Below are 130,295 nucleotides of genomic sequence, written 5' to 3' on the forward strand. Positions count from 1 at the left end.
CCAAAGTTCCTTCGGGCAGGCCAGTCACGTTTACTTCGGAGTAAGCAGAACTGAAGATAATATTTATTTCGGACTAACCACCGTAAGCCTTCGATCAAGCTCCCCCCTTCCCCGCCCAGCGTATTTCCATAAGGTCAAAGAAGCTGCTTGTCGCGCCTCTCAGCGCCGTTTACCTCAGGAACTGCTTCAGCTCCGGCTGGACTTAACGCTGCTGACTACCTCCGCCGCCTCAGCCTGAAAATATCCCGGCTTCCTGAGCTCCGCCTTCTCACAAGCAGCGCCGCGGCGGGTGAGAGGTCAGAGGGAAGAGGTTCCTCATGATGGCGGAAGAGAAGTCGCGAAGCTGCGCTAAAAGCCGAAGTCACCGCAGACGCCCAGGTAAGAATGGTTAGCCTCCACCACCACCCCTCCTGACATCGACATGGGTTATTCTTTCGCTGTCGTTCGCCACCATAATGGTGGTGGTGATGGAAAAGGAAGAAGGGCTGGGGCTGGAACAAACCACGTTTCCCGAGGGGCGGACGCAGACAAGACCTCCTGTGCCATCAACAAGCTTCGTCCCAGTGTGTCTTTTGGGGTTTAAGGTCAAGCAGCATGGATGGATGATGGGCTTGTAGCCCTGATTTCTAGAGCTCCCTGGCCTTAGATTTCGGACGTAGTCGGGTCCTGTGGATTTTTACTCGCAAGTAAACCTCACTAGGATAACCAAGCTTTCATAAAACCGTTTCAGAATTATGGTTTACTAGGAATAAGGCCCGTTGTGGGGGGGGGGGGGGGAGATACAACGGGCTCTAGAAAGAGGCTCTGGACGAATCCTCCCCTCCTTGCTGTCGTCCCTCCCACCCAAGTAAAGGCCTCTCTCCCCAGTAACTGCAATCTCTTTGCACACATATCATTGCTAAAGTGGTCACAGCAGCCCATGGTGTTCATACCAATAAAAGTGTGAAGTTTATCTTACAGTAATGATTGAAGAGGCCTAAATTTATGCACGAAAAAATGTCCTCAATCTGTTAATAGGAGCTAGAAGTATTTATTGTTTAAGATACGTATCCCATCTTTCGTCTGATCAAGGACACTGCAACACCTACGCATGATCCTGAAGCCATATTTTGTAGGAGCGATGGGCAAGTAGAATGTGTTTATAGTGGATGAAAGTTCAATCTGAAACTTGACAGCCATCAGCCAGTCATACTTACACAAAAGTTTACCTTGCTTTGTACAAAGTGGTTGATAGAACATGATATGTGTGCAGGCTAATCTTTTATTCCTAAATATCTGTATTATCTGACTAACAGCATGTTCTTGGGGTATTGTTAGAGATGCCAGTACCTATATCACAGAATGCATTTAAAACACTTCTTTGGAGAGAGACTTATCAGGGTTAGCCTACAAATAAAACTGTAGGATATAACTTATATGCTCCAGGCCTTGTATGGAATAAGAACAAAGAAGCTATCTTGGATCAGGCCAACGGACAATCCAGTCCAACACTCTGTGTCACACAGTGGCCAAAAACAAACAAAAAAAAAACCCAAGTGCCATCAGGAGGTTCACAAGTGGGGCTAGAAGCCCTTCCACTTTCCCCCCTCCCCAAGCACCAAGAATACGGAGCATCACTGCCCCAGACGGAGAGTTCCAACAATATGCTGTGGCTAATAGCCACTGATGGACCTCTGCTCCATATGTTTATCCAATCCCTCTTGAAGCTGGCTTTGCTTGTAGCCGCCGCCACCTCCTGTGGCAGTGAATTCCACATGTCAATCACAGAAGTACTTCCTTTTATCCATTCTAACCCGACTGCTCAGCAATTTCATTGAATGCCCACGAGTTCTTGTATTGTGAGAAAGGGAGAAAAGTACTTCTTTCTCTACTTTCTCCATCCCATGCATAATCTTGTAAACCTCTATCATGTCACCCCGCAGTTGATGTTTCTCCAAGCTAAAGAGCCCCAAGCGTTTTAACCTTTCTTCATAGGGAAAGTGATCCAAACCTTTAATCATTCTAGTTGCCCTTTTCTGGATTTTTTCCAATGCTATAATATCCTTTTTGAGGTGCAGTGACCAGAATTGTACACAGTATTCTAATTGAGACCACACCATCGATTTATACAGGGGCATTATGATACTGACTGATTTGTTTTCAATTCCCTTCCTAATAATTCCCAGCATGGTGTTAGCCTTTTTTATTGCAATCGCACATTGTCTTGACATTTTCAGTGAGTTATCTAACATGACCCCAAGATCTTTCTCTTGTTCAATCTCTGCCAGTTCACACCCCATCAACTTGTATTTATAGCTGGGATTTTTGGTCCCAATGTGCATTACTTTGCACTTGGCCACATTGAATCTCATTGGCCACAATGAATCTCATCGACCACGTTGACGCCCACTCACCTAACCTCAACAGATCCCTTTGGAGTGCCTCACAATCCTCTCTGGTTCTCACCACCCTGAACAATTTAGCGTCATTTGCAAACTTAGTCACCTCACTGCATACTCCCAACTCCAAATCATTAATGAACAAGTTAAAGAGCATGGGACCCAGTACTGAGCCCTGCGGCACCCCACTGCTTACCGTCTTCCTCTGCGAAGATTGCCCATTTATACTCACTATTAATTAGTCAGTTTTTGATCCACAAGAGAACTTGTCCTTTTACTCCATGACTCTTGAGCTTACTAAGGAATAGATCGTTTGGTTATGTGTTGAATTTATGCATTTTTTTAAAAGCAGGAAATAAACAGACCAGTACTTTGAAGAATGAAGATGCTGCACAAAGGTATGTTACATTTATGGGCAATTCAGCCCTCTTTTGAAAGTAAAGTCTACTAGTAGATGAGCCCAAAGAGCTCCTATAAGGCAAATGTTTACATCCATGCTTTATTTTGGTTTTAGACCAATAAAAATAGCCCTTGCATGTGTTTGCCAGCAATCTAGTAAAAGTGATTCATGGGTTTCTGCACAGAGGTGGGGAAGGAAGCACAGTATGTAAACCATGGTCTTAACTTAAGCATCTAAAAATGGCAAATCATGGTTTGGAACCTGATCTGCTATTAGCATAAACCATGGGTTCATAGTGTTGCCCATACAGACCAATGTTTTTTCTCTTGTAGGAGAGCAGCACTTGAGGCTGCTATTAGAAAGAAGATTGAATATGAGAGAAAAGCCTTGCGTATTGTTGAGCGTCTGTTGGATGATGATATTACTGAAGAGTTCCTTGTGGATTGTGTATGTTCTGCTTTTATACTAGTATATGTTTCTTTATTTTATTTTATTGGTGGATTTTTAATCTTTCCCTTTCTCTAAGGAGCTAAAGGGTTCTTCCTCCTTTATTTTATTCTCAGAACAATCCTGTGAGGTCATGTATGTCGTGAGAGTGACTGGTTTAAGGTCACCCATTGAGCTTCAGAGCAGAGTGGGGATCTGAACCTTGGTCTTCCCATCCTTTTCCAGGAGAAGACATAAGGTTTTGACAATATGTCATAGAGTATCATACAGTTAACAGCCATGACCAAAAGAGTGTTAATCTACAGACCTGTGCATGCTTACTTTGGAATAAGTCCCATTGAGTAAAATGGAATTTATACTGAATAGCAATGCCCAGGATTGCACTCTTGACCATGCTTAATTTCCCATTTGAAATCAAAGGGACAAGCTGTGAGTGAAGTCCAATTGATTTCTATATTCATGATAGTTGCCTATCTGGAATATAGCAAAACTGACTAGCAAAAAATAGCTTAACATAAGGCAAAAATAGCTTAACATAAGGCTAAAGTACCTTAAGTTGTCTCTACAATGTCCCTTATTATCAAGGAAAAGCAGATGGCAAGTCTTTGTTTTCTATTTTAAAAAACTACAAAAAGGATTTAAAAGATTTTAATTCTTCCTGTTTCATCAGTTACTGCTCTTTTCTTTTCATTCTTATAATTTTTTTTTCTAAATGTTTTCTTTCAATTATAAATTTTAACCATTGCATGTACTGTCTAGTGTTGTGAAGGTTTTATAGAAGTAACTCTGTTTTGTTTCATAATTGCAGGGAAAATTTATAACACCTTCTCACTATAAGGATGTTGTTGAAGAACGATTTATTATCAAGTTATGCGGCTACCCTACATGTCGAAAGAGACTAGAAAATGTAAGATTGAAAGTTTGATCCTGTCATGTAATTGTTAAGTAAAACCTGTTCAGTTCTGTTGCACAAGCGCTACTGGAACATCAAGCACAGATTTTTCATTTCTGATCAGCATTGCTTTGCACAATAATCAAAAGGCATTTTGTATGAACAATATCATGACCCAGAAGGTGGGGATTGGTTGAGAAATACCTATGCCTTGTATAAAGGTAAACACAGGATGGGATATAGTTAAGTTAACTTAGTCCAAGGGCTATTTGCAGTTTTTCTTGCGTTTCCGTTTGCAGAAGAATCCTTGTGTGACTGGATATGTTCTATGGCATCTAGCCTATTGCATAGTTTCTGTATTATTTTTCGTCATCCTTGCATTCTGCCAATATGGCTGAAGAGTCTGACATTCAGACCTGCAGTTTGTGCAGGTTCACTGTAACCTTCCACTGCAACAGATCCATAACTTTTATTTCTGTGTAAGACCAAATGTCTTTGACTTACTGGGTTATAAATTTTGTATTAAATGCCTAGGTTGAAAAACTAATACGGATGTGCGCACATGCAAATGCAGAGAAGCATCTACAGAACACTGTTTAAGTACAGTGTTTGTACCATGCATTCGTACAAATATTGGCTCTTAAGGCAGTTGACAATTTTTAAAAAGCAGTTCAAAATGCAGAGAATGCTGATAATCGTTAAAGATTACAGGAGAGTAAAGACAACAAACTGAGGGGGGCTCCTTTAGTCTAAACTGCTCCTTCTACTGTGCTGCTGGCAGGCCCATAGTCATGGTGAGACTGTGGGGGCACTGTCCTCTGAATTCCAGGGGCCACTCTGGAGAACAGCCTGCTTTTGCTTTTGCTTTTTTTCTTTCTTTCTTTTTTTGCCGTGACTGAGCAGCCAAAGCAGCAGCTGCTGGAGCCAGGAGAGTTGAGCAGGGCACAGTGCACTGCAGCAGCAAAAACAGCAGGCAGAGGAGCAGAAGGCGGAGGAAGCCAAATGGAATGGGCCAGGGAGGGGGGGTAGATGGAGCTGCTGGCTGCAGTGCTGGGGGGGGGGGAGGGAGGTGGAAGGAAGCCCCCCTGCTTGCACACAAGGTGCAATCCCTTCTTGACTCCAAAGTTTTAGGTTTGGATGTGGCCACTTTCAGAGCCTCCATCTTTTGCCCTTACCCCAGAAAGCTTCTAAGGAGTGGCAAGCATTGCAGTGGATGGGAAAGGGTGTCTCCTGACTTTTTAAAAAGCCCCACAATTTTTGAAATCCTGGCTTTGCCCCTGGCTGCTGGGCTACTAGAGAGGAAAAAGCTGCAAAGTTCCCTGCCCAGCCTTTTGCCATGACTGGAGGATACCTTCCCACCACAATCACCATGTAGTAGGCAAGTAATGGAGACAGTGGGTATCACTTGTCAGGGTCCAGACTACACTTCTTACAGAAGCCCCAACTGCTCCTTATTCTTTTGCATGGTGCTGCCATGAAGTTGAGAAAATAAAATCACCTCTTTGGTTGCTTATGCAGCTGTTTCACAGAGAGTGCTAGAAAGCCCTACTAAGCAGGTCTACCTAGAATCCTACCCAGGTCTACTCAGTGGGGCTTACTCCTAGGAAACTGTTCTTAGGATGGTACTATTAAATTGGCAAAGAGCAAGGCAGGCACAGAAATGGCCTATATAAGTGGGTTCATGAACAAAAATCATAAATGTAACATTGGGGAGATTGTGTCTTTAAAGATAAGCTGTTTCAATTCATTTGAGAAGCATTATCAGGGTACTGTTGCAGCTTGATCAGCAAACCAAAATATAGACCATTATTTCAGAGAATTGGCCTGGGAAAGATGTCACTTACTAACTTGCCAAAATATGCTTATTTTAAGGTGCCAAAGCAAAAGTACAGAATTTCAACAAAAACCAACAAAGTTTATGATATCAGTGAACGAAAGGTAAGCAGAAATGCTGTTTCTAAAATTGCCCACTTCATTACAAAAAAACCAGTCCAGGAGACCTGAGGCGGCAATACTGGCCAGATGCAGAATCCTCTACCCATGCTGCTCTTTTTGGCTTTCTTTGGCTGCTTTCAACTCTAATCTCTTCTTCCAGTGCAGTGCAGGAAGTTTCCATCTTCATACCCAGTAGTTTAGATCTTCACACAACAAACATCTAAGCAAGGTTGGTGTTTTCTGTGGTAATTTACATTATTGAGTTGTGCTTTGGCCATGGAACAGCCTTTATAAGCTCTTCCCATCCAACACACCCACATCTACAGAAAATATCATCTTGGATCAGATTAGAACCATCTGTGAACTAGAAAATGGGTCATGGACCATGAAGAGTAGTCAAAGTTAACTTCAACACCACCATAGAAGAGAGCCTGTCTTTCCTCTTCTTGATTATTTTCTGCATTCTTTAACTGAAATGTAAAGTTTAGTGAATCTGTGTTTAATGCATTTATCCAAGATAACAGATCTGTCGAATGTCACAATACACTGATAATCTGTTTTGTAAGAAAGTAATACTTCATTGTTGTTCTTTTTGCAGTGTTTTTGCAGCAACTTTTGTTACAGGGCATCCAAATATTTAGAAGGTCAAATTTCCAAAAGCCCACTGTGGCTACAAGAAGAAGAAAGGTATTGGTTAACTAACATTGCAAATTCTGAATCTGTAGAACCTTTTCTTGAGAATTGATGGAAGGAGGGTTAGATAGCTTCATGGGGGATAGCTCTATCAGTGGCTATTAGTCTTGGTGACTGAGGGTAACCTCCATGTTCACAAGCACTAAACCTCTGAATCCCAGAGCCAGGAGGGAACATCAGAGGAAGAACTCAGCTTCTGTCCCCTGTTGGCCCTCCAGAGGAACTGGTTTGCCACTGTATAAGACAGGATACTGGACTAGATGGACCATTGGTCTGATCCAGCAAGGCTCTTCTTATGTTGTTAAAGAAACAACAAACTGCAGGAGCAAGCTGTATTTTTAAAAATTTGCCCTGTGTTTCAAGATGTAATGCTTATCAAAGGATGTGACCTTTGCCATTAAAATGAGATAACTAGCTATGAATTGAGGACCATCTACCTGGTCAGTCTGACTTAATAGAAAAAAATGCTTTGCTTTACAAAGAATACATATAGAAATCTTGTCCTTCAGCCTTTTCTTAGACTGTTGTGGTGTTTTCCCTCTGTTTAATTTGTTACAGCTGCTTGGCCCCTGTGGCTGCTTCACCTCAGCACCAATCTGCTGAATTTTGCAGTGGCAGGGTGTATGTTTTTTATTTTACTTCAGTTGCAGTAGATTAGGATGCAGCATGGAAAAACGGTTATACTTTAGATGGATGTTCTAAAACTGACATATGAGATTAAAACTGGTATAAGTCAAATAGCCTTGCAATAAGATTAATCTGGAATATTTGCTCTAAAAAGGATGTCAGTCTTGCTGCAGAGATGCAATTACTGATAGCTGTATTTGGGAACTCTGGATGAGGACTGGTCACAAATGACATTGGGTCGCAAATCAGGAGGCATTCTTAGTAATATGCATCTTGTTTTATCTTCAGCCATGGTTAAACGGTTCATCAACACTGATGTTAAGGGCTGGCCAGGAATTGTGTTTTTAAAGTGCATTTTAGATGCTCGCCATCTTTGTTCCTAAAAGGCAAGACTGTCCCCCCCCCCCCCCCAATCGCCATTAATATTATAAGATTTAGGCTAATTTTTAGCAGTAATACAAAATTCAAAATTTTGAAAACATGTGCTGGTGAAACAGAATAAATATAATTACACCAGTCTCGGAAATACCTTTCCTATTTTGTCATTTGGTAGTAGGTACATTGGACCAGAGTAAATTGCACCTTGACCAAGTTGCCACTGGATGTCACTATTTCATTATTTAGCTTGGAGAAAGGTCGAACAGAATTTGCAAATGGTATTTAAAAGATAATTGTTGCCTCACATACAGAAGCCTGCATCACATACAGAACACTGTTTTGAAATCAGACATCATTATTCTCCCCCCCTGAAATATAAATATTTAGAAGAAAAATGACAAATGTGCAATCAGAACTTTCAAACCACATTTGTTTGTGAAAAGCTTTTGAGGATACTGAATAATCTGAAAGCATACCGCTGGGGGTGGGTTTGGGAAGGGGTTCTCTTTAAAATACAGACTTTGAAGACTGCCTGTTTTTGTAATTGTGATAAGGACATTGCAAAAAATATATTTTTTTTTAAATCAGTGATTCTCAAAAAGTCTGCTCAAAGAATAAAGGCCCCACACCAGTAATAGCTGTGTACAGCAAGGGTTTTTTGCTCATGGCTGGTGACTTGAAGGCAGAGATAGTCTGAGTCATTTTGATGCCCAAAGCAGAAAATCTAAATGGCAGCTATCATGGCTTCTTAAAAAAATAATACCCCAATATTTGGAGTTGGGGTATATGTGAGACCAAGACTTACCCCGTCTCCACAATGAACTTCATATGGCAATATCACATCCTGTCTTAGGCTGCACATTCATTCTTCATACATCTTCATCCATGCTAGGTGGAATCTGTAAGTATTGCCTTTTAACATTGTATTTATAATTGTACCTGCCTTCCATCCCAGACTGTAAGTCCACATGCGTGCAGTTCTTTGGGAATCTCCCATCTAGGTCCTAAGCAGATCCAGTCTTGCTTAGCTTTAGCCCGTTACTGAGCCCTGTGTTCTCCAGCTGTATTCATCTAGCGGTCACAGGATACCTTTCTTTGAGTTGGAGGTGAAAGGCAGCTCTCTGCATCCAGATGCAGAACATTCAGAACCCTATTCATAGCCTAGGTAATAAGTCCCCAACGTTTTTGAGCCAGTACACACCTGAGACACAGGGTGGTGGGCACAACCACAAAATGGCTGCTGCAGAAGGTGGAGCCCACCATGCACCCAGAGGAAGTCCAAATGAAGGGGGAAAGAAGAGAGAAAATAAAACTAGCTTTGTGGTGGCAGCCAGTTTTAATCTATGCAGCCAGTCATGTCTCCAGTGGCAAATCGGAAGCTTTGCTGAGCAAGAGCCCCACCTGGCTTCACCCATTTTCTGAAAACACTTGCTGAGCACAGGTAAAGTGCCAGTGGGCACCATGATGCCCAAGGGCACCATATTGGGACCAGTGTTCCCTCAAAGTCGAGTTAGTGTGGATTTCAAATAGAATTTGAAAACACTTCAAAACATTTTAATGACACCTTTGATGACTTTATTCTTGTTTAGTCTCTAGGAGGCAGCTCTAGCATGTAACAAGGGACCCCATTCTACCCATTATTTGGCAGACCTGAGACAAGTAACTTGAATAAATTCAAAAATATTCCTGAGCTCTTTTTTAAGGAATATTTTCAGAGAATTTGTAGCCTAGGTGTCTGAAGGTGTAGTAAGGTAGAAATAGATGGATACTAGTTTATATGCAGTTTTCTATCAATTTTATTAGATATGCATAAGTGATAAATTGGCGGGGGAGGGGTACCTTCACATTGTTGCTGGATTAAAATACTTTTTTGTGTGTTTTTCAAGGCCCCCTGACATTAAGTTGTTAAAGGAAGGAGAAAGGTACGTTAGAAATTATTATTTCATTTATTTATCCACAATCTGTTTGAAAGAAGTCTTTGATTTCCTGTTCTGCCCTACAAGTGCTGTTATTGTAGCACCCACAAAGACTTGTTTGCCTTGATTAGGTTTTTTCCCCTTTTGTGATGGTGAAAAGTGTGTTTGATCTGCATGATTTACAGCTGCCCCTAGTTTTGTACTCATAGTTGAACTTGTTGAAACATGACACAAACACAGTGTTTGTTCTGGGATCCTATGTACCAGTTTTTGTATATCATTTCCTTTGGAAATTAAATGGGACCAATTATAAGTGCTGAAAGCTTGTTTATATCTTCAGGTAAAACATTAAATGAGCAGTTCCCACTGGGTTTGTATTTGTTTAAAGTGGGGGGGGGACCCTCTGCCCAGGTCTGCCGTCTGTGGGGTTTTTTAATAGCTGTTTTGGTTTAGGTCTCTGGAGGCTTCCTTTTGTATGCACCTTCAAAGCAAGTAATTGCTCATCACTTGATATAATAAAAGTGAAAAGATCTGTTTTTCTTGTGTCAGTGAAAAATTTTCTTTTTAATCTTTTTTAATCTTTCCTTACAAATCTTACAATTTGTTTTTTCAAATTCCTGATAGCAGAGGTGTACTTCTTTTCGCAATTGAAACTGGAATCATGTTTGGCTTTTCATCTGGAAAGACTTATTTTTAACAGTGAAGCTCATGCTATCTGTGTTTTTAATGATAATGCTTAGCATTTATACAGAGCTTTCATTATGCAAAACACATAATCCATTATCGTAGTGTTGTCTTTACAATGACCCAGTAATGTAGTCCACTATTATTGGCCCCATATTTCACATGGTGAGGTGTGAGAGAGAGGATTGACTACATTACCCAACAAGTTTCCAGCAGAGGTAAAATTTGAACCACGCACTTCTTAGATCATAGCTCCTACAGAACACGCATCTTCAGAGTTACTCAAGTTCAAGCCTATTGCATATTTGTGTTGTTTATTTCAGGCATGCATTACTAATATACACAAACATTAAATATCCTAATCGCCTATCCTGACCCTTTGGAATGGACCATGTATTATTAAATGCTGTTACAGTATAAATAAGAAGTCCAAATCTTGTTGAGCCTATGGGCACTTTAGGAATTTGGAAAACATGTAACAGGCATCACCACCAACAGCTTCCAGAGAGGCTGAAACCAATCACAGAATAGTGGGAGGTTCCAGACCCAATGGTCGACCTATGATGGAGGCATCTGTTTCCTAACAGATACTTCTACATGCAAAGATGATACATCTGGGCTCTTCTGAAGTTCTTGTTCGAGTAAGATAAAGGAAAACCAAAAGGGGCTCTTTGCTTTGGGCAAGAGATATTTGGGCATGAAAGAAGTGGGTGCCAGAAAACGAATCCACAATGTGCCATGGCACTCGTAGGTGCCACAGTGATTTTAATTGAAGCGAGCTTAGCAACTGAAATCTGTATTTAAAGCCCAGATGTGTGTAGTTTTGACTCCAGACATAAAAAATGAACAGGTAACAAAATAAGCTAAATATTTGGGAAGTTGGCAAAATGACTGCTAAATCTTTTCCCATGATTTTATAGTACTGGATATACAGGAGGAGCTTGGAGAACCGTAGTCCACAACTATCAGTGCAACGCAATTGTAGGAAATATGCATCTACCCCTTTGCGGCTCCTGAATGTTCTCTTTGTTTCTGCATACTTTCTGCTTTTCTCTCTCCATTCACATCACATGTCAGTACATGAGGTCTGTGAGTAAAACCATAGCATGAAACTGGGGAAAGGTGTGGGTGAGTGAGGACAGGCATGCCAGCTTTTAACGTGGTTCCAGCTTCCATGTGTGGAATATTGTCAATTTGTAACTTGAGGAAGATTTGCAAAATGTGTTGCCATCCAAATGCTGTGTACATCTGTTAGTGATTTCCATAATCCATCTGTTAACAGTGGGCACTCGGGAAAAGAAGTAAAATTCCTCACTGAAGCAGTTAGCACTTCTGACATTGAAGCTTCTAGCCCAGCACCAATTCAAGGAGACTTGGACACAGAGACGGAGAGCAGCAGTGATGCTGAGCAAGAATTTGTTTCTTTTGTTCTAGCAGACAATTTATCCGGTGCAAAGAAGCTAGAGCATCGGGTGCCCAGAAGGAGCACACTCAAAAAGGAGCATGTTGAGAAAGCAGGCCTTGAGTCTAGCAATACAGGGGATGCAGCTAATCATGCTGCAGAGCAGTTAAGTAAATGCAAGTTAGATGCCCCAGAAGAGAAACATGCTGTTCCATGTAACTCACAAGTGCAAATAAGTGACAGTTCCCCTGAAACCAGGAAAAAAACAGAAGGTTGGGAAGGTAACTTTAGTGGTTCACCTGTGGTGTTCCTGGGTGTGAGCAAAAATGGAGCAGAACAATTTAGAAGGTTGCTTGCCAAATCGAAACAGCCCATTCATCATAGACTGAAAGGCCCAGCTGGCTCTCTTGCCACTAAAAGCAACTTGCTGGAAGGGCTCCAGCTAACATTTACTGAATGGAGGACTGAGGAGACACTGAAGCTTCTCCATGGCTGTTGTTCTGTGGCTGCACAGGAACCCCCAGACAGTGGCAAGGAAGAACTTGATGAGGATGATTTTGATAGCGCTGATTATCATAATGGTGCCACTTCTGAAAGAGACTTGGAACCCTGTTTGGACCTGTCTTTGTCTGTCAGGGAGTCCAAACTAGCAGCAGCTAAACCTTTGCCAAGCTATGAAAAACTAAAGGAAGACACAGCCCTGTTGAAGTTGAGGGTAAAAGAATTTTATGAAGGAAAGGTAACTTTGGCAGAAGAAGGTTTGATGATGCAACTAGGAGGAGAGCAGCACCGCAACAATAAGGTAAATTATTTTGACATTGAATAGATTAATTGCAAAACCACCCTCTCCAAAAACAAACCAAAGTTGTTTTCATAATGAGTTTTGAAGTGACGTGGGTCCAGAGAAGGGATGGGCATACTGAACCACAAAACAAAATTCACCATGGATTTTTCTGTGTTTGTGGTTCATGAACCAAAGTTTCTGACAGGTCTGTCATCTTGAACTTCCAGACTTTTAAAGCAGTTTGCAGCAGTTCATGGATAGAGCAGAAAGCAAGGGTTTAAGGGGAAAGCAGCAGAAACAGGGTAAGCAGCATGCTCAGCTGTGAATGCCTGAAAAACAGCTGAGTGGTGGGAGCACTTGTTGCTCTCACCAGTTAGCTGTTACAAGCTGTCTTGTGCACTCCCTTTAAATTTTAAGGGAATGCACAAGAAAGCCCAAAGAACAGCTGAGCAATGGGGAGCAGGCTGCTCTCCTTGGCTCAGCTGTGTTTTGGACCTGGTTCTTTTCAATGGGTTTTGCAGTGCCACGAACTATGAACTGGTTCAGTTAATGAACAAACCTCCTGATTTAGTTTGTTGTTTGGTGACAAACTGACACAAACCACATTTTTTCTGATTTGTGCTTATCCCTGGTTCAGAGTATAGGTAGTAAGCTATGGCTGAAGCCCTCAGAAATGCTGAGCACAAATGTATGTGGATGGGGTGGAGTGAGGCAGGGCTGCCTGTAACTTTGTAGCTTAAAGGAGTGAGCACAGTAACTGAGAACATCCCTTGCAGTATCTTGGACCAAGATCTCTTCTTCTACATTGCCTGAAATGTTTGCCAAAGTTGCTGCTGCTCTTTTATTCCTTCAACGTACTTTTCCAGTGGAAAATGCTGTGTAAGTAGTGTAAGGTGGCCTTAGGAGAATGGCTATTTTAAGACGTGAAGCAGCTCCCCCTCCCCTGCATTCAGTGGTCTTCAGTGATAGGTCATTGATTGAGATGAAGAAAGTTGAAAGGCATATTACTTTTGCTGTGTATAGGTGAAATGTGAATTTTTTGATGGTTTCTTCCTGGCTTACTATTTTACCATGCAGTTTTTTTCATATATAGGATTTTCATCAGTGGACTGCTTCCTATCCTCTTGTAGATTCTAGTTCTCAACAGCAGATTCGAAGGAGAATTGTTCTTGAGAAGCTGCAGAAAGTGTGAGTATATTTTCCACTTGCATCTCTTATATACCAACTGAATAGCCAAATGCAGTTGGTATAGAAACAGAGAACGCAGTGTGTTCTTGCACACTGCTCCCACCCAAAGCTTCCCAACAGGTTTTCCCCTCCCTTCATGCCAAGTGTGCCTCCTTGGAGATGAAATGTCTGTGAAGAGTCAGGCCTACACACCTTTGAGAGAGCAAGATGCTTCTGGCATCAGCTGCTGTCCAAACACAGAATGGCCCTTGCCACTCTGGCTGTGCCTTTTCCCATTAAATGGGGGAGTCAGGGTCAAACTCCAACATACAGCTGTCAAGGTAGTGGAGAGTTTCAGTATAATTGGTGATACAGCTCTCTGAAGAATTGCATTGAGTGCTTAGACTGCTGTGTGTGAACCAGTTCTCAAAAGAATTGCAGTAAGAGCACCTCCCACATAAAAGAGCAGCATAGTTTGCTTAGAGTTGTGGGTCAGAAAGCCACACTTGTCCATGGTCAGCCAAATTTATAACTTCAGATTTGGTCTGAAACTTTACTGTCATTTATGCTGCAGAAAAAGCCCAGCAAGAACTCATTTACACATTAGGCTGTATCCCCTGGCATAACCATTGTTTCACACAGGGCTTTTTTGGTAGAAAAAGCCCAGCAGGAACTAATTTGAATATTAGGCCACACCCCCTGATGCCAAGCCAGCCAGAACTGTGTTCCTGTGCACCCTGCTCAAAAAAAGCCCTGTGTCGTACAAAGCCAGCAGTAAACTAGCCAGGTCACATGGTATTTTCAATAGATTTTTCATGAGCCTGCAATGAACTTCAGCTATAAAAGTCCTCACAAATTAAAGTAAAAGATATGCCTTTGGAGGTGGGTTAGTATGTTTGTGTTGTCAAGGTTTCTGACTAATATAACCAAAAAATTATGTGAACCGATTTTGGGCCAGTTACTGAATGACTCAACCTTGTCACTCTCTACATCTACACAGTCTGTATTTAAAGCAGTCTTAAGGGATGATCAGGTTTACTTAGAATCATGAGTTTCACTCAAAACTCAAGGAGGTTTATCTAGATTGTTAATGCCAGTGGGCTACATTCTAGCTTGAAGACAGAATGTTTGCTGATATTGAAAAGATCTAATTTTGCTTTCTTTTCAGGTTGCCCAGTGTTTTGGGACCTCTCCTTATTCCTCTTGGTGATGTTTTCAGTGAACTTAAAAATCTTGTTAAAACCTTTGCGTAAGTACAAAACACCTCCTGATATTTGAACTAGTTAAATTAATGCTAGTAGAAGATAATTTGCTAATAAGGCAGGCTACGGTACAGTTGAGTCACCTGTTGTGGTAACAATTAGAGATGTAAAATGTTTAGGAATTTTGAAGTCATGGGGGAAAGAATTTTTTCTGGTTGTTTTCCTACAGGAAAAAATAGATATTTTGGGAAAATTGAAATAGATGCAACATTTATGGTACTTTCCTATCAAACCTATTCCCTCCTGTCACAGGATCACAGAAAACACTCGCAGTCATAGGCAGCTTTCAGTCCTTTCATTATTTTTAAAGCTATCTATGCAGCATTATGTCTGTGTTGGCATATGTATTTACCATGGTTAGCTCCTTTGCAACCATTAGAACTGGGTTTGCAGATCTGTGATTTGAGCTAATCAGAGTTAGAGAGAAATGCTGAGTCAGATGTCATGAGGTACTGTAGTTAATTCCAGACCTGGGGAGGAGGATAAAAAAAGACCACACAAGTCTGTGTGGCATTTCTGATTTGTTTTCTGCAGTTAGGAGATCAGGCAGCATCTCAATTTGTACTACTGATACAAGACTCTCTCTGGTCCTTCTAGGCACACTTGCCAACAGAGAGAGGTTGAAGTGATCAAGGACTAGTAGCAGCAACTTAAAACATGTACTTTGAACACTACTGACTAATCAGCAGGATCAGCAAGTCTCCCTAACTTGGCTTTAGGGATTATAGGACAGGATCTCAGCATAGTATATTTATTTGTTTAATTTCCTTCATTTATAATCTGCCTTTCTTGCTGAGACTTGAGGTGCATTGCGATATGTAAAGAATATAAAAACAGGATTATACATACAGTAAACCATGCAACAAAGACTGTCTACAATGTGAAAGGGATATGTAAAAGTTCTAAATCAGGAAATCTTCCGTCTTGACAAGGTGCATGAGGAGTGAGTGGGGAGGGAGTATGTAAGTCTGAAGTCATTTTGGTTTGTTCTTGTCACAAGCAGCCTCCAATTTGTTTGCAAAGTCTGAATGCACCTGTCTTGCCCAGAGGCATATAATTCAGTGTTCTGTCATTTTCATCAGAACTGTTTATTAATAAAGCTAAAATTCTAAGTGGTTATGGGGTACAAAACTCAGTTACAACTCATTAAATAATAATTGTGATATGATGACTTCAACCCAGTCTAGGGTTTCTGGAGACACAAAGATTTCTGCTCGTGGGGCACGATTTCCCTTCCCCTTTCTATGACAGCCAAAAATGCTATTCTTTCCCCTAGAAGAAGGATATTGGGGGAAGGGGGCATTTGGGGCTGCTGCAGGAGTAGGGAGATAAGAAAGTTATACCCCTCAGATGGAAATCCTTGTGCCCATGGAGATGCTAATCTGGATTCAAACTGATGGTTTTACTTCTAGTAGAAACTTGTTAAAAATAGATTACTAAGCATACTGAGGAACAAAGCCTGCTCAAGGCAAAAATTAGCATGGCTTCTACTAAGGGAAGTCCTGCCTCATCAGCCTTGAACAGGATAACTAAAATGTGGTAAAGGGTGATCTCATACACTTCATATACTTGGACTTCCAAACAGAATGTTTTGAAGGTACCTCACCAAAGGTCTCTGAGTAAGCTTAGCCGTCACAGGGTCAGAGGACAAGGTCCTCTTATGATTTAAAATTTGATTAAACAGAAAGCAGAGAGTAGGAATAAATGAACAGTTCTTTAAGTAGAGGGAAGTGAGCAGCGGGATCCCACAAAGATCAGTATTGGGATCTGTATAATTTCATTTGTACACAAATGTTTTGGAATTGGGAGGTAAGTAGTATAGTGGTCAAGTTTGTATTTGATACCAGATTATTCAGGATGGTGAAAACCAGGGTGGATTGTGAAGAACTAAAGAAGGATATAGTTAAGTTGGATGAATGGGCATTAACAAGGCAGATAAAGCTAAGTGCTGGTAAGCATAAAATGATGCACATTGGAACAAAAATCCTAACTTTAAATATAGGTACAGAGAACTTTTTCTCCATCTCCCAAAATAGTAGAACTTGAGCGCATGATGGGTAGTAAATACAGAATGAATAAAAGGAAATAATTCTCTTTCTTGCTCAATGAGTGATTAAAGTGTGGCTAGAGGATGTAGTGATGGCCTCAGGCATAGATTGCTTTAAAAGGAGATTAGACAGTTTCATGGAGGATAGGTATATCAATGGCTGCTAGCCATGGTGAATAAAGGAAACCTCATATTCAGAATCAATAAACATGTGCAACCCAGTATTAAGAGGCAATATCAGGGAAAGGCTGATCTTATGGTTATGGTGCATTATATAAATGAATGGAATTAAATAAATAACCAAAATAGTGGTAGAGTGCAAAATATAAAGAATAATCATTTGACTTAGATAATGTATTTTTTAAATTTTTGTTTGGTGTGCTGATAAAGACCATTTGGACTAAGAACTGGAGAAAAGCTCTGTTGCAAAAGACCAGAGCACATGGTCATTATGCAGGGGAGTTGAGGTTTTTTTTTCCCCTAAAGAGAAAAGAGCATGTTGTGAAGAGAGCAACAGCAATTTTCAGCTCCATTGGCTTTTAAAGGAACACTTGCAGTTCATCCTATTCTGTTCACCATTTTATTCAGTCACCACTGCTGGGAAATACACTGAAGAGTCCTCTGGAGACATTTTAGAACAGTTATAGTTCTTCCTAAGCAAAGTACCCCAGTGACTGTAAGCTTTTGTTAGGAAAACAGATGTCAAATAATCTCCAGAGTCACCTGGGGCATTTGATTGAAGAGAGAGGTAGGGAAAAAATAATGTAGGAATCCTGGTTAAATGAAGAAGTCGATGAGTGTGAATTTTAAAAATCCAAACAAACCTTATTTCTGTTTAGTTAATTGTTAAGATGATTTTATGGCATTCTTAGTTTATTCGTAGTTGTAGGAATGATACTCTATATACTACAGAGAGAGAGAGAGAGTTATTTGTGGGCATAATAGATGAGCAGAACAGTTTCCTGAAATACAGTAGAGGCAATGTGGCAGCACATTTGAGAGGATACTGCCAGACTGCTATTAATAAGCTAGTGATAATAATACACACACTCACACTTGAGCTTCTAATGTAGGTGTTTTTTTTATCTGTTTTACGATCTGCTTCCATCCTGATGACTGCTTTATTAATATCATTTTAGAATGCTCTGTTTGTTGTATGTGCATTTATGCCTTTTAATTTGCCTTGGCATTTTTATTAGCATGTTTTTATTCTCTATTATTTATTCTACTGGCTTGATTTGTTTTGTTGTGAGATTTGCTTTGTTGACTTCTTTTTCTAGTCTTCATTAGTTTTGCTTGATTGTTTTCGTTGTGAGCTACCTCAAGCAGTTCTAGAGAGGCAGCATGCACTTACTTAAATAAATAACATTCTCTTATTATTAAAAACGTAGTCTATTTAAGGATTATCTGGAAGATTTAAATATTGTAGAAAATTCCATTGTCACTGAATAATCCACAAGACTTACTAAACACACTTTTTTGATTGCTAAGAATGTGAGGGGCTTTTCAAGACAAAGCCAAGGGTTGACTACTAGCTTCCTGTGGATCAAAGGTAACATGGAGACCTAGATCAGGTGGAAAGAGAGATGGGAATACACATGCTTTAATATTTTATATTAAAAATGTAGCATTCTGAGACTTAAATTCTATGCATCATTGTCTGCATGGTTCCCAACCAAAAGGTTATATATGTATATCTTTCTCAAGTGTGGGCAGATCTGCGAATACCTAAGTTAACAGATTGGGGCACACTGAGAAAAGGAGATTTTTCTCCAAACTTGGGAGACTCTGCATATGCACAGAGCACTTCCTGAAGAGGGCCCTGCCTTTGCCAGCATTATGGCTTCCAGGGGCCCTGCTGCCAATGTGGCCGCTCCAGAGGGCCCTGCCACTGCCACTGTGGGAGGAGAGGAAGTAGCTGGGTAGCTGGGAGAGCCCCTGCCACTGCTGTTTTGAGGGGGGGGGAGGAAGAAGCAGGTGGGTGGCTGGGAGAGCCACTGCCACATCGGTGGAGGAGAAACAGCTGGCAGAAACTACAGAGGGGTATGAGTGGGCAAAGAGGCTCCTTCTCATCCCTGTCTCTGTAGTACTGCTGGCTCTGCTGCTCTTTTAAAATTTTCTCCCAGCTTCTAATTGCCCAGACTTCAGGGAGATGTAGTGCTGGTGGTGGTGGATTCTCCACTTCCCTCCAACTCCTGCACTGTTTCTCCCTGACCAATTAGAAGCTGGGAGAAAGTTTTAAAAGGACAGCTGAGCCACTCACACCCGTCTGTAGCCAATGGTTCAGCTGTCGTTTTAACCCCCCTCCAATCTTGCATCAGTCAGACTGCAGCTGAAGAGGTCAAAGTAAGGAGGGGAGTGGGGAAGAAAGAGACATGGGGGGTATTGATAGAGAAGAGTAGGGAGGAAGAGAAGCGGATAAATTGTTAGAGAAGGGAGGAAGGAGAAATGTAGTGGGGGAGACTCACAGAGAAAGGATCAAGAAAAAGAAAAAGGTAAGATTGTTAGGGAAAGAGTTGAAATAGTGGGGGAAAGACTGACACAGAAGGGAAAAGGGGTAAAATTGTCAGGGAAGGAGGGGGAGAAAGTGGGGGTAGAAGATTATTTTAGAAGTGAGAAAAGGGAAGGGAGCAGAAGCAGGGTGGATGGGATGTACCCTTCCCACAAGTTTCTTTCAAGTCCCTGCTTGTGGCTGCCTAAAAAGAAAGGTTGCTGCCACAGACCCTAAGAACAATTTCATAAGCCCACCTGAATAATATGGGAGATTTTTTTTCCTATATAATGTCAGTGTCTGCCATTGTTTGGGGCTCTCTGCCAACCCCTCCATTGTTAGGTTTTGACCAATGGCAGGAGTGCGCATTCCTAAATAGATGTAAGTGCATTCTTTGTTGATAAGTATTGGTTTTTTATGTCTTCTAATATGATGAATAGTGAAATTACTATTTGCTTGAATGTTTTTGCATTATGATTTTGTACTTCAGTAAATAAGAGTTATTTTGGAACAGATTGTTCTCTCTATCTCTCTGAAATTACAGAATCCTGCCAGTTTCATCACCCTTCCTTATCGAGCCAGGAGGGGCTGGGAGTCCTGCACTCCTGTTTTCCCCAACAACACCCTAAGATTGAATTAACCTTTTTTGCTGTCACATCACACTGGCTTCTCATACTCAGTTTGCAGTCCACCAAAACCCCAAGATCCTATTCATGCACGCTTCTATCCAGAAGAATGCCCCCATCCAGTATGTGTACATAACAATTTTAGTATGAAGATTCAAAACTTTACACTTATCTCTATTAAACTGCATCTTTTTCATATCTGCCCATTTTTCAATGTACCCAAGTCTGATACTCCCTCTTCTGTGGTGTTTGCTAACCTGCTCAATTTGGTATCATCCACAGATTTAATTAATAGTCCCTTCACACCCTCAACTAGATCATTGATAAAAATATTTAAAAGAACTGGACCCCAAAACAAACCCTGTGGCACCCCAGTAGATTACTACCAGGACTTTTCTTTGGGTGGTGGGGGGGGACGCAGGTGAACAGAGTTCCGGATCCTCTTCATGGAAACAAAATTCTCCCAAGTTTAAAAATTCATGAGGGGCACTTGTGTGTTTCTCCTTCATTTCTTTCTTGAGAGTTCCAGCACCTCTTTTTCCAGAAAAAAGCCCTGGATACTACCCTCTACTTAGACAAGGGGACTAACTATCACACGTTGGGTAAAATTATGAAACCAATTCCTTATCCGCCTTACAGTTCTAAAATCTAATCCACAGCCTTCCGACTTGTTGATCAAAACATCACGGGGAACCTTATCAAATGCCTTACTAAGATCCAAATATGCAGTATCCACAGAATCTCCACAATTTTCCAAACTTGTTAATAACAATAATAATTTTTAATTTGTATCCCGCCCTCCCTGCCAAAGCAGGCTCAAGGTGGCTCACATGATATAAAATACAGTATGCAGTAGTACAATAATAAAACAAAATAAAATACCCCAATTTACAATTATTCATCAGTTAAACATTAAAACATCAATAAAACCAGAATTTAAAACCACAAATTAGTTTGGTGCTACAAATATAACATAGCTTTGGTGGTGTAATAATTCCACATTAAAAAGCCAGCTGGAAAAGGACGGTCTTGCAGGCCCGGCAGAACTGGTTAAGGTCCCGCAAGGCCCATACCTCTTCTGGTAGCTGGTTCCACCAGTGGGGAGCTGTAATCGAGAAGGCCCTCTCGTCATTTTCAATTTGGCCTCCTTTGGCCCAGGGATTGTCAGCAGATTTTGCGAGCTAGATCGCAGCACTCTCTGGGAAACATATGGGGAGAGACGGTCCCTAAGGTAGGCAGGTCCTTGGCCATATAGGGCTTTAAAGGTAGTAACCAGCACCTTGTAACGAATCCAGTACACAATTGGCAGCCAGTGCAGTTCCCGCAGCCTAGGCTGTGTGTGCTCCCACTTAGGGAGTCCCATTAATAGTCTGGCCGCTGCGTTCTGCACTAGCTGCAGTTTTCGGGTTCAGCACAAGGGCAGCCCCATGTAGAGGGCATTACAGTAATCTTGCCTCGAGGTGACCGTTGCATGGATCACTGTTGCCAGGTCATCACACTCCAGGAAGGGAGCCAACTGCCTCGCCCGTCTCAGATGAAAAAAAGGCAGATTTAGCAGTGGCTGCTATCTGGGCCTCCATTGACAGGGAAGGCTCCAGTAGCACCCCCAGGCTCTTGACCCTGTGCACTGTTTTCAGTGGCGCACCATCAAAGACCGGTAGGGGAATTTCCCCTCCTAGGCTGCCACAGCCCAGGCACAGGACCTCTGTCTTCGCTGGATTCAACTTTAACCTACTCTGCCTGAGCCAGCCTGCCACAGCTTGCAGCACCTGCGTTGGCGAGGCAGCGGGTCAGTAACTGGTGATCGACTGTATCGAACGCAGCCGATAGGTCTAACAACAGCAGCACTGCCGAACCGCCTTGATCCAGATGCCGCTGGAGATCATCCACTAGGGCGATGAGCACTGTCTCCGTCCCATGGCCCGGGTGGAAGCTAGATTGGTGTGGATCTAGGATGGAAGCGTCATCCAGAAAACTCTGCAATTGTAATGGCACTGCCCTCTCAATAATTTTGCCCAAAAAGGGCAAATTTGAGACCGGCCAGTAATGTGCCAATTCGGTCGGATCTGATGTAATCTTTTTTAGGAGGGGGCAGACCACCGCCTCTTTAAGAGGGGTTGGAAAAAGACCCTTCGAGAGGGATCTATTTACAATGGGTGTATAGGACACCTAAGCTCCCTCTGGCAAGCTTTAATTAGCCAGGAGGGGCATGGGTCCAAATTGCAAGTTGTTGGGCGTACAGTAGAGAGGATTCTGTCAACTTCCTCCAAGCTGAATGTGTCAAAGCGATCCAGGATTGAACCAGAAGACAGGCATGGAGCCTCGAGTTCACTTACTGTATCCAATATGGGGGGGAGGTCGTGGCGGAGCGACATGACCTTGTCTGCAAAAAATTTCGCAAAAGCCTCATAGCCTATCTCTAATTCCTTAGCATTTGGTCTGCCTTGCGGCAGTGTTGTCAGGTTCCGAATTGTCCTAAACAATTGTGCCGGGCGCGAATTTGCATATGCAATCCTAGCCGCAAAGTAAGTTTTCTTTGTGGCTTTGACTGCCATCTCATAGGACCTCATAAACTCTCTATAAGATGTTCTAGTTCCTTTGTCCCAAGTATGCCGCCATTGCCTTTCTAACTGTCTGAGTCCTCGTTTCAGCTGTCTCAGCTCTGGGGTATACCACGGGGCCAGCTTAACACGGGGGCGCAGAGGGCGCCAAGGTGCGATCTTATCAATGGCTCTGGAGAGCTGGCCATGCCAGGAATCAACCAGATCATCGAGAGAATCACCAGGGGGCCAGGGATCCCGTAGAGCCGTTTGGAACCACTCTGGGTCCATCAGGCTCCGCGGGCGGGCCAAAATAAGCTCGACACCCAAACGAGTTTGAGGTGCAGCATCCACACGAGCCATAAGGGTAAAGTGGTCCGACCATGGCACTGCCTCAGCAGTTACATTGTCCACCATAACCCCGGCCGCGAAGATCAAATCTAACATGTGCGCCGCCTGGTGAGTGGGCGATGTCACAAATTGGGAGAGCCCCAGTGTCGCCATGGATGACACCAGGTCCAGTGCCTGACCAGAGGCCGTGTCATCGGCATGGACATTGAAGTCACCCAGGATCACAAGCCTTGGGTACTCCAATGCCCAGCCTGTTGCGGTCTCGATCAGGGCTGGTAAGGCGCTGGCTGGTGCGTTAGGCGGACAGTACACCAGCCAAATCGCCAACCCCTCCCCAGCGTCCCATGCCAGACCGGCACATTCAATACTATTGATCTCCGGAACCGGGAGAGCCCTAAAGGAATAAGCCTCTCGTATGAATAGAGCCACCCCTCCCCCCTCCCGCTAGTCCGTGATTGGTGAAAGACTGAGTAACCTGGGGGTGCCGTTTGAGAGAGGACCACTGTGTCTCCCTCTCGCACCCAGGTCTCAGTCACGCAAGCCAGGTCCTGTCCTGTTACCCAGTTAAAAAAAAAATGAGATTAGTCTGATAGGAACTATTAGGGACAATTCCATACTGACTACTACTTATCACCAAGTTATCCTTAGAAATCATTCCTTTTGAAATCCACTCCAAGATTTTGCAAGGGACAGAAGTTCGACTGATTTTCTTTCTGTTTCCTAAACACAATTTTTTTTCTTCAGCTCACCATAGAGCCTTGTGTTAATCCACTTCAGGTTCTTGTATCTCTTATTGTATTTCCATCTTGTTGGAGTGGCAATAAATTGAGCCTGCAACAACGCATGTTTAAAAAGAACCTACCATTCACTTGCCAGTTTCACTTGCCATTTGTCATTCACTCTTCTCCCATGGAATCCTTCCCACAATCTCTCTAAATTTAGTAAAATCAGCTTTATATGTTTGATGAAAAATGCTCTCAGTATCGCATAAAAGTGAGAATTCTAACAACATGACCACTTCCCTCTAATGTCCCCACCACTCTCACCTCATCTATTAGTTAATAGCTGATCTCCTAGTTGCCTCTTCTGTCGTTTGAAAGGGGAAGTTATCCTGCAAACTAATCAAGAAATTACAAGACCCTGGATCTCCCAGTGTACACTAGGAAAATTAAAATCACCCATAGCCAATAAATCATATTGTTTGGGTACATTGGCCAGTTGTCCTAAGAGAAGATAATCCTTCTCTTTGCCCTGATTAGGTGGTCTGTAAGAAACTGCAACCACAATACTGTTGGTCCATCCATTCCTTATTCTCACTCATACACTTTCCACAGGACTGTTACATTCATCATCCAATGTTTACTGACAATCTTATCCCTTTCTTAATGTTCAACACATCTTTTCCTCACTCCTATCCCTCTGCTACCACACTCCAGTCATGAGAATTATCCCACCATGTCTCCATAATATTAAATCATATCCCTCCATCTGGATTAGAAATTCAAGCTCTTCCTGCTTATTCCCCAAACTTTGGGCATTAGTATACAAACACTGCTAGCCTCATACCTCTTGGCCTGACATCTTTCGTATCTCATCATTTTGAGCTCTCCATCAGCTTCTCAAGTGGCTCCCTATTATCTCCATCTTAGTTCAGAGCCACCCCAGCAGATGTCTTTGTTCCCTTTCAACATTCTTTAGAAGATGAAGAAGAAGAAGATATTGGATTTATATCCCGCCCTCCACTCCGAAGAGTCTCAGAGCGGCTCACAATCTCCTTTACCTTCCTCCCCCACAACAAACACCCTGTGAGGTGGGTGGGGCTGGAGAGGGCTCTCACAGCTGCTGCCCTTTCAAGGACAACCTCTGCCAGAGCTATGGCTGACCCAAGGCCATTCCAGCAGGTGCAAGTGGAGGAGTGGGGAATCAAACCCGGTTCTCCCAGATAAGAGTTTGCACACTTAACCACTACACCAAACTGGCTTTAGCTTTAAATATATTACTCAGATTTTCAATTCCTTTGTTTTTTACAAAGAGAAATGTTCAAGAACTTGTGCTGCCCCTGAGCCTTTTGAATATAAACTCTTTCATAAAAATACCTTTAAATTTTTTTTTAATTATGTGTGTGCACATGTGCATGCCCAGAAGTCATGCCGACTTCTGGTGACCCCTGTTGGGACATGGAGGACACTCAGAGAAGTGTCTTGATACAGCCTGTCTCTGCCTTCCGCTTCTGGTACTCCAAGGTGGTCTCCCTTCCAAGTAGTCACCAGGGCCAACCCTGCTTAACTTCTGAGATCTGGCAAGATCAGGCTTGCCTGAGCTATCCAGGTCAGGGTGTGAATATAAACTCTGATAGTTGTATCAATATAATCCCTTGTCTCGCATATGCATGCAGATGTATGCTGAGGAGGAGAATTGTCAATTTGTTTAGTGCAGCATAACCTGAAAAACTAAATTTCTGTGAGTGGTGGCAGGGACTACTAAGGTGTGTCCATTGTATCGAAGGGCACACAGCAGATTCAGATAAACATGGCAGATCTGTAGCAGGAATGATTATTATTCATTCCTCGACTCTCTTTCTGCTTTCTTTATATTAATTCCATCAGCCACACTGTGCAGCCCAAAGGGGAGCTCTGTCATCTCAAACAACTATCATCTCCATCCTTGGTGACAACCTGGAAATACTTATGGGCTTTCCATACACAATAATAATTGTGCAATAATAATAGGTGCATTTTCTTCTCTAGGTTTTCACTGGTATAGCAAATATGACTGGGTTAAGGAAATTGACTTTAAAGAAGATTGATTCCTCCCTCCCCTCTTGAATCTTGTCATTGAAAAATAATGACTTTTCCTGTTCCTCTAGCAATAGCTTTTTTGACAGACAAAGACCTAGAACTAATGAACCACTTCTCCATGGGACACACTCTTGACCATTTTCTGAAAGCTCTTTTGAGGCCTTGTTATTGACACACACCTTGTTAGTAAAAGTGACTGCCCTTTCTCTACTCATTATTATTAAAGGCATCACACCTGTAGGTTGCTTGTTTCATTCAGAAATGGCTTCTTCTGTACCACTGCACAGGTGATGAACTTGCTCTGGAATAGGTGTTGGAAGGTTTCTGACTGTAGAGCCCTGACAGCTCCTGCCAGTCTAGTGACTGTGTTGCATCTTGTCTGCTTGGCACAGTTCCATTGAGCAGGTTATTGGTGTCTTCTGCCATTGTAAGTAGCATATTAATGGCAACAACTAGTGTTGAGACCTTGCCAATCAATACTGACATTGAGAGTTAATTGACACAAAATCAACTGCATCTCTTGGTTTGTGTACAAGAATGATGCCTTTTTGTACTCTAATCAATAATGGCTTCTTGTAGGGCATTGAAACAAAGCTGCTGCTTTCTGAGCTATTTGACAGAGGTCTCCCCTGTGATTTTGGAGCTGTCTCTTCCATTCTGTCTCATCAAGACAGATTAACTGGAAGGTTACATATGAACTGCCTGTCAGGATGATTCTGTCAGGCATTCCTAAGTGTTTATCGCTGTCATCAGTATTGAGTCTAGACCTTCAGCCTTTGTCTGGACTCTTATTCCAACAACAAGAAAAGCGATATTGCAAGTGTTCACTTTGCAATACACATAAGACATCTTCCAGCTTTGTTCTTTATGAATCTGTTCTAAAGATGCTGTATCAGCTTCAGTTGAACTTGCATCCTAATAAATACATGTAGGATTACAGCCTTAATTGATGTTATAAAATTTGTTGTTTTCATTAAAGGACTGTGAAGCAAGAATCATAGGGGGTAGCAAGTTTCCTTGGATACAGTTGAAGATTTTTTAGCTTGCTTTATAATACCGTTACACTGGCACTTTCTAAATAGATAAATGCCTTAGCAGCCATTTATTCAGATCTGTGGGAAAAACAGAAAGGTAGGTAAAATAACCTGAAACCATGAGTGAAATAGATAGAACGTTAGGGATTTTAAAAAATTGTTCTGCTTACTTTTCTGCTATAGAATGATACGCATTTATTGTGCACTCTAAAACCAAATATTGTTGTTTGTGTGCTGCATTTTCATTCATTCTTAGACATACATGTGACTTTATAGGTAGACACATATCTTTAGTGGGCGTGTTACCAATTGTATGTGATTCATGGGATTATGTCCAGCATCCCAAGAGCCCCAATAGGAAGCTTCTGTATCTATAATGAATTGGGGTGGGGGGTTCTGGCTGCAGGCTTTCTACAGGGTATTTTGAAATCCAGATATTAATGTTTGGCGCAGCCTAGAGCACCAGTTAGAACCTAATCTGCTTCCACTGTAATCTCTGGATCTGATTATAGGGGTTTTTTTCCAGCAGTGCTACAACCATTCCATGTGCATGATGTGCAGAATAAAGGCTCACCTTCAATCTTTGTTATTCAGTTAACATTCTGAAAGAGTCTCTATTCTTTATCAGCCTTCAGCATTACTTACAGCTTACTTACTTACATTGCTTAAAAGAAAAGAAGCTGCTAGTAGCAAGGCTTTGAAACGGAGTTGTCCACCTGACTTCTTATGGACAGCACTAAATATACATTCTGTGTCTTTCACCTTTTCTCCCTCTTCTCAATGTGCTGCTGTTCAAGCTTTCAGCAGTCAGGTTAAAAGGGAAAGAATGTCTTATTCTGTAATATCACCATGAGACAACCCAGTTTCATTGCCAGTTACCCAAGAGGAATTATGTTATAGAATCTTATCTATGTAAAGATTTCTGTATGACGTTGTGGCATTTGAGAATAGCAGTTATGAAAACATGGGCACACTATGTTGCATTCAAGATATATGCATGTATAATATATGCTATTCTAGTATTTGAAAATAATATTGTTGCCAATGTTAGTTTTACTTTTTGTGTTTTTCAGGTTAACAAATAAAAATATTATTCACAAAACTCCAGAATGGACCCTTATTGCCCTTGTGCTATTGTCTGTGTAAGTACACTAATGGAATTCATTATTGCACTAATTATTACACTAATGGAATTCATTAAGTAATATTTGTTGAGCTGTTGGAATTAAAATGAGTAGAATTATCCTGGAGAATATGCATTTGAGTGGTTGGTTGGTTTAAGAAAGACGAGATCTTACATAATTTGGCCTCTACCTTCGCCAGTTTTATTGCCTCCTTGTTAATAAAACAGCCTCGGAGGTGACAAGACCTGGAGAAAAGGAGAGTTGAAATAGGTGCTGCATTCAATACTTCTGGACTTGCAGATAACCTGGCATTCTTTCACAGCCTGAGATGTGAGGGAGAACACCCTTCTCCACTGCATCTGAACTTGGGTAATATGAGTCAAATAGTAGTCAGGGTCTAGTCCAGTCAAATACATCTTGTTACCCATTACATTGAACAAATAACAGTCAAATACATCTTGTTACCAGTGCTCCCTCTAAGCTGTGTAGTCTTCTGAGCCAAAATTCTACTTTGTGAGCTACTAGCATTAAAGTTGTGAGCTACTGGCATTAATGTTGTGAGCTACTGCATAAATTAGTTTGCTCTGGCGCCGTTTTTCCTGAGCTAAGACAAAAATGTGAGCGCTGGAGGCTAAAAAACTGTGAGCAAGCTCACACTAACAAAGCTTAGAGGAAACACTGCTTGTTACCCATTACATTGAACAGGTCCCCAGTCCTATCTCACCTTTGTGGGGTGGGGGGAGAGGTCCCAAACCAAAACACCAGGAATCTCTTGAACACCGTTGTGTATTGGACACAAAAGTTTGATATGTTGTTCTTAACTTGGTGCAGTGAGGCTGGCTTGTCTTAGACCTAAAGAAGTAGATTATTGAGATGGAGAGACCCTTCCCTTTTATAAAAGCAAATAGGCTCGTTCTTCATTAAGCCAAATCCTCAAACACCCTGCTGTTTGGCTTTTCTTGAGAAAGATGTGTGTTTGACGTATGCTTACGGTGTCAGGGGTGACCAGTCTCTATGAACTTGTCAACTTGGTTCATGAGAATGGCTAAGCCACCCTCTCTGGGAATGAGTTCTATCCATCAACCATGGTAGTATAACCTGTCAGTTTGTGCATCTCTTCTTTTCTGTGGGCTGACTACTGTGGGCTTGTATTAATTGCTGTAAAGCAATATTTCTAATTGAATTTGATTTGCCAATGGAATGGAGTCCAACCTTTTAACACCCCCAGAGAGCCATTTGCAGTCTTGTGATCTGTCTGCAATTGCCTATGATGAGTTACCTAAAGAGGGGATCTCTATTCTATGTACAAAATGGTTCAAGTGTCTCCACAGGTGTTGTGCAATAGCTTGTATCATGATTTCTGTTTAAAAATTTTGAACACCTAAAGAGCTTTCTTTCGGGTAATTAAGATGAAGTAGCCCTCTTGTGGTAGGGTACTAAAATGCTAACCTGCTGTTTGTCAAAGCAGCATGATAGCATGGCTATAATTGATATAAGTGTTTAAATTTATAATGTTTTCCCTATAAAGTATCATCAAACTAATTTTATTTGCATGTTCATGCCTCTTTAATTGTACATTCTGATAAACCATTGATTTTTAGCTCAACCTTGCTAAATTGACTTTTTTTGACACCAGAATCAAGTCTGTCATATATGGGAAGCATAGATGTCCTGAATGGTCATTGGTCTTTCCAGCTATTTTCCCTTTATTGATGACAAGTTAATAAGTACAGGAATAGTGTGATGGATCCACAAAAGTGTTTCAGAGTGCTAATCAGTATAGTGGCACAGAAAATTTTCCACTAGTAGCATATATCCAACTATGTGCTTCCTTTGATGGATCAGCATTTTTGTTTGAAGAACAGGGGACAGTGATTGCTGACTATTCCCTGTTTCACTGGAGACCCCCAGTTTGTTCCCTGTGTCATCTGTGAGTGTCTGCTGACATTCTTGAACAAAATTTTGGGGGCTCAGTGGACTCTATGAGAAGGAAAAGTACACTGCACTCTAACATTTATGGATGTTTAGATAAATGCCACTATTTTTCTGTGGAAGACTTTCTATTTCTAAATATGTTGTAGTCATTAACATTCATTAGTAACTTAATGAACTGATACAGCGTTAGTCAAACTGGCAATTTCAAGGTTGCAGTTATCTTTTTTGTTTGAAATTTCTTTCCTTGAGATCATCAATATACCTAATTCTTAACATGGCCCCATATGTGAATACTTAAATCCAGAGACTGGAGTCATGAATAGAGAAGATAGATCTTTCTACAGACCTGAGAAAAAAAAATCAGATATGAAGAATTATTTTTTAAAAAAAAAATTAGGAGAGGTTAACTCCACATTGGTAGAATTAACTTCTCCTAAAATAATACAAGCAGCACCTGTACCTTCAAGAAAGGATATCTCAGTATCTTTTGTGGAGGTTGCCTTCAAACCTTGTTTTTTGTGGGTAAAAAGTGGCCAAGGGTGTGTGTTCCAAGCCATTTTAGCCTTGCAGTACACCCTTGCTCTCCTACTTTAGAGAGAGGGCGCATTGCAACTAGGCCCATCAGCAACCATTAGGCAACTTGCTACCATGTAATTTGTGCAACTCACCCAGGTGTAGCAGTGGCTTGATGTGGTATAATGGTTTGAGTGCCTGACTATAGGAAATAGGAGAGAATATGTGAGATGTCAGGAGGAAAGAGGACAATACTGCATGGAAGGAAACACATGGGGAAAATGAAGTAACTCCTACAATTCCTTTCATGCTCCCTACTTGTGTTTGTTTATATATATGCTATCAAATGTATGTATTAAATTGTTTGTATGCATATATATACATATAACATATATAATATTAATATATAATATTAAATATGTAATATTCTATTAACACATTCACACCATTTAAAATGTTACATGCTTTATTAATTACTTTACCTAATCAAGTTGTTTTGTTGCTAGAATTTTTTACAATATCTTTATAACCATGTGAAATTAAAGTGGCAGGCTTTTTGGTTTTACTACACATAAAATGCTAATTCAGATACCAGTCCATTTTGCATGAGGACATTTCTGAAGTCAGGGTTTTTTCACAAAACTAATACTGCTAATGCTGTATAATCTCTAGCCCCTGTGCAGACGACCTTCGGTATTCCTGGGAGCTAGATTCTGTCATCCACAGCCTGTGCAGCTACTGCTGGTCCTGTTATTCTCCTGACTAACTGCTCAACCTATCCCTATAAACTATTCTCCTGACCAACTGTTCAACCTATCGCAAAGCCTCCTGAACAAAAGCAGAAGGATGGAAAGATACCATCACTAGAGTGCTTTTGTGGGTCCCCCTCTTAAAAAGTTAAATAGAGGAAAGTAAATTTTCAGGTTAGCAATAACCATTCCCAAACTAAAGTATATATTGGGGGTGGGGGAATTACTTTCATTTTTCTTTAAAAGGAAAAAAAAAGAAATCACTGGTGGCTTAAAAACTGTGTCATGGTTTGCCTTTTAGTAAAGCTGAAACCATTGAGCCATCCTTGTGTGGCTTTCAGCTTGAACTACAAGATTGCAAAAATCTTATTTCAGAGGCTATTTATTACTGCATTGCTGCTTTTTCTTCTGGGCTTGCTGGGTCATTGGAGTCTCTAGGACAGAGAAGTGCTTACCAGCCATTCACAGATCAAGAAGTGTTGTAGGCCAACCTCACGGCATCCCCAGAACTGCACTTACTTTGATATTGCTTCAGTCTGACACATTGTTTTGCTTTTGGTGTCCCAAGGAAGGCTATACTAGAAGGCATTAGAGTAGGCTCCAGCGAGCCTTACATCAGTGTCACCCCAGCCAGATACTGCTCAAATGATTCATTAAATCAGAACACAGAAAGTAACTTTACTTGAAGGCCTTGGAATCAATTATTTATTGACTGTAAGAACAAATCTTTTGTCATTTTTTTTACGATACACTTTTCTGGTTGAGTTCCTAATGTGTGAAACAGATCTTATGAATTTTTCAAGTGGTGTCTTTACATTTAATAAAAGTATGCCTGTTTTGTTCACAAGCAAATGTGTGTGTCTCTGCAATGAGCTGTAAATGTTTTCAGATATTAATGCATGAAGGCCCCCTCCCCTAAAAATTCACCTTCCTAGGAAGAATAAAGTTTGTGTTGCTGAACTGGGGATCCAGTGTCACAGTTACATTATTTTTCTTCTCTAAGAGGCAGATACTGCAGTCATAAATAGGAGCTACTGTTGTGGTGTATTGGACTTGAACTAGTCAATTCAAATATCCACGTAGCCTAGCAGAGAGTGGCTGGCTCAAAGACACCCAAGAAGCTTCATGGAGTCTGAAGCAGTTACACCATCCTAAGTCTGTTTAATTCAGTGGGTTTTAAAGACTATGGCTCTTTTTAGGATTGCACTGTAGCTTATTTTACTTAGTTTGAGAATAAAATAGGATAATCCCCATCTATGGGTCTGTGACCAGAATAGTGTAACAAAATGATGGGAACCCTGTTTGGCCCTAAAAAAAAAAAGCAAGGTTTGGAGACATCTTCATACAACCACAATAGCTGGCTGCAGGTGGTCTTGAAACCAGTTTAGCCTGCATATGTAAGTTGATGGTGCCTGTGAGATGTGCTAAATCACATAATGAGCTGAAAATCAGCCTGATCTCATAACCAACAATCAGATGGCTGCTTAACTGGGTGGTCATTATGGATGGGCACAAACTGGGAAAATGGTGGTTTGTGTTGGTTTGTGGTTCATTTGATTGCACAAACCATGAATTGACATGAACATTTTTAGTTTCCTGAACTTGAGTTACAGCCCCTCAAGTAGGTGCCGCAGGTGCTTTGTTCTGTTTGTGAGTTCAGGAGGTGGTAGAAACAGGCCTGGCCCTGGGGTGCATAGCGCCCCAAGCAGACCAACTGCCTGCCACCTCCTCCGCATAGGCAACCCCTGATACACACCCCACACTTACAGGAGCAACATGGTCCTCCTGCTACCATGCTTTGGCAGCTGGGGCTTTGAAGCTCCTTCCTGTTGCTCACTATTAAGAGAACGCCTGCCGAAGCGCAGAAGCAGGAGGATCGCATCGCTTCTGTGAGTGCGCTGGGGGGGAGGTGGCCTCTGGGAAACTCACAGGGAGGAGGTGGGGCAGGTGAGCTAAGGAGGAGGGGAAGGGCCGGGTAGAGGAAGAAGATGACAGGCAAGGGGGGGGGAGTGGCAGGCGGGCTACTGAAGAGGAGAAGGGCCAGGGGGGCAGAATAGGAGCTCCGTGATTGGCTCTCAGAGCTGCCAATCAGGCTATGGACAATTGCTGTGTATATTTCTAGGGCTTTCCCCCAGCATTGCCTAGGAATTGCTTGAATTGGCACCAGGCTGTCTCCAGAATGAACCACAAAAATGAACCGCCCAAATCGCCACAGAAAAAAGACGGTTCATTTTTTGGTTCGGGTACAATGTGATCAAACAAACCAGCTTGAAATGAACCATGAACCAGCCCTGTTCATGCTTGATCCATGGTTCATTGTTCAGTTTGTGCTCATCCCTAGTGGTCATCTCTGCTGCAAGTGTGCAAAAGGTGTGGATGCACTCTGAAAAGGGCTCGGAGTCAACAAAGAAAGACATGACCCACCTTTTGCCTGGACAAGTGGCAGGCAGGAGCAAAGTGGAGAAGGAAGGAAAGGGTAGCAGCTTAATCTCTTTCTCTTCAATTTCAGAGGCAAATGAGCTGTCCAGTGATTGCCAGGTGCTGGGGAGGGAGGGAAGAAGGAATTCATAACAGAGATCTGAAAAAATGAGCAGTGACTTATGAAAGCTCATACCCTGCCACAAATTTTGTTAGTGTTTAAGGTGCTACTGGACTCTTGTTCTTTTCTAATAGAGATCTTTTATGTTGCTAAAAGCTGAGAGCTGTTGCACTAGGATTTTTACAGAAATTACCTGGCCTCAAAGGGAACTCAAAAGGGAAATATACTCCAAGATCCAGTAATACTGTTCCAGAAGTGGTAAAGCTATGCCGTATGTAGAAAACAATAGCTGTTCTTTTGTGGCACAGAGATTTATATAAGTTAGAAGGCAAACCAGTGAAGATTGGCAGGGCAAATCAGCCAATCTGTTTCTGTGTGCATAAAGTATTGTTAATGTGAAAACTGTGTATGGCAATCAAGAAATCAGAACCGCACCTAACACCCAGAACTTGCATTATCTGCCAGAAGTGGGTGCTGGTTCCAAGAACACTGATTGGCAGATCAGATGCACTGACACAGTTCCCTCCCCATATTATGCCTACTAACAGCCCATTGCTACCTGAAAGGATTTTTGGACTTAGACCTGTGTGCATCAGTTTATTTAGATTTTGCAATTTGTTAGCTAAATAATACTCATCACCTTAAGCATGACATTTTAGAAAACTTCTGTCTGAACCAATCAATGACTAGATGCCTTATTAGCCTCTTTGCAAATATCTCTGCTAAGGGTTAGCTAGCAGTTCTTCCTAGTAAGCATTCAGAACGTTCTTCCAGGTTGCTGCCACAGAATTAAAGTCTTCATAATTGCAACAAAAATGTACTGTTAGCAATCTAAGTCTTTCCCCATTTGCTAGATGAAACAACTAAATAGATACTAGTAGAGTATTTGAGTATTTTGAAGACTGGTCGAGATTGGCGAAGAGTTGTGTTACACCAGCCTGGGCACTTGGCTGTTATTAGTGTATACCCCTGGTACAGTCTAATGGAAAGCTTTCAAGATAATTTCCAGAAACGTCTGCTTTCATTTTATTTATCTGATCAGGCTGGTTCCAGTGAACTGTGGTCAGTTTCATCTGCAAAGCCAATGTAACAGTCTCCCCCCGCCCCTTAAAAGCCTTAGAGACTTTCCAGGTATTCTGGGAGCAGCATGGTAAGTGTTGGGGCTTTATAGTTAAGCAAATTTGAAACTCTCATGATTGCTAAAGGAGAGCCATTGCTAGACATGCACTTTAAGAAAATGTGTCATGTGCACATAGGCTCTGGAGGTTTGCCTTGTGTGGAGCAGGAATACTGAGACTGAAACATCTACCTGCTCGTACTTTGTTGAATATACTAGCAGTCGATAAAGCCCACTTATTGCCGATAAAGGTTTTAAGGCGCACAAATAATGCTTTGGAAGAAACTCTTCTTTACTTGTATGCTAGTAGATTTTGTCATCTTGTCATAGAGCCTGGCCTAAACTATCAAATCACATATTCTTGTTTTTTCAACACTTTTGGTATTCTGTGTGAATGTAAATCATAGCTTCACATGTTATGTATATCCCTGCCAGCCCTGTGTTTTGATAGCAACTTTAAGTTCTATATGGCAAAACAAATTAAGAAACTATGCAAGGTGTAATTCCAAAAGTCCATTCCCCTCCCTGTGTAAAGAGACACATACAATTATATTCAGTGTAGTTCTGAAGAAAAAAATCATATACTAAATGTAACTAGGTTTCTGTTGGGTTGCTACCAACAGGATTTAGACATAAAAGATTTGCATGGAAATTAGTTTGGGTTCACCCATTGAACAAACTTAACTGAAACGTATCCCAGAATAAAATATATCAGATACATGGTGAAAATGGCTCTTGAAAATGTATTCACTTCCTATTAATAGCTAACCATAATATATCGAATACAAACATTTGCAACCTTGAAGCACTGTCCATCTGTTGAAAGGAAAACATGCTGTTAAACCAGATCCTTTGTGGTTCAAAGTGTTAATCCAATATATAATATTTAGAAGAAGTCATCTTTACTGATGACTATCCTCTAATCTTTTAAATCCAGTGACTCTTCATTGATTTAAAGTTGGAAATGGTACGTGTATTTGCTTTTCCTATTCAGAACTCTTCTCTATATGTAAGCTGAACACTCACAAGCAATCATGAAAGAAGAAACAATTTTTTGGGAGGGGAAACCCACTCCCAAATAACTTCCTTCAGGACTCTAAAAGCTTTCTCCCCTTTAACCAGCTCTTAAATATACAATGCTGCTGGACCATCTTCAGTCCTCATCATTGGAGGCAGGGACTTTTTCCTTTCAGTTAGTTTAGAAAGTCCTGTTTTTCTGCAGAACTGGTGAGTCTTCAAGGTAGCCTGGTTTTGCTCCTTTTATGATTGGCACAAACCACTCTGTTTACTATTAGATATAGCAATTCTATGCATATATTTTGAAGTATGGAACTTTTGTGAGTGCCTCCAATTATGCAAACAAAAATCTCTTCCTCCCCAAAAAACATGGGTTCCTCTCTGTGGCAGTGTGAAGGGAGAGCTTTGGTCCCATTTAATTCTAGACATGTACCCTCATTGATGACTGGCTGTGTCCTGGGCTGCCCCAAGTTACTATGAACATTATGGCTTCTTTCAGATGTCACAACAAACTACAGTTACTTAATGATAATTTACACCAATTGTATTTGGGGTATATTCACTACCTCAAACAAAATTCCCTTGTATTTTGAGGTAGCAAAATGTCACCCAGAATCTGTTAGTGATATAGAAATCAGCGTCAGTCAACCTTTATTATGACCCACAGAGAAGCAGTAGAAACCAGTGTATTTCACAACATCCAGGGCTTGTTTCAAATGTCTTCAATTATTAATGGCTTTTAAACAATATTTTAGCTTACAATAGCTTGTTTATAATATTGCAATGATTTTAAGTTTAAGTCACCTTAAGAAGGACTATGAGCAGGCAACACAGAAATAGCCTAAATAAAATAATCCCCTAATTTTATCCCAAATATTTACCTCACCACAGATGGATATGTGTTCTTCAGCAAAGCCTATTATTTGTATCAATGTATGAACATTAAAGTATTTCAATGCTTCCCTGTCCAAGAATTGGTGGGACATTTTTTTAATATCAATATTTTACATTGGCAGAGGCCCCACCCAATGCTTGTCCAAGAGTCAATGGCAGGTGTGAACCAACTCTTAGAGATGGTTTGTTTTCAATTAAAATCCAAATTGTGATTATGAAGACACTGAATTCTGCATCCCAAACAACATTCTGCATTTACAGAGCACAATCTAATATTTGCTGACTCCATGCAGTCCCAGTTAGGTACATACTAGTGGCATCCTGTAATTCAAGCCTCACAAAAGAGAGGAACTGCTCAAAATAGTAGGCGGTTTTCCTAAATAAAATATAGCATCTGAAATCTACTTGGTGGCTCTCAGAGACTTATAAAAAGTAAAGTTTCACAATAAATCATTTTTGCAAAGCATGTTAAGTTTGGACATTCTGAAATAGTTTTGCTAAGCAACTATGCGTTTGGAGTTATTTTGTCCCATTACTGTCTCTTTTTTCAGCTGCTTTATTCCAGATGTTTGGTTTGAGTGTTGGTCTAAAATGGAGATAATCAAATTATATTGTGTTAGAAAGTTTTAAAGCTAAGCTATGATCAATTTTATGGTTGTCGTTTCCATAGTAGCTAAGTGCAGGTGAGTAAATTAATAAAGTCATATTTTGGTGTTATGTTGACTTAAGTGGATAAATCTGGCATTTTTCCATCTGTTGCTCTTATTACATCTGAATTTATCTTTCCCTCTGTTTTTCCTAAGCATTTTGTAAAGTGCTTGATTCCTTTTCAGGCAGTGTTGAAGACTTTTTGCTTTAAAAAGAAAACACTAGGAGATTTCAGTGCCTGTAATAAATCCTACTTGTTTCTTATGTATTTGCACTTTATATCCTATTTTATGAAATTTACTCCACCATGGAAAACCAATGTGATACACGGATTAGGTGTTAGACTTGGTTGGAGAAAGGGAAAGGAAAGGAAGGAAAGGTCCCCTGTGCAAGCACCAGTCGTTTCCGACTCTGGGGTGACATTGCTTTCACAACGTTTTCATGGCAGACTTTGTACGAGGTGGTTTGCTATTGCCTTCCCCAGTCATCTACACTCCCCCCCCCCAGCAAGCTGGGTACTCATTTTACTGACCTTGGAAGGATGGAAGGCTGAGTCAACCTGGAGCCGGCTACCTGAAAACCCAGCTTCCACCGGGGATTGAACTCAAGTTGTGAGCAGAGCTTAGGACCTCAGTATTGCAGCTTTAACACTCTGTGCCATGGGGCTCTGGGTTCAAATCCCTACTCCTTATGAGAGTCCTTATGAGGTTTAGATGTTGGGTGAGGTATCAATGCATTCTACCTTGAGAAAGAGATAAAAATAAAATTAGTAATGTCTGTCGACTCATAATACTGGCTCAGATCATAAACATATGCTAAACGTCACAAAGAACAAATATGTTGAGGAGGAGAGAAAATGAGTATTAGAATTGTAGTTATTTCATTATTTTTAAATGTTCAATATTTCCTTGTGTGCCTGTAACTTTTCAATTTGAAACCAAATTTCAGGTAAAGTGTCCACTGGTTTTCTCATAACTCATTTGGTGTCCATTTCCTTTTGTAGAATTGGATTTTATAAATTAGATAGACCTCCTTACCCCTCCTCTGTTTTATCCTCACAACAACCCTGTAAGTGATTGGACTGTGGCCACAAAGTAGACTTCAGGAGTGAACAAGAATTTGAGGTTTCCCAGTCCACATCCAATGTACTGTTCAGGGGTGTCAAATGTCTGGCTTACAGGCCAGAACCGGCCTGCCTAGGGCTTTAATGAGGTCCGTGGGGCTCATTTGCCCCCCCCCCACAACCTGGTCCTCACCCTTTGAATCTCTGAGGCTGCCCAAGTTCCCTCATGTATCTGCCTTGTCTTTGCTGGTTGCAGCAGGAAGTGAAGCTGCAAAGAAAATGCAGAATGGATTTTCCATTAAGGTCTCTGTGCCCAGATAGATAGGGCCCAGAGACCTTAATGGAAAATCCATTCCATATTTTCCTTGAAACTTCGTCTGTGCTGCAGTGTGTTTCAGTTGAATGTGCTGCAATGTGTTTCATTTTTCAGCAGTGTATTTCACTATAGCCAGCTGAAGTTCATGCTTCCTGGAGTTGTGTCCTTGCAATAACAGGTTGATGCTTTGAGCCAGCTTGTCTCTGCTCAGTGGGCCTGAGAACTGGTGCCTAGTGAGTACACTAACCCAGGAACACACAGCCAAAGGGGGATATTACACAGGAGAGGCATTCCCAATCTGAGTAGATACCCCCCAAGTGGCGGGGGGGGGGGAGGAGAGAGAGAAGCTTGCAATGCCATTTCTTTGTTTTCCCAGGCTCAGAGCATTTTATATGTTTAGTTTCTGCTGTGATCCTTGTGCCAGTTTGGTGTAGTGGTTAAGTGTGCGGACTCTTATCTGGGAGAACCGGGTTTGATTCCCCACTCCTCCACTTGCACCTGCTGGCATGGCCTCGGGTCAGCCATAGCTCTGGCAGAGGTTGTCCTTGAAAGGGCAGCTGCTGTGAGAGCCCTCTCCAGCCCCACCCACCTCACAGGGTGTTTGTTGTGGGGGAGGAAGGTAAAGGAAATTGTGAGCCGCTCTGAGACTCTTATAAATCCAATATCTTCTTCTTCTTTTTCTTGATATTTTATTTTTAAAATGGCATTGCCAAATCCCACTATTCTCCCATCTTTCCATTTTAAACAAAATATTGCAAGTTTTAAACATGTTTGTGTTATAAGTTAAAACATAGTATCTTTAATTGCGCGGTACTGGCTCCACCCTTTCACCTGGGGGTCATCTGCCATGGCCCAGTAAGCCGGGACGCCGGCAGCGAGTCCTCCAGGTGGTAGGTGTTACATTAACGAGCTCTATCTGCCCGGGTTTGATGTTAGAGTTTTCCTTCTCTTAGGCTGGCGAGGTTGGTGGGCCCAGCCTGCCCATCCGGTTATACTGCCGGACAATTCGGTCGCACCATGACGTAGCAAACTCTGTGAAAAACGGGGGGGACCAGCGAGAAGGTGTTGCTACGGATGCAGTAATGCAGGAGAGGCCATTGCAGTGACCATCTGCCAGGCATAGCCAGACAGTGACCACGCGGCGTTCACTACACCGGGAAGGAGAGGCTATGTATTGCGCATACACTTTCCCTGGGGGGGGTAGGATACCCAGAGGGAGCCCACCCCGCCGCCCCCCCCCCAGGTGGAAGGTGCCACTGGAAGCCGCAGTCCCAATCCTGCATGTAGGCGGTTCAGGGTATTGGTCGCCTGATGCTAACCCGGAGACGAAAGCATTTTTCGGCAGCACCCTGAACGACCAAGCAGCCTTATCTAGGGACAGCACTGCTTGCTCCACACGGAGAGGGGCCTAGAAAAGGTGGCCTAAACAAAGCTCGTCTCCTCCACCCCAGTTGGCTAGCCGCGGTCAACGGGCATCCTTATTTGCGGTCAAAAAATAACAACAAAGAAAAGGCATGCACCTGCCTCACAAAGTGTGCAAAGACTAAAGCTTGCGTGTTGGAACATCAGAACCATGCTTGACACAGTAGACAGTGGTCGCCCTGAACGACGCTCTGCTCTAGTTGCCCACGAACTTCTCAGGTTGAATATCGACATAGCAGCTCTCAGTGAGGTCCGTTTCCCTGAGGAAGGTAGTCTTCAAGAACACGGTGCTGGCTATACCCTCTACTGGTCGGGTAAGTCAAAGGCTGAGAGCCGCCATTCTGGCGTTGGCTTCATGGTCAGGAACTCCATTGCCTCCAAACTCGAAAATCTGCCAACAGGTCACTCAGATCGCATCATGTCCATGCGCCTCCCACTTCAAAACAAGCAACATGCAACACTCTTCAGTGTGTATGCCCCAACCCTTCAAGCAGATCCTGCAGAAAAGAACAAGTTCTATGCTGATCTACACAACCTCATACGGAAGACCCCTACAGAGGACAAGGTGATCATCCTTGGCGACTTCAATGCCAGAGTAGGTAAAGACTCGGAAGCTTGGAAAGGAGTACTTGGCAAACACGGCATTGGCAACTGCAATGACAACGGGCGCCTCCTGCTAGAATTCTGCATGGAGCACCAGCTCACCATCACCAACACTATCTTCCAGCAGAAGAACAGTCTGAAGACAACCTGGATGCACCCACGGTCCAAGCACTGGCACCTTATCGACTACATTCTGGTGCGCCAGAGAGACCTTCGAGATGTCTTACACACCCGAGTAATGCCCAGTGCGGAATGTCATACGGATCATCGTCTTGTACGCTGCAATCTCCGTCTTCACTTTAAACCCACACCCAGGAGAGGAGGTATCCCTTGGAGGAAGTTTCAGGTTGGCAGTCTCCAGTCAGCCGAAGTTAAAGCTGCCTTCCAGGCAAAACTCCAGTCAAGAATTGAGGACCTCAGTTGCCTCACAGACCCTTCTCCAGAAGCACTCTGGGGACACCTAAAAACTACCATCCTGCAGATCTCTGAAGAAGTCCTCGGGTTCTCCACAAGGAAGAACAAGGACTGGTTTGATGAGAACAATCAAGAGACCCAAGATTTACTGGCGAAAAAGAGATCTGCCTACCAAGCACATCTTGCTCAGCCCTCCTGTCCTGGGAAAAAAGCAACCTTTCGCGCTGCATGTAGCAACCTCCAGCGCAAGCTTCGAGACATTCAGAACGATTGGTGGACCAAGCTTGCAGAGAGAACCCAGCTGTGTGCAGACACTGGTGATTTAAGAGGGTTCTACGAAGCCCTGAAGGCAGTATATGGTCCATCATATCAGGCTCAGAGTCCCTTGCATAGTGCAGACGGCCAGGTGCTCCTCACAGACAAGGCATCCATACTGAACCGGTGGTCAGAGTATTTTCAGGTTCTCTTCAGTGCCAACCGCGTAGTTCAAGATTCAGCAATCCACCTCACCCCACTTCAACCAGTGAAAACAGAGTTGGATGAGATCCCCACCCTAGAAGAGACTGTTAAAGCCATCAAGCAACTGAAAAGTGGCAAGGCAGCAGGAGTTGATGGAATTCCACCAGAGATCTGGAAGCATGGGGGCACAGTACTACATAGCTCACTTCACAAAGTACTTGTCACCTGCTGGGAACAAGGCAAATTACCACAGGACTTTCGCGATGCAATCATCATCACCCTATACAAGAACAAAGGGGAAAAGTCAGACTGCTCCAACTACCGGGGGATAACCCTGCTCTCCATCGCAGGCAAAATCCTTGCCAGAATACTCCTGAACAGACTGGTGCCCACCATTGCAGAAGAACTCCTCCCAGAGAGCCAGTGCGGCTTCAGAGCTAACAGGAGCACCACCGACATGGTATTTGTTCTCAGGCAGCTCCAAGAGAAATGCAGGGAACAGAACAAGGCTCTGTATGTGACTTTTGTTGACCTTACCAAAGCCTTCGATACCGTTAGCAGGAAAGGCCTGTGGCAAATCTTGGAACGTTTAGGATGTCCCCCAAGGTTCCTCAGCATGATCATCCAGCTACACGAAGACCAGCGAGGCCAAGTCAGACACTGCAACGACCTCTCGGAGCCCTTCCCAATAGGCACAGGTGTAAAGCAAGGCTGCGTTCTCGCGCCAACTCTCTTTACGATCTTCTTTAGCATGATGCTTCAAAGAGCCGCAGTAGATCTAGATGATGACGATGGTGTCTACATCCGCTATCGCACCGATGGCAGCCTGTTCAACCTGAGGCGACTAAAGGCCCACTCCAAGACGATGGAAAAACTCATCCGAGAGCTACTGTTTGCTGATGATGCTGCACTCGTCTCCCACTCGGTATCAGCTCTGCAGCATATGATGTCCTGCTTTGCAGAGGCTGCCAAGCTATTCGGCCTAGAAGTTAGTCTGAAGAAGACAGAAGTTCTCCACCAGCCTGCACCCCAGGAAGATTATCACCCTCCCTGCATCACTGTGGGTGAATCAGTTCTGAAAACAGTCCAGCAGTTCAGCTACCTGGGGTGCATCATCTCCTCAGATGCCAAGATCGATAAGGAGATTGACAACAGGCTGGCAAAGGCAAACCGTGCATTTGGCCGACTGCACAAAAGAGTGTGGAGCAACAAGCATCTGAAAAAAGGCACAAAGATCAATGTTTACAAAGCGGTTGTGATGACAACCCTCATCTACGGCTCCGAATCGTGGGTTTTATACCGTCATCACCTGCGACTCCTCGAGCGCTTTCATCAGCGCTGCCTTCGCACCATCCTCAACATCCACTGGAGTGACTTTGTGACCAACACTGAAGTTCTCAAGCGGGCGGAGGTTACCAGTATCGAGGCACTGCTGCTGAAGACGCAGCTGCGCTGGGCAGGGCATATTTCTAGGATGGAAAACCACCGCCTTCCCAAGATTGCCCTGTATGGCGAACTCTCCACCGGCCATCGAAATAGAGGGGCACCAAAGAAGAGGTACAAGGACTCCTTGAAGAAATCCCTTGGCACCTGTCGCATCAACCATCACCAGTGGTCTGACCTAGCCTCAGATCGCAAAGCATGGAGACACACCATCCACCAGGCTGTCTCTTCCTTTGAGAACGCACACATAGCTGGTCTTGAGGACAAAAGGAGATTGAGGAAGAATCATACTGCTACAGCACCAACCCTAAATCAGACTTTTCCCTGCAGCCACTGTGGCCGGACCTGCCTGTCCCGCATTGGTCTTGTCAGCCACCAGCGAGCCTGCAGCAGACGTGGACTATTTCACCCTTCTTAAATCTTCGTTTGCGAAGCCAAGCCGAGAGTATCTTTAATTGTTTGTCTGTGTCCTTTATAAAGTTCATATCTCCACATTGCATTTTATGACAGGCCCCACAAAGTCTCATTTGTATCAGATCTGGCCCTCCTAACAAATGATTTTGATGCTCCTGTACTAATTAGTATTACAATGCACCAGGTTTGTGCTATTTTCTGTTATAGTCTGTGGAGAAATGCTATTTTGTGTGTTTTTTGGCCGGGGGGGGGGGGTTACCTCACTATGAGTTGGATGGGACCTTCAAACTTTAGGTAGGCCTTGGCCTAGTTTCCTCCTAATTTCCCCCTCCCTTCCTGTTTGTAACCTGTAATCTGAGGACAGCTCCCTAGAGAGGACAGGAAATCCTTCAAGATTAGAAGAGATCTGCCCCAGAATGCTGCAGGAAAGAGAGGGGCAGTTCCTGGGTGGGAGCTGCTGTTTATATTATTGAGTTTTGGGCAGGAAGCCAGTCAGTCGTTGGTTGGAGAGAGATGGAGCATTTTTGCCTATGTTATTTTATTTCTTCTGTTCACTTTTAATATGAGTTTTAAATAAATCTTTTAACTGTTGAAGGAGTGATCTATATATATCACAAAATTTCCCCAACTTCCTCTATATCACATAATTTCCCCAACTTCTTGGAAATGCTAGGACTGCATTAGGGAATCCCTAAGAAGGAGAAAAGTGGCAAAATGGCCAGTTGCCAACTCTCCATGGGAGCTCCAAAAATCCCTGAGAATCCAGGTGGTAGGCTCCTGGTGTCATAGGAAGGAGGTGAGGAGGCTGCCCTGCCTAACCAGAGCCCAAGACAGGGACAGTGATGGCAGCAACAGGCTGAGACAGTGGGTCCTGACTCTGTTTACCCCTTCATGTCAGAATTCAAGGAGGGGTAAACAGAGCCAGGACCCACCAGCTGACACAGGCCTGGTCTAGAAAATAGTTTATGCTGTCAATCACCACTTGTCATAAACATTTACTTTTTTAAAACATAAGAACATAAGAGAAGCCATGTTGGATCAGGCCAACGGCCCATCAAGTCCAACACTCTGTGTCACACAGTGGCAAAAAATGTTATATACACACATACACTGTGGCTAATAGCCACTGATGGACCTGTGCTCCATATTTTTATCTAAACCCCTCTTGAAGGTGGCTATACTTGTGGCCGCCACCACCTCCTGTGGCAGTGAATTCCACATGTTAATCACCCTTTGGGTGAAGAAGTACTTCCTTTTATCCGTTTTAACCTGTCTGCTCAGCAATTTCATCGAATGCCCACGAGTTCTTGTATTGGGAGAAAGGGAGAAAAGTACTTCTTTCTCTACTTTCTCCATTCCATGCATTATCTTGTAAACCTCTATCATGTCACCCCGCAGTCGACGTTTCTCCAAGCTAAAGAGTCCCAAGCGTTTCAACCTTTCTTCATAGGGAAAGTGCTCCAGCCCTTTAATCATTCTAGTTGCCCTTCTCTGCACCTTCTCTAAAGCTATAATATCCTTTTTGAGGTGCGGCGACCAGAACTGCACACAGTACTCCAAATGAGACCGCACCATCGATTTATACAGGGGCATTATGATACTGGCTGATTTGTTTTCAATTCCCTTCCTAATAATTCCCAGGATGGCATTGGCCTTTTTTATTGCAAACGCACACTGTCTTGACACTTTCAGTGAGTTATCTATCATGACCCCAAGATCTCTCTCTTGATCAGTCTCTGCCAGTTCACACCCCATCAACTTGTATTTGTAGCTGGGATTCTTAGCCCCAATGTGCATTACTTTGTGTGATAAAAGTGTGTGATAAAGAGAATCAAATTGCTAACAAGTGCTTTGCAGTTTCTCATGTTAGCAGTTCTTTGATTTTGAGGGTCTGGTTATGTTGTTGGGATTTGTGTATATGTGTTGACTTCATTGTACATCCAGCTACATTGATTCCCAATATGTTAATGATACTAGGAAGTTGTTCTGTAGAAATTTTCCTCTATGGCTGTATTCCGATGAAAGTGTTTTATTACCTTGCCCCATTGATACAACATCTTTAAAGTAATCTCCTTGCGTTTTCTGTGTATTATACCTAGCAGCTGACAGGCACAGGAGGATCACTTTACTTTACTGCAGAAATGGACAGGTGTAGTCGACACTGAATAAAAGTTTGTTGGTCAAAAGGTGCCAGTGGACTCAAACTTTGTTCAACATTGCTGTGAATACTTATATAATAGATTCTGTGTCTGTCCCATTTTTTTTTTACTTGTAACTAAAGCTCCTATTAAATGTAGAAATACAGTAGCGCCACTTCCTGTTGCAGTCAGGTGTGTGGGAATAAAAAGATCAACATGTTCTGCAATTCTGATTTGACATGTTCAAAACACAGAACATGGTATCTTAAATGTGATGGACAAGTCAAAGAAAAATGATATGTGGGGATGGAGGGAGAGTAGTGTGTTTGCTGCTGGAATACAACACTTTGAGGAAGAAGCTGACTTGGTGGGTGGAGAGAGGGATGTTGCTCCAGGTATTCTATAGTGGCTGATGCTTGTCTTCAAGCTTTCTATCCATTGCATCAGGAGCAGCTTCCCTTTCTTTACCTACCAAGTCAGTTCACCTCCTCAAAACCCATTTCTTCTTTAAAGCTTTTACCATCACAGCTTTATGTTGAAGGAAATGAGGTACTGATATATAGTTTAATTTTTCTGAAATTGTGAAACTGTTATATTGGAACACAGTAATTAATTCTTTGCTTTTTCACACTGTCTTCTGGCCAGCCCTCTTCAGTGGTAACAGTCAAAGTGACTCTGGAGTGGGGTTAGAAAGATAAGGTCAAATGAGAGAATGAATGGGGCATGATCATGTTGACTTCTCCTACTCACAGATCCCGGGGGAGGGGGGGTTCCACATGTCCATGTGAACACATGGGGAAGGGAGATTGAGGTTTCTGTACTCGATTTCTTTGGCAGCTGGTCAATATTTTGTAAACCAGTCTTATGGCATAGTTTATCACAAAGACCCTAATACACTCCATGCAGATGTATCTTCTGTCAGATTAACAAGTAGAACCCTAGAAAACCAACTACAAAAAAGAGTGTGGTATTTTGGTAGGGTAATTTAATTCTTTCAAAATGCTTGCAAGACAGGATAGGGCAGATTTGTTTTAAAACATAAAGGGGAGATTTTTATGTGCTTAGCATGAGGAAAAACAGGGATGTAATATATTTTCCAAGCTGACAATAGTATTCAAAACAAAATTGCACACTACTAAACAGGACCTGCACATGTACCTTGTTAAATGTAGTAAACATGGCACTACCTTATACTATCCTATACTGGAGAGTAAATGAAAAACCAGTTACAAGAAGTCTATTGCTCTACGCTGCCAACTATCCTAACCAAGACCACAATTTTGATCAGGGGTTAATGAGAGAGTCTAAGCAAGGTTTAAAGTTATGATCTTGCATATAGTCAAAATTAAACTGCCAACAACGCCCCCCCCCCCAAACTGTCAGAGCATTTTTATTAACCTTGACTTAAGAATAGTAGTGTATGCTGGTCAAAAAATTGCCCTCTACTCTTATTATTTTAAGTGAAGAGATTTCTGCCTTTGGTATACATACTTAGGGCAAAGACCAATTTAATAATTTATATAAATAATGACTTAAAAGAACTGCTGACCTTACCTGAGCAATTACTATTCCTGAAGGGAAAAAATCATATCAGATCTCAGACATGAGAGAGAGAATGCAGGGAATGATTTCCTCTCCATTCCCAATTTCTAAGAGACATGGTAACTGTAGACATTTAAAGGGAGAAAATCTGGGTTTTCAAAGTTGTGAGACTACATAGATTGTTTTATTGCTTTATACAGAGACCCAGTAACCCCATTAAATGAGAGAATACTGCATTTATTTATTTCAGCCACAAGCAATGTCCTTCCACAAAATGAAAAGTAAAACCAGAATGGGATTTTTCCCTCTCATCTTTTTTTGTTTGCAAGGATGGGGGGGGGGTTTGTGGGGGGGAAGAGCCGGATCATCACCATTTATATTATTAAATCAGCACGTAGGCTGCATATGGTGAGGCTGCCAGCAGTGGGAGCACTCAGCTAAGTTAACATCTGAAGTTCATTCTTGCAGAGAGCATATTAAAATTTAAGTCATTGATGCCAGTCCTTGATTTTACTCCTTTTATTCTTGGTAGCCTTGGTTGAAGTGTATTGCCAATTAATTTCCAAAATACAAACTATTTCCATTGGAAGATAACAGAATATGTCAATGCTCAATGCTGTTTTGGTTAACCCATCCATATTCAAGGAGATGAAATTTAAATAAAACAGAAGACTGTAGTCTATGTATAAAATTTATTTTGGCAAGTGAAGGAACTTTGAGTGGCACTCAAAACTGGACTGGAAGTAGCAGTTGGTCTCTAAGAAGAGTCAGTATCTATTAAAACAGATGAGCCCAGTATTGTAAAATTGTGAACATAGGCCAGTCCATTCTTAAGATTTGTCAAGGTTAATACAAACCTGCCTTGATAAAATCTGGATTTCGAGATGGAGAAAAGGGCCCTTTTCTGCTGTTTTGCATTACAAGTATAGTATTTCCTTTGCTTAAAAGTTTTAAAATATATTAAGATAAAATTGGGTTTTTAGAGATATTCAATTGTACTTTAGCTTGGAACTGAGTCTGTTTCAAACACACTTGATGTTGGTAAGTTAGGTGCCTACCAATTCAAGACCATCCATCAAATATTAATGTCTTCTAATGGAAAATCTTCACTCTAGAGGCACCCCTTTTTGCTTTTAACAAGATTTTTTTCCATGTGTTTTGTTTAGCAAAAACTTGGGCTGAAGAAGAGACTCTTTTAAAACTAACTCCTAATGGCAAAAATGTAGAGTCTAAGGTATGATTAGTAATAGTAGCACATTACAGCATGTGTGTTTTTATAGCTGGTATGTGGTTGTAAGGTTGCTCTTCAGAAGTACATTTTAGATTATCATGTACCTTTCATTGATCAGCACTCAGTCACAAATGTATTTTTCATTCAGAATATTCAGCTACAGATTGAAATATACAATGGATGTAACAATTAATTTCAGATTTGTTCTTTCCAACAGAATTTCTCTTGTGGAAAGTATGCAAACATATTTAAAGGGTTTTCTGAGTAAAAGAAACCACTTAATTCTTTCTCACTTTATAATCAGTAATTTCAGAGAGATCTGTAAATACATTATCTAAAGATTTCTGTGCACTTGATTTATAATCCATTTTCAGGTTTATTCTTTCATCCTTTGGTAGTGAATTCAGTCTGTCAAAGCACTACTTGAAGCACATGTGATTGTGTAAGCCTGGGGTCCCCAACCCCCGGGCCGTAGACCAGTACCGATCCGTGGCCTGTTAGCAACCGGGCCATGAGTTGTATAATTATTTAATTATATATTACAATGTAGTAATAATAATAAGATGACGACACTGGATTTATATCCTGCCCTCCACTCCAAATCTCAGAGTGGCTCACAATTTCCTTTATTTTCCTCCCCCACAACAGACACCCTGTGAGGTAGGTGGGGCTGAAAGAGCTCTTACAGCAGCTGCCATTTGAAGGACAGCTTTTCGAGAGCTATGGCTGACCCGAGGCCATTCCAGTAGCTGCAAGTGGAGGAGTGGGGAATCAAACCTGGTTCTCCCAGATAAGAGTCCGCACACTTAACCACTACACCAAAATAAAGTGCACAATTGTATCACCCAAAACCATGGTGCCCCCTCCCCCCTGCCCTGGTCAATGGTAAAATTGTCTTCCACAAAACTGGTCCCTGGTGCCAAAAAGGTTGGGGACCACTGGTGTAAACCACACCAGTTTATATATTTTACAAGGATCCACATGTTTAGATGGTTGGCAAAAGAGAACTGAATTTGTAAGCAACCTTTTCACTTCTTGCTTTGACATGTATGTTTTATAAATAAGATTTTTTCTTTACCTGTGTTGTTTCTGATATATAGTATGATTTATTATTCTTTTTTTACACTCCTATCATGCTAGTGTCCAACATTCAGTGAAGAAATCTAGTTATTTGTATTGATGGGCAAGAGTTTGTCCTAACTCTTCTTCACTTATGATCTTAAACATTAAACAAGGCACCATTTTTTTTGTTTTACAACCTTTTAACAAGAATAAATTATGATATAGTGGGCACCTTGGTTTATTGTTGCTTCTTGGGACACTTCTAACAAATGTCTCCATGTCAGATTTCAGACAGGAGTGCTCTTTTTAAGCAAATGTGTCTCCAGAACCTTCCCCATATTAGTGTTATGAAAATGTTTTTTGAAGCTTTTACACAGGAACAGTGGTCTAGATTGGATAATTTTGGGGTTCATATCTAAAAGGCTATGCTGAATTCTTTACACATTTTTATCATAAATGAACACTTGTAAATGCTTACATTTGGAGTGGTGTTTTCTGCATATCGCATTATTTTTCTCCTGCTCCACGATTTTCAAACAGCAGGAGGTTAGGGCTAAGGTTTACCTGCCACAGGGATACAGATGGCAAACCTACATGTAGCTACATGACAAAGAGCCCACTTTAACCCTCACTGCTCAGTTGAGGGAGGTAGGAGTGTTGTAGTTCTTGAGGCGATAATGTATTTGTGACTGGGCACAGAACAACACGGCTATCTAAACAGGACTCATATTTAGTTGCATTTTGCCATACTCCTAAATTGTATCAGACCAGTGGCAAACACAAAGTGATGGTAGTCTAAACACTTGTTCTCTGTGTTGTTGGGCATGAGTAATTTGAGCCCTGGAAAAAGACCTCCCCCTGCTTTTTACTGACAGAAACTAAAGTATGAAGGCTAGCAATGCTGTTGTGGTTGCATGGCAACCTCACAATGGCCTTCAGAAGGCAGTCGCAAGTGCTGCTTTGTTTTACTTTTCTTTTTTAGATTTTTTTTCAGATTTTTCTGCTAATATAGGACTTTCCCCAGGTTTATACAAAGATCTGTTTTGTATGTTTATGGCTTGACTCTCCGGATTTAAGTGTCCACAGATGGGGGCATTAAAATTAGATACATAGATAATTGGGGGACACACAAGGACTTGTGTGTAGGCATCTCATTTCCCCCCTACCCCACTGTTTTCTCTTTTCCTTCCCTGAAAGCCCCTATAGCCTTTCTGCTTTTCCTGTTTTCTTCTTTCCTTTCTAACCAACCAGCCAACCTCCCTTTATCTGCTCCCCTGTCTACAGCTTTCCCTCTATCCTTTCCCCGGCAACCTCTCCTTGGGAAAACTTTTCACAGTTTCAGCTGCTGGGCTGCCCACCAGCCAGGTTGCATGGTGCCAAGACCACATGAACTTGCAGAGGGATCTCATTTCTCCTGTATCCCCGTCTTTTTTTCCTCCTGGCAGTACCCATATCTTTACCTTTCCATGCTTCCTTTTCTTCTTCCTGAGAAACATTTTATCTGCCTCCTATCTTCAGTTATTTGTATTATTTATTTACTTCATTTATACCCCACCTTTTTCCCCGTTGGGACCCAAAGCAGCTTATATTTTTCTCCTTTTCTTACATTTTATTCACACAATAATAATAATAATAATAATAATAATAAATTTTATTTCTATCCTGCCCTCCCCACCTCAGCAGGCTCAGGGCGGCTAACAACATTTTATAAAAACATACAATAATAATAATAAAACCTTTAAGTTTAACAATATAAAACATCAACAATAAACTTAATAACATTAAAAACCAGTTCAATAAATACAGTTATTCTGCGGTATAGTTCTTCAACCGCATTGGCGGCTCCTTAATTTCTGATCTTCCTAACAGTCCGGGTGTGCAAATTTAAAAAGGACGGTCTTGCAGGCCCTGCGGAACTGCTCAAGGTTCCGCAGGGCCCGCACCTCCTCGGGGAGTCGGTTCCACAGAGTAGGAGCCGCAATCGAGAATGCCCGTGCTCTGGTGCTCTGATATTTAATCTCCTTCGGCCTGGGGATGGTCATTAGATTTTTCCCGACTGACCTCAGTGCTCTCTGGGGTTCGTATGGGGAAAGACGGTCCCTCAGGTAGGCAGGTCCTCGGCCATATAAGGCTTTAAAGGTAACGACCAACACTTTGTACTGGACTCGGTATACAATCGGCAGCCAGTGCAGTTCACGCAGCCCCGGCTGTATATGCTCCCGTTTTGGGAGTCCCAACAACAGCCTGGCTGCCGCGTTCTGCACTAGCTGCAGTCTCCGAGTCCGGCACAGAGGTAGCCCCAAGTAGAGGGCGTTACAGTAGTCTAGTCTTGAGGTGACCGTTGCGTGGATCACTGTTGCGAGGTCCCGGCGCTCGAGGAAAGGGGCCAACTGCCTTGCCCGCTTCAGATGGAAGAATGCTGACTTGGCAGTGGCTGCTATCTGGGCCTCCATTGATAGTGAAGGCTCCAGTAAAACACCCAGGCTCTTTACCTGGCGCGCTGCTTTCAATAGCGCACCATCGAAGGCCGGGAAAGCTATTTCCCTTCCCAGAGCGCCGCGACCCACGCAAAGGACCTCTGTCTTCGCTGGGTTCAGTTTCAGCCCACTCAGCCTGAGCCATGTCGCAACAGCCTGTAAAGCCCGGTCGAGATTCCCTGGTGCGGAGTCGGGCCAGCCGTCCATTAGTAGATAGAGCTGGGTGTCATCTGCATATTGATGGCAACCCAGCCCAGACCGCCGGGCAATCTGGGCGAGGGGGCGCATATAGATGTTGAACAACATCGGGGAGAGAACTGCTCCCTGAGGCACCCCGCAATCCAGTGTGCGCCTCCGGGACCGTTCCCCCCCAATAGCCACCCTCTGTCCCCGACCTAGGAGAAAGGAGGAAAGCCATTGCAAGGCCGACCCCTCAACCCCAATGTCGGCGAGGCGGCGCGTCAGTAGCCGATGGTCGACTGTATCGAATGCAGCCGACAGATCTAACAACATCAGCACCGCAACGCCGCCTCGGTCCAGTTGCCGTTGGAGGTCATCCACCAAGGCGACCAGCACCGTCTCCGTCCCATGGCCCGGCCGGAAGCCCGACTGACATGGGTCCAGGACAGAAGCCTGTGCAGCAGGTTAGGATGAGTGACTGGGGCAAGCTCAAGCTTCCATGGCAGAATGGGGTCTCCCATGGTCTCCCAGATCCTAGTCTGAAACTGTTACCACTGCATCACTCTTGCTTTTGTGTGAGATGGCTGCAGTAGCAAGCAGCTGAGCCTGCATGAGTCATGGAAGTCATGCACATGGTAGCAAGTCGTGAGATAGTTGCTGCCAGGCCTGGCCTCAAGGGATCTTCTTTCAAAGGTCAAAATCGCCCTGGAAAGAGCCCTTCTCCTCCTCCTCCTTCCTGACAGAAACCAAGACTGGAATGCTGGCAAGAACATGCTGGTTACCTAGGAATGGCTACTCAGGGCATATGTTTCTTAAAGCTACAGGTGCTGCCTCTAGTATTTTGTGGGCATTTAAACCTTCTGCCAATTTACAAAGCTTTGTCTACAAACCTAGGGTGTTTCTCACATTTGTTTAAAAAAAAAAAAAACCAAAAAAACCCTGTCTTATCTGGCCACGACTTCAGTATCCAAGTTGAAAATCAGATAAATTGATTAACAAATAATAACTTTCAATTGTTGAGCCAGCATGTTAAACCATGATACAATCAATGTTAAAAAGCACTATGGGTTAGAGTTAAGAAATGTACTGCACAAGTGGCTTGATTTAGGTAGAATATAACATTTTCTCAAAATAGATTGGGTATCAAAAATTTAGAAATGTTATTTTCAGTAAAGCAGTTAAGCACATATTATTATACTATCAGATTTTGCTGACAAAGAACGTATTCTATGAAATGTTTGCAATTTATCTCCTTCAATTCGGGGTGGGGGAGAGAGAAACCTTTCTAAATGTCTTTCATGTTAACCAGATGGCATTTAATACCTTGGTGCTGTTGCTTGTCTTAGCATGAATTTTCACTCAGACGTACGCAGCATATGTGGAGTAGCCAGTTTAATAGGGATTTATCGTTCTTATGTACTTTGACACTGTCAGACTTTTTAAAATGAAGTTCTACTAACCATATGTTGGATAGATTGATGTAAAGACTGCACTGCTTTCTTATCTGTAATCTGAGGTGTGTCACATTCTTATTCTGTATGCAGAATTTGATGTATCTGTATAGGTGGCTGCCCTCAGACAAACCTTGAAATACTCTGGAAGATTTTCGAGTAGTTGGGATGATTGCAAAGGAGAGTAGATACGAATTGTTCCTTAGAATCAATGTTTGCAGTCTGCCAACTGGATTGTAGTCCTGTTTTTCACATTGACTAGCCTGCTAAAGGATCCCTGCCTCTTTCAGAGGATTCTGGGGATTATTCTAGAGCACACACTCAGCTCTTTTGTCCTCACTGTGCAGTGTGAACTGAAACTGTGCCTTAAGGATGTTTCATTGCTAGAGGTGGTTGGGCTGTTGTTTTACTGAATTTTGAAATTTGTGTGTTTACTACTTCAATATTCATTGCCTCAAGCAGGGCTCCGGAGAGGTAACATTTGATGTTCTAAACAAGTAAATAAAAATATACTCAAGGGCTCGTGTCCTGTTTCAGATGGAAGTTAGTAGTAGGGAAGCTCTCTTTCAAGGATGCTTGTATACCATTCCAAAGAATATGGTTTGATTTCTTTATACCCTCCTTTTCTGTCCAAAGTAGACTACAACATTATTCTCCCCTCCTCCACTTTATCTTTACAACAACCCTGTGTGGTAGCTTAGATTGAGAGAGGGTGATGGCCATAGAAATTTGCTGACTGACCTTGAGCCAGAGTGTGGGTTTGAACTTGGTATGCCACTCTGACGTTCTAACCACTCCATCACATTGGCCCTGTATGATATCACTGGCTATACTAACATGGACACAAAACCTGCTGCTGAAAGCAAGTGCAGCTGCATCAAAAAGCAAGTGAACAGGTGCTAAAGTTTTTGAGGGTTGCTTTGAAATGTTTGAAAGGGATGTTAATTGCAACCTTGATCTGACTACACCCATGCCATGGATTACATTCAGGTTAGATTACTAAAAGTGGGAACCCGTGAGGAACTTTTAGGGGGGGCATTCCGTTCCTCCTGCCTTTCCTTCTTTTCTCTTCCCCCACTCTTCTTCCTTGTTACTTCTTAGAACCCTTGCTTTCTGGCTCCCCCTACCTCTTTTTTCTCTGACATCCATGCCTCCTTGCTTTGTGTCTCCTTCCCACCTGCTCCCTTGCTGTTTCCACTTGTCCTTCCCTCTTCCTACTCAGTGCTCTGCTTGGTCTCACCAGCCAGACCAACCATTTGTCCTCTCCTTTGCTGCTCTGAGAAAAATGATGGTGGTGATGGCAGCTTCTGCCCTTCCTGTTCCCCACTTGCCTGCAGCTACCTGCACTCAAGCGGCAACTTCCCCTCCTCCAATATTTGCTGCACATGATGAGGTGGGTAGATACTGCTGAGCCAGCAGAAGAGTGTTGTCTGTGGGCAGCTCATGGGGGGATTCTTTGTTGCACTGGTGAAGGGAGATAATTGGGGCAGGGCTTTTTTGTAGCAGGAACTCCTTTGCATATTAGGCCACACACCCCTGGTGTACCTAATCCTCCTAGAGCTTACAGTAGGTCCAGTACTAAGAGCCCTGTAAGCTCTTGGAGGATTGGCTACATCAGGGGTGTGTGACCTAATATGCAAAGGAGTTCCTGCTACAAAAAAAAGCCCCAAGTTGGGGGTTAGCAGCTCCTCCTCCTTCTCCTCCATTTGCCTAAGTTTGTGATGGCAGTGGCAGCTGTGGTAAATTCTGCCATAGCTGCATTTTTGTCACCCAAGAAGGGACAAGCTACAGTTCCTGCTTGTCACCTCCCCCTCCTCCGCGATGGGGCTGAACCATGACTCCTTTCTCACCTGCCTGAAACTTCACTGGGGAGGTGGCAGCAGTAACTTGTACCACAGTTGCATCGTCATCTTCCTTTCAGGTCAGGGAAAATTGCACTACTCTTGCTTCCCAAGTGGCAGAGCAGTGAGAGAGCCTTGGTTGGAGGGGGTAGGATTTAATATTTTAAGGTTTCAGGGTTTGATTTGGTTTTTTTTTCAAACCTGGGAAGTCCCCCAAGTGTGCAGAAAAATCTCTTTTCCCTCCATGTGCCCCCAGAATGCAGAAATAAGTATCCACACACAGGGGGCCATGTTGAGAATTAGAAGCAAGATGGATGATAATGCATTCTACATGGGCTGTCTTAAAAGATTGTCTGGAAACTTCAGTTGGGTTTAGACTTCATTATTTTATTTTATTTTATCCTACCTTCCTCCCCAGTGGAGACCCAAAGTATCTTACGTTGTTCTACGTTGTCCTCACTACAACTTCATGAGGTAGATTAGGCTATGTCTGCAACTGGCTTGAGGAGCTTCCAGACTGGGTGGTATTCGAACCTGGGTTTCCCAGATCCTAGTCCAGCTGCTACACCACATTGTCTTTCTAAGAATGTAGCCTCAAGGCTGCTGACTGGCATGAATAGCAGAGACTGCATCTCCCTAGTTCTCAGAGAACAATATTCTGGACACAATTCAAGGTGCTGGTTCTTTCCTTGGAAGCCCTACATAGTCTGGGCCTGGGTAGTTTGACTGATGCCTACAGTCAGTCTCTCCATCTGTTTAGATCTACTACAGAGGCTCTGCTTCGTGTGCCCCCATCTTCCCAGGAAATGTGTATGGCAATCAGAGACAAGACCTTTTACGTTTAGGTTTATTAGATTTATATCCTGCTCTCCCCACCAAAGCAGGCTCACAGCCCATAAAATCGCAATACATATAAATTAACACATAATTACATCATAATTAAAATGACAAGTAAACATTTTCTGTCATGGCCGTTCATCCTCACAGCTATTATTTCAAGTAAAAAATTCCTGGACACTTTGTGTATTTGTGTTGTTTCTTTCCCTCACTCAGTTGTTCTTGTTTAGATATTTTTGTTTTTAGGGGTTCTATGTTAGGTGTTAAGGCACTATTTTTTAATTTTTCATTTATGATTGTGGTTTTTATTATAAGGAGAAGTCTAATCACTGCTTAGATCATTTGGTAGGTGTTTTAATTATTTTGTTATAAGCTGCCTTCACAAGGTCTTCAATGGGAAGTATGGGGTTTAAATCAATAATCATAGGGGACTTTGAAAGTGAAAACAGCTGACTTTGAAAAATGTTCCTTCTGCCATTAATCTCATAGGATGTAAGTAATCATAATAGCAATTTTAGGTAAAGGCTTTTGTAGATGCTTTTTAAAATTGCATTGAATTCTGGTGCAGATATGATGGTAAAAATACTGATCTATTGTTGGTTTTACAGTAGGCTGTTTGCCTGTTGTCTGTGTTCATTCACATGTGGCAGGTTTGGTGTGTGTGAAGGGGTGACTTTTCACCTTCCAAGTTAGTTGTGTTTTTAAAGCCATGCACTGTATTACATGAGAATATAGTTACGTGGGTTTTAAAAGATGATAGTTTTTTTATTATATTCTAGTGTGCTAGCTTCATAACATGCAAGGCCAAGCTCTCCTTTTTTTCCTTTGTGGTTATTTCAAAGTGTGCTCTCTCTCAAGCACACACACACGCACACACAGAGTTTGTTTATTTAAAGGACACTTAACTAGAATGCTTAAAGGAATAGAGGCATAGCTAAGAAATGCACTGCTCTGATTACTCACCCACTTCTATTGATCCACAGCTTCTGAGAGTTATTTTATTCATATTTCATGTGCCCACTGGCAGTGGGTAAAGTTAAATTAAATAATCATCTGAAAAGCCTCTCTGGGAAGTGTCCAGGCATTTGTAGAAATCATGGCATTTAACAAGGCAAGCCCAGTACATAAAGGGTTTTATTTCACACCTCTAATGGGCAGAGATTGCACAACTTTTCATATTGGTTAGTAAAGAAAGAACAGCAGCTTTTCATTTTGGTCAGGTAAATGGCGGATAACAACCATATTTTTGTTGGGGTAATTTAGTTATAGGACAGATACTAGTTATAAGTATAGTTTCTAGATTAGAGGAAGAAAGGTTGTCTTATCGTGCATGTATTAATTGATTGCTGCTGTCCTCACTACATCATTATCCATACATCCTGTCTGTTTTCCATAGGTAATTTTTGCCAGTTGTCCAGGCCCTGTGAATTTCTATATATAAAGTATAAAAACTAGTGCAGTGACTGCTAGACCAATTAACAGTCTATTCACCTTCCAAGTTAATTGTGTTTTCTAGAACTTATATGGCCGAGATGTAAGTTACACTACACACACAGGCCTTGTGACTTCAACATAAGCACAGAAGATCAGCAAAAGAATTAATGTGGTGTAGTGGTCAGAGTTTTGGATTAGGGCTGGGAAGACCTGGGTTCACATCTCTACTCTGTAATATAGTTCACACACTCACAGTAACTTACCTGTCAGGGTTGCAGGGTTATTATGAAAATAAAATAGAAGAGTAATTCCTGGCACCCACTTGTTCCTTCCCCTTTACAAGATTATGCATGGGCTAGAGAAGGTAGAGAAAGAAGTACTATTCTCCCTTTCTCACAATTCGTGAACTTGTGGGCATTCAATGAAATTGCTGAGCAGTCAGGTTAGAACTGATAAAAGGAAATACTTCTTTGCCCAAAGGGTGATTAACACATGAAATTCACTGCCACAGGAGGTGGTGGTGGCTATAAGCATAGCCAGCTTCAAGAGGGGATTGGATAAGCATATGGAGCAGAGGTCCATCAGTGACTATTAGCCACAGCTTATTGTTGGAACTATCTAGAGCAGTGATGCTCTGTATTCTTAGTGCTTGGGGGGGGGGCATAATGGGAGTGCTTCTAGTGTCCTGGCTCCACTGGTGGACCTTCTGATGGCACTTGGTTTTTTTGGCCACTGTGTGACACAGAGTGTTGGACTGGATGGGCCATTGGCCTGATCCAACATCGCTTCTCTTATGTCTATGCTTGTAGCTGCCACCATTTCCTGCAGCAGTGAATTCCATGTGTTAATTGCTCTTTGGGTAAAGATGTACTTCAGTTTATCTGTTCTAAGCATGCTGCTTATTGATTTCATTGAGTGCCCAAGAATTCTTGTATTGTGAGAAAGGGAGAAAATAACTTATTTTCTTTATCTTCTCTATCACATGCATAATTTTATAAACCTCTATCATATCATTATTCAATGGTTATTTCTCTAAGCTAAAAAAGCCCTAACCTCTTTAACCTGTCTTTAATAGGGAAGGTGTTCTATCTCCTTAATGGTTTTAGTTGCCCTCTTCTGAACCTTTTCCAATGCTATATCTTTTGTTTTAAGTGCAGAAAAGGACAACTAAAATGATTTATTCTTTCTGCACTTGATGTCAAATCCTAGTAAATAGCCACGATATCGGGACAAAAGTCAAGGTGGAAACATCTTAATTACAGAAAAATTAAAGTTTATTTATTTATTTTAGTCTATTTCTATTCCGCCCATTCCCCGTAGGGCTCAGGGCGGAGTACAACATATAAAACCATAAAATACGATAAAAACATTTTATGAACAGACAACTCAACAGCACTCAGAAAATTTCCAGTCATCACAATATTGCCAAACTGGCTATCTTACATCATGACAAAATATTATTCCATAAAGATGGCAGATATTATTCCATTTTATAGCACAGATGACAGTACTGACAGGGGAGGCCAACCAGATCAAGAAGTAGACACCCACAGCCTCAACTAAAAGCCTGACGGAACAGCTCCGTTTTACAGGCCCTAATAAGCCAGGTAGGGCCCGGATCTCAGTAGGGAGCTGGTTCCACCAGGTTGGGGCTAGGACCAAAAAAGCCCCAGCCCTAGTTGAGGCAAGGCGGGCAAACAGTTGTGTTTGCTGTGGTGGCTCACATATGGAACTAGCTCTAGGTGCGTTCCTGCTGCTAGAGCATTTGACCAGTGTTTGATCCATACACATCTGCATGTTGATAGTTTGATATGTCCTGCCCCTTCCTCAAGAAGCTCAGAGCAACAGATCTTCACCTCCTACCTCTTTTATCCTCCCAACAACCCCATGAGGTAAATTAGGCATAGAGAAAATGGTCCAATGTCATGGTACACGTCATACCACAACATAGATTTGAACCTAGATTTCTTTTCCTCTAGTCTGGCACTGTTACTATTATATAATGCTGGGAAATCTAGCAGGTCTTTTGCTGTTCTCCCCAAAGTTACCCACCCACCCACCCAGGTTACCTGAAGGAGAATGTGGAGATTGTTCTTGTTCACTTAATAATTTAAAATCATTGTTTGATTTTTATTACAATTTCACTGGCCATGTAAGCCAAAATGCCCTCAAAACGAGGTTGGGGAATTGTCAGGTGGGCACCTTGCTTAATCAGGATCTTTTGCCTGTGTATACAGGATTCCACGTCCAGAAATTAATGCTTAGAAATATTAGGGACTCTAATTAAGTAAAACAATTAAAATTTATTCAGAAAAATATAGGCTTTCTTACAAGATAAAATACGCATAAAATCATACACACAGTCCTAAGAAAAATAGATAGAGAGATAGGGGAACACATGGGTAGACGAACAGGGTGATATTTACCAATCGTGGTCTTCAAGGAAGGCTTCAGTGGCGACGAGCGAGGAAGTGGGAGAGGGGACCCGAAACTTGGCCTTAGAATCGGGGATGGATCTAGGCAGCGGAATTGGGATACTGCTAGAAGCACACCTGTGGGTAGCTAGTCCACAGGTTATAAGGACTACCTTGAGCCCTTAGGGGATGGGAGGTATGAGGGAGGAGGAAGGTGGTCAGCTGATGCATGACCTCCCAAAAAGGGGAGGTTTCGCAGTGACCATAAGGGCGACAGCCAACAGAAAGTTCATTGGTGGCACCTAATTGGGTGCTTGCTCCTGACCAATAAACTGGCTTGGATCCTGGATATCTGAGTGAACTTTCAGGTTGAAATGGACCAGGGTTGCTCCAAGAGGACAACAAAGAGAAGAATGGGGGAAATCACTGGGTGGAGGTATGCTTGAGTTATCCAAAGGATGACAAAGGAGGGCCAAATTGTTGTCAAAGGTAACACCCAGTTTACACAAAGGAACTTGGCGCAGGCTGAAGATGGTCTTCCTCTTCTTCTGTCTTCTACTTGGCATCAGTCTTTGTCTTGAGTTCCTTTGGACAAAGACAGTGGCGGTTGGACGATTAACCACGCCTGGGGTGGGTTGATGGCTTGCAATCACAGGTGACATCTGGCGAGTACGTGAGCTGTTCGCTTAACTGGAATGTAGTCTGGCCTGGCAGGATGATGGCTGCGTGTGGTGTTAGCCCTCCACGGTGGATTCCATGGTCAGTGCTTCAAAACCGTTTGCCTGGATAGCTCCTGGCGGCGCAGTCTCCTCCATTCCTGAGTGCCTTCTTAGCATTCTGGCTACCAGTACTGCATAGGTCCCTTTCGCCCCCTGGATAGGTTCACTCACACTCTCTGGCCAGATGTGTGTGAGCGACTCTTCCAGGTGCTCTGGCAACCAAGGTGGTAACTACGATGTTCTGCGAGGGATTTTTCCTCACAGCCAATACAATTACTGGCCAATATTGAGAATTTAATGGCGCTTTCTTACCTTCAGAACTATTGATTAACATTTGGCATTTCTAGTGTGCCTATTGAGATTTGTAAATTTGATGGATTTTTAAAATATTTATTGTTGTGTTTCAGATTGTCACAGTCTATTCCTGCCTTTGTGCGTTCACAGCAAAGCCCAGTATATACACAGTTCATTACTACTTTGTTTGAAGAGTTGCATTTCACACATGAAGACTTTGAAAGTTTAACAAGATTATTTAGAAGTGACTGCTTCCTTCACTGGTCAGTAGCTCTTTTCTCGTGTAACATTTTTGTTTGCTTCCTAATAAAATACATTCAAAATTACAGATTTTTTTAAAAAAATGGTAAAAGAATGTAGCACAAAAAGGAAAACAACTGGGGTACTGAAATATAAATTCTGTGTATTTATGGTGACACTTTTAGCCCACTTTTCTCCCTTCCAGGGTCTTAAAAGTGGGTTACAGAGCTAAGGCTACAAAATAGTAAAACAGCACCGAGTAACCTTACAGTACAACAGGCCAACTATTGGAGCCCAACTCATAAACAAATCTTTATAAGTTTGATCTACTGTAGGAAGAAGTTAGTGGAGGGGATTTTCCAACCCCTAACATTGCTTGGAGATCCTGTCAACATTATTTGGAAACCAAGCCAAAGGTATCCATAAACTGATAAGACAGTGCACTGGACACCTCATTTGATCTAATCCCCAGCCAAAGTTCAAGTTGGAGTGGATCTGTGAGATTTTATTAGCAAAAAACTGTATGGCAGCATTGTAATTAATAGCCAATTCCTTTAATGTCAACAAATGCTGAAATATTCTAAATGCTGCTTATCCACCAAGATGATTCCATTTGCATGTTGAACACCTTCATTTATAAATTAGCAAATCATAGGATGGATTCCACAGAAAAGCATGCAAAATAGATTTGTCCTACAAGTCTCCCCTAAGGGCTGATAGATGTCCCTCTGACCTATTTCTGATTAACAAAACACCCCACAGTTAGAGGGACTAAAGCAAGTGAAATTGCCAGAAAGATGACCTAAGTCCCTTGAACTATGGTCGATGGTTGTTGATGGGGACAACCTGGCCCTTAGAGAGAATTTTGGGGACAAACAGCAAACTGCTGGGGGAAGACGGTAGAAGATCCTGCCCCCGACTCCTTTCATGAGCTTTTGAACTGGATCAAGCCTATATTTTTTTTTTACTTTAAAGAGGATTAGCTGGTGTTAGGCTGACCCAGTCAGCATAATCAAATATTTACTATTTGGATAACATTGACAACAGCGTTATTTGTGTGTGTATGTGTTTAAATTATTAAATAGATAGTAACTGAATAAATTTTATAAATTGGTTTCATATAATTAATAGCATAATCCATATAGGTGGTTCAATCTTGGGATAAATAAATAATAAAAACATTGTGTATCAAGATGGAGCATCACTCAGAGGAGCCTTTGTTGGGCCTCAGTTTGAGCATTTTGTTCAGTTACGTGTTGCCACATTTTAGGAAGGATGTGGAGAAGCCAACGAGGATTCACAGGAGAGGAACAAGGTGATAAAGGCTTTAGAATGCAAGACTTATGAAGCAAGATTAATCAGGCCAGGAAGCCATGAGGTAGTAGTAAAGATTGCAAAAATAAATGTTTTTTTCTTTTCTTTTTTCAAACGGCTTTTTTCTCTGCTGCTAAAGAAAGAGGAGCTTGCAAGGTTAAGCTGCTACAATATCAGCTTAGGCTTTGTATATTATTTATTAGAAAACAAATATTTCTAAACTATAAAAAAGTTAGGTAAGGGATGACATTGTTGAAGTTGATAATCTTCTCTGGCTAATATACAACAAAACCTGTATATCAGACATTCTTTAGCTATAGGTACTCTGCACAGAGGTAGAGAGCTGGAGAAGAATAACATGGTACTTGTCTTGCTTTATGGTTCTCAGTGGTGTTGCCAGCAATGGTAGTTGTTTGATTCAGTTATTTTTTAATTTATGTTCCAACTTCTCCCTGTAAAGGTTTGGACCTTCTAAAGCACTTTAGAGGTTCAGAGAGAATTCTAATGCATGAAATCAAGTGCCACTAAATTACAGAGCATTAATCTGGCTAGATAAGTTAATGAACTATCATATAATGTATTTCATGTGTACACGTCCAATGAAGACTCCTTTCCTTTTTATTTTTCATATGTAGTTTTAGACTTTTTAAAATAATTTCTGAATCATTTTCTTTGACCATAAATGTTTTTATACTACTGATCAAATGTTATATTGCGTATTTTGCCCACAGAGTATAATGATTATCCAGAACTGTTTTCCTTTGCTAGAAAACTACTGTGGGTTCACCACAGCCCACAAGGTGGAAAGAAAAAATAAAATGCCTGTGAATGACAGAATTTTTCAAGAAAAATGATTATTTAGGACACCACCACTGAATGTATCAGTCAAGCCAAAATGAAGATTTTGTAATGAAAAATAGACTTTGCCTAAAAGCACTGGAAAAAACACCAAGAAAATCTACCCAGCTCTTATGCTGTCTTCAAACTGCACCAAGGGGATGCCAAAGAAACTTTCAGTTTTGCATAAGGATGTTGTGTGACTGAAATTATTTGAAAATGAAGATCGTATTTTGATGCTCTTAATTTGTCAATTTTCAGGAAAATAGCACCTTGCAATATGTGTTTCGGTTTTATTAATAAAGTGTCAGATACATTGTTTTAGCTTTTTTTCTAGACCTAATAAGATTATATTTTTAATAACTTGGTTCCTTGAGTGTGTTGCAGGCCAAGTGCCTGTTCTGGCTCCATGACAGTATTTCTTTATCAGTACAAATTCTTAATCACATCTGTACAAACCGGGGCGGGGGAGAGTATCACACAATTCCTTTTCAGGATTATGTTCCATTTATGTTCTCTGCAGCATTTGCTGCTCTGTAGGTTAGTTTGCTAGCAAAGCCACAATCCTACACCTTGTATGTGTGCAGAAGAGTTTCCCAGCTATATGTTTGCTCTCTGCAACTAAGTGTACTGTGGGTGGGTTCCCTAGAAGTGCAAAATAATGTTTCTGTCCGCTTCAAGACCTTTATTTTCACAGGGTTTCATTTTTATGTTTCCTGTTGGCTTTCTAGAGTGATTTTTTTACAGCTTTATTTTGGGCTCACTCTTCAGACTGTGGGCACATTTAAACTGGTTACAAAGCTTGCAAGGCATTTACTTTTTAAGAGTTCATAATTGTTATTGTAACTGAATCATACATTCACATACACACATTTTTTAAATCTCCCTTTCAGACTACTAGGAAACTCTACTTCCATCTCCTAGAATGAAAGGGATTTCTTTGTTTTGTTCTTCTGCATCCTTGAACGATGGCAGTGTCTTTTCCTTTACAATTAGAATTTGTTTCCCCTGCATGTTCTGCTTGCAGTTAGATCTAGAAGGAATTATAAGGATCACAGTCTGCTGCAGGCTAGCCTGATCACATCTTGGAAGCTAAGCAGGATCGGCCATAGCTAGTATTTGGACAGGAGACTACCAAGGAATACCAGGGTTAGACATGGAGGCAGACCATGGCAAACCACCTCTGAATGTCCCTTGCCTTGAAAGCCGTAGAGCAGGGGTGGACAAACCTGCTTAACATAAGAGCCACATAGAATAAATGTCAGAAGTTTGAGAGCCACAAGATGGAGGGGAAGGAGGAGGGAGAGGTGGAAATAAAGCAACTTGAACTTTAAATGCATTCTCCAAGCTGCTGGCTGGATTGGCTTGGAGAAGCGATTTAAAGAGAAGTGCCTTTTCCAAGCTGGCCAACAGGGTTGTGGGGGCTTCAAAAGCCATACAATATGTATGAAAGAGCCACATGTGGCTCCTAGGCCACAATTTGGTCACCCTTGCCATAGAGAGTCACCATAAGTCAACTGTGACTTGACAGCAAAAAAAAAAATTCGTCACATCACTGGTGTTCTGAGTAAGCACCTAGAAGGGCTTCTGTTCTCCCTTTTGAAGCCCAAGAGCTGACCGTCCCAACCATTTTTGAGAGCTAGGAGTCTGCCTTTGTACTATCCAGGTCAGGGTTAGGCTGAGAGTCATGTGACTGGCCAAAGGTCACCCAGTAATCTTCCATGGCATGACTGGGGCTTTGAACCTGGTTTTCCCATATCCTAGTCCAACACTTTTAAGCACTACACCATACTGGCTCTCATGATGGAACAGCGTGCTGGAATTTGAGGGGAGGGGGGTTTCTGGCATGATTTTATATATATGAAGTTAAATACAAGAAATTTGTCATTGACTGAATTTCTTTTCTGGCCACTGAAACAAAATTTGGGTCTAGCGGCACCTTTAAGACCAAACTTAGTTCTGCTGCTTCAAACCAACACGGCCACCCACCCAAAATCTATTTTCTGGCCAGTATTATTATTCATTTTATTTCATGAGTATTACTGAAAATAATTTTGTCATATAAAGGAGGGGCCCTTACCTGGACAACCCCAGCCTGGCTTGATCTTGTTATATCTCAGAAGCTAAGCAGGGATTATGTGGAGGCAGGCAATAGCAAACCACCTCCGAGCATCTCTTGCCTTGAAAATCCTATAGGGTCACCATAAGTCAGCTGTGACCTGATGGCAAAAAAAAGAAAGGAGGGGGTGTTAAAACCCCCCACCTCAGGCTCCAAATCAGCTAGGAATGCCACTACAATTTGATTTAGGATTGCAGGAGCCCCCATATACTCTCCCCTTTCCTTGCTTCCTTCTCTCCCTCCTATCCACCAACCCAACTTTATCTGACCCATCTTCAGCTATATTTATTATTTAATTTATATCCCACCTTTCTCCACAATGGGGACCCAAATCACGTTGCATCTTTCTCCATTTTATCCTCTCAACAAGGCTAGGTGTGTGTAAGTAGTCATCCAGTGAGCTTCCACAGCAGATTGGGGATTCAAACTTGCCTTTCCCAGATCCTTATATAAAACTCTAACCACTATACCACATTAGCTATCAAGAGATGGCTGCTGTTGAATAGTAGCAAGCAGTTGGGCTTCAGTAAATCAAGTCATGTGGTAGCAAGTTATTTGGTGGGCACTGCCAGGCCTGGCCCCAATGAGTCATCCTTCAAAGGCCAAATCAGCCCTAGGAAGGGCCACTTTGGGGTCAGGCAACAATTTTTCTTCAGGCCAGTTGTGCCAGAGGGATCCTGGAGGGGTTTTTTTTAAAAAAAAATATTATTTTGCCATATTCAGAGCATTGAAACAGGTGTCACTGGGTGTGTGGGGGGGAGAAGTATTTGTGAATTTCCTGCATTGCGCAGGGGGTTGGACTAGATGACCCTGGAGGTCCCTTCCAACTCTATAATTCTATGACCCTACTGTATTTTACTGACAGAAGTCAAGTCTGGAAGGCTGGCAATAATGTGGTGATTACCAAGCAGTGGTCACTGAAGGCATTTCTTTTGTAACACTACAGCTACTGCTATCATTTTGGAGAGTTTTAACTTCCCAATGAATTTTTTCTTTCAGATTTTTCTGCAAACCTGAGGCTTTTCTTGCGTTTGTAGAAAGATCTACAAAGAAAGCCAGTTTGGTGTAGTGGTTAAGAGTGGTGGACTCCAATCTGGAGAACCGGGTTTGATTCCCCACTCCTCCACATGCAGCTGCTGATATCATCTTGGGTCAGTTACAAGTTCTCAGAGCTGTTCTCCCAAGAACAGTTCTCAAAAGAGCTCCACCTACCTCACATGGTGTCTGTTGTGGGGAGGGGAGGGAAAGGAGATTGTAAACCATTCAGACTCCGAGTGAAGGGTGGGGTATAAATCCAGTCTCCTCTTCATATTCATCATCTGTCTTGGCTCCAGTTTCTGTATTTATCCACAAATGAGGTCATGTTAAGAATGGGATACATTGATAAGAAATTAACGAAAGACCAGATTCTGGCCAGTATGGCAGTATCAGATTCTTGAAAGCAAGTGGTTCATATCTGCTGAATATTATGAACCTAGAATAGAGCTGTGGCATTTCAAGAAAAAGGGGAACAGTGATTCTGCCATTTATGTACTGTCTCCAAGCAGCTTCTGTTGAGTTCTGCAAATCTTGGCTTTCATTTCTCAAAAGAATCAATTTCTAGTCGTCTTCAGGTGAAACCCAAAAATATATAAACAGAGATACCAACTAATCAGCAGCTCTTTCACTTCTTACGAACCATACATCAATATATTTATGAATTCACTATTCTCTCCCTTCAAGTTTAAAAGAAAAATTAGGGAAAAAAACAACTACTCCAACAAGGTGTATAGATGTTTGTAAACTTGATATGCTGTATCCCTCATTGCAGCACACAGATTTTTTTTGCAAGTTACAAAACATCGAAGATTGTAGCTTGCCCGCCCTCCCCCAAACTACAAGTTCCTCTAAAAAGAAAAAGAAAAAAGGTCACTTAGTGCTGCTCTTTCTTGTTCATGTTCCTTCAGCTGTGGTTGTTCATGACCTTTAAATGAACCAAGATGAAGCAGAACTTAAAATAAATGCCTGCCATTAATACCAAAAACTGAACTGAGTAACTCCAGTAGTCTTACAAAATGTAACGTAGTTTCTGCTATCCAGCTGGCTGTGGCAGAAGAACCCTCTCCTCTGTTAATTCTAGTGCAGCAATTAGGGTTGCCAAGTCCAATTAAAAAAAAAATCTGGGGACTTTGGGGGCGGAACCAGGAGACATTGGGGGTGGAGCCAGGAACAAGGATGTGACAAGCATAATTGAACTCCAAGGGAGTTCTGGCCATCACATTTAAAGGGACAGCATGCCTTTTTAAATGCCTTTCTTCCATAGGAAATAATTAAGGATAGGGGCACCATCTTTTGGGGCTCATAGAATTGGACCCTCTGGTCCAATATTTTTGAAACTTGAGGGGTATTTTGGGGAGAGGCACTAGCTGCTATACTAAAAATTTGGTGCTTCTACCTCAAAAAATAGCCCCCCCCCCAGAGCCCTTAATACCCATGGATCAATTCCCTATTATTCTCTATGGGAATCGTTCTCCATAGGGAATAATAGAGTGCCTAGTAGACATTTCCGTCCCCCCCACACGCTTTCTAAAGGGGGGGAGGGCCTCCATACCAGGGAATCCCCCCTCCCTGCCCCCTCCCTCTCTCTCACACACACACACACAAATACTTACCATACTTGGTCTTCTACCAGCAGAATTTGCTCGCTGTGAAAACGAAAGTAAGGCTGCACAGGAAAAGAAAGGGAGGGGCCGTTCCTGTTTCCTGTGCAGCCTTAAAGGGACACATTTTAAAAACGGATCCCAAACTGTAAAACAACATGATGCCTACAGGTATGTTCTCTCTCCCCCGCCCCCAGATTTTTTAAGAGCGGGGGAGGAGGCTGAACATTCGGGGGTTCCCCCGTCAGGGCGGGAGGGTTGGGAGGCCTAGCAGCAATTGAAAAGATCTCCATAGTCAGTGGATGCACAGAGAGCCTTTAATGTCTATACAAAGTGATGCTTCCGTTTTCTCACTAAGAACATAAGAGAAGCCATGTTGGATCAGGCCAATGGCCCATCCAGTCCAACACTCTGTGTCACACAGTGGCCCCCAAAAAATAATTTTATATATATATATATATATATATATATATATACACACATACATACATATACATACATACATATACACACACACACACTGTGGCTAATAGCCACTGATTGACCTCTGCTCCATATTTTTATCTAACCCTCTCTTGAAGCTGGCTATGCTTGTAGCCGCCACCACCTCCTGTGGCAGTGAATTCCACATGTTAATCACCCTTTGGGTAAAGAAGTACTTCCTTTTATCCATTTTAACCTGACTGCTCAGCAATTTCATCGAATGCCCACAAGTTCTTGTATTGTGAGAAAGGGAGAAAAGTACTTCTTTCTCTGCTTTCTCCATCCCATGCATTATCTTGTAAACCTCTATCATGTCACCCCGCAGTCGACGTTTCTCCAAGCTAAAGGGCCCCAAGCGTTTTAACCTTTCTTCATAGGGAAAGTGTTCCAACTCTTTAATCATTCTAGTTGCCCTTTTCTGGATTTTTTCCAATGCTATAATATCCTTTTTGAGGTGCGGTGACCAGAATTGCACACAGTATTCCAAATGAGACTGCACCATCGATTTATACAGGGGCATTATGATACTGGCTGCTTGGTTTTCAATTCCCTTCCTAATAATTCCCAGCATGGCATTGGCCTTTTTTATTGCAATCGCTCACTGTCTTGACATTTTCAGTGAGTTATCTACCACGACCCCAAGATCTCTCTCTTGGTCAGTCTCTCCCAGTTCACACCCCATCAACTTGTATTTGTAGCTGGGATTCTTGGCTCCAATGTGCATTACTTTGCACTTGGCCACATTAAACCTCATCTGCCACGTTGACGCTCACTCACCCAGCCTCAACAGATCCCTTTGGAGTGCCTCACAATCCTCTCTGGTTCTTCTCACCACCCTGAACAATTTAGTGTCATCTGCAAACTTGGCCACTTCACTGCTCACTCCCAACTCCAAATCATTTATGAACAAGTTAAAGAACATGGGACCCAGTACTGAGCCCTGCGGCACCCCACTGCTTACCGTCCTCCACTGTGAAGACTGCCCATTTATACTCACTCTTCGTTTCCTATTAATTAGCCAGTTTTTGATCACAAGAGGACCTGTCCTTTTACTCCATGACTCTCGAGCTTTCTAAGGAGCCTTTGATGAGGAACTTTATCAAAAGCTTTCTGGAAGTCAAGGTAAACAACATCTATTGGGTCTCCTTTGTCCACATGTTTGTTCACCCCCTCAAAGAAATGTAACAGGTTAGTGAGGCAAGATCTTCCCTTACAGAACCCATGCTGAGTCTTCCTCAATAACCCGTGTTCATCAATGTGCCTACTCATTCTGTCCTTGATAATGGTTTCTAACAACTTTCCCGGTATTGAAGTCAGACTGACTGGCGTGTAATTTCCCGGATCTCCTCTGGAACCCTTTTTAAAGATGGGGGTGACATTTGCTACCTTCCAGTCCTCAGGAACGGAGGCAGATTTCAATGAAAGATTACATATTTTTGTCAGAAGATCCACAAGTTCAACTTTGAGTTCTTTCAGAACTCTTGGATGTATGCCATCCGGACCTGGTGACTTATTAGTTTTTAATTCGTCTATCAGTTGTAGGACCTCCTCTCTTGTCATCCCGATCTGACTCAGGTCTTTCAACACCCCTTCCAAAATTAGTGGTTCTGGAGCGGGCAAACACTTTTCGTCTTCCACAGTGCAGACAGAGGCAAAAAATGCATTCAGCTTCTCAGCCATTTCCCTATGCTTCTTCAGTAATCCTTTTACCCCTTGGTCATCCAAGGGCTCCACTGCCTCCCTGGCTGGTTTCCTGCTTCTAATATATTTGAAGACATTTTTATTGTTGGTCTTTATGTTTTTTGCAATATGCTCCTCATAGTCCCTTTTTGCCTGCCTGATCACAGTCTTGCATTTGATTTGCTACAGCCTGTGTTCCCTTTTATTAATCTCACTTGGACTAGCTTTCCACCGCTTAAAGGAGTCCTTCTTTCCTTTTACAGCTTCCATTACTTTGATTGTTAACCATGCAGGCCTTTTCTTATACTTGTTTGTGCCTTTCCTAACTTGTGGTATATATTTTAATCTGAGTTTCTAGGATTGTAGTTTTAAATAGTCTCCAAATTTCCCCAAGGGTTTTGACTGTATTTACCTTTCCTTTCAGTTTCCTCTTCACATGCCTCCTCATCTCAGAGAATTTAGCCCTTTTAAAGTTAAACGTGGTCGTGCTGGTCTTTTGGGGCAACTCTCTATTTATACAAATGGTGAAATCAATAACGTTATGGTCACTGCTCCCAAGCGGTGCAATCACTTTTACATCTCTCACCAAGTCTTGCACATTACTTAGGACCAAATCCAGGATCGCCCCAACCCTGTTAGGTTCTGAGACCATCTGCTCGATAGCACAGTCATTGAGAGCATCAAGAAACTCAATCTCTTTCTCTCGGCCAGAACACATATTGACCCAATCAATCTGCGGGTAGTTAAAATCACCTATTACGACACAGTTTTTACGTTTATCCGCTATCTTTAATCCTTCCATCATATTATAATCGTCCTCTATCTTTTGATTTGGTGGGCGATAACAAACTCCCATAGTTAAATTTCCTTTTGGGCCCTCTATTTCAACCCAAAGCATTTCTAGAAGGGAATCTAATTCTCTGACCTCAGTCTTACTGGACCGTATACCCTCTCTGACGTACAGAGCCACCCCACCTCCAACCCTTCCCTCCCTATCCTTCAGATATAACTTGTATCCAGGAATCACCGTGTCGCACTGATTCTCCTCATTCCACCAAGTTTCTGAAATTCCCACAATTTCTATGTTTTCTCCCAACACTAAACATTCCAACTCACCAATTTTACTTCGAAGACTTCTAGCATTTGCATACAAACATCTATAATTTCCCAGGCAAGCTAGGCCCGCAACCTTCCTCCTGCCGCCTTGAGACTTTGGTAGACAGTCCATACTGTTTGTCACCATCTCAGTGGACAACTCATACATTACCCAGTAGAAAAGTAGCAGCTAACCCTTCATCTCTTTGAGATGAGTCCTCCTGAACCAGAGACATTTCATCTCCTGTCGGCTTTCCCCCAAGATTTAGTTTAAAAACTGCTCTGCCACCTTTTTGATTTTAAGTGCCAGCAGCCTGGTTCCACCTGGGAACAAGTGGAGACCTTCTCTTTTGTACAGCTCCCGCTTGTTCCAGAAAGCATCCCAGTGCCTAACAAACTTAAACCCTTCCTCCTTACACTATCGTCTCATCCACACATTGAGAGTTCTAATTTGTGCCTGTCCCTCCTGCCCTGCACGTGGAACAGGTAGCATTTCTGAGAAGGCTACCTTGGAGGTCCTGGCCTTAAGTCTCCCGCCTAGCAGCCTAAATTTTTCCTCCAGGACCTCATGACTGCATTTCCGCACATCGTTGGTGCCAACATGTACCACGACCACTGGCTCCTCCCCAGCACTGTCTATCAGCCTATCTACTACACATGTAATGTCCGCTACCTTCGCACCAGGCAGGCAAGTCACCATATGGTCAGTACGTGGTTTTGCCACCCAGCTGTCTACTTGCTTAAGGATCGAATCACCAACTACCAAGACCCCCCCCCCCTCCCTGCCCAGGGATGGTTCCTTGGTGCGAAAGGATACCCGCTCACCAACTGAAGAAGAGGCCCCTTCTGAGGGCACATTCCCCTTACCCTCAGCATGGTGCCCTGTTCCCTCTCGACCCTCATGCTCCCTGGCAGCAACGGGGCTGCAGTGTTCAGAGCGGGGCTCATCTAAGACGTCCCCAAGAGTCTTCTCCAATTGCCTAACTGACTGTCTCTGCTTTTCCAGGTCAGTCACCTTGGCCTCAAGGGTATGAACTCATTCCCTAAGGACCAGGAGCTCCTTGCATCGAGCACACACCCAAGACTTCTGTCCTGTGGGCAGATAGTCATACATGTGACATTCAGTGCAAAACACTGGAAAGCCCCCACCCCCCTGCTAGCATTCTACCTTCATGATAGCTTTTTTAATATATACACTCTCCTTTTAAATCCTGTTTGCTTGTGTGGCTCTCCTTCTGGAGGGTCAGCTTACCTTATTGGGAGCAGAAGGAATCTGGGTTCCTGGTCCTTACACAGCCCCCAGGCTAAGAGCCACTGGCCAAGAGCCCTTTGGCTCTCTGGCAAGGCGCAGCTTAAAATGCAAAGAGGGTGGGGAACACAGCCACTCCTAATCAATGAATCAATCAGCAACAATCACCTTCAATCACCTTCACCTTCAGCCCACTCAACCAAACAAACAGCAGTTCCCAAGCAACCACAAACTCAGAATTTTCAGCAGTCACACAAACTCAGAAATTCTCAGCAATTCCCCAGCTGTCTCAGCTTATCTCAGAGCTTCTCTGCCCTCTCTCAGACCTCTCTGAAAAGCAGCCTACCATAAAGTCTTCCTAAATCAAGGCCACGTTCAGAGCGGGGCTCATCTAAGACGTCCCCAAGAGTCTTCTCCAATTGCCTAACTGACTGCCAATTGCCAAGTCTTCCTAAATCAAGCAGCCTACCATAAAGTCTTCCTAAATCAAGGCCATTCCTTAAACGCAGAAAGGTTGTTTAGACTTGGGAGGCTGATTCTGTAGGCAGCATTCCTAGAGCTGCTTTATGAGCTGTAGATTTGATTCAATACCTTTTTATTTGACCCTTCCTTTTAGAAGCTCAAGCTGGTATACCATTTCCTCCTTCTTCATTTTATTCTCATAACAATCTGAGGAGCTGCATTAGGCTGAGAGAGAATGAATGGCCCAAGGTTACCCAGCAAGCGTCACGCTATTATGGGAGACTTCCCAGCTCTTTGTCCGGTACTAACCACTGCACCACAGTGGTTCTTATTAGAGCTATTGCTGACATGAGCTTGGATTCTATGCCATTGTTCCCCTCATGCTTCTCTCTGACTACTGTGGAGGCTTTCCTCTGCCGGGGGGGCTCACTTCCCCTGCCACTAGCACTTCCATGGGCACAGTGTTTCTCAAAGTGCTCTTATGCACATGAAAGTGCTAGCAGCAGAGAAAGTGAAAACAGTAGAAGAGTAAAGCAAAGAGCACAATGCAATGGGATCAAGTCACAATATTTTGGGCTAATACATTTTTCACAGTGCTCACATGGATTCCTTCAAATAGGAATGCTGGAGACTGGTTGTCCCATTTTCCTGGAGCTGAATCTGTGAATAATCTTTGACCAGCATCCCGGGTCTTGTCTCTGGCTCCATCTATGCACATGATGTTTTTTGTATCTAGTGTGTATATGATCCTCTTAATAGTATATGAGAACAAAGTTTGCACCTAAATTTTAAAACTGGAATGGGCAAGGGGCCTGAAAGTGAATCCTCTTTTCTGGAAACAAAATTCTTATTCTCAGGTGTCACTTGTGATCATGGTAAAGCACTCTGCATGTGCTCATAGGCATTCTTTCTTGTTATTAATGCACATGTCAGTGCTTTGGGAATGAAAGTAGTGCTGTGAAACTGGCCTTGCCTACTTTTACATTGCAGACTGTGAAAGATCTCAAAAGGGGGGGTGGGGAGGGGAAGGAACCAGATTAGGAAGTGTGCTCTTGCAGACAATGATTTCAGTTCAGCAAAATGACTTTTGTCATGGTCTGCAAATCTGGTTCTCTTTTAAGCATTCACAGTGTCAGGCTTTCAGGTACGCAAAAAAAGACATTCAGTTACCTTCCTGCCTTTTTTGAAAATCCCTGACCATGTGAAAAAGCGGATAGAGGTGATTGCTTTAAAAACCACACACCTTACTGCAATACCTTTTTTGGCATCAAAGTAAGACAAATGCAGGCATAGGATGTGGGTTGAGGTGTTTCATTTTGTTTGCAGCCAGTCAAATGACAAAGTAATATTGAACAATATTTACCACAAGCCAGCAGCTACTGGGGTTTAAAGGTTTAAAGATCATCTTTGTTGGTCTTGAAGGTGCCACTGGACTCAGACTTTGTTCTGGGGGTTAAAGGAGTTTATATTACATTCCAATAAATCATGTGTTTGTTGGTTGGTTTGGACAATCAAAGTCATTTTCCATGCAAGTTTCAGGGCCAGTGGATGAAGTAGAGCTGTGTATTTGTGAGCTAGTGGAACATGACCTCCTCAGTTGGCTGGCATCAAAACCTAGGGTTGCCGATCCCTAAGTCCCACCAGAAGTCCCCCGGTTTTGGAAGCTTCTTCCCACTGTCAGGTAGCTGGTTGGTGGGAGAAACTCTGCCCCCAAACAGTGACATCACTGTGTAATGTCTTGGAAATAATGCCATCATGTCAGGGATGTTACACGGTGATGCTCTGGTTTGAGGACAAAACTCTATGGTTTGAAGCCAGTTTTACCATAGAAGTTTGCCCCTAAACCAGAGCATTGCTGCGCAATGTCACTGAAATGATGACATCACTTCTGGGTGATGTCATCACATTGGGGATGTCCCAGAATGCCCCCCAAATCCCCCTGCCACAGCAATAAGGTGTCCTGGCAGCCCTATCAATACCCTTATCAAAGCTCCTTGTCAAGTAATTATATTGACCCCACCCATCTTAAAGTTTGCATGACTGTATCCTTTGGTACCAGCTGGGTTTTCTCTGTGACCATTGCTTTGCAGATGGTGATCATGTGGAACTATTTGAGCATGATGTACAGATTATTCACTTGCATCCCTGTGTTCATCTACTGATTAACCTTCATAACGATCTATGCTTTTGTATGTATAAACTGTCTCCATAGTATACATACTCTAAAAAAGAGCTTTTTTTTTTTTACCAGGAACGCAGTTCCGGCTGGCTTGGCATTAGGGGGTGTGGTCTAATATGCAAATAAGCCCTGTGTGAAACAATGGTACAATCAGGGGGTGTGGCCTATTATGCAAATGAATCCCTGCTGGGGGTTTTCTACAAAAAAGCCCTGCTCTAAAGTATATGTACTGCCACTTTCAGTTCAATGGAGCAATTCTACATGTGTAAAGGAACTTGAAACAAGTCTGCTGCTTTCATTAACAGTCAGTAGGCCAGCCCTTTATATTCACAAGGCCCTGATGTGCACTGGAGCTCTCATCCTTGTAGGAAACTCCTGGAGTGTTGGGACTTTCTGCAGTAGATAGTATCTACATTTCCAGTATACAAGAGGGAACTTGAGAAAATAAGATGAAATTAAGGGCCTGTGCTCAACTCCCAAACAATCATGATTTTAGGCCCCATTAATGCCTTGGTTTTCAGTTTACTTCTAAAACTGTGAATGCAACAACCACGTTTTGAAAACAGTCATATAAACTACACCACCACCACACCTAGTAGACAGTAATGGCTGCTGTTCCCTCAATGGCAAATTCATGTTTATTTCTGTGCAATGCGTGAGATGATGCTGAGTGACTCCCATCCCTGTTCTAATCACCTTTTGCTTTGTTTCTTTTGGACCAATTTGGGTTCCTGCCACACCTCTGAGCTGGAAGTGATACAGAGTGAAACCTACTGGCATCAGGCAGAGCTCAATTTGACATTAAATATTGAAAACACAGAACTAGCTTGTGTTAGCCAGTCTTATGTTTCTGCATTCAGCAGATGGTGTGGAAGGCAGGGTCAGGGTTCCGATAAAACCCTTTCATTTCCCAGACCCTTTACCACCTGACACCTAATCCCTTTCTAACATCACTGATTACATTCTAGGGATATAGATTGAAAATCACACTCCCTTTTTTTCTTCCTAGTTTCCTTTCCAATCTGGAAGCAGAGCAAATGCAAGAGCAATACTTTTGTTTTGATGATCGGAAACTTTCTAGCTGGTTTTATAGCACTGGCAAGATGTAGCAGTTCTAGGGTTGCCAATTTCAATTCAAGAAATATCTGGGGACTTTGGGGGTGGAGGCAGGAGACATTGGGGGTGGAGCCGGGGCAAGGTTGTGACAAGCATAATTGAACTCCAAAGGGAGATCTGGCCATCACATTTAAAGGGACCGCACACCTTTTAATTGCCTTCCCACCACTGGAAATAATGAAGGATAGGGTCACTTTTGGGGGGGGGCTCATAGAATTGGACCCCCTGCTCCAGTCCTTTTGAAACTTGGAGGATGGTTTGAGGAGAGCCACCGAATGCTATGCTGAAAATTTGGTGCCTCTACCTAAAAAAACAGCTCCCCCATAACCTCAGATACCTGTGGATCAATTCTCCATTAGACCCTATGGGAATCAGTCTCCATAGGGAATAATGCCCAGCAGACATCCCCCCCCCCACTTTCTGATGATCCTGAAGTGGGGGGAGGGCCTCCAAACCAGGGGAATTCCCTGCCCCCACCTGGGGATTGTGCAACCAAAAAAGAGCAACGCGGATAATGGAACAGGGTTAAAGGTATAGACCTCCGCGAAAACCAGCCTCTAAAGTATACAAAATATTTTTACTAAGGCTATAGTCGTTGAGAACAAGCAATTCAACAGACAATCCAATTGTACTAAAATAAATATTAAAGGAACATCCCTGGACCACCCAACGTCAATAAATCACAAATCAATGTCCAATTTTCAGACAAAGGGTACAGGTAAAGATTCCAATGATGCAGTCCGCAATGGAGACCAAAGCTCCAAACTTCTTTGTACAGCAAGGTAAGAACTGGTCTGCTATGCAGTCATACTTGATCCCACATTTCGCTGTTGCTTTAACAAGCTTTCAAAGTTTTTCATATCATAATTCCAACTGCTGTCTGAAACTGTTGTCAGAAACATTTTTCCATGGTATAGTCAATTAATTGACTATACCATGGGAAAATGTTTCAGGAAAAATCTTAGCTCAGGAAAAATGTCAGAAATTGACTATACCATGAAAAATGTTTTAGACAGCAGTTGGAATTATGATGTGAAAAACTCTGAAAGCTTGCTAAAGCAACAGCGAAACGTGGGATCAAGTATGACCGTGTAGTGGACCAATTCTTGCCTTGCTGTACAAAGAAGTTTGGAGCTTCGGTCTCCATTGTGGACTGCATCATTGGAGTCTTTACCCACAGCCTTTGTATGAAAATTGGACATTGATTTGTGATTTATTGACTTTGGGTGGTCCGGGGATATTTATTTTTGTAAAATTGGATTGTCTATTGAATTGCTTGTTCTCAATGACTATAGCCTTAGTAAAAATATTTTGTATACTTTAGAGGCTGGCTTTCGCAGAGGCCTATACTTTTAACCCTGCCCCACCTGGGGATTGGCAACCCTAAGCAGTTCCAAGCCTATCTTTTCTAGATAGATATTCAAAGCCTTTTTCTTAATTCATACAGGCCTTTCACTGCAACACCGCATGCTGGAGAAATAGGCTGAAAATAATATGGTACAACACGAAGATGTAACAGGGAAGCATCAGGCAGGAGAAACACCGAACACAGCAACTCTAAACAACTATATCTGTACAAAATGAAAGATGCCAAATTGGCAAACAGTATTAGATTGATTTGGAGGCAACCATTGTTCAGAGAGTTCAGATACAAGGTGGAGAGTAATATGAGGTGGTTTTGCTGTTGCAAAATAAGTCTGGAGACAACTGGAAGAGGAAGAGGCTTGGGGCCAGTGAGTGGGCTGCATGGGAGCCCCTTCTGCTGCAGGATTGCAAAAGCATTGCAAAAGCTAAGAAATGTGGAGTAGGCCAGACTGCTGGAGAAAGACACTGGAATTCTCACATTCAAGCATGATACAGGTATAAGAAAGTGAAGCAGAAAAAGAAGAGTTGGTTTTTATACCCTGCTTTTCTCTACCAAAGAGCCCCGTGGCACAGAATGTTAAAGCTGCAGTCCTGCAGTCCTAAGCTCTGCACACAACCCGAGTTCGATCCCCGGCAGAAGCTGGATTCAGGTAGCCGGCTCAAGATTGACTCAGCCTTCCTTCCTTCCGAGATTGGTAAAATGAGTACCCAGCTTGCTGGGGGGAAGTGTAGACTGGGGAAGGCAATGGCAAGCCACCCCATAAAAAAAAGTCTGCCGTGAAAACGTGAAAGCAACGTCACCCCAGAGTCGGAAATGACTGGTGCTTGCACAGGGGACCTTTCCTTTCCCTACCGTCAGGAGTCTCAACGTGGTTTACAATCAGTGTTCCCTCTAAGCTGAGTTAGTGTGAGCTAACTCACAGTTTTTTAGTTTCCAGCTCACACATTTTTATCTTAGCTCAGGAAAAATGGTCCCAGAGCAATCTAATTTATGCAGTAGCTCACAACTTTAATGCCAGTAGTTCATGAAGTAGAATTTTTGCTTACAAGATTCTATAGCTTAGAGGGAGCATTGCTTACAATCCCCTTTCCTTCATTTCCTCACAACAGTCACCTTGTGAGGTAGGTAGGGCGGAGAGAGTTCTGAGAGAACTGTGACTATATGCAGAGTACACTGTGCAAAATACCAGCCTGGATGAAGCACAAACTGGAATTAAGATTGCTGAGGAAAAGATCAACAACCTTAGATATGCAGACAATACCACTCTAATGGCAGAAAGTGAAGAGGACCTAAAAAGCCTCTTGCTGAGGGTGAAAGAGGAGAGTGAAAAAGTTGGTTTGAAACTCAACATCAAAAAAACTAAGATCATGGCATCCAGTCCCACCACTCCTTGGCAAATAGAAGGGGAAGACATGGAAGTAGTGACAGACTTCACATTCTTGGGATCCAAGATCACTGTAGACGGTCACAGCAGCCATGAAATGAAAAGACACCTGCTCCTTGGGAAGAAAGCTATGGCAAACCTAAGCAGCATAATAAAAAGTAAAGACATTCCCACCCAGAAAAGTCCATATAGTCAAAGCTATGGTATTCCCAGTAGTAATGTATGGCTGTGAGAGTTGGACCATAAGGAAGGCCAAGCACTGAAGAATAGATGCTTTCAAACTGTGGTGCTGGAGAAGACTCTTGAGAGTCCCTTGGATGGCAAGGCGATCAAATCAGTCAATCCTAAAGGAAATCAAACCTGACTGTTCCTTGGAAGGTCAGATACTGAAACTGAAGCTCAAATACTTTGGCCACCAAATAAGAAGGGAGCACTCACTGGAGAAGACTCTGATGCTGGAAAAGAGTGAAAGGAAAAGAAGAAGGGAATGGCAAAGGATGAGATGGTTAGACAGTGTTATCAATGCAGAACATGAATATGAGCATACTTAGAAGGACAGTGGAAGATAGAAGGGCCTGGCATGATGTGGTCCATGGGGTTGTGAAGAGTTGGACATGACTGTGCGACTGAACAACAATTGTGAGATAAAAATGGGCCCACAAATGCATCTCTAGTTTTGTCACATATGGTGGACCATGGCAGGAAAAACAAAGTTAACTAATTCTGATTGCTGTATATGTTAAAAAGCCAATGATAGTGCAGAAGTGCAGAGGATGTCCTGAATTCTGTGTTTGAAGAGCCCAGATTTTGCCACTGGAACTAAAGGTTAGGATTTAGTCATCTGCCAACAGAAGACACTGAGGGTCATGGATCTTTCCTACATCACAGTCCTTCTGCAGTCTTATCCAACCTTGGGCTATGGGTTAATAGCCTAGTACACATGGGGGTGCCTACAATGTGAAAGGAGAATGGAATGAAATTGCCCTTCCTGCCTCTTCTATCAGTGAAAGGAGGCAATTTCAACCCTTTCTCTCCCTCCTCAGAGCAGCCTCCAACCCACAAGGTTTTTAGTTTCCACAACCACAAGAATCATTTCCCCAGGGCTGGAAAGGGCTGCCAGGAAGAGGGAAATGTAGAAAGATCTGCAGGCCTGAGGGTTCCCAGATCCAGTTTGGAGATTTGGAAGTGAAGCCTAGGGAGGGTGGGGTTTAAGGATGGGAAGGATCTCAGCAGCTACAATGCTATAGAGTCTATCTTTCAAAGTAGCCATTGATGTCAGCAGTCTGAAAAACAGTTGTAATTCAAGGAGATCTTCAGGCCCCATATTGAGGTTGTCAACTGCAGCCCAATTCTCGCACTTAACAAGTTGCGGGATCTAAACTGATCTGGTTAAATTAAGCTCATCTACAGTAATGGCCTGATGTTGTTCCAGGTGCATTTGGCTTAATTTTTAAAAACCATTCAGAATTTAAATTGGCATTTAAAGTAGTATTTCCTGACATTTTTGTGGTCTGGTGCAGCGAACATCTAAATGTGGGAACACCGACAGGTATTACCCAACGCCATTTAAACAGCCTTGTCTAGACATGCTTTATTGGCCAATCTCATCTGAAATCAGGCTTTACCTTTAGAGTTCAGGTTTTAAAGGTTGCAGCTACTTTTTGTGGAAACTGTTACAAAAAGCAGAGGTATGGACAAACTTCCACACTCTTTCAGAACTCAATCACAATTGCAATGGACTCTGCTTTTTCTTTCTGTGTCTCATAGTTTCACTGGATTATTTCTTTAAAAGGCAGTAATATCGAATAGTAAACTGGCTGCCCTGTGAGTTGAATGAAAGCAGCAAAACCAGGTCATTCACCCCAGACAAGGTAGGGGTCTCTACCTACTTAGAGGATTCCCTAGGTATGTTGAAAAGTGTGACATTATAAATTAACTCCCACAACACACACACACACACACACAAATACAAATAAAACCCTTAAAAACTAGTCTAAATCTGTGGGCTGAATATGTTCTAACAGAGGGATCTCTAACATGCTGCCTGTGGGCACCATGGTGCCTCCCAATACTTTTCCGGGCACCCACCAATTGTTCTCAGAAAATGGGCAAGGCTTTTGTCCAGTACATTAGAGATGTGATTGGCTGTGCAAAACACTTATGCAAAAACATTGCTTTGGAAAAAGCTCTGCCATGACACAAGTATCTTCACTGCATGACTGAAGGTAAACTGTGTGTAAGCAAGAAAATATTTTAACACAATATGTTCATTTTAAAAGGCATCTATGATGACTTAGCCCTGTTCACTCACTCAGATGCAAGATTTTTCCTCCACTTCTTTTCTGACTGAGCAGCCCCTTTACCTGTTTTCTTCTTTTCAGAAGATCTCTTGCTGTCATGTAATTCCATTTTGCTGCTGGCTCAGCACAGCAACTTGAGGGAAGAGACATTTTTAATCTAAACTTCTGAAAATGGCACATGAGAGGCTTTAGAACATTTAAAACTAAACAAGATACTTAATGTAGAGGAGGAAAGGTCAGGTGAAATCAGGGGTGAAATGTCTGAGGTAAATCAATAACAAACTCTGACATTACTTTGTAATTTCACATTCACATGTTTCCTGCAAGTGAGTGTTTAAAGCTCTTCACAATGTCTTAGAATCTTAGAGATGATAGGCTTTGATTTCAATGTTTCCTAAACTCTCCAGTTCACTTTCTTGCATTTAACTGACTCTTTAGGTTTCAGAAGGCAGGGATACACTACCAAGTACCAAATTCCTTCTCTAAACACACATGGGATCACTCCACTCTTTGAATTGTCTCCCTTTCCAACTGAGCAGGGAATTGCTCCTCTAACTAGAAGATCTATCTCTTTTTCTGGCCTGTATGGGGGTCTTCACCACTCCTCCTTGCCAACCTTCCCAGTCCTCGGTCAGTGCTAAATTCTCCTCAGTCAGAACTAAGGACTGAGTTCCCTTCAGCGGTCAGCTCCCAAATCTTTCTGCTTAACTGATGCTAACCAATTAAAATCTTTTGAGCAGCCTCTCACTCAAGGCTCTCTGTTCTATGGGACATACATAAACCCTTCGCAGTCCTTCACATGTTTTCACAGCACTTATGAGCAATGTTCCCTCTAAACTGCAGAGTCTTGTGAGCAAAAATTCTACTTTGTAAGCTACTGGCATTAAAGTTATGAGCTACTGCATAAATTAGTATGCTGTGGGGCCACCCTTCCTGAACTAAGACAAAAATGTGTGAGCTGTAGGCTAAAAATCTGTGAGCTAGCTCACGCTAACTCAGCTTAGAGGGAACACTGCTTATGAGCTTTTATAGCACAGTCTGACTCAGCATCCTATTAAGCAGAGCTTCTGCCTGAAATGCTGAAGAGTTACTATTAAAATATGCATAACCTCACCCCCTGACACTTGTTGGTTGGCTCCACTTCCTGTAGCAGCCTATTGTGGTTTCCCATATGTCCATTGGAAGCCATTTTGCATTTGCCACCACCATGTGTCAGAATTCCAAAGGTGCCTGCAGGCTTTAGAACGTTGTCAACAGAGTTAGTATATATTATTAGCAAAATTATAGAATAAAAGATTCCATTCACACCTAGTTCTGTTTTGTTATAGCTGTGGCTTGATTCACTGCTATTGAAACAGAAAAAGGTAATAATTTCCATCTTGCCGGTAACAGCAGGGTCGACCTTAGCCATTACATAGAAATCCAAATTTGACCCAACACTGGAGACATATGGTATGAAAAATCATGGACTCAGTTTGTTATGGGAAAAATAGTGGATGGTCTGACACATTTACATTGAGACTGTAGCATCAAACTAATTTGCTGAGACTGAATTTGATGGTATAATTAGATGGTTTTAATGTAATAGTATATACAAGTGAATTGCAATATGTTGTATAAACAGTTTGCTTTTATCATTACAATGTTTGTATTTTATGTAAGCCGCCCTGAGCCTGCCTTGGCGGGGAGGGCGGGGTATAAATAAAAATTTACTTACTTACTTATTTACTATGTTATGCTATATGAGCCGCCCTGAGCCTGCTTCGGCAGGGAGGGCGGGATACAAATTAAATATTATTATTATTAAGATTCTGGAAACTACCAAAACACGTTTGTAGCTACATGGTTCCCTGCGATTCAGTTCTTAATGGATAATAATATCAATCCTCTAAACTATAGTTATCGTAACTGTATATACTTTTAAAGCTGAAAAACAGTACAATAACTCTCATCAAATTTAGTATAGCTTCTCACTACTGTTTATCTTGTACTCCTTCTCTCACAAGTTTATGTATTAATTTACTCTGTCACTAGTTCTCAATGTATGGCTACATACATGTAATATGTCTGGGGGGAAATCAATAAAAACAAGGAGGGGGAAGCTGAGGACCCCTGTTCTAATAGAACAGAATATGGAGAGCCAGTTAGAAGAGAAAGAAGGCAAAATTAGCCTGCTCAACTTCTTGAGAGCTTAGAAAATCCTGGAAGAGATTTTTGGAGATAGGAAGAATCCCCCAAATATCTCCGCCTTGTAATTTACATTGCCAGCTGATCTGAGAAAAAATTTCCTGTCCCTTTAGTAAAGGCTGAATATGAAGAAAAGGGCAAATGAAACTTTTCATGCCATGGACCTAAGCATCATCACCTGATAACTGCTTCAGATCTAACTGATATTAAAAAGACAGCTAGAGAGACATGTTCAATATCTGGAAACACTACTTGTAAACTCTGGTAGGCCATTAAGTAAAAAAAAACTGAATTATTTTTTTTTCTTTGCTAACACTATGGGGCCTCTTAAACTTGATGTAGCGTGGGGCCTCAGCACACTTTAACCTGGTCTTGGTCCCCAACTTGTATACTGACATGTATATAATTAACAGATAACAAAGATGGAGCTTACAGGCACTTTATAACAACATTTCCAAAAAGCCTGCATTAATAAAACTCAATCACCACCAAGTAGAGTCATGCAAACAGTGTGGTATGAGAACTGTATCTTGGTGCTCTTCTGCGTATGCTGGTTCTGCTTCCCCACTTATATACTTATCAGAAAATATAGTTCCCCCACCAAGAGGATGACAGAGTATACCAGAGTGCACCAGGGGCATAGTGGTACTTTGGAATTTGGGGGCTAGGTTTGGAAAAGAAGTTAATATATATTTGATGCACACTGTTGAGAATGAAAGAAGAACTGATCAGGGTCTTGGGAAGCAGTTTCAGTGTGCAGGTAGTCAAAAGGTGGAATTTGCCTGACCATCTGGAAATTCTGATATGCAACTTCAAGATGAGAAATTCATCCACCCATTTCTATCTCATGGCAGCCTCATGAGCATAGGGTTGTCAACATCCAACGACAGAAATCAGCCCCCCTGGAGAAAATGGTGGACTCTATGGCATTCTACCCCACTGTGGTTTCGTCCTGCCCTCCCCAGGTTCCATTCCCCAAATTTCCAGGAATTTCCCAACCTAGAGTTGGCAACCGTACATAAGTGACTTCCAGAGACTGAAGGTAATATGACAGTGGAGCTTTTAGATGCACAAAGCAGGTAGCCTCAAAAGCCTTCATGAGATAAATAAGCATATATTTTTCCTCACCATTACTCCAGGGTATAGCAAATTTCCTTCTGGCACTCATATTCCAGCCTTTCTCCTGCACTTTCTGTACCATAGATATACATGGCTTTTTTTGAGCAGGGACGAACAGGAACACAGTTCCAGCTGGCTTGGCATCAGGGGATATGGTCTAATATGCAAATGAGTTCCTGCTGGGCTTTTTCTACAAAAAAAGCCCTGGATACACATTGGGCTCACAACCAAATATCATTGGCTACTGTGTGCTCATTGCACCAGAGCAATCCCTTGCAACTGGAGTGTCTTATCCACACAGGAAAACTGATTTGCAAATGATTGCTATAGTCTAATGACAATAGGGATTCACTCAAGTCTCCAAACTGTAGGTCCTCTCCATCCATCTCATGTACAGCATGGGCTCCACTTAGAGCTGCCAACCTTCAGGTGGTGCCTGGAGATCTGGAATTACAACTGATCTCCAAGCAACAGAAATCAGTTTCTCTAGGGATCATTGCTACTTTGGATGGAGGAATCTATGGAATTATGCCCCACTGAAATCCCTTCCCTCCCCAGACTTCACCCCTCAAATCTCCAGGAATTTCTTAACCCAGAGTCTCCAACCCCAGCTACAAATCTTACAAGTCCTTTGCCTTATACATTTCCCAATCCTGGTTCTTTTCCTCCAGCTTTTTTTATTATCATAATTGCTGGCAGATTGGCTTCCTTTATTGACCCCAAGATTGTTCTTTAGGTTTGTTTTAACGTCCTCATAAAATTGTTTTTGTGACTTCTCTATCACATACAAGGTTTCTCTGATTTCTTGTGGGATTCGTATTTGCTCCTCAATCACATCAGCTCACAGGAAAAACCATCCCACCTCACACCAGGGTTAGTTATTATTACCCACTTTCATAAATTGTGAAAAGTCCCAGGACATCACTTGCAGATGTAGTTTCCTTTGGATAGGGCAATGCCATGGCATCTTCACAATATTTGCTTTATTTACAAATATATCATAGAGGCACCATATCTGCTACTTCACAGCAAATCTTACATCCCAGAGTGCTCCACCACGTGATAATTCACAGCTGTTTGTCAACATTCTGCCAGTTCAAAATCCCTGTTTTTCACAGATACCCACCTCTCCCTTACCTCAGCTTTGAAAAACCGTCACCAAGCTCTGATTGGTGTGTCATCCAAAAACACAGCTGTCATCACTTAATTATTCGCTTTCATCAACCAACCACTCTGACCTATTAGCCTAACAAATGAACGGCCAGCAGCCATAACAAGACCACAAAGATTACAAGATTAAAGATTAACAAAGATTAAAGATTAACAAATTTATTGTGGCACAAGTATCTGTGAGCCAAATCCCATTTCATCAGATGCATGAAGTGTTACATCCAGCTGGCTGTCAGTTTTATATCCAAAGCTGCAAACAATTGCTTAGGACACAATGGGTAATATTATATTGCAAAGCGCAGGTGAAAATAAAGATCCAGTCAAAAGCATAAATCTACTCAGAATGGGTATGGATCACTCCTAACAAGTGGATCTTAATAGCATCAAAAAAATCTTTAATATTTTGGGCTACAGAAGACGAGTATGATGACTCCCTGAAACTGCTAATTATGAACATTTCTGGCATCTAAGACATGGAATGATGGGAAATTCTCTTGACCATCCCTTAAACTTCATATATGATAAAGAAAGAGCTTTCTTTTCCCCAAATGAGAGAACCTTGATATCCTCCAATTGATTACTGATTGATTTATACAAAAAACTTAACTCACAAAACCTTATAAAAGCTTAACTCATAAATTTACCTTCCCCTTTCTAAGATGGTTTGGATCTGTCCTGTACATGTAGGACACCTTCAAGAAAGGTTGCTATAATACATCCATACAATAATGGAGGATTTTTAAAAAAAAAAATTATCACCAATGATGATAAGAACTCAGTTATCAAAGGAGTACAAGCAAGTGGCTGTTCATGGTTGCTGGCTACACTGACTCATTGAAAGCATTTTTCTTTTTATGACAGCCAGATGCTAAGCCTACCTTCATGCAAAGAAGATGATAACGTTTTCTAATCAGGATTTACTACTCAGCAGGATTTCCTATAAACATTTCAGGCCAATAAAACTTGCACACACTCTAAGGGAAGCAATGACAGACAAGAGGTACAGAATCAGGTATCACTGCCAATGCCAATCAGATAAGCTACTGCCATTGAGTTATTTTGTACTCCATTGGTTTGCAAAAGGTGAGTGGGGGGGGGGAGCGGGTGTATGGCTACAGACACATCACTGAGCACAGCTCATTCAGGATTTGAACCAGGACTTAATCTTAGCCCTGAATTACAACCCTAGAATTCAGAAATAATAGAACTGTAGACATTGATCAGTTAAGTCAATAGATTAACTGGCTAGGCTTTAGTTGATGCTTTAGTTATTATTTTGTTTCTTCCCTACCTCTCTCCTCAATCAAGACTTGCGCTGTGATCACATACACTAAATAATGCACTTTCAATGCACCTTCCAACTGGATTTTGCCAGTTTACATAGCAAAATCCAGTTGGAAATTGCATTGAAAGTGCATTATTTAGTGGGTGATCGCAGCCTCAGAGCAGCTTATACTGTTTTCCTCTCCTCCATTTTATCCTCAAAACAACCTTGGCAGAGGACGGATTCAAACTTGTCAAACACTCTAACCACAACACCACACTGGCTCTCATTAACTAATTAATGGGGGCCAGTTTATACTTGTTTAAGAGCATGCTTTGGGGGGGGGAGGGTTGGCTCTCATAGCTTATTGTAACAATTAATGAAAAAAAGGAATATCAATATATCTGATTCACAACATGTCCAAATTGGTAGATACTTATTTTCAGATATCAAAGCCATGAGCAAGGAAGACACATTTCTTCAACCCTCCCCCCCCCCAAAAAAAATGTTTATAGAAAAATGTGAATCTTAAAAAATATGGGGTTTTTTTTTAGGGGGGGGGACACTCAAGAAAAAAAAATCCCCTCAGTGGCTATTGCTAGACAACTAAAACTACTGCCAACCTTCAAGCATTGGTTTCTCTCAGTAAAAGGCAGGGTTCATTCTAGGACTCTTCGGGCCTTTGAGAAATGACTCACTGGGACCAGGCCTGGCAGAAACCACCAGATGATTTGCATGACTAACCTATGATTGGCTGCTTACATCTGTCCAACAGCAGCCATCCCACCAAAGCCAGTGGATATAGTAATTTGAGTTTCAAACTAGGATCAGAGAGACCAAGATTCAAACCCCTACTTTGCTGTGGAAGCTTACTGGATGACCTTAGACTGTCATACATTCTCAGCCCAACCTACCACAAAGGATTGTTGTGAGGGAAAAGGTGGGTGTAAACTGCTTTGGATCTCCATGGGGGAGAAAGAATAATAATAATGTGCCATGAAACCATGATGCTATCCACAGGACATTCCAGGAATGAAATCAGCATAGTTGGTTTGCAATTGCCTTCCTTTGCACAGCAACCTTGGTGTTCCTTAGCTGCCTCCCACCCAAGTACTGACCATGACCAGCTCTGCTTGGCTCTCCAAATCTGACAAGCTTGGGCTAAAATGAACTATAGGGCTAAACTGGGCTAAATGAAATATAAATGAAGTAAATAAATATGTATAGCGAAAGATTGGAGAGGCAGATGAAAAGTGAGTTGGTCAGTGAGTGGGAAGGAGAGAAGGAAGAAAGGAATGGTAAACATATAAGAGCTGCCAGGAGAAGGAAACGAGGAAATAGTTTGGGGAGAGTGATACAGGTGAAAGTGAGATGCCCCCTGCAAGTCTTTGCAGGTTCTTTGGTGGCCAGCATCGTGCAACTTTTTTGGATAGAGACTGCCAGGGAGAGTGGAAGATGGAGACAGGTAAAGGCAGGTTAGCTGGTACACATGAAAGAAAAAAGGAAGTAGGAAAAGTAGAGACTATGGGGGCTTTCAGAGAAGGGAAAGAGGAAATAGTGGGGGAAAGGGAAATGAGATGCCCCCAGCAAGTCCTTGTAGGTCCCCTTCTTGTTCCCACTAAACATCAGTTGTAACTATAATTTGTTTATTAAGTTGTAAATTACCATAAATGTCCTTTACAATTTCAAAAAGTATACCTATATGGAGATTTTGCTAATGTGCAAATATATTTAATTAGTTAATCAACTCAGTGATACAGACACCATAAGGCAGTGGTTAGAGTGGTGCACTAGCCCCTGGAAGACTCTGGTTCAAATCCCTACACACAGTCCTGAAGTTCACTGGGTGACCTTGGGCCAATCACTCAGCCTGTGATAATAACTTTGAAGAGAGAGTCATCCAGCCATGCTGCTCTGAGTGCCTTGTAGGGAAGATGATATAAAAACCATGATAGATTGGTAGGGTTGCCACGTCCAATTCAAGAAATATCTGGGGACTTTGGGGGTGGAGCCAGGAGACACTGGGGGCGGAGCCAGGAGCAAGGCTGTGACAAGCATAATTGAACTTCAAGGGAGTTCTGGCCATCACATTTAAAGGGACCACACATCTTTTAAATCCCTTCCCTCCATAGGAAATAATGAAGGATGGGGCACCTTCTTTTGGGGCTCATAGAATTGGACCCCCTGGTCCAATCTTTTTGAAACTTGGGGTGTATTTTGGGGAGAGGTACTAGATGCTATGCTGCAAATCTGGTGCCTCAACCTCAAAAAACAGGGGGCCCCCAGAGCCCCAGATACCCGCAGATCAATTCTCCATTATTTCCTATGAGAATAAGTCTCCATAGGGAATAATAGAGTTCCCTCCCCTTCCCCCATTTTCTCTCACTCACACACACGCTTAACTGTCTCTGGTGCAAGTGGGCAGCTGTGTTGGTCTGAAGCAGTAGAACAAAGCAGGAGTCTCTGGTGCCTCCACAACAAGGTCTGGAAAGTACAGGGGCCACGCTGCTCTTTTACACACACATTCATTTGTCCGAAAGGAAAGCAAAACAAACAGAGGGGCTGCACTCTCATGAGGTCTGCTGTTGCTAACCCTTCCCCATGAAGTACTTCCTGCTCCAATTTAAGGCACACACACATTTTAAAACTGGACCTGTTTGCAGGTCCTGCCCAAAATCTAGAGGTACAGGGTAGCTGTGGGGGAGGAGCTTCCCCTGCCGGCCAGTTGGCTGGGGGTGGGGGGAAGTCTGTAAAACCGGGAAATCCCCCACTGGGACCTGGGGATTGGGAAGCCTATAGATTGGACTGAATATTGAAATTGGTTTTTACTGTTATGCTGTTTCGTTGTTGATTTTATTGTGATTTTATTATTCACGTTGTGCTCTACTCTGAGCCCCTATGGGGAACGGGTGGAATATAAATAAACAGATAATAATAATGACAGAGAGAACATCAACATACCACCCTGAACACACCCTATCTCACCTGATTTAAAATAAGCCATGCAACGAGCAATGCTAAACATGGAAAGTGCAGAATATATGGAGTTGCAAAGGTCCAGGCAAAGGTATACAGAAACAGTGGAATTTCCAAAATATGATTTTCCAAAATATAGTGGAATATCCAAAATATACTCCAGTAACTGTTCTTAGGACAGCAGCCTTGCAGTGCAACCCTATGCAGAATTACTCTAAGACCATTGATTTCATCTGGATATTTAATCACTAGCTCTAGCGCAAAATAGAAGAGTGCTTCTGAACATTTGTAAGGCATTTTCCCTTATTAAAAGCACCCACCTATTTAGAACTAGGAGGGTTTTCTGATAAAAGGCATTATTCCCTTGCACTTCAGAAACAGTGTTGGATCCAGCCAACTTGTTTTCCTCAGTCTCACCTAGATCCCTTCAATGCTATAGCCCCCGTCCCAGATGACTGTTGGACAAGCACATGTCATTTCCCCCAGCATAGCCTTCTAGGGTGGTAAAAGGGGACCCCTCCTTCCTTTTTAAGCAGAAGAAGATCTGGTTGTATCCAACCCATTACTTCTTGGCTTCTCAAAATCAGTTCTTTTTTAAAAAAAAAATATCCACAGTTGTTTGCAGTTTCCGCAGCTGGTAACCACACTGGTTGAGTGAATCACATGGTTAGTATGTGGATTGAGTAGAGCCAGCACTGTGAAAAATAGCTGTTTAAATCAGATCACGTGTACTGGAAAAAGAATGTGGTGCCTCCTACTCACACTTTGACCTAATGGGAGCTTCCACAAGCACCTTGTGCAAGTACACTAGTTCTTTAGTTGAGCTTCAGCAGTGTGGCAAATTCTTTCAAGACCACATCCATGTCATGATTCTGCCCAGAGAGAATCCAAATGGAAAGTGCAGAGTATCAAGAGACAAGGCAAGGCTTCATGGAAGAGTTAGGAGGAAAGGAAAGGATAGATTAGCAGGCGAGAAGGCTGGGTGGAAATCATGCACTAGTCCAGGGAAAGGCATACAGAAGTGGGTTTGAGAAAGACTGATGCAAAAGATTGATGGGTAAAAGTTATAAGATTCAAAAAACCAGAAGGTCCAAAGCTGAGAAAGAAAGTGGAGAAATGAAGGATACTGAGAGCAAATCACCCTGCAGAGAGGAAAACACAAAATGGCCAAAGTGATGACATCCAAGAAAACCATACAGTACAAAGAAAGGGCGATACTGGCTACAATCCTAAGCATGTGTATGAGGAAGTAAGTCCTAATGCAGTGGGACTTATTTCTAGATAAATAGGCTCAGGATTGGGTTAGTTATTTCATTCATTATTCATCCCCTTCAACTGAAGCAACACCGCCCAAACCAAAATACTCCACAGAGATTAAGCCATAATATTCTACATGGTAACACAGCACAAGTGACCAACAAGGGAGCAGGATGAGTTGTGGTGGAGGTTCCCAGATGACTAGATACAGATTTAGTTCAACATAGCCTAATGGAGTCAACAAGCAAAGCATGCCACACATGTAAGGGGAAATGAATCAGATTCTCAAATGACATTAAAAACAAAACAAAGTTCTCAGGCTTTGATTTTAATACACCTAATCTCTGAAGACTTTTTTTTCTATAACCACAGATGCATCCTCTTGCTGAGAAAACAAAAACCCAATTTCAAAACAGTTAAGAGTTGTACCATGGATCAAACCAAGAAGTAAGCAGCAAGAGGAAAACCACAGTTTGCTTTGAAAATTAGAGAGTTCATGCACAGCATTTTTTGAAAGAATATCTGGATCCACTTTAAATGGGAAGGAAGAGCCTTGAAGCTTGGAGTATTATGGACATACTAGGAATAAGGCCTGCTGTGACAAAAAATACAACCAGATCTAGAAAGATGCTCTGGGTGAATGCCCCCCACCCTTGCTGTCTTCTCACCCACCCACCCATTCACTCCCACCCCCCACCTCAAGGGGAGCTGATCTCTGTCATCTGGAGAGCAGTTGTAATTCTAAATGATCTCCAGCCCTCACCAGGAGATTGGCAAAAGTGTTTCTCCACAAAAGGAAATAGCTGATTTGGATAGTAGAGTATATGGCATTGTACCTGTCTGAGGTCCCATCCCTTCTCAAACCGTACCCTCTCAAGACCTCACACCTTAAATCTCCAGGAATTTCCTAATCTGGAGTTGGCAACCCTATCTCCCTCCCTTTATCTGCCCTTCTGACTTCACCTCCGGCCTCCACCCTCCCTGAAGCCTCCATCACTTCTACCCCCCCCCCGCAGCCTCTACCTAGGAAAAGGACAGTCTTTCTCCACAGTGGGGAGGGGACCAAAGTGTCATGTTCTCAGGGTGCAGGCAAGCAGGAGTCCAAAGCCAGTCCAAGGTCAAAGTCCAGGAAGTCAAGCAGGAGCCAATCAATACAGAATCACAAACTGGAATCAGAAGTCAATGTCCAAAAGCCAAAAGGTCAAAGTGCCACAGAAATCAAGCAGGTCAGGATCAGGAAGGAGCGTGGATGCAAGCCAGAGATTAGACTTTTTGCTTCCATGAGGTTACCAGGCCCTGGGTGGGAGCTATATAGGAGCCTCAATCAGCCTGTTCCCTGGGTGGCAGTGACTTTGCTAGAAATCAGGGCTGAGAGATCTGAAGCATTAGCGTGCCTCATGTCTTCGCTCTGAAAGTTCTTTCCGGAGCCTGCTTTGAACTCTTGAGATGGAAGGAGGAGAGCTTGGAGGAGATTGATCATCAACAGCTGACACTGGTGCCTGGAGAGTGATTGATGGGCTAGCTGCTGTTTGTTCAGCTGAGGAACTGGCTGGCAACTCTTCCAGGTCTGTTAACCCTTCCAGCTTCCCCTTATCAGGGCTCATGACACTATCCCCCCCTGCAGGACCCCCCCCCCCCAGACGTGCCAGGCTGGTCAGGGTAGGCTGTGTGGAACTGCTGCATGAGGTCAGGGGCGTGTAGATTGTCTGCGTGTTCCGATGAACAGTCCTCGGGGCCATAGCCTTCCCAGTCCACGAGGTACTGGAGGTCCCTGCGGTGGATTCGGGAGTCCAGGAGCTGGTGGACCTCGCATTCCTCCTTGTCATCGACCAGGACAGGTGGAGGCGGCGCTGGAGGCAGCAGTTGGATGGGATCCGGTAATGTAGCAGGATCAAGGAGGGACCGGTGAAAGACTGGGTGGATGCGGAGGGTGACCGGAAGCTGTAGCCGGAAAGCAACGGGGTTGATTTGATCCATGATCAGGTAAGGCCCCGCAAAGCGAGGGTCCAGCTTGCGAGACTGGCCAGGCTGATGCAGGTAATGGGTGGAGAGCCAGACGTGGTCCCCAGGCTTCAGTGGGGGTCCCACCTGTCGCTTTCGGTTGGCGGATGTCTTGTAGGCCTCTTTAGCCTGTTGGAGCTTGTGACGGAACCGGCCCGATTCTGCCTTCAGACCTGGTCCCGTCAGCTCCCTATTGAGTCGCCAACTCCTGGAGGGAGCTATTTCACCTCCTGCCACTTGGGCTCGCTGCCACCACCTGCTCAGTCTAGGGGTTCAGATTGAGAGGAACAGGACTCCCAATCCCCCTCTCCAGCTACGAGGCCAGGCCTCAAGGCCCTCTGCCACCCTGTACTTGGGTATCACAGAGACCTCAGCACTTCTTTGGGGAACCCCTGGAGGATTGGCACCTTATCCAACTGCATGCCTTCCCCCTTCCCGGGGCCCCCTTCTTAAAACAGCGTGGTCTAAGGCGGTTGGGGATCTAAGTGGTACAGAGATGGACTGCCAGCATTCAAAACAGCAAAAAAATATTTATTTTAAAAGAGAAAAAGAAAAGAAAAGAAGAACAAAACAAAAACAGTTGCTTGTAAAAGGTTACACAGCACAGCACCCACACAGCAAACAGCATGACAAAGAAAAGGTGTTTATAAACGTTTCCTACTGTCCCTGGTCTAAACTTGCCCCGCCTTGGGGATGACTTACTTGGTCTGACTGCCTGGGGCCTCACAGGCAGGAGCCCCCATGTTCACCACATGCTCCCTCGAGCGCCAGTTGCAAAACTGCCTTCTCTTCCTGCTAACTCCAATACAAAGAACAAAAGAACTTCCTGCCTCTCTAGGAGACTTTCCCCCTAGAGTTGTTGGTTTGGCTCTGGAAGGGAGGGGGGAGTGAGGGGAGGGCTAGGCCAAAGCCTGCTTAGGAGTTTCATGTTTTCCCTCCCAATGAAGCACCAACATTGACTAAAATGGCATTTCTCCACAGAGCTGCTCTTGGAGCAAGTACTGGAGAGCCTGGAGTTCCTGCAGGTGCGCATCAGCAGCAGGGACTGCTGTGGAGGACAGGACTGCAAGGAAGAAGCGAAGGTGGTAACCATAGGTGGCTGCAAATGGGGTCTGTTGTGTGGACGCATGAACGGCGTTGTTGTAGGCAAACTCGGCCAGGGGTAGCAAAGCGGCCCAGTCATCAACAGGTGACACTGGTGCCTGGAGAGTGATTGATGGGCCAGCTGCTGTTTGTTCAGCTGAGGTCTGTTAACCTTTTCAGCTCCCCCTGATCAGGGCTCATGACACAAAGCAACTTACATCATTCTCCTCTCCCTGCCCCCATTTGATCTGCACAACAACCCTGTGAGGCAGCTTAGGCTGAAAGTCTGTAACTGGTCCGAAATCATCCAGTCAGTTTATACAGCAAGAACCTGGGTCTGGCAGACCCTGCTCTGAAGCCCTATCTCCTATGCTGTCCTCAAATTCCACCACATAATCTCCAGGAATTCCCCACCAACCTGGACCTGGCAGCCGTAGTCAGGACCAGCCCCAATGAATTCTCCCTCAAAGGCCTTTAGTGATACCTTTCAGACTAGCAGTCTCTCTGATAATGTTGTAGGTCTTAAGCACAGGACTTCAATCTATCTCTCCCTCCCTGTATCTGGTCTGCTGCCAGGGGACACTATTTTTCCCCCTCTGTAGCTATTTTCTTCCAGAGGAGGCGGAGAGAGGAGCTCTCAGCCAATAAAGGAAGGCTTTCTCTGGCTCTTTGCCTCCTCCTCCTTCCTTCACCCAGTCAAGGGAAGGGTTTCTTTTTCTCCTCTTCAAAGCAGTGTGACAGGTGGTTCAGCCAATGCAAGAGTAAGGAGAGCCAGCAACAGCCAAACCGAGGTTGGTTGCCTTTTATTGACAGAATCAGCTCGGTTAGGGGCTGTCTGCTTCAACAAACACCACATCCCCAGGATCCCAGGCAGGCAAACCCTGCAACCTAAGACATTTTAAAATAAACAACCACAACATGAAAACAGCAGAGAAAGAGCCTGGGCCCTTCTGCATACAATAAATGTGGTCTGTCCACTAAACTATAGCTGTGCTGAGACTGTTACTTAAAAGTATGGTTGCCAGCCTCTAAGTGGGACCTGGAGATCTCCTGAAATTGCAACTGATCTCCAAATGGCAGAGATCAGTTCCCTTGGAGAAAATAGCTGGTTTGGAGCCTTTAGGGTTGCCAGGTCTGTGTTGGAAAATACATAGAGACTTTGGGGATGGATCTGGGAGAGGGCGGGGTTTGGAGAGGAGAGAGGCCTCAGCATAGTATAATGCCATAAAGCCCACCCTTCAAAGCAGTTATTTTCTCCAGTGGAGCTGCTCTCTGCCAGTTGGGAGTTCAATTGTAAAAGCAGGAGATCTCCAGGCCCTACCTGGAGGCTGGCAATCCTAGCTAGACTCTATGGCATTATGGTCCCTCCCCTTCCCACATCCTCCCCTCCCAGAGTTCAATTCCAAATCTCCAGAAATTTCCAGGACAGGAGCTGGCAACTCTACTTAAAAGTATGGATTTGCAACAACAGCACTCCCATCTCCTGCAATGTTGCCAGCCTCCAAGTGGGTCCTGGAGATCTCCACTTTTACAATTGATCTCCAGCTGGCAGAGATCAGCTGCCCTGGAGAAAATGTCTGCTTTGAAGGGTAGACTCTATGGCATTATAACATGCTGAGGTCACTCCCCTTCTCAAACCCCATCATCTCCTGGATCCATCTTCAAAGTCTCCAGGAATTTTCCAACACAGACCTGGCAACCCTAGATGTGGGCCTTTGACCTAAACAAGGCCATTCAAAGTGAAACCCTCATGCTTACCCCCCTGATTCATACTAGATCATTATCTATTTTCTCATGTACAGGGCAGGGGCAGCCAACTTTCTCAGCCTCAGAAGACAGAGCTTTCCTGGAAATGCCCTCATATCCTGATCCTAAATACCAGCACAGTTACTCACAACCTGTGCCTTGTGAACATGCTAGCAAAGATAGAGGAAGATAGCCTCAAAAGTTCAAGAAGTAAATATTGCTTGATATACAGTGCAATTGTATGTATGTTTGCTCTGAAGTAATTGGGAAACTATGTATAATAATAATTTTTACTTGTTTATTTAAAATATTTATATACCGCTTGTCTGAAAACAGCCTTAACTTACAGCAATACATTTGTATGCTAAATTTGAATGTTAAAAATGCCTCACATGTATTTTCTCTTGATACAGCCCTGTAAGATACATCAGTATACTCATAATATTGTACAAGAGCTCCAACTGAAAGACATACGGTTGCCTAAAGCTTGCTGTTGAGTTCATGGTAGAGGCAAGAGTTTAACCAACAACTTTTCATTTATTTATTTAAAACATTTTTTCTCCTCATTTCTTTCTTGCAGAACTCAAGGCAGTTTACAATTGTCATTAAGCTACAGGTACTTTTACTGTATCTCCTTCAAGAAGCTGGGAGGGGCTGTGATTCAATGGTAGAGTATCTGCTTTGTATGCAGAAAGTCCCAGGTTCAGTTCACAGTTAAAAGGATCAGCTAGTAGATGATGTGAAAGACTTCTGCCTCAGACCCTGGAGAGCCACTGCCAAATCAAAGCAGACAACATTAACCTTGATAGACCAATGCAGTTTCATGTGTGTTTATGTGCTCATGCATGATTTAATCCTTGGGCTCTAATCATTTAATTCTCCAGTACAGGTTCCCACTTCCAAATTCTGGGTCAGCCCATCCATATTTTAAGATGCCTGTGGTCAAAACTCGAAAGCTGGGTATTTCTTGTGCTCCATCCCAGATTGATTGTTCTGCATACAAGAAAGACAGCCCCTGAGGCAAACCTGATAAAACCACTTTCCTCGTTTTGCCCACTCACTGCAGGCTGGATAACAGAAATGTCTCAAGGTTCACATATTCATTCTCTAGTCGCTGTTTTCCCTAGGAATGTTAGAAAGCAGTTTCACATCACTGTGTGCTACCCATTCGTGGCTCAAATGTGTAGCCTGATTCTATACACATTTGCTCATACTAAGTCCTGCTGAATTAAGTGGAGCTTTCTTGCATGTAAGTGTCCACAGCATTATACCTTTATACAATGATTTAACCTAACAATCAACTTTAGCATGCAACGTAATTGAAATTTGTGAAAATGTTTACATATCTTAACCATTTGATACATGTGGAATTTGTTTATCAGGAGATCACAAATAAAATTGTTGATGTTATTCTGGCAAAGTTTTTAAACCACACTGATTTCATCTGGAAAGAGCTAAGCATGTCCTTAACCTTCCCATCCAAATTGCTGAGACTAAAATTGTAGTTCTAGACTAATCTGCTGGAGAGTAAGTGCTAATGAACTCAGTGGGAGTTACTTCTAAGTATGTATCAATTTGGGCAGGAATCTTAAACATACAAGAAAACAAGGTTTACTGAACCCACCAAGATTTACCCCCAAGAGCCAGTCTGCTTTAGAGGTTCAGGTGTTGAATTAGAATTCGTAAGGCCTGGGTTCAGATCCCCACTTGGCTAAGAAGCTCGCTCAACAATCTCAAGACTGTCATGCTCTCTCAACCTAACCTACTTCACAGGATTGTCATGAGAAAGTGGGGAAGCGAAAATAATGTGTGTTGCTCTGAACTCCTTGAGTAAAGTTAGGATAAGATTGCACTATAAACACTTCACTTTGACCAAATGATGCCCTGTGCTTGAAACTTGTAACTGGGGGGTGGGGGTGGATAAAAATATGCTTCTTAAATCCTATTCATCATACATATTTTCTTGCAAAGATGAACATGTTAGCTTCCCCTTTTCATGCATTTAGAGGCAAGAATGTATATCCACATCCTCTTAAAGAGACTCCAAAATGACCTTTGGCCAGTTTCTCTCTGTCCGTGCCCCAATCTGTACAACCCTACTTTTACAGAGAATAACCTAATTACCCAAACAGAGGACTCTGATTGACCCAGCTCTTGTTTTGAAAGAGGTGATGATATCAGGCCTACAGACTTTCCAGTGGTAGTGCTCACTCAGCCTTTGGTGTGCTTTCACAGAAGAGATGCAAAGAACACCACAGCCAGTTTGGTGTAGTGGTTAAGTGTGCGAACTCTTATCTGGGAGAACCAGGTTTGATTCCCTACTCCTCCACTTGCACCTGCTGGCATGGCCTTGGGTCAGCCATAGCTCTGGCAGAGGTTGTCCTTGAAAGGGCAGCTGCTGTGAGAGTCCTCTCAGCCCCACCCACCTCACAGGGTGTCTGTTGTTGGGGAGGGAGATAAAGGAGATTGTGAGCTGCTCTGAGACTCTTGAGTGGAGGGTGGAATATAAATCCAATGTCTTCTTCTCTTTGATTTCAAAGGCACTTCAGTTTCAGCCGTCTTTTGGAAGACTGGTGTCTTTTTGTTTGGTGGTCAACAGCCGTGTCTTTTTGAGCTGATTATTCTTCTTGATCTCCTGGTTAGCTCTTGGGAACTGGGCAGGGCTTGGGATTTTAATCATTGTTATTTTATGGTTTTAAGCATTTTTTTTAAGTCACTTTGAATGAAAAAGAGGTAGTATATAATTTTAATAAAATTTATTTCATTTATATTTATTTTATTTATATTCTGTTTTTCTCCCCAAGAACCCAACACTGTTTACATTGTTCTCTCCTTCATTTTATTAGCTGACTTTCCATCAAAATGCCCAGGATGGCCCAAAATATCCCATTACAACATTGAAAAAGTCCTAAATCATTCTTGATAAAAAAAGCAGCTGAAATAATCTTCAAACACTGTTACATTCTCATGATAGTCATATAAAACCCATGGTATCAAATAAATAAATAGCAGCAAAATAATACAAAAGCAGAAAACAGCACCACCCTCCAGCAGCAACAGCCCATTTTATAGGGCAGCTCTGCAAACAGAAATCTGGGGAAATTCATGAACTACCCATCACTGGATGGGAGGCATAAAGGTACACAACCCCACAGGCTTCTGTGCACCCTGCAAATGACTCCATGGTATACAACGGCATGAAGAAAAAGGCAATGCAATGACTCACTAAGCACTTGTCTAAATTCGAGACTGAAACTGCCCAGTTGTCTCAGAACAAGCATGTAATTTTCTCCCCCTAGTAGAGTTAACCACATTCTCTTACTTTGGTAGGGCTGACTGAACTCCAGGAAGTTTGCACAAAAGTTCAGATTTGACAATCAAAGTCACAGCAAGTTTCAACCTCTAGCCTCCTATGAAAGTTGCCAGCAAGCACAGGAGAGTGAAATGGAGACCCACATCAAAACTTCAGAGTATGGACACAAGAAAACATGTTAAACATTTTCATTAATTCTTCAGTTCTTCACTGTCCAGATTTCCAGTAAAATTGCTGCAAGCAAGGAAGCACTTAATCTGCTTGTTACCTGGAACTCCTTAAAAAGCCATTTCATTGCAACTTTAGGTGAACACAAAGGAGAATTTATTCATGCAGGCTTCACCAAGGAGAACCAAAATATCATAAGGAGAGCTGGATACCCCTCTTGGGGTTGGTTCCTTTGGCTCAGATATAGATGTTTCCAAAGCAATGGGCTGCCAATGCATTACTGCACGTGAACATCTATTCACAGCATGCCACTGATCAGATAACTGGCATTGTTGATTTTAATATCATTGTTACATGAGCATGCCAGTCTCCATTCTATCCCTTTACAGGGGATTGGTGCTGTCATGACTGATGACACTAACCTCTCTTTGACAATAGCCATGGCTAGAGAGAGACAATCTTGCCTGCAGAAATGTTTTCATATCCAGCAGTGAGAACCACTTCATGATCTGGTAACCATGCTTGCAGAGAAGACTGATCCTTTCATTTATCAGGAAAGTTTACAATGGGCTGCTGCTCTGGACAGCTCCTGGCAACTGGGAGCAAGATGTGCCAAACGGCTCAGGCACCACTGGGGCAGGGGCCATTTGGCCTTAGACCAGCCAGTGGAAACACATTGTCAGCCAAACAGCCCCTCTGGTGGTGCTTCAGCTACTCTCTTCAGCCTGCTTCTGCTTTGTTTTCATGTCCCAATCTGGCCCTATATGTGTTGTTGCCAAGAAAATAACAGGACTGGGGTTGTCAGCTCTGGGTTGGGAAATACCAGGAGATTTTGGGTGTGGAGCCTGAGGAGGAGAGGGTGTGGGGAGGGGAGGGACTTCAGTGGGACATAATGCCATAGCAGCCATTTCCTCCGGTGAACTGATCTCTGTTGCCTGGAGATAATTTATAATAGCAGGAGATCTCCGGTCATCACCTGGAAGTTGGCAACCCTAGCTGGACTGAGACACACCACAATAAAGGTACTTTTAAGACAGGGAAATTATCTTTTTAAAAACATCCAGAAGTCTGGTGCTTGAGGGGAAGTTGAAAACTCAGGAGGAAAGAATTGAGCCATACACACTTATGGTGCAACACTCCTGATTTCAGCAGAGTTACAACAATGTTGTACTTGGCTCATCTAACTGCAAGGAGTCTTTACATGGAAGAACACACAAGGAGAGGAGATTGTTAATAAGGAGGAGATGCTCTTAATACAATGCACCCCCAATTGCTGGGATAATATGTCTATTGGTACAGAAAGCATAAGGAGCAAGAGCCACTTCACATGTTCATATGTGGATGATACCCAGCTCTATATATCCTTATCCAAACCCCATGGTGATCCAACAGAGGTCCTGAGTTCCTGCATGGCCACTGTGGTAAATTGGCAAAGGGAGAACAAATTAAAACTAAACCCTGAAAAGACTGCAGTAATTCTGGCTGGGAAGGCAGCAATCTTGAAGGGCATTGTGCTCTCTACTTTTGATGGAATTCATCTGACCATTTCTGATTCAGTTAAGACCCTAGAGCAGCAGGGGCCCCTACCTTTCTGAGCCTGCTGGCACTTTTGGAATTCTGACTCAGTGTGGTAGACACAACCCCAAAATGATGGCCACAAAATGGCTGCTGCAGCTAGCTTACTTTCAATCACATAGGGAAGATTCTTGTGCTGTGGTGGCAGCTGTTGCCAAAGCAATGTGTATAGAAATCTGCACAGCCAGTCAAATCTCCAGTGGCCAATCTGAAGCCAAGCTGGGCAAAAGCTCTACCTGACTCTACCCACTTTCTAAAAACTCTTGGTGGGTGCCTGGAAAGGTGTCAGCAGCTACCATGATGCCTGTGGGCATCATGTTAGGAATCCCAGCCCTATAACTTATATTGGCTCCAGCTTTCTTACTAGACAAGCAAGTTAATGTAGTTGCAAAAGTGGCTTCCTTCCAATTCATCCTAACTCAAAAGATGGCCCCTTATCTTGATACAGCAAATCTGGCCACCTAGATCCATCCCCCAGTAACCCTGAGACTAGAGTACTGCAATTCACTATACGTTGGTCTCCCCTCAAAATCAGTTCAGAAACTCCAGTTGGTGCAGAATGCTGTGCCTAAGCTATTATCAGGAGCTATGTGGAGCATGCATATTACTCCCATCTTGCAGGCACATCAATTGTGCCCAACTGTTACCAGACTCAGTTTAATTGTGCCCAACTGTTACCAGACTCAGACTTAGCTTTCATTGTCAAAACCCTTCATGGCCTTAGACCCTCATGTGACCCTTTCATTTGATAAATCAAGGGACCCTTAGACCCTTTTATTTGATATAAATCAAATCAAATAAAAATAAATTAAAAAATATCTGCAAGGCCACCTCTACTTCTATGCAAGGCCATAACAGCTTCACTCATCAGAGCAGAATCTTCTGCAGATACCAAACTGCAAATGTGCAGAATCAACAACTGTCCATACATGCGCCCTCTCCGTAGAGGACTCCACCTTAAAGAATGGTCTGGCCTGCCTGAGGAGGACAGGAAGCCTGCAGTTTTCATGACTTTCTGCAAACCATACAAAACTTAATTATTCATGAGGGCTTTTCTGCTCAGGAAATAGAGTTGCACTGCACTACATGATTCACACTTAGATGAATTATTAGAAATTATTATTAGAATTATTATTAGAAATTATTAGAATTATTGAAACTATGATCTTACTATGGAATTTTGTATCATTATGTGTTTAGAAATTTTTAGACTTCTAGTTGGTTCTACAACCCTCATCCTACCACATTATTTATTGAATGTTTTTAAATTATATTGATTCTGTGTAATCTGCTGTCAATGAGGAAGGAAGGAAGGAAGGAAGGAAGGAAGGAAGGAAGGAAGGAAGGAAGGAAGGAAGGAAGGAAGGAAGGAAGGAAGGAAGGAAGGAAGGAAGGAAGGAAGGAAGATTACAGTGGAACATTAATATTCGTTGGGAGCTAAAGATCCGCATAAATATTTGGGATGTGACATTGTTAAATGCAGGGCTTTTTCATAGAAAAAGCCCAGCAGGAACTAATTTGCATATTAGGCCACACTCTCTGGCACCAAGCCAGCCAGAACTGCACTCCTGCTCAAAAAAAGCCCTGGTTAAATGAGTTTAATTTTCATAATACAACCTATGGCAGGGGTATCAAACATGCAATTTGGGGGCCGAATCAGGACTTCTATCAGGCCCCTGAGCAACTGGCTGTCATCTACATCCTTCTCCCTATATCTTGCTTCCTTCTGCATAATAGCTTGCTTTGCAAGGCTTGCTCAATTGCACAGGAGCTGCAGAGCAAAACCTCTATTTTCTCCAGTAGCTGAGGCTCCTCACTTGGGGAGGAAGGGGGGAGGAATAGCTTGCTTTGCCAGACTCTCTCAATTGCACAGCAGAGTTACTGAGCCAAGTCTCTTTTCCTTCTATTGAATGAGGCTCCTCCCCCTGATCCCAGTCCCCTGGGGAAGGAAAGAAAGAGCCAGAGCTTCCTTTACCCATTTCTCTGGATCCCATGGGAAAAATACAAAGAAAACGTCTTTAAAACGTGCTAACATTTTAAGCATGTTTTAAGTTTTTAAAACTATATTTGTGTTTGTCTGTGCCCTTTATAAAGTTTATATCTCTGCTACCTAATCTTAAATAGATACACACATGGCCTGGCCTGGCATGGCTCGGACCAACCCAATGTGGCCCAGCCCAACCAGGTCTCATTTAAGTCAGATCCAGCCCTCAAAACAAATGAGTTTGACACCCCTGATCTATGGTACGTTGGTAAATCCTGGTTGTACTTTTAAAATGAACAGCCACACCACAGAAAAGCTAAACAAATAAATGACGCAGATTTTACCTTTACAGAGTAGTCAGCCAGCTGCTTGTCAGAGTACAGTTAGCCAGGTTTATTTACTTTCTGAGCCTTGCAATGTCTGAGGCCTATTTTTCACTAAAATGGTAAAACCTGTGCCTGAGCTACACCTGGTAGCCTCAATGGATAGTGGAAGCTTCAGATTATATGGCCTCTATTATTCGGAAGAAGGATGCTTGGCTCTTAAGTCCCTGCATCCCACTGTCTGGGGAGGGAGACTATCATAAGCAATATCACTCTTATTCCTGGAAATGATTGTTTGGAGGGATCTTCACTGTTGGTTTAAACTGGGCTCCCCTTTGGGATGTGTCCATTCCACCCTGGTTACTGTGTCTGGCCTGTTTGGGAAAGGCTGGCCCTGTTCAACCACTTGTACCTGTTTACTGGGTCTAGTATAGGGCTTTTTTTGAGCAGGAATGCACAGGAATGCAGCTCCAGGGCTTGGCCAGGGCTCTGGCTCAAAAAAGGTCTCTGGCAGAGAGAAAGCAATGGCAGACATGTGCTCCCAGACTACACACTCTGTCCTCTCTGCCACCTCCAGCCTCCAACGGGCTTGCAAAGAAAGTGAGAGATGCAGGAGAAGGTGGGCCTGCTGCTGCCTACTCCACCACATGTTGCTCTCTCTCCCCGGCTGTGTTTGGAGGGGTGATACAAGGTTTTTCATTGGGCTGTGTGAGAACACACATCCATGAAATGCAGCTGATGACACTGTACTCTTCTGTGTCAATATGCAGAAAGTAACCTACTGAAGGGGTGATAGGGTTGCCAAGTCCAATTCAAGAAATATCTGGGGACTTTGGGGGTGGAGCCAAAAGACTTTGGGGGTGGAGCCAGGAGACATTGGGGCGGAACCAGGAACAAGGGTGTGACAAGCATAATTGAACTCCAAGGGAGTTCTGGCCATCACATTTAAAGGGACCGCACACCTTTTTAAATGTCTTCCTTCCATAGGAAATAATGAAGGATAGGGGCACCTTCTTTTGGGGCTCATAGAATTGGACCCCATGGTCCAATCGTTTTGAAACTTGGCGGATACTTTGGAGAGAGTCACTAGATACTATACTGAAAATTTGGTGCCTCTACCTAAAAAAACAGCGCCCCCAGAGCCGCCAAAACCTCCAGATCAATTCCCCATTATACCCTATGAGAATCGATCTCCACATAGAGAATAATGAAGTACTCAGCAGACTTCCCCCCCTCCATTTCTGGCAACACTGAAGGGGGATCGGTCTCTCTACTCACGAGTTGCTGCCAACTTCTTCAAAGTAACACAGACACCCCATCCCAAGACGAAGTCTTTCAATCAGCGACTGAAGCCTCCGGAGGTAGAAACGCACATGGTCCTCTGGGGGCGGAGCTCCCCCCCCCTCCGTCGGCCAGACTCCCCGAGGAGACGCCTGCAGCAGCCGGAGAGGATGCAAGGACTACGATTCCCAGCATGCACCTCGCGAAGGGAGGCCGTGCTGTTTCCCCACCCCACCCCTCCCGCTTCCACGTTTTTGGAGATCAGGGGAAAAGGCTGCTAATCCAGGGGTCCCCCGGCAGGGCGGGGGGGTTGGGAAGCCTAAGGGGTGATGTCACTTCTGGTGATGTCAGGAGGTGTGGCCTAATATGCAAATGAGTTCCTACTGGGCTTTTACTACAAAAAAAATCCTTGTCTAGTACACGGTCTGTCATGAGACAGGAAGACTGAGGCTCCTTGGGGTGCCACACTATGTGTCAGAGAGAAGGGGTCTATTTTAACCTTTTCCTTGCCATCTGGTTTTCTATGTAGAGCGTATATTTTTGTTCAGAGGGATATTCATCATATGAGCCTCCTCCTACAATCTGAAGTGATATTTATTTATTTATTTATTTATTTGATTTATATCCCGCCCTCCCCATCAAAGCAGGCTCAGGGTGGCTCACAGCATAAAATCCGGATTATCCAGCTCCCTCTCAAAGGAGATATGTGTTAGCTCCAGCCCCCTATCTCTCAACTCTAACAATACCATCCCACAGAAGGGCCTTTTCTATGGCCCGTTGTAATATCTTTCTTTCAGCAGTCGTTGAGGGCCGCTTTGGAAAAGGTGCCTATGGCTGAGCGGTGCCTATGGCTGTCCTTGCGGTACAGATAAAGTTGAAACGATTGACCATGTTTTGTTTGGGTGTGGCCTATATCCTGGCATACGAGCCAGGTACATTTATTCTTTGTTGGAGGGATGTCTCGGGTTTTCTGATTTCAAAATCAGAACTATGCTGTTATCAGATTTTAACCCCCAATTCACAATTAATTGTGCCAAATTTATGGCGGCAGCTAGGAGAATTCGTGAGGATTATGTAAAGAAGGGGTCCTGAACTGACTGTTTTTTTTAATATTCCCAGGCTTGTATTTTATCTTCCTAAATGCCTGAGTACTCTGTATATCATCACAAATGCTACTGAAACTGATATAAATACAGAGACCATGCATAAAGTTGCCAAATTTTGTTCCCATGCAATCAAATTTCATTTTATGGTTCTTATAAGTTAATGTCGAGGTAACAGATTGTAATTTTAACCAGTGTATTCTAGTTAATACTTCTTCTGGAGCGGTATAATTTTTGAATTTTTAAATTTTAATTTTTTTATTATATGTACTATATTTATTAAGCTAGAGGATGTTTGACCACTACTGTATTATTTGTCATATCTCAGTATTCATACTAATGTCCTATATTTTATTTCCACATTTATTTTTTAAATATCTTACGTTTTACTTATTTAGGTCCATCTTGATTTTTACAATTTTTATGTGGTTGTTGTTGGCCAGCATTGTGCTGTGTATTTGGTCATGGACCGTAATAAAGCAAACTGAAACTGAATGATTAAAACAGTTAAAACAGAAAAAAAACAGACTATTGAGTTGGTGCTATTCTAATGGCTATGGCCTTCTTCCACTTCTCTTAAGTACCGGTGCCAGTCAATTGAATGCCAGCCGGAAGAGGACAGTCTTGCAGGCCTTGCGGAACTGCACAAGATTCCGCAAGGCCCTCACTTCATCTGGCAGTTAGTTCCACAAGCAGAGGGCTACGATTGAGAAGGCCCTGTCTCTAGTTGATTTCAATTGGGCCTCCTTTGGCCTGGGGATTACTAATAGATTTTGTGATCTCTGGGAAACGTGGGGAGAGACGGTCCCTAAAGTAGGCAGGTCCTAGGCCATGTAGCCCACTCAAAATTTTACCACTTCAGTGAGCCAAGACTAGACAAGACAAGGCAGGAAGGCGCATGAGAGACCACAACCCTAAATCTTTAGTCACGGGTGGATTTTGTGCACACTGAAGAAGTAGTGAAGCTGAAAAAAGTATTTTTAGCTACTTTGGAGACCCCTAAGATTATGAAATCTTATTTGATACCATAGATTTGGAGCTGACACATAGATAATAGGTGAAGTAAAAGAACTCTACCTGAGACCTTGGAGAGCCACTGTCAATCTCAGTAGATGATACTGATGGATAAATGCTATGATTCAGTATAAGGAATCTTCATGAGTTTTCTTTTTTTAAGGGAGTGGCTGTAGCCCAATGGTAGCATCACAACAATGCCGGGACCACAAAGGTTCAACAATCAGGAAGTGACAGGAAAAAATACTCTCCATGTCACAAAACAATATCAAAATATAATTGCATACCTTCCATTACAACATTGTGTTCAATATAAATTCCAGTGACAAATACCATCCAAAGCACACAACTTCACTAATTTATTTCATTACTAGAATGGAACGCAATGAAATGCTGAGAGATGGAGAAAGAACAGTAGTGTTCTAGTAATGAAATAAATTAGAGAAAGCCTGGAAAACAGTGTATAGTAAAGAAATAAGGCACCATCAGACTACTGCATTCAAAATCAATAAGACGGTCCCAGAGGAAGGATCATAAGGATCCGAAACAAGAACGGACCGATTTTGCATTGTCGGACTGTATTGTTTGGAAAGAACCTGATATCATCTTATGGACAGTAGTGAAGCTGTGTGCTTCTGATGGTATTTGTCACTGGAATTTATATTGTAACACAATGTTGTAATGGAAAGTATTTTTTCTGGCATTTCCTGTAGCCCAATGGTAGAGCATCTGCTTGGCATGCAGAGGGTCCAGGTTCAATCTCCAGTATCTCCACATAAAAGGACCAGGTAGGAGGTGACATGAGACCCTGGAGAGCCACTACCAGTCTGGATGGACAGTACTGACTTCAATGAACCAAGGATCTAATTCTATATAAGAGAAATTCCTGCTCGTGTGTTCACAAGCCAGCCAAGCCGAAAGAGATATAGGCTTGTGAAATTTATCATAGTCATCCACTTTATTTCCATTTATTTCAACAGAGCTAACTTGGCTTAAGTCCAAATTCTTTGGTTTTATTGGACTGTAGATTGGGTCATTGGAAATCCAAACTGTTACCACGGATTACTGAGCTAAGCTTTCAGATATTGTATTGTGATGTACCTGTGATATACCTTTGAGAGTGCCTCTTTAATATAATGCATTTGAGACTTGAAGAAACAATCCAACTAATAAGATAGCATAAACCCTTTCTTTACAATGCCTTTTTTGTGTTATGTTTACAGCTAGGACGACTCTAATTTTGGAGGGAAAGCAGAGGAATCAAGAGCAAGGGCTCTCAGTGGCACAGAAACTGAGGAGAAGACTGTCTGTTACTGATAAACCAATTGAAGTGGTTTAGTAAAGGAGGATGTAGCAATCATCTTGCTTCCAGTGGGAAAACAACTAACAATTTTCACAGACTCAGCTTTTCTTTAGGTTAACCAAGGATTTGTCTTTCTTTGTATATTTCATCTTCATAGAACTGATTTTTCTATATATTTGCTTCTTAATGTATTTTATCACATTTTCAGATGAAAAATTTGTCTTCCACAGTGGCTCATATTATGACAATTAAACAATGGTGCTAGAGAAGAATGGGGGGCTATATAAAAATCCATATAAATTGAAAAACAACTTGCAGAAGTGTGAGTAGGAAGAAAGTAAAAGGAACAATTTGAGAATAATGCAACATGAAAGTCAGTTGCTAATGGGGATTTATTTGTAATTGGGGCACTCATCTTCATAGAACAGAACTTACTGATGGAATGGCTGTGAGGCCCGTCTCAACTTGTGGCTGGTGGCTGGCCTAGCATGTCCTTCCCTATGGCATACAAATAAAATGATAACTCCTGTTAGGAGGGAACATCTGAGGGAATTAAGTATAATGTTTGTTATTTAAACAGAATCAAATGGATGTTAGCATACACAAAAAACTAAAATAGAGACATTTGAACAAACTAAAGTTAGGTTTTTAACACTACAGAAAAAAACTTATATGAATGTGCCTTCACACCTACAAGAATTATAACATTTGTGGCTAGATGAAGCCTGTGCACAAATTCCCATTCAGATTTATCTGAATTAAAGCTGAAACCATGCAGATTGCCCCAAAGGAAAACAATTGATAACCCTACCACTACCCCATGCCATTTGTATATGAAATGAGAAATCTGAGAGAATGGCAAATGATTCAAAGCCAGGTTTGAGGAAAACGGAACCCAGTGCAAAATTCAGCATGAGAGAGTCATGAGAGTTCCGGCTGGCTTGTCAAGGGTGTGGCCTAATATGCAAATGAGTTCCTACTGGGCTTTTTCTACAACAAAAGCCCGGGGCGGGGGGAGAGACCCAGTTCTGGATCTCCCTCATCCTATCTCTAGCTTTATCTCGAGACATGAAGCTGCTAATAAGAAAAAAGAGGAAGCTGAATTTAATGTTGATTTGGATTTATCAGCCATTCTTTGACTTGCAGGTTTCTAGTTTAGAAAATTCTGTAAAATGTGCAAATTGCCTTCCCTTGGGTATAAAAAAACCAGCTGTACTCCTCCAGCTGCTTACTGCTTAGTAGAATTCAGGCCAAGATTAACAAATTTGATTAAATTCAATATGTTTTCAACTATCTCAGCCGGTGGTTGCCCAGATCAGCCAGCTACTGAGATTCTCTCCTTCATTACTTTAATAATGTTGAATTGGAAATCTCTGAGCCATTGACAGCCTCTCCAAATATGTTACAATTGGTGCATCACTGTACATTTACTAGGAGAGGTACTCTTTATATACAATTTTTATAATAGATTCAATTTAACTAGATACATTAGTGTTAAGTAACGTGCAAGCAAATATTTCTGTGATCAAAACACAATACACATTAGCACTAGATTCATGTAATCTCTGCTATCAATTTCTGCCAGCTTGTTTTTGAAGTTTTGTACACAAAATATCCCTGAAATTCCGCATAACGTTAACATTTTTCCCCACCCCCACCTTGAGAAGAGCCAAGGTCTGTAGCAAGATGTAAAATGACTAGCTGTGGTTCCTCTGTAGGAAGGGTATTTTGTGTATGCTTAGAGATAAATTACTGTGTACATAATTACTGTCTGAAGCCTGTTATCTTGACCTTCAAAACAGTTTGAAATATTACTGAACTAATTTTCTAACTTACTGTAATCTTAGAAGAGTCTAGGAGAAAACTTTATACAGTCAACACAAACTTTACGTTTAACCATCCCCCCCCCCCCCAATCTATCCTTGAGCCTAGCTTACACCATTGCACCATAACATGATTCTGCATGAACTAACAGCTCCCTGAAAGCAGTATACTGAGTGCAGCAAAACTATAGAAAATGTGCTTGAATGTAGGTGTGCTAGATGTGGGCATTTAATCATATAAAACTGCTGCTGGGAAAGGCAACAAGATATGATAGAAGGTTGAGCCGTAATTAATCCTGCCTCCGAGTAAGCCTTAGTTATAGTACCAAGGATATACTTATCAGTGTGTGTTTAATGGATTTGCAGTTCCCTTTATTTGCTCACCTGGAAGTAGACACGACCAATGAAGAAAAAATAGTACCAACATTAGTCTCTTTCCTGAGGATATTTGGTGGCCTACATCAATGGTTCTCAACCTGCAGGAATTCCTCTCCCCCCCCCCCCAGATGGCACAAAACATTTGAAGGGAGCCTGCCTAGTTCTAAGGAAGGATACATTCCTGAAGATGTTTTCTTTCCCACACAATTCCAATATGGGTGGATTGAATTATTCCTATCAGGGAACACAAACAGATCCATAATGAATTTATGTGGGAGGTGACACCCACGACCCCATCATCCCAGTCTGAATTGAGAAAAGACATCTTCAATCAAACTTTTCTAGTTTCTTCTTATGCCACTCTGAAATTAATTCATTGATCTTTTGCAAGTAACAGCCGGCTGCAATACAGCTGCATGTGAGAATCTCTGCACCTGTGGAAGAGATTGTTGGTGCTGGAATGGGTGTGGGGCCAAAGGCAGAGAAAGTTCAAAACAGGCCTCAGTGAATCATGGGTGTTCAAAGAGTCAAACTTTACCCAGGAAGTTCTAGGATTATGTATATTCAGCACACTTGTGGGCCCAGTTCCAACTTTGATTGAAAGCTGCCAAGCTCTGATAGTGGCCCTTTGACGTGTCTCATATCTCGAGAACTCCATAAATTGTCTCTGCAGTTTCATGGACAAATATTAACCTTGTGATCCAACTGACTGAAAATGTTTGGTTTGCACCAGATGTGTCGCGTGGTACATCTTTGAAACATTAGCTAAAGGAGTGATTTGGGAAAATAAAGCATTGGGTGGATGTGTTTACTTTGCGGAGCTGTTTGCTTTATATTCATATCCAGAGATGATGACCTGAGAATTATAATCAATAAAAATCTAACCCTAATTCATAGTTAGAGAGACAGTGTGGAGGGGAGTTTTGAAGGGAAGGGCATTCTTGAGCCAGGAAGAAAATGCACAGATTGTTCATAGAGGTAGATTCTTCTTGGGGAAAAGCTATAGATGTGGTGCCTTCATGAGCTTTGGCATAGTTCTGCACATGCATCAAAATAACTTGATTATGGTATAGTTCAGTCCTTACATAAACATTCTTCTGAACATATGGAAAGAAGAGATTCTCACTTGCATGAGTAGTGCCTGAAATCCACATGCAAAATGGAATTTCTGCAGATGGTATTTATGCTCATAGATGGCTCTATGTGCAGGCACAAATCAACATGATATATAAAGTGAAAATAATGCAGTGTTCAACAACTTATGCCTACATGCATAGGCTCAATGCAAGTGTGATGTTCAATGCATATTAGGGGAGAGGCTTGTTGTTATGACTGTGATCCCATCTTTCCCAAGTTGAGGAAATGGAGATGGACAGCAGCAGGGTCCTTTTATGACTGACAGCAGAATGTCTGAAGTGATGCACTGAAAAACATTGTATCTAAGGTGATGTGGAAGTTCTGTCTTCAGTGTTCTACCTCTGATGGCCCATGCACACATGGAAGTCATCACTGAATGATGATTGTGCACATGTGAGGCAGCTACATGTAAACAACATCTATTACAATTAATGTCATGAATTATATGAATATAGGCTGTGAGGAATAAATGTAGTCTAGGGATTACAAAGTTCTGGGAGATCAGGATCCAAAGACTGTTCTATTATGAAGCTCACTGGGTGATCTCAGATCAGTCACACTTTCTCAGCCTAAGCAACCTCAAAGGGTGTTATGGGGACAACTGAGGTGCTACAATTTGCCACTTCCTGAGCTCCTTGGAGTAAAGGAAGGATTTGAATTATGACCAAATAGACACATGCATGCCTCTTTTATACTGTTTGAAATAATACTTCATCAAAATGTGGTACTGAGCAAATAAACCAAACTTAGAAATCCACTGCCATTGATAGTTGTATTTTTATATCTTTTTTATTTTATATAATGGTGCCATGGAAGTTGGTTTGCGATTGTGCAATTGGGTAATCGAAACTATATACAAATGCAGAACATTTTTGAGAATTCCAGTATTCATTATATAGTGGAAGTGTTACACGTCTGGAACAAATCTCAGGGTCAAGCTATAAGAGATATTTTTCAATAAGTCAGGTCCAGGGACTGGTTTTCTATTCAACTACACAGCAGCTTCTGGGAATGTCCATTTAAAACTCTATAGGGGCCTGATGTGGTTCAGGACCATGGGCTTGGGGGGTGTCAGTTATTTCTAGGGTTGCCAATCCCCAGTTGGGGGCAGGGGATTCCCCTGGTTTGGGGGCCTCTCCAAGCTTCAATGTTATCAGAAAGTGTGGGGGGGGGGCAATGGAGGGAAATGTTAGAGGCACCAAATTGTCAGCATAGCATTTGGTGCTGCTCCTCAAAGCATACCCCAAGTTTCAAAAAGATTGGACCAGAGGGTCCAATTCTATGAGCCCCCAAAGAAGGTGCCCTTATCCTTCATTATTTCCAAATGGAGAGAAGGTATTTAAAAGGCATGCAGTCTCTTTAAATGTAATGGCCAGAACTCCCTTTGGAGTTCAGTCATGCTTGTCACAACCTTGCTCCTGGCTCCAACTCCCCCCAAAGTCCTCAGATATTTCTTGAGTTAGACCTGACAACCCTAGTTATTTCTCTCATTTTTGCTGCTGTATGTACATTAAATACTCCACTGGCTGGCAACCAGCAGGAAAGAGAGGAGTGGGAATGTCACATCTGGTGAATGACCATAGAGTTTGGGGTGAATCCTTGGGAGTCATATGGGCCTTGTCATCTAACTGGAAGTGATGCTATGGTATTAGCCAAGTTTTCCCTGCCACCACATGGAGTGGCTGGCAGAGCAGCCAGAGAGAAGGAGCTAGTACCTCAGGGCCATTTTGGCTCAGGAATATGGCTTGGGGGGAGGCAGGAATCCTTCCCCCTCCTCCTAAGCTGAATCAGACCCTCACAGTTTTAAATGGACATTACCTACAGCTGCCATTACCTACAGACCCTGCCAGGTCCGTATTGGAAAATACCTGGAGACTTTGAGGGTGGATCTGGGAGAGGGCAGAGTTTGGGGAAGGGAGGGGTCTCAGCATGATACAATGCCATAGAGTCCACCCTTCAAAGGAGCCATTTCTCCAGGGAAGCTGACCTCTGCCAGCTGGAGATCAATTGTAAAAGTGGGAGATATCCAGGCCCCACTTGGAGGCTGGCAACCCTAGTTGTGGCCTTGTAACACTGTCTCATTCTTTAAAAATCTTATGGAGTTTTGCCCTAAGTGAACCAAAGGATTCATTCCAGTCAGAGTTTCCTTTTTGTAAAAACAAGAAAGAACAGTTCCTCTCTAATGTGCTACCTGTGGAACAGCAGGCACAATCTGAGACACCACTGTGCTTAAGGAAAAAGTAATTCATTACAAAAACTATACTAAGTCAAGACTGGTCCAGTCTTACTTGTCTTGGGTCTACCTCATCTGTAGGCCTCAGATTCAGTGGGAGCTCACAGGAGTGCAGCTCCTGAACCTTTCTGAGAGTTCCACTTCCTCCTTCTGAGAGTTCCTCCTCCTCCTTCTGAGAGTTCCACCTCCTCGTCCATTGAGTAGCATGTGCAGTTGCATAACAATCCCTGGATGAGCTCCACCACCTATTTTTCTACAAAATGACCCCTCCTCACCTGTGTCCTCTTGATGAAAAGCAGCAGCTGAAGGCAGTGTGCATCTTGTCAGTTTACAGAGCTGCAAAAGTGTGTGATAAAGTTGCCATAAAAGCACACTGTTAAACAATGAACTAAAACATATCGGCTCCTCTTGCCCATCTTGTGGTCCAGGTCACCCGTGATAGAAACACCCACATTATTATCAAGCATAAAAAGTAACCACCATAAATGCTTTGTTATAAAATATATCCCCACACTAGGGTTATATTCCCCTGGTCCAATCTTTTTGAAACTTGGTGGGTATTTTGGGGAGAGGCACTAGATGCTATACGGAAAAATTGGTGCCTCTACCCCCCAAAACAGCCTCCCCAGAGTCCCAGATACCCGTGGATCAATTCTCCATGATTTTCTATAGGAATAAATCTCTATAGGGAATAATAGAGTTCCTAGCAGACATTTCACTCCCCTCCCCCTGCTTTCTGATGACCCTGAAGCGGGGGGGAGGGCCTCCAAACTGGGGGATCCCCTGCCCCCACCTGGGGATTGGCAACCCTAAATCTCCTTGATCCCGCTCCTGTTACCTTTTTGGCTTCCTCCAGCCCTGTCTCTTCCCTGAGAAGCATGTGCGTTGCAAAAGAAGTGGCAGAGAGAAATGAGGGGGTGTTGACAAAATCGCGGCTGGGCAGCCGGCTAGATTGGGAGGGCTGTGGGTTAATTCTATAGTCAGTCACCAGGTTGTCGGTTGAGCGGACAGCTGCTCTCGCATGCGTGCTCGTCCCGTTCTGTGGCTCACTTTTCCCCCTGCCTCCACCCTCCTCTTCTCTCATTTTACCTCAGAGGTGGAGCAGGCGACACCGCTGCGCTGCCGCCTCTTGTCCGCTTCACACCGTAGCTGCTCCACTGAGATGGGCTTGGAGAAGGACTTGGACTCACCACGCTCGACCTCCATGCATGTGGCCGCCCCGCCGTCCAAATGCCCCAAGATTGAGTGGCACCAAAATTGGTGCCGTTTCCCCACACACACACACCGCTTCCGGATTTTTGGAGAGTGGGGGAGGAGGCTGCAAAATTGGGGGTCCCCTGCCAGGGCGGGGGGGGGGGGGTTGGGAAGCCTACCCCACACATTTTTAATTTGAATATATCCAAAAGCACCCTCAACTAAAATGGCTTCCTTGGTTCTATCTTCATGACACAGTGTGGTACAAAAAGCCAGCATTTGTCTTACAAGGAACAAATTGCCCATGTATAGTTTTGAAAGGGGGAGAATTAACCCTGTATTTGTTTTCCATTTGAGGCACTCAGTTTGCACATTTTTGTCCTGGGCAGCCATGTTTTTGTTTGAGAAGCACCACATTTTTCTGAACTCAGGGCAAATATGTTGTTTCTTCCAAAGAACAGATTGATTGCTCTTTGTAATCCCTATGCCAAAGCGATGTTAGCAACATTCAAAGCAAGACCTTTCTGAACTTATTGTTATTATCCATCAGCATTAACAACAACAGCAGTTTTGCCTTCTAGCTGCCAGCATTTCCATCATTAGTCACCATTTCACATTCAAATTCCTTCAGTAGAAAAATTAAGTTTGCCCTGTTCTGAATTTTCCCTCAGAACTGAGCATGTAGAGATTGGGGTGTTCTTCCCCCTCCTAGTTCATTATTTCCTGTATGATTTTCCATACCATGCAATTTCTCTGTGTTGTGAGCCAATTTGTGGTGGCAAAACAGTTTAGTTCGTTCGCTGTCAGGTGCTGGGCAGGAGAAGGAGGCTCCTACAGGTTTGGCAACCTCCAACTTGATTTTGTGGGCAGTGTGATTGCTTGGTTGTCCGTTTGTCTCCTCTCCTTTGATTCCAGTCATACGGCAATATGTTCTAACATGTATTTCCTTCCCAGTTTCTTCCTCAATCAAAGTTGCATCACAGGGCTTGAAGATGCTATGTTTCTGTTTGCTTCCCTAGTTTTAATCTTTCTGGCCAACCAACCTAATCTAGATGCCATTTAGCATTATTGAGCCTGATTCTTACACAAATATACATGACAAACCTGGTTTTGAACAATGTAGCATGTTTTTTTTTAATTGTTCCCTGTCTTGCCCTTTAGGATGTCTGTTTGAAACATGAGAGTTGAGCATTTCTTGAATATATCCAAAACTACCCTTCCTAAAGCTAAAATGACACCTTTCCTTCTGAACCAAACCAGATAACTGAGTTAAAATAAGCCATGGTTTTTGTGTTACTTCTGAAACTGAGCCATTCTCCCCCATTGCCCATAATGTGGGCCAGGTCACCAGCTAGGGTTGCCAAGTCCAATTTAAGAAATATCTGAGGACTTTGGGGGTGGAGCCAGGAGACTTTGGGGGTGGAGCCAGGAGACTTTAGGGGTGGAGCCAAGATCAAGGCTGTGACAAGCATAATTGAACTCCAAAGGGAGTGCTGGCCATCACATTTAAAGGGACAGCACACCTTTTCAATGCCTTCCTTCCATAGGAAATAATGAAGGATAGGGGTACCTTCTTTTGGGGCTCATAGAATTGGACCCCCTGGTCCAATCATTTTGAAACTTGGGGGATATTTTGGGGAGAGGAACTATATGTTCTACTGAGAATTTGGTGCCTCTACCTCAAAAAACAGCCTCTTCAGAGCCCCAGATACCCGCGGATCAATTCTCCATTATTTTCTATGGGAATAAATCTCCAAAGGGAATAATAGAGTTCCCAGCAGACATTTCCCTCCCCTCCCCCCACTTTCTGACGACCCTAACGCGAGGGAGGACCTCCAAACCAGGGGATCCCCTGCTCCCACCTGGAGATTGGCAACCCTATCACCAGCCGTTGTTCCATAGAAAGACCCATATCTTGTTATTATTAAACATAAAAAGTAATCACAATGAATGATTTGTCCTAAAATGCATTCCTTTTCAAAAATCTTGAATATATCTGAAGGACACCTTTCCTTAACTAAAATGGCTTCCGTTGCTCCAGCATATGGTACAATCTGGTACAAAAACCCTGCATTTGGCATACAAGGCACAAATGGCTTTTCCATACTTTTGGAAGTATGGAATTAACTGGGCATGTATCTGTACAACTCAGCCTGCATGCATTTTGCCAAGGTTGTACTTTTGTTATGAAAGCATCACATTTTTCTGAAAAAATATTTTCTATGTGGAAACCTGCTAGCCCTCTCCCAAGTACCCAGGCCTCCCATTCACTCACTTGGGGCAGGGGATTACCCAGCTCCATTTTCCTGATCCCAAAGAATAAAGAAGTGGGAGGAAAAATGGCCCCTCATGCTGTAGGAATTTCCTCTAGTCTTTTTGGCAAAGACATTAGGGAAGAGTGCCTAGAACATCTCCCAGAAGTGACATAAGAGTGTCCCCAAACTCTGCCCAGTACAGGCATTCCCCCCTCCCCAGTCTCCTGGCATTTGTCAATCTCTATAAATCCTTCTTCCAGACCACCAAGAGTACTATTTACTGAGTGTTTCTACAAGCTTTACACATAGGGTTGCCAAGTCCAATTCAAGAAATTGCCAAGTCCAATTCAAAGTCTGGGGACTTTGGGGATGTAGCCAGGAGACTTTGGGGGTGGAGCCAGGAGACATTGGGGGCAGAGCAAGGAGCAAGGGTGTGACAAGCATAATTGAACTCCAAGGGAGTTCTGGCCATCACATTGAAAGGGACAGCACATCTTTTTAGATGCCTTCCTTCCATAGGAAATAATGAAGGATAGGGGCACCTTCTTTGGGGGCTCATAGAATTGGACCCCCTGGTCCAATCATTTTGAAACTTGGGGGGTATTTTGAGAAGAGGTACTAGATTCTATACTGAAAATTTGGTGCTTCTACCTCAAAACACAGCCCCCCTAGAGCCCCTGATATCCGCAGATCAATTCCCCATTATTCCCTAAAACTGCCAGAGATCTAGAGCTGTGGGGGGTGGGGCTTCTCCCGCCGGCTAGCTGGCTGGGGGGCGGGGGGAAAACTTGTAAAACCAGGAGATCCCCCGCTGGGACCTGGGGATTGGGAAGCCTATTTACACATTTTTAGCAAAATTTATAAATCACTTTCATTACCAATCTTTTATTTAAACCTGCTTATTTCTGGTATTAGATCAGCCCTCCTCATATTTGTGGATATGTTTTCAACCATGCTGGGTGTTTGTTGGATAATTTCTAATTTACTCTAAGCAGATTTGAAGGTGCCTTGTTTCCTTAGACAACCTTTCTCCCATGCCACACTTTATGGCTAGAACTCCCCTCCTCTCTTTCTCCTTCTCTTTCTTCAAATCCGTCTTCCAGACCACCCTTCCTGTGATGTTGGGATGGTCTGGAAAGAGATGTGGCAGTCAGAATGCTAATGGAAAGTTGTCTGGAATGAATATGTAATTTCTATTTTGTAGCGGCTACACCTTTGTTTGCAGGCCTACACACAAAATGCTGATTGTTGACCTTTAAAGCCTTAAACAGTTTCAAACCCAAGTCCCTGATGGATCACCTCTACCCATACATATCTGCCCATACTCTGTGATGATCTGAGGAGATGTTGCTGCAGAAACCAGTGCTTTCTGAGATTTTCTTGATGGAGACCTGCTTCCTGTCACGCATGTGTTTGTTGCCAAACTTAGAATTGCCACTGCATGCTATGTGAAACAATCTCTTACTTTGATACCTGAGAGTAGTTACTTGATACTCTCAGCTGATGTCTGTTTTGCACTGACTGATCCTTCAGACTATAAATGCAAATTTTTAATATTAAGGTTTATTTTAAGTATAGAAATTCATAGCTTATCTCTTAGGATGCAACCCTATGCATACTTGCATGGAAGTATTCTCACTGAAATCATTGCACCTGGTAGTGTGAAATAAACATGCACAGGATTGCCCTGCACAGCTATTTCAATAATTTATGCAGTGAGTTAACTCTATAAATTTCAAGATGACAACATGAAATACTGGCTGAAAATCGGAAACAGCTTTTCAACACTCTAGACATGAGAGAAAAAAGACAAATCAGAAGTTTAGAACAAAATTATTCTTTTTCAGATTCTATATTAATAAAATATTCAGAACTGACTTGCATCATCTTAATGTTATTTTAATGTTGAAAAGCCCTTCTCATTTTCAGCAATTTTGAAACCTGTTGCAAATGTAGCTCAGGTCATTTCTATGCTGTTATTTTCAATACTATTTCCTGTCTTTTACCTCACTGTCCTTGGTTTCATTGACTCTCACTAACATTTAATCCAATTGGAAGTGATAACACTAACACAAGTGATTGATTGTCCATGATGTTGTGGAGAAATGCCCTCCTCCATAGAGATAAAATTTGTATTCTAATAACTGGGACTGTAGTTTGCCTATTTACTGAAGCCTGTCTATAAATTCATATTTGGCAAAGAAGTAAAGATGCTGAGGGATGAACTCTCAGTCCCCTAACCACCAAGCCCTCCAGTGCTAAGAAATGCAAATGGCTCTTGCTGAAGTGAGACAAAAAGGTTTACCATCTAGCACCCCTGCTGCATTGTCACACCTGAAAATCAAAGACTGATTAATCTAGAAGACATTTATTCTTCTTGAGTCAGGAATATTCAAGATTGACCCCAGAGGGGGGCTGACTCCCAACGGGAGATTATAAATCCTCAAGACATGAGGAGGAAGAGGAGGAGGAGATTGAATTTGGATTTATACTCTGTCCTTCACTCAGAGTGGTTTACAGTCTCCTTTCCCTTCCTCTCCCCTGTGAGGTAAATGGGGCTGAGAGAGCTCTGAGAGAACTGCTCTTGCGGAAACAGCTGAGAGAAAATTTGTGACTGACTCAAGGTCACACTACCAGGTGCAAGTGAAGGAGTGGGGAATCAAACCCAGTTCTCCCAAATTAGAGCCTGTGCTCCTAACTACTACACCAAACTGACTCTCTTCCCTTTGTTAATCTTTCGTGGATGGGTACAAACGAAACTTTTACCTAGGAACCCCCTCTTGACCATATGTTGAGGGACAATGGGAGAAATTCCAAATCAGAGAACCAACATAATGATGGCCCTTTTAAATGCTCCAACGTCAAGAATTACCAGCATATCCTAGTAACAACATTGTTAGGATAAGTACAGAATTTAGGGCAGGGGTGTCAAACATGCATCCCCGGGGGCTGAATCAGGCCCCTGGACGCCTCCTATCAGGCCCCTGAGCAACTGGCTGTTGTCTGTTTCCTTCTTCCTCTCACTTGCTTCCTTCTGCATAACAGCTTGCTTTGCAAGGCTTGCTCAATCGCACAGGAGCTACAGAGTAAAACCTCTTTTTTCAATTGGCTGAGGCTCCTCCCTTGGGGAGGAGGGATAGCTTGCTATGTCAGGCTCTCTCAATCGCACAGCAGAGCTACTGAGCCAAGTCTCTCTTCCTTCTATTGGCTGAGGCTCCTCTCTCTCCTCATCCTCTGGGGAAGGAAGGAAAGAGTCAGAGCTTCCTTTGCCCAGTTCCCTGAATCCCATGGGAGAAAAACAAAGAAAGCACTTTTAAGACCAGTGAGTGCTAATGTTTTAAGCATGTTTTAAGGTGTTTTATTAAAAAAAAATATTCAATTATGTTTGTCTGTGTTTTTTATAAAGTTTATATCTCTGCTACCTACTCTTAAATAGGTACACACATGGCCCAGTCCGACATGGCCCGGCCCAATATGGCCCAGCTTGACAAAGTCTCATTTATGTCAGATTCGGCCCTCATACCAAATGAGTTTGACACCCCTGATTCAGGGTTTAGCAGAAAGGAAGCCACAGCCTTCAATTTGCAAAACCTGAACAAAGTTGTTAATGATAGGACTTTTTGGAGGTAATTAATTCATAGGGTTGCCCTAAGTTGTAAGTGACTTGGCAGCACATGATACGTGTTTACATCATTTCTTTTTAGTCAAGCTCAGCCTGATGCTTCCACAGATCATGTGTACTCTATTTAGGTGGGGTCTATAAATGGCAATTCATATACAAAGTGCTAGATGTAGAAATCTGTCTAGTGGGAGATGTTCTTTCAAATTTGTTGGTGGCAGTGAATAATTACCAGAGAATGCACACTAGGAGTAAGGAGAAGGGATGTTGCCTCTGAGCAGAGATCTGGGATGTCTGTGGGGCTTTTCTGACCTTCCAGGGCCTGAGGAAATAAGACTTGTGAGTCCATTCCTTTAGAGATGTCAGGGCACTGAGTATGGAAAGAAAAGAAAAATGGCACCAAGAAGCAGCAGTAGTGAGTGGGGAAAAATGAGCATCAAACAGCAATGGAACATCAATAAAAATAGCAATGCCATATTTTTTCTGTAATTTCTTCAGCTGCTAAAGTTTCAAAGGAAATGTCAATGTAAGAGAACAGTATAACCCGGTTTCAGGTTCCATAGTAACTTGCAGTATTTTTCCATGTTAAGCCAGCATGCTGACATTTCCCTGAGGAGCAGAAATTTCAAGGAAGGATTCCATCCTACAAACGAACAAATCTTTAATTTTGGACACTCTCCTTTCCCTTCACCCCATTCGTTATTTAATTGAAGAAATGGAACACAAGCATATTAGAGCATTTGCCACCCCAAAGTACTTCCTTTTTACTTTTTATGAAATATTTTATTACCAGTGCCAAGTTAATCTTTGTTAGACAATGAGTGGCAAAGGCGCCCCACATGAGGTGTGCCTGTCATTTTTATAGATATGAATGACTTTTCTTCCAACTTGATATTTGTTCTCCGTATGTATCTAACAAGCAGGTGTGTTAAAGACTTACTGGACACTCTGAGGGCAAGAACTAGACTGCAGCCAGGAGACACACAAACAGTCTTCTAAACAGTTGTCCCCCGGCCACCGCCTTTTACTTCAATCCAGCTGAAGTGGGAAGCTCTGAGTTCAATCAGAGCTGTAATGGATACATACTGCTTTCCCTTTGGCCTGGGGAAAAGGCTCAGCTGCTTTGCCACCTCTAGGAGGAAATATTGGGATTCTCATATCTTTTGCCTTATAGGCAGGAAACAGCTATGGGGATAGTTTTAACAGAACACCATCCCCAGGAGTCACCCCCAGCGCTGCTCCTCTCAGTTTTGCCAGTCCTTCCCATATGTTTGCATCACTCCCATTCTACAGTCACTCCACTGGCTGCCAGTCAGTTACCAGGCTCAATTTAAGGTATTAGTTATCACAGACAAAGCCCTCAATGGCCTTAGAACCCTCAAGACTACCACGACAGCCTTGATCATCTGAGCAAGGTCTTCTGCAGGTGCCAATCTGCAAATAGGCAAAATCAACAACTGCTTATACACATGCCTTCTCCACTGTAACCCTCCCATTATGGAATGGTGTACCTTTGGAGGGCAGGAAGGCTCCCACTCTCCTGGCTTTCCACAAACTATGTAAAACTGAGCTTCTCAAGATGCCTTTTCTATGCAGACAATAGAATTGCACTACACTAAAAGATTTTGCTTGCTGAAGCTACTGCTATGTAATTTTTGCATCATTTACAATACAATCCTAAGAACACTTTCTTGGGACTAAGCCCCCTTGAATAGAACTGAATAGGATTCTGAGTAGACTGGTTTAGGATTGAACTCATAATGTGTCATGTTAATACTTGTGCTTTGCTTCAGTTCTGTTTTTAGATTTCTGGTTCTACAACCATAATGCTATTGCATTGTTCACTGAATGTCCCATCCTGTTGATTGCATTGACTATGTAATCTGCCTTGAGTCCAAGTGAGTTAGAAGGACTATTAAACAAATAACCAAATAAATAAATGTCAGCATCTCAGTAAAGAAAATCAAATCACTGGAGTTGCAGGGAGGGCTCAAATAGATGCACTGCATTCCCTTGCAGAAGGGCTGGACTGCATAGGCTCAGTTCAGATTGTCTGTAAAACCAGTTCATTTGTCTGTAAAACCAGGATTCAACTCTTGTTAAGATGTTCACTTGCCTTGACACATGCCAGTTGTATCTGTCAAGGAGACTGCTTAGCATGAGGTAAAGAATGGCAAGAGGTGTTCTGCCTAGGCATCTCTGGGAGCATATGAAGGTGGCACTAGTGAACAAGCCAGGATTAAACCAAAGCACCTTGACTAACTGTGCAACCCTATGCAGAGTTATACCCTTCTAAGCCCATGGACTCTAGTGGGCTTAGAAGGGCATACCTCTGTTTAAGATTGCACTGTGTCTGTGGTTAGTAAACCAAATTCCTTTTCAGATCCTAGTTTGGCATATGTACAGGACTGTTTGGTTTTTTGTAGGTTTTTTAGGGATGGGGGAGAATTGAATGTGTGTTTTTCTAAATGTTGCATTGTCAGAGTTTACATTACTGTTAACGATAATGCCAATTCTGTTTGGTTTTTTTAACTACATATACTTGAAATAATATTTCACTTAGTCAAGACTTTTCTTCATAGCCAAAGTCATGTGCATGAGGAGAATACTTGGCTACATGGAGAGATCAAGGGATTCAAACATATTTGCCATGTTATTTTTGAATAAAATCCATTTAAACCAGGACTATAAAAAAAGAAATAATTTTGATCAGTAGGTAAGAAGAACTGAATCCTAATTTATCAATGCAATAAATCTGCAAGGTCCAAAATTCTTGAGAACCAAGTTCTGTAAGTAGAACTCTAGTCTTATTAATAATGACTCTAACTAGTGTGGGGAGAGTGGGGAGGCTTGGACTACATGAGGTTTACTGAGTAATCCTTAAATGTCCTTAAATTTCCTTGCAAGTCATCTATGGGACTGTCTGACACAGGAGTTTGCTTCTTTACATCTTTAATTAATCTCCAAACATTCAGGGATAGAGCATCATTATGCAATATTTCTCCATCAAGTAATTAATTTCACAATCCAAATCCTGGATTTTGGAAATTTAGAAGAAAAAAGGTCAGAGATTATGTCAAGAGTAAGTGGTAACATCATGATACAAGGGGCGCTGTCTTTGCTAAAGCTTTGAATTCATCTGTGCCTCCACCACCACAATACCTTACCCATGTCTTTTAAATCAATCAGGTGAAATCCACCTTGTTCTTCAATGCCCTGAATCATGATAGCTCAGCACACTTGATAGGTAATTCAATCATTGTTGGCGTGAATGAACACAAGCTCAAATTAGCTCCTGAAAGGTTAGTCTTTCTGAGATAGCTCTGCCATTCCACTCTTCTGTGGACTCAGAGCTTTACCAACTGGCTAGCTGGAGGGGTTATTAAAAATTCAGTGAGAGAAACAAAGGTGTACGCTGCAGCATCTCCTGTTACCTTTTCTTCAGTTACTCTAGCAGACAAAAGGTATAGAACCTGCTTCATGAATAATGAGTCATATAATATACACAATCCATTTTTAATGCAACTAAGTAATAATATTAAGAAAGATATTTACAATCTTCAAATTTCACACTGTAACAGCTTTAATAATTTGTTTTGATTCCTCGCTGGGGAGATTATTAAGAAGTTTCCCTCAGTTTCACTGTTTGGAACAGACTTCTTTCTTTTTTAAAAGCTATCCTGTCCTCAGATCACATTAGTGACAAAACTGCTGTCACCCACCCAGCAGTTTTGAAGCAGATAGCTAACTGACAAGCTAAATCCCAAAGGCATTCATTCTTACCTGAGATGATAACAGGTGAGCACTTCTCACATGATCACTGCTTTAAAAGAGCCCATGTGAAATAGGTGAGTGAGCATGTATGCATGCTTTTCTGTGCAAATTGTGGTAGGGCCTCAGATCCCCATGTAGCCACAGCCTGTCACTTCAGACTTTTTAAAAGCAGTAATCTTGTGTTAAGTGGCTGACATCCCCAAGGTTCTCTAGAACAAGATACTCACCATTTTCATAAGTGTGCTCCAAAGGAGCTTTATGAAGCACCTGAACACACAGGAAGTAGTATGCAAAACAAGATTTTGTGGCATTTTCGTCTGCTTTGACTCCTCACGTTTTCACTACTGGCCCCAAAATCCTTGTGGTCTGCCATGCTGACTGTGAGTAGAAGTTACAATGGATAACACCAATGGTTTGTGAGTTTCAGATATGATGAGTAAATGGCTGCAGCGCTTAAAAAAACCCTTCAATTTTTTCAAAGGCTAATCTACATGTTTGGCAAAACCCTGTGGTATAGCCATCCCAGTCAGTTTCCACAGCAAGAACCTGGGTATGGCAGACCCTGCTTTGAAGCGCTAACTCCTATGCCCTCCTCAAACTCCACCATAGAATCTCCAGGGATTTCCCACTAGCCTGGAACTGGCAGCCCTAGTCAGGACTGGCCCCAGTGAGTTCTACCTCAGAGGCCTTTAGTGATATCTTTCGAACTAACACTCTCTCTCTGATAACGTTGTTGGTCTTAAGCACTTCAATCTGTCTCTCACTTTCCCTCCTTCTCTCTCTCTGCTGGTACAGGACACCATTCCCCCCCATCCCATCTCTGCCTGTTTCCCTTCCAGAGGAGGACATGGAGGTGTCAGCCAATTGAGAGAAAGCCTTCCCCCCTCCTCCGTCCCTTTTATTTCTCTCCTCTGAAAAGCAGGTTGGCAGCCAATGGGAGAGTAGGGAGAGCCATAAACTGCCAGAACTAAGGTTGGTTGCCATTAACTGATAGAAGCGACTTGGCTGGCTAGCAACAGCCACTCAGGTGGGAGAGAGAAGTGGAGTCAACCAATAAGTTCTCCTTCAAAAGCCAAAATAGGACTTGAAAGGGCCTCCCCCACTGCCTTTTACTGAGAGAACCAAACTTGGTTGCTTTTTACTGAGAGAAGCAAGGTTAGTTGCCTAGCAGCAGCCACTGCCTAGCAGTTTTCCCAGAGGGCCAATCCTTGTCTGTCCTGGGGCCAGCAGTGGATGGGGGAGAGCAGAGTCAGCCAATGTGACTCAAGAGCAATTGATTGATGGTTTAACAGGCACCACAGTCCCACCCAGTCCCAACCAATGAGGGAGCTTGGATTTGCCAAGACAAAACAGCTTTATATATATATATATATATATATATATATATATATATATATATATATATATATATATATATATATGATTCTATTAAACTAAAATAGGAATGAACAAAATCTTTAAAACATTTTTGTACATTGAGTAGGTGTTAACAATAATTAGTACTAATAAATACAGCTGTTCAAAGTAAGGTTGGGGGTTTTTTTTAGAACTCACATAAATTTAAAAAAAGAGTACAATTTACCTGTCCACAAGTCAGAGTAATTAACACAAACCTTTGATTGCATCTTCACTGCCCACAGTCCAAGCAGACTACCAGAATTCTAGTTCAATATGTACAACTTAATGCCAAGACAAAAATTGCAGGAGTATTGGAAGGCTGAAACACAAATATAAACCAGCCTTTTATTTTGACCATCAATTGGTTTAGAAATCTGAATCATGTACAAGTAGAACTGCTTTTCTGGGTTTTTTTATGCACCCGCAAGGGGGGAGGGGGCTGAAAAGCACTTTTTGGCAAATGCAGGATTTGGTTCCACAGACTGTCACAAAAACAAAGCAGGCCATCAGACTCCACTGGCTAAGTGGATCATCAAATTGGGTTACATTCTAGATCCAGAATTGCTTGTCATGCTCATGATTTTTTTAAAAGGAACGACTGGAGGTAGGAGAGGTTTCTGCCGGGAATGAAACTGAGAGGAGCTAGACAATCCCACACTCTCCTCTTGAGTCAAATTACATCAACTTGGCCCTCATTAGCTCTGCATCAGCTTCTCTGGACTGTTTCCTCAAGCAAAGCAAAAAATAGTCAAAATATGTGGATATCCAGCCCTCGCCTGCAACTTATCCTTCTTTAGATGTCTTTTCTCTTTCACATCATCCTGGTGTGCCTGCATACTCTTCATGCACCCTTGTCTCAAACCTGGAAGCTTCAACTAGTGCAGGATGCAGCAGTCAGGTTGCTATTGGGTCTTCCCTTACGGGAGCACATTCAACCTGGGCTGAAAGCACTGCACTGGTTGCCTATTGCATACTGGGTTCGTTTCAAGGTGCTGGTCCTTACCTTTAAGGCCCTATATGGCCACGAACCTGCATACCTTAGGGACCGCCTTTCCCCATATGTTCCCCAGAGAGCACTTCAGTCTGGATCACAAAATCTGTTGTCAATCCCCAGCCCTAAGGAGGCCAGGCGCATGACAACTAGAGCCAGGGCCTTCTCTGTAGTGACCCCCTGCTGGTGGAACGAGTTGCCTGAAGAAGTTAGGTCCATGCCAGAGCTCATACAGTCCCGCAGGGCCTGTAAGATGGCACTCTTCCACCGGGCATTTGCAAACTATATTGTCAGCCACTACAGTCCTCAGGGAATGTCTGGACCACCTCTTGCAAGCTGCCCTGAAGCAGCAGTGGAAAGGAACATCTAAGATCTATTAACAGAGAACATAACTTTGAATTTAAGACCATAGCATCAAAATGTTAACTTTTATTTTTTAAACGGTTTTATGGCTTTTATGTTTTTATATGTTTTATATTCCTGCATACGTATGCCCATGTAAGCTGCCCTGAGCCCATCTTGGTGGGGGGTGGGGGGATATAAATGAAATTAAATAAATAAAATAAATAAGGTTTTGCAGAAGCCACTGAAGCTACATGCAGACAGCAGTGGCAAAAGACATATTTGCAGAGGATACCAGGTCATTCCTTTTCTTTAAAAAACTTGCTTCAACTGTGGTCCAGCCCAGGGCCATTCTGAGTAGTATTGTTTCATTTGCATTTTATCAAACACATATCAAGGAGCGGCTGCCAGGAGCAGACTAGGAGCAGGCCTTGAGCTAAGTGGCCCTTGCAGTGCTAGGAGCTTCACAGGGACTTCTTGGGTCAGCTGTCTCCCCAGTACCAGCCACTCTCCAAGGCAGTGGCCTGCCAGGATGTTTCCCGTGTAGTTAAAGGGCCAGTCCACCCCACTTACTGCAACAGGGACATCTGTCTGAAGAGAGTGTTGTAAAACAACTGCCTGCACTTTTGTAAAGGTAAAGGTAGTCCCCTGTGCAAGCACCAGTTGTTTCCGACTCTGGGGTGATGTCGCATCATGATGTTTTCATGGCAGACTTTTTACGGGGTGGTTTGCCATTGTCTTCCTCGGTCATCTACATTCCCCCCCCCCCCCCCCCAGCAAGCTGGGTACTCATTTTACCGACCATGGAAGGATGGAAGGCTGAGTCAACCTCGAGCCGGCTACCTGAATTCAGCTTCATGGTTCGGCAAATTTTGGCAAGCATGTGCTACACAAACTAAATGGTCAAAAATATACATGACAATATATATGACAAAAAATGATGCCATGTTGGTTAATGTGCTCCCTCTATCCTCCTCCTTGCATTACATCAGTGAGTCTTGCTATAGTTAGCAGAAGCCCTTGGTCCTGTGATTTTATCTATTTACATGAAAGTGGAATACCTGCTTGTAAGTCCAGCCCCAGATTGCACACCCCTTGAGCCATGCCTACATTGTTTTTCAACACTATGCATGAATTAATGCACACAAACTGTGTTATGCATGCATGAAAAATGCTACGCTTAGGTCAATGAGGATGTAAGCCTTATTGATTTCAGCATACAGTTCCATGTAAGTGTTTGGAGGATCATGACATTGGTTTGGTTAAGGCTTTCTGTTGAAATAAATACTACTTCTGATGATCCTCAGTACTTTATTAATTTAAAATGTTATTCCAATAAATATGTAACAATGAACATAAGTCACACTGTAAAATCTAAATAAAGGCATTCACAATTCTACTGATAAAGTAAAAACGTTACTTTTTCTCTGCCAGTGAGGTATGCACAGGGTTAATTAAGGCAAATCCATACTATTACATACTGATAATAGGTACTGGGTCCTTCTAGACACAAGACTGTTTCAGAGCAAGTAACCCAAATATTCATACCACTGTATCAGGAGCTCATTAGCTATTTCTCAGCAAAGATGCATTCCTCTAGCAAAATCACTTTCCACTGGTAGAAGGAACCTTCTCTGATGCAGATGTCCTTTCAACTGTAGGAAAGCATCTCCTCTACCAGAACTGATCTGTGGGCTCCAATCTACGATCTAGCATGGAATGTCATCAACATTTTGGAAGGAAAATCAGCAGCTATCCTTTCGTTTGCCTTTTTCCACTCCAGGGCAAACCACATTCATTTCTAATCAATAAGGCATCACTTGCTTCATGTTTGGCTCTTCCTTTTGAGCTCTCCACAGACTGTTCTCTACAAAACAAGTGCACGTAAAGGCCATCCACACACATAACTACCAGCAATTTACCAAGCGGACAGGCTTTTGGAAGACAACATAGAAGGGACATTGACTTTTCCTTAAGGAAAATTTCTGACTTGAAAGGAGCTATTAAACATTTACCATACAGTGTGCAACTGTGAATGAGCTTTAGAGGAGGTATGAATGGTTTGGACCTTGTATTTGTAAAAACAGAGCATGAACCACCTAAGGTTTTGCTAGCCATTAACTGCTGGTTGCCACCATATTCAGACAGCATTAGTCATTAGGACTAATTTAGGTTGTTCAATATTCTGCATTGCTGACATAGCTAAGGAGCTGTTTCCCTCACAATCCCAAACCTGGAGTCCAGCAGTAGTCTGTACAGGGCAGTCCTGATAAATTGCATAGTAAGGGCAGCTGCTGTTGAGATTTTGGAAGAGAATATTAAGGTTCTTCATCCCAGCCACCAAAGCCTGAGAAGGATCTGGCAGAGCAATCTTAAGCAGAATTACAGCTGACTAAGCCCATAGTCTTAAATGGACCTAGACAGGCATAACTTTGCTAATGATTTCACTGAGAGTCACAGTCCATCCTGTTGGCTGCTATTGTGCCTTAGCAGCTGCTTGTCCAGAAGATCAAAAGGCCCACAGTTCTTTACCACAGACAATCCAAGCCAATGAGTTTTTAAGTGTTACAGGGGAGACTACAGTGGCAGTTGAAAACATGGCCGCACACTTCTGGAGTTTGACATCTTCTCCTATTCCTTCCACACTGGATGGTTCCATGCCCCAGATCTAGGAAAGGC

General features: G+C 42.6%; 1 protein-coding gene across 1 annotated transcript; it reads left to right on the plus strand.

Annotated features, from left to right (window-relative positions):
• The first annotated feature begins 227 nt into the window (after positions 1-227).
• On the plus strand, positions 228-63,852 carry RPAP2 (RNA polymerase II associated protein 2). The gene is made up of 13 exons (XM_060232197.1): positions 228-378; positions 2,731-2,776; positions 3,111-3,225; positions 4,034-4,132; positions 5,990-6,055; positions 6,651-6,739; positions 9,637-9,672; positions 11,633-12,554; positions 13,630-13,724; positions 14,872-14,952; positions 27,926-27,994; positions 61,256-61,405; positions 63,428-63,852. Coding segments are annotated over exons 1-13 (1,830 nt in total). The 5' UTR covers positions 228-317; the 3' UTR covers positions 63,429-63,852.
• Positions 63,853-130,295: the final 66,443 nt, after the last annotated feature.

The sequence above is a fragment of the Heteronotia binoei genome, chromosome 2 (assembly GCF_032191835.1).
Source record: "Heteronotia binoei isolate CCM8104 ecotype False Entrance Well chromosome 2, APGP_CSIRO_Hbin_v1, whole genome shotgun sequence".
Taxonomy (NCBI): Eukaryota; Metazoa; Chordata; class Lepidosauria; order Squamata; family Gekkonidae; genus Heteronotia; species Heteronotia binoei.

Coding starts and splice junctions, on each gene's coding strand:
- RPAP2 (XM_060232197.1), top strand. CDS start 318: ATGATGGCGGAAGAGAAGTCGCGAAGCTGCGCTAAAAGCCGAAGTCAC. Junction 3,226..4,033: donor AAGAGTTCCTTGTGGATTGT/GTATGTTCTGCT, acceptor TCATAATTGCAG/GGAAAATTTATAACACCTTC. Junction 14,953..27,925: donor AATCTTGTTAAAACCTTTGC/GTAAGTACAAAA, acceptor TGTGTTTTTCAG/GTTAACAAATAAAAATATTA.